A 123,490-nucleotide genomic window follows, 5' to 3' on the forward strand; every position below is an offset into this window, starting at 1 on the left:
TCTTAGATAGCTGAAGCGGTGCAGTCGAAATGGACAGACGTTGCCTCTTCACTCTTACGCCCTTCTTTGTTTTTCCAACTGATTTAAAGAGAGGCACGAGAAACAAAAGTAAGGGAAACGAGATAGAAGAGAGGTATAGAAGTTGGCAGAGAGTCACAGAGAGATCGAAAAACAGAGAGAGGAAAGGGAAGCAGAAAATCCGAGTGGAGAGCGCATGAGAACGAGAGGGGAAGCGAAGGGCAGAGAAAGGGATAAAGTAAACGAGAGAATGGAGAGCTGGAGAAAGGGAATGGAAGAGAGTGAGAAAGAGGAATGGAGAGAGAGCGAGCAGAGGAGAGAGAAATAGCTGATAGGGGGAAGGAGGAGAGGAATAGAAGTGAGAGAGAGAGAGGAATGGGGAGAAAGAGGAGAGGAAGTAAAGAGGGGTGGAGGAGAGAGAGATTAATAAGTGATAGAGGGAAAGAGGTGGCAAAGAGAGACTAAAAGAGGAGAGGAAGTGATGAGAAAGAGAAGGGTAAAGGGAGGGGTGAAAGAAAAAAGGAATTGAGAGAATGTGAGAGAGAAACAAGTGATAGAAAGAATGACGGGGAGGAGAAACAGAAAGAAGAGAGGGAGGAGAAAGTGTGATGGAAGGGAAAAAGAAGATAAATGCAGGAGAAAATGAGAGGAGAGGATTAGAAGCGAGAGAAAGAAAAATGGAGAAGAGAGAGAGAGAGAGAAATAAGTGATCGGAGGAGAGACAGAAAGAGGAGAGGGATCGCGGGCTAAGGGAGAGCGAAAGCGAGCAAGAGCGGAGGGAGAGAGAGAGAGAGAGAGAGAAGGAGGCGGTGTTGAAGGCAGAGCCATTTTTAGTCTTTGATCGCTGAGCCCGAGTCACATTGGAGAGAAGGCCGTCTCCGACGCTCACGCTTGTCTTTTTCTCTGTTTTTTTATGATCGTGGGCACGAAGCCCCCCCCCCCCCCCATCGGTCGGACACGCCCCTTCGGACTATACCACGAGACGCCGGGAGAGCCCCCGCGAAACCCTCCACCCCCGCCTCCGCTATACCTGAAACGGTACGGGAGATGGCGCGCGCCGGGACGAAGGCGCGTTAAGGAGCGGCGAAGGTCCGACCTCCCCTCCCCGCCCCCCCCGGCCGAGGCCACGATAGGACGTCTCGCGAGACATGGCGCCGCGCGCTTTCCTGTGCGCCCTCAGGTGCCTCCTCCTCCTCACAGGTACGTGCGCACACCTTGCATATACCGGGAAGTCCCGTCCTGATGTCCATCCCTCCCCCGGAATTAGTCCGGGGACAAAAGCCCCCTCTCGGATACCTTTTTGGTGCGAAATGGGCGCACCCGCTCTCGACATTTCCAAAAGAAGGACGTATCTTGCCACCAGGTTCCGTATTGCGAGGAGAAAGAAGAAAGAGAGAAAAAGACAGAAAAGAAGAGAGAAAAATAAAAAGACAGAGTCAAAAAAGAGACAGACGGAAAGAAAATAAGGAAAAAGAGGAAAACAAAGGGAAAATGAATAAGAAACAGAATAAAAGAAAGGAAAAAAGGAAAAAGAAATATGAATAGAGAGAGAAAGAGAAGAAAGAAATGAGGGGAAGTAAGAGAGAAAGAATGAATAAGAGAAAGAATGAAAAAGAGATGGAACAGAGTGAAAGAAAGTAAGAGATTGAAAGAAAAGGGAAAAACAAAGAGAAGAAGAGAGATAAGTAGGGAGTGGGCTTTTGATTTATTTTAGAGTGGAAAATCACCAAGAGCCAGCCCTAGTGGGGTATTTTCAGAACAGGCACTTAATCCGTCCTCAGGAGTGGACCCCAGTTCCCGCGGGCTCCGGGTCGGAGGCTCCTGGTTATGGATGGCCCCAGACGCAAGATTTTAGGCCCTTAATATGCTTCATAGCAAACCTCAACACTATATACTTGTAAATGCCTCTTTTTTGGCGCACCGGGAAACCCTAATTTGCCTTTGTTTTCCTCTTGAGCTTCTCTCGGCCTTTTCTCATGAGCCAGATTCAATTTTTTAGGCAAACCCGACCTGGCCCACGGGCCTCATGTTTGGCACGCTCGTCTTAGAGTAGTCCTATCTTTCGGGACCCCTTTGTGTTTTCTCCGTTCTCTACTATTTGTTTCTGGTACTGTGAGTGCATCTGCAATCCGAGTCTGACATAAACAGTGTTAGTGAATGAAACGTGCGACAGTTATACACGAATTCGTACGGTATTTAATTCCCTACGCTTTACAGTCCAATGCACAGGTGTCAAGCGGGCGGCCCGCGAGCCGGATCGGGCCCGCTAAGGGTTTTTATCCGGCCCGCGAGATTACGCTAAAAGAAACGCGAGGAAAAAACGAACCGCAGTTTCAAACGTGTCCACTTGATGTCACCCAAACCAGGCACCAATCACAAAGCAATAGTAGTAGTTTTTTTCTCTCTTTCTCTCTCTCTCTCACGCTCTCTCCCTTTTTCATTTTATTTCTCTTTCTTTCTCTCGTTTTCACTTTCTCTTTTTATTTCTATTCAAGATGTATTATTGTAGTTTTATTTTTGTCGTACTTTTGTGTCGTGATTACCGATGCGAGGCGCCTGTGCCCGCTCCTTTGGTGCCAACTGCCTCGAAACACCGATTGGCTCTCTGTCACGATTTAAACCCCGTCTTTCTGTCACCGCTTGTCAGTCCGTCTGCAAACCTCAGTTTACGCTAGGCAAGCCCTTTCGACCCCGACTCTCTCGTGTCCCGATTCCTGTTTGATTCCCGGCTCTGACCCCTTTCCTGAACTTGACTACGTTTTTGCTCCCCTTTCCCGGCTACTGACCTGTTTTTCCCGCTCCAGACACCGCCCTCGCTCACCACGGAAATACCACTTCCGGGTCCGAGCAACTTTCTCCCCGCGACCAGCGATCTTCGGATCGTGTGAACAATCCTTTCCCTTCTTCCCGATAAAACTAAGAGAAACGTGCGCAAGTGGGTCCTGTCTCCGTTCTGGTCCTGACACTTTTGCAGGATTTCCTTAGTAGTTTTGTAGTACACGTGTAGTCTTTTGGTAGTCTTTCTATGGTGTATCTTTGTAGTATTACTGTCATAATATTCTGTAGTCGTATTTTCGTTTCATAGTATTATTGAAGTGTTATTTTTGTAAAATTACTGTGGAAGCATTTCTATCGTAGTATTTCTGGTTTCCGTATCGTAGCATTTCGGTAGCGTTTCTATCGTATTTTTTCTTCCCGAAAGCAAAATAACATAAGTGGTCCCTGTTTCTAATCATTCGATATTTAGTTGTGTAGTATTATAGCGGACAACGGGAATAAAGATTTTTATCGGTAGTATTCCATTGCAGCGTTTTTGTTCGGCGGGCCGGCTGAAAAAGGCCGAGGGGCCGCGTCCGGCCCTCCGGCCGTAGTTAGGAACTCGCGGCGTTTCTTCCGGCAGGACCGTCCCCGAAAACCCTTCGAGAAAACGGAGAAAGGCGTCCTCTCCCTTCGGAGTCCGACTCCTCGGTCGGTGTCGTGCTGCTAGCGTAGCAAATCGACTTCCGCCAAAACCGACTTCTGCCAAACGACATTAGGACATCGGGTTCGACCGAGCCAAGGACGGGCTCGCTCCATTCGGGGCCCGAACGTTTTTAGAAAGTTCCAAATCCGAAGGCTATTTATCAGGCGTCGGCCGTCGACTTCTGAATTTCAGTTCCACAAAGAAAGGAGAAAATAATAACACGGTGCCGGGCAGAATCCGAGCGCTAAACGACACGTTAGCCGACACAAAGTGCCGACTGTGCGGACTCCCGCGATGTTTGCGATGGGTCGTCACGGCAACGGGCGCTCTGACCGCCACGTGTAAACGCAAATGAAAGACCTGTTTGGAGGGGTCGAGGGGGTTACTTGCGGTACGGGGACAAAAAAAGGACTCCATTTAGAGGAGGATGAAGGAGAGCAGAAGGGAATTTTGGGTGCGGCCAAAAAAACCCCCAAAAAAAACATGGCCACCAGAACCTCTTCCAAAAATGGAATTTGCGCTCGAAAACATCGAGAGGCGATGGGTCGTCACCAGGGGGGAGGGGGGCCGGGCGTGAGCCCTCCCCGGGGTTGAACGGGTCCTTGTCGAGGTTTTGCTGGTGATGGACCCATGCGGGGGAGGCAAGAACTGCAGGCGGAGTGCTCCAAACGAGGACGGTATTTCTTGACCAAATCGGGACCAAATGATACCAAAGAAGTGGACACGAAACAGACGAAAACCAGAAATGGAAAAAGAAACAAAGTCAGAAAACCAGGAAAAAAAAAACAGAAAACAGACCTGCTGTCACGGTTGAAGGAAGTGAGGATGACAAAAGAACTCAAAATGACCCGACAAACGTGCGGAGATCGAAATGTTTTTTAAAGGGTCTTCAAACCCCGGTTGGGGCGCTCTGGTCTTAGGAAGGGTATCAGACCATAAGCGGTCCCGCTAGAGTTTCATATATATATATATATAATCCGATTTTGATATATATATTCATGCACAGTTGATAAAAGTAACCTTGAATTCTCATGCTAATGATTGTGTGTATTTGTGCTCTGTACTTCCTGAAAGCGCCACTTCTTCATGAAGATAGCGCAGTAGTTTTCACGCTCACCCGGCACCCCTCTCGACGTTCACGCCCGCTTCGTGACTGTCAGGCGCACCGCCGCCGCACGGTGTCGGCCTGGCGGGGCCGAAACGATGCGCCCGCCCCGACTCGATCCGTTATCCTCCGTTTATCCTGGGGCCGGCAGCCTCAGCGGGGAAACCCGGATCTTCCTCTACTAGCTTATCCGTCGGGGTCCCGAGATCATGCCCTGCCGGCCTAGAGACTTAGTCCCTCGGGCGTGTCCCGAGTCGACCCCCGGGGCCTCCTGGCGGATGAACACGCTCGGTGCGACTCCCGAGGGAGATGTCCCGGAGGCGTCGGATGCCCGAGCCACCTCAGCCGGTTCCTCGGCCGGTTCCCTCCCGGATGACCGAGCTTCTTGTTTTATCTCGGAGGGAGGAAACTCGTTTCGGCCATTGTACCCGGGCTCAGTCAACGGAGAGCTTCCAGGAGCTTCTTCACAGCGACAGACGGCATGACCGCACCCATCCGCCTCCCCGTTTGCCGTTCCGCGCCGGCCTTCCCCGTGAGCGAGACGTTGAGATAGACCTCCTCTCGGGCAGGATCTCATCCCCGACCCCAAAAGACCACGCCGCCTCTTTTCCGTTCGGGAAGCGTGATCTCGGACTGGGAACCCCCAACGTGAGAAGGAGCTGCGAGGCCTGGGTTTTTTGCGGGGCGGAGAAGCTTCTCCTTTTTTGCGGGAATGAAGGACGGAATTGTGCGCAAACAGGGCGCTCGGTGTGCTCCCCCTAAGCAAACGCTCTCCTTCCTCTTTTCACTTTTGGATTTCCGTTTCTTGGAATTTTGTTCCCTTTTCGCCTCGTCTGCAAACTCCTCTGGGTTTTTTTTTTTGCACCGGCGGCCATTTTTAGATACGGACAAATCCATCAAATTGTCCAGCGAAACGCCTTTGTTGTTTTCAGAAAAGGACTCCGTTTAGAGTCATCGAGTCACATTTCGTCGATTCCTAAAAAAAAAAAAAAAAAAAAGACTTTCCCCCGTAACAGTTTTCTTTCATCCTCACCCAAAAACACTCAATCCAAGACTCAAAAAGACAAGCCGATCCGTGACTAAATAATAGGAATAAAATAATCCGATTCAAAAATGGTCGTATGAAATCCTTTTCAAGCATCCTTAAAAAAAAAGCCCCTTTCTGGAGTTTACGACTCGACCTTGAGGTTAAAACGGGAGCTAGCTCAAAAATCTCCCATTTTGCTCGGTTCTGTCGTACAAAACAACAGCTTGTTTGAAGAAAATAACCCGATATTCGGGGAAGATCTCATAAACAAACTGACCTTGTCTTTTCAGTCCTTCAAATGAATCTTGTCGTGATTACCGATGCGATGCACCTGGGTCCGCTCCTTTGGCGCCAACTGCCTCGGACTCTGATTGGCTCCCTGTCACTATATAAACCCACTCCTATCTGTCCCCTGTTGTCGGTCTGCGAACCTCAGTTAACACTAGGCAAGCTTTTTTTCGACCCTGACTCCCACCTGTTTTTTGCTCCCGTCTGTCCCCCGGCTTCGACCCGTTTTTGATCCTGACCACCTCTACTCTCCCGTCCCGGCTTTTGACCTCATTTTGTCCCCTACAACGTCTACTCTCATTTTCTGGCTTACGACTCGCTTACGACCACGTTTTTGCTCTCCTGTCTCCTACTGACCTGTTTCCGTTCCCGACACCGCCATCGCTCGCCACGGAAGATCTTCCGCGTTCAGAGCGACCCGCTTCCCACGCCCAGCAATTACCAAATCGTGGACGCGACCTGTCTCTTTCTTCCAATAAAACTTGTGAGAAACTCAACGCGAGTAGGTCCTGTCTGCGTTCTGGTCCTGACAAATCGAATTATCTGCTCCGTTCTTTAGTACAATAAATTGTTTGGGGCGTTTTTTTTCTAAAACCCGATTTTAGTTTCAGCAAATAACCCAATATTAGGGGAGGTATCTTGAATAAACTGACCCTGTCTTTTTTAGTCATTAAAAAAAATCAAAATGTCCGCTTAAATCCCTAGTACAAGACAATGCTTTGGTCCATTTTTTTAGTAGACCCTAAGTTGAGTTTTTTAAGAGACAAAATAACCCAATATTGGAGGAGATGTCTTAAGCAAAATGACTCTTACTTTTTTTAACACTTTAAAAACATCTAGATTACTGCTTAATTCTTTAGTACATTTTAGTTTTAGTGTTTATTTTTCAACAAAATAACCCAATATGTCAGGACCGCAACGGAGACAGGACCCACTCGCACAACATTTACCACAAGTTTTATTGAAGGATTGAGGAAGGTGTTCTCTCTCCTACTCGGCTCGTGATCTGAACACGGAAGTGGATCTTTCGTAGCGAACGATGGCGGCGTCAGGGGCGGAAAACCGGTCGGTAGCCGGGACTGGGAAAGCAAGACGTGGTCTGGGTCAGAAACGAGTCGTAATTCAGGACGCGGTCGAGATCAAAACAGGACGTAGCGGGAGACAAACAGGAGCAAAAAAACGGGACAGGCGTGAGTCAGGGTCGAAAAAAGGCTTGCCTTGAAAAACAGAGGTTCGCAGACGGACCGACAACAGGGGATTGTCAGGACAGAGTTTAACTACTGACAGGGAGCCAATCTGTCAACAAACTGCAGCTGGCGCCATGGCAACCGTGACACCATAGTGGGGGAAATATCTTCACTATAATGACCCCCTTTTTAATGATTCGTATTATTTAACCCTAAAATTTGTGATCAGTTCTTTAGTACAAAACAACTGTTTGGATCCTAATTTGCCATTTTTTTTTGTAAACAAAATAACCCGATATCGGGGTTGAAATTTTGAACAAACTGACCTTTTCTTTTTTAATTAAAAAAAACAAAAAAAACTTTGTAGTTTTTGTTCCTAGTTCAACCCTAATTAACCCAAGTCATGAAGCAGCCCTCGTTTGACTAAGATCGGGAATCTTATTCTAGAAAACTTCAACGACAGTGATCACGTTGCGAGTGGGCGGCCATTTTGCTGCAACGCTCGTCGGTTGAAAGTGACAAAATGCAACACCCCCCCATCCCGGATCGGAATGTAAACGAGGCGTTGTGTCGCCCCCTTCAGGATTTTGCGAGAACTTCAACGTGGACGTGACGCACCCGCGGATCTTCGGCGGTCCGGACCGCGACCTCTTCGGCTTCTCCGTCTTGCAACACCGATCGGGGGGCGAGAATTCGTAAGAGACGCCGGCGGCCGTTTTGTAGCAGATGTCGGCGGCCATTTTGACGGGAATGTTCTGGCAGGCTGCTGGTGGGCGCCCCCTGGGACGGTAACAGGAAAGGCGACGTGTACAAATGCGGCGTGGGAAAGGAGAGCGCTTCCGATTGCAGCAAATTGAACCTCGGTAAGTCCTACTAAAAAAAAGAGAAGAAGAAGAGTGACTGTTAACTGGCGCCCCCCTCAGGTGAGGAGGCCTTCTACAACGTGTCCAAAAACCTGAAAAACTCGCACCTGGGAATGACGCTGACGCCGGACTCCCCCGACGGATTCCTGGTACGCCCCTTTTTGTCTTTGATGCGCCTCGAAAAGACAAACAAACAAAAACAGCATTTCGCATTTTGTTTTCTGAGACAATCGTTCGGTCTTGGAACAATATCTACTATGTTTCGCCCGCAGGTGGCGCTACTGCTAAGACGAAAACAAAAGTTAGCGCCAAAGCCTAACCCTAAACCTAGCTTCGACTTAAACCATAGAAATGTTACGGGTTGAGCTACTGAAAACAAGACTTTCAGCTCCTACTTTAGGGCTGAAACCCTAGTCCGCTAACCCTATCCCTAGCTCCAACTAAAAACCCTGACCAGAGCTCCGACCAAAACCTTGCCACTTAACCTTAGCTCCAACTCTAACCCTAACTTCAAACAAACCCATATCCCTAGCTCCTACGCTAACCGTAGCTTCAACTAACAATCCAACCCTAGCTTTAACCAAAACCCTAACTAACAGTCACCCTAACCCTGGCTCCAACCCTAACCCTAGCTTCCACTAAGATCCTAACCTTATTTTCAAACACAACCCGAACCTGTTTTCCAACCAAATCCCTAGTCACCTGAACATAGTTCCAAACCAAACCAAACCCCAATCATGGCTTCAATCCAAACCCTAACTCCTATATAAACCCTAACCCTTACTCCAACCTTACCCCTAGCTCCAAGCCAAACCCTAACCCTAGCTTCAACCCTAACCTTATTTCCAAGCGAACTAGATCGAAAATGAAAACCGATCATTTTTCCAGGGACGGCGCGCAGAAAATATGCGCAGGATCTCCGCGTGAAGTTTCCCAACAGGCCAGTTCTGAAACCGAGCGAAGCCTCATTTTATGCATGCGTAAACCGCAGCCGCTGCCTTTTATGACTTTCAGCGTCCGCTAGCTAGCTAGCTAGCAGACTTTTATCGCCCGTGAAGACCGATTCCCATCGTAACAGCCATCTGCGTGTTGTCCTTTCCTGTTAATCTTCAAAGAGTTGCAAAAAATCCAAATTTTGGCACCCAAACACAAAACCCAAACCAAAGATCTCGGCTGAAATACCAAAACGTCGATACAAAAAAATGAAAAAAATGATTTTGCACCGTATGGAAAAATGTACCGACCGGCATAAGATGAAATGCCATAATCAAGTGTATGGTTCTCAGAAAGGCAAAAATGCCATTTTCCTGGTACAAAAAAAAAGAATCCTGTCAGTCGACAAAAGAGCGACTGACTACTGGAAGCTATGGGAAGCAAATAACCCAAGAAAGTTCATTCGAAATTTGAAAAGATCTATATTTTATCAGTACATTTTTTGGGGGTATTTTAACCAGAAAGTCAATAGTAACAAGGAAACCAGAGTAGGAGAGAATCAATGATGATGAAGCGAAAGTTGGCGGAATCCAATGCCACAAACGAGTCACACTCAAATGTACACAAGAGTTAAATCATAATAATAATAATAATACATAAATCCATCATTGTATATGGCTTAGCACCAGCCAATGACCGATTTCATGTCAGACAAAAAGTATCTCAAACAGATCAAAAACCGTTATCCCTGGCTCAACTGAATTTCGAACACAACGTACGTCGTTCCACATGATCTCAGCAGTAGCAAGTTAGCTTTGGGGTATTTGCTGTCATCACCAGGACAGGAAACCGGAAGCAGAACCCACTCGCGTAACGTTACTCACAGTTTATTGGGGAGAAGAGAAATGAGCGCGCACTCGATCCGGGGATCGTCGGTCGTAAAAGTAGATCGATCCGAACGAGGAAGCGGTCAAAATCAAACGGATCGGGGCGAGAACAAAGCAGGAGCAAAACACGGGCAAAAACAGGGATTCGCAGGGCTTGACGTATCACAGTTTGGCAGACGCTCTGACAAAAGGCGACTCACAAGACAGCGTTTAAGTAGTCAGGGAGCAATCTGTCAACGCGTTTCAGCCGGTGTCCATGGGCGGGGCCAATTGGGCGTCGTGGCAACCGTGAGAGAACCTGGCGCCACACGACGGGGACCAATTGGGTGCCGTGGCAACTGTGACAATTTGCGTGAAAACTTCAGGGCCAAAGACACTGAATGTCCCACACAAAGTATGTGTTTCCAAATGGATACAGCTCCACTGTAGTCAGTTAGCTCTTTGGTGTTAGCTTGAAATATATTTACCGAAGTCCGGCTAGCGGCTAACAAAAACCTCAAGGACAAACAGATTAAATGTCAAACACAAAGTATGTGTTTCCAAATGACAAGGCTCCACTGTAGTGAGTTAGCGCTTTCGTGTTAGCTTGTAAACATGAGCCAAAGTCCAGCTAGCGGCTGGAAAACAGGCAAGCGTTTGAGAAAATGACTGATTGGCACAGGCCTAGCAAGGCTCCCGTTTCTTTTTTTGTGTACACAAAGAAAAACGAGCGGCTGCGCAGTGCAGCTGCTCCGCCCCAAGCGAAATCCAGCTCCGCACGGCTCGCCTCACTTTCGTAAGACGTCGTCCCGAACACTCGTTTTTCCTGAAGTTTTTTTTCTTTTTTTTTGGACAGAAAGCAAAAAATGCAATTTGTGTTTTTTTTGGGTAGGAAGGTTATGTGCCCAGTCCGCGTAATGACAGGGCACGCAACGAGGCGGGGCGCTTTTTCTTTTTGGACTTTGGTACGAAAGAAAAGTCCTCGCTCGTCTCGCACGGGTCGAAATTGAGAGGGGAGTCCGGTCCGGCTTTTTCGGAGGCCGACAACAATAGTGTCCCCCCCTTTCCCGCTTTCTTTCGCTCCGTGTTCTGTCCCCCGGACCGCCATCTTACCTTTTCCGTGACCGAACGTCTGGTTTGACCTATTTTGGCCGGGCGCTTTTGCCTTTTTTGGCCATTTTGGCGTCAAACTCCACACGCGTGAGTGCGGCGGCGCCTCTGACCCCCCCCCACGGCCCCCCTCCCTCGCCGAGACACACATTTAACATCGCTTCGATCCAAATTACAAACACACTGTATACCGGGGGTCGGCAACCGGTGGCACGCAAGTGACCGGCAAAATCATAATGATCTTTTTTTGAATGCGCATTTTGAACTGAAACGGAGTCATTTTCAATCGCGCGTGGTGTTGTTTAGCGGCTTTACGGTAGCGCCCCTCCTCCTCTGCTCCGTCTGCGAGTGGTTCCGAGGAGAGGAGGAGATCCGGGTTTTAACCCTGCCGCAGAAACACCGACGCGCGATAAATGAACCAATCATGACGGCTCCTCCGACAAAAAAAAATGGTCTTTTCCAGCCAGCGTGGACAGATGACTGGGGCTTTGTGCAAAAAATGACCGAGCTGTTTTGTGCATTATGCCCCGAGAGCGTCGTACCTCGCGCATCAAGTGGTAAACGTCGGTACGAGACGAAACATGAACATGAATTCAGGGATGAGTCCGACAAGGCGGAGACATTAAAACGCGATGTGTCCAGGTACGGCAAACAGACACAGACCCTGAAAACCTTTGTCACTGCTCAAAACACCACCACGGAATCAAGCTATCACATCGCTCACTGCATCGCAAAACACGGAAAAAGATTTACTGATGGCGAATATATTAAAGAAGCCGCAACTGTCCTTAGGGGGCGCCACCTTAGAGACCCCTCCCCTAGAGTGTGCGACATAAAAACGCTTTGGAATCAAATTGTAATCCTCATTTTTAGTCAATCTACCTGAAATTTGACGACGTCTGTTCTTCTGTACCCGAATACAATACATTATATGTATTGGGGTTCGTAGGGGTGCTTGAAATCCTGAAAATGCTTGAATTTTCATGTCATGTTTTCAAAGTCAGGAAAATGCTCGAATTTTGGGTGAAGCGCTTGAAAATGCACAAAGAACAAAGGGAAGTTTTTAAAAATGATGCCGACACGCCCCCTAGTGGTCGCACCCAAGTGGACAGCTCTATTTAGCAAACGCTCTCTTTTGGCTCAGCTCCTCAGATTTTTTTCATGGTATATTATCAATAATAATAAAAAGTGATGCACCAAATGATTTAGTCAGTCATAATTGAATACATTTTGCTGGGGATCCCCGAAAACCACTTGAAATATCAATTGAAAGATTCCGAGATCTACAAAAAAATGTGAAATACAAAATAATTTGAGCTTGTTACCCAGTGAACAGAACCAGAACCAGGACAAAAATCCCTTGAAATATCTGAACTCCTCAGTTCAATATGTCAATAATAAAATGAAAAACAAGGAACTATTTTTTGACCAATTTGAACACAGATCCCCCAAAATAGAAATGAAAATCAGCAAGACAAAAAGCGATAGATCAACGGTCCCTAAGATTAAAATGTTGAATGCACTTTGCTTCGGAGCAATCGAGATCTTTAAAGTGAGTCTGTTATTAGGCAACACCCAAGGAGCTCTTTCCCTGTTTGGAAACAAGTGTGACGTGAGGCGGAATTCATGTCAGTTTATAGCGGCCCATTGACACAAAAATGATTGTTCTGGCAGCGGGATAGTCACTTTATTATAGTCTTTGAGGCCGACCCCAAAAAAGGTTCTTTTGATCGGCGATAGGTACCGGAGAAATTGTCCTTGAAAGTGCTTGAATTTGTCCATTCCGATGTGTCCCGCCCTTCCCGGATTCCGTTCCCGTCTGCCGGTTTCAGGCCTGCGCGCCGCTGTGGTCTCAGGAGTGCGGCACGTCCAGTTTCAGCACCGGCATCTGCGCCCGGCTCGGGGAGGACCTGGGGACCCGGGAGACGCTGGCCCCCACCGCCAAACGTAAGACCCCCGCCCGGGGCCAGGGAGATCCGGAAGACCCCCCCCCAACCCTGATTGTCTCCGCTCTCAGGCTGCACCACCTACATGGACATCGTGATCGTCCTGGACGGCTCCAACAGCATCTACCCCTGGTACGAGGTGCAGAGCTTCCTCAGCAACATTCTCAGCAAGTTCCACATCAGCCCCGACCAGATGCAGGTAAGAGAGGAGAAGAAAACGATCCAAAAATGTCAAGAAAATGGGAAAAGAAGGGAAAAAAATCGAGAAAAAGGGAAGGAGTGAAAAGCACTTTGTATTTCTTTGGGTTGTCTCTGCAAAAAAAGAGGGAAAGCGGCAAGGGGACAACAACTTCTTCAGGCTACCGTATCTCAACGCTAACGCTCGGAAGAATCCACGAGAGTCGAAGCTATCCTCGCGGCGGAACGGTTTCCCGCGGGGGCATCGGGAGGCCAACCGCCGGGGAGGGAAGGGGACAGGGGGGGCGGTCTCGGGTTTTGGGTTCTTGGCTCGGGGTACAAGAGAAACAGGCAACGCGGGGCCAAAAGGAATTTCCTTTCGGTTTCCCGTTCCACTCCAAAATTCCTGCAACGCGCTGTTTGCTTTAGAAGGGTGGGGGTCTCGCGGTTTTCTTTATTACCACTCGCGTACCGGATATTTCGGACGACGACGCTCCGGGGGCTTTTTGGAGGTACTACCGGCGCTACGATAACGTAGCGCTTTCTTTTTGGGAAATTTCAAAAGACGAGGGTTCGCGCTCGGGGGGTCGGGGAAATAGCTCGATGCTATCGAGCGCTAAAAGGCAAAGGTCCGAGTCGATCGGAAAAACTGTACACGCGAGGGGACGACGCTTCCGTGCGGGCCGTCGTAAAGGGAATAATGGATCTCGGGGAGCGATCCCAACGAATGACATACCTCGAGACGAATTGATAACCGCGTTGTTAGGAATTAGATATTAAAATGTAGCGTCGATCAAATTGTTGGAATGAGTTATTTGACTCCATAAAACAAACACAACCTACATTCACTTAACAATGCACGCTCGTTTCTTGATGGTAAAACGAACAAGAGACCGGCATTTCCACACGGGGGCAGATTTCAATTCTTAAATAATTCAACTAAATGAACTCCATCGAATATGGCCGAAATAGCCGTATTAGTGTCGCTCGAGTCTCTGTCAAGCCTCCTCTCTCGATCTCCTCTCTCGATCTTCCGCTTCTCTCCTCGGCCCACGGTTTTTTCCGCGAGCTGGTGTGCCGGCTCCTCCCATGGAAAAGGAAAGCCCCCACGTGGGCTCTACCATCTCGCCTCGATGTCTGGAAAAACTAAAAAAAAAACACCGAGCGTATCTATGTCATCAGGGCGTTGTTCTCCAAACATTGCCTGCCGTCCCCCCAAGTCCTGTTATGGAAATTCCCGAGCCAAATCATTCCGCATTTGAAACAGCGAAGCCCACTCGGTGAAATTCTTCATTGCGCTCAATAAATGTAACTTGTATTCAATCGTATAAAATCCCTTGTAGTCCAAATGTATAAAATCCTTCAGCGTATAGGAATATTCCGATTGCAATGGCGATGCTACGCTAACAGATGTGGTTTCCTCGTTTGACTTTTGAGGCCGAACAAAGGAATTTTTCATTGAGCCAAAAACGAAATAAGAACCGTGCTTGTTTGTTCCATCGCTTCAGTGCCACTCGGCCTCGTCCGGTCGCTAACGCTAGTCGCTGTTAGCAACGGATGGGATCCGAGGGTAAACTTGTTGGTTTTTTTTGGCAGGTGGGCGTCCTGCAATACGGCGAGGTGGCGGTCCACGAGTGGTCCCTGAAGGACTACCAGAGCACGGCAGAAGTGGTAGAAGCCGCCAAGAACATCAGCCGGCAGGAAGGTCGCGAGACGCGGAGCGCCTACGCCGTCCACATGGCCTGGTAAGCCTAGAGGCTAACGGATAGATGCTAACGGGTAAATGCTAACGGGTAGATACGGACGACTCATCGTGCCGATGACCAAACGACAACATGCTAACGGCTACACGCTAACAACTACGTGTCAGGTCTAAGTACCGCGTATACTGGCATATAAGCCAACCCCTAAAACTGCTCACAATAGGAACACAGCGTGTACCTAACCATCGATAAATATCAAATTGTGTAGTTATACTTACTAATATACTGGTAAAAAAGTCAAAATCCAACAGTTTTAAACCACTTACAAACCTTCTGGCAGCGTTTTAATGGCAGACATCGTTTCTTTCTTCGACTGGATCGTTCTGTTCCACTTTTCCTCCCCTTCATTGCTAACTTTCTTGGACAGAAAGGGAAATAAAACCAACATAATCACAATAAATTGAGACGCGGGCCCTCCCGAACGTGGTCAGGGACCAAACAGTTAGAAACAATCAAACGCCGGTTGTCCCCATTCCTGTTAGGGAGTGCAATTGACTCTCTATTTTTTCCATTTTCTTTGGATGATTTTGCCATATCGACCCGCCAGTTAAGAAACACCGGTTTTAAAGCAAAGGGAAAAATACAAATTTCAAAAACTGTATTCTGAATTTCAGTTTATCTGTCCGGGCAAACGCGTGGTTATTAGGAGGCAGGGAAGCCATTTTGGATTTCGAAAAGAGAAAGGAACAGCGGATCGTTTTTCTCTGCTTCTTCAAGAACTCGTGTGGAATGAGGACGCTCTCAAAGACGAGCTTTTGTCACGGAGACGGGACCCGATTGCGTTCGTTTTAATCAGTTTTGTTTAGAAAGAGAACAGGACTTGCATCCACCATCAGATGATCGTCGGTCACGGGTAGCAGATGACAGGAACGCGGAAGTGGCACTCTCGTGTCGAGCGTGGGTCATCGTAGGGAGCGGGAAAACGGGTCGATGGCCGGGACGGAGGAGCAAGGGCAGAAACAGGTCCAGAAAAGAGGTCGGCAACAGGTATCGGGCAGGAAACAGGGCAGGATCGTGTCGGAGAGTCACAAAAGCTTGCCTAGCCGGGAGCATAGGTTCGCACACGATCTGACGAGTGTTTTTAGGAAGGCGGGAGTTTGAAAAGAGTCCAAGAGTCTGGTTGTTGTCGGTGTTAGTTTCATACCATCGCTTTGCAAAATGATATCTGAGGGCCCTAATCCCAAAAACACATTTCATATTTGGATTTTTCTATTACTGTGATTGTATTGTTGTCCTATTTCTGTATTATTGGTTGCTTGTATCCCACGAGTGGTCGTGCCACCGTTTCCTGTGTCTTGGGCGAGTACAGCCCGGTGGCCCCCGTCCCTCTCCCAGCCAACCTATTATACTCTAATGTTATTGCTGTAGAATTTCAGTTTATCTGTGGTATTTTTGGAGTAATCTTGTCGTCGCGTAGTTGTAGTTTCTCTGTCGTGATCTTTCTGGAGTCGTATTTTCGAAGTATTTCTGTCATCATTTTTTGTAGATATATTTTTGTAGTAGTATCTTTGGAATATTGTATTGCTGAAGTGTTATTTTTGAATTATTGCTGAAGTATATTTGTAGTATATATGTCGTATATTTGTAGTATTGCTATAGTAGAATTTCTGTAGTATATCTGTAGTATTTTAGTAAGATGACTGGAGTCGATTTTTATTTTTGTGTCGTATTTTTACTGACTTTTCTGTTGTAGTATTTTTGTATTATAGTATTACTTTAGTTTTATTTTTGTAGTATTGCCCTAGAAGTATTTCAATAGTAGTATTTTAGTAATATTACTGTCGTTTTATTTTTGTAGTATTTATGCGAGAGTATTTCCATTGGAGTTTTGTCGTAAATCTGTAGTATTTTTGTAATATTACTCTAGTTGTATTTTTGGAGTAATTTTGTTGTGATATTTCTCTAGTAATATTTTTGTATTATAGTTTTAATGTCATCGCATTTTTGTTGTGTTTCCATTGGAGTATTTTGTATTCGTATTTCTGTAGTCCTATTCTTGTATCATAATATAACTGCGATAGTGTTTTTTGTAATATTTCAACTTTTTTTTTTTCAGAATGAAAGCAAAATAATACATCAGCTTGCAGTTTTAAGTACTAAATTTGATATTTTGGTCTGGACTCATTTGGTAGTACTTTTGTTGTCAACGCACAAAGGGATAACAGGTACAAAGTTGTCACTAAAAAAAGCATTTTTTAAGAGTAGTACTTTATTTCGCATGATGTGTAATGTGACCATTTTCGTTGAAAGGTGAAAAAGAGCGGGCCGAATGTGGCCCTCGGGCCTTCGTTTGCCCACCACCGCTCTACCAAAGTGACTCCTCCGGTCCGTGACGTCCGCCTGGGTTTCCTCCGACCTTGCCCGACGTCCGTTCCCCTTTTCCCGTCCCGCCCGAAACGGGGCCCCTGGCACCTCCGGATAAGACTGGAAAAAACAAGAAAACGCGTTCGTCTTTCGGCAACGTGCGCGGCGCTCCCGAACCGGAGGTGGGCAAACGACGGCCCGAGGGTCACACGCGGCCCCCTAGGCTTTTCCAACCGGCCCGCCAAACGAAAACGGTCGCAATATCTATAACAGTAAAAAAAGTACCACTCATAAATGATATAGTTTGGTGCCAACTTTGTCCCTAAAATGGCTGTGCGACATTAGAGCATCTACGGTATGTCGTTCCACGCCTAGAAAAGTGGAATGTCTTTCTGAGAAGGCTGCAGAGACAGCAAAACCCAAAAATGCCGCCATCTTTTTGGGGTAGTTTTCATATCGGAGGTAACCTACCAGACTGTCTGTGAAAGAAGGTGTTGATATTCGATGTCTGTCTGGTCTGGGAGAGTTGAATTTCTTGGGAAAATGCGAGTCGGCAAAACTAAACATTCCGAGTCAACGTTTTGTTTTTCTGCTTCTTTGTTTCTTTTTGTCTTGTCATTTTTTGACCTTCCGGATTGTTTGTGAAAGATTGTGATCCTGGCCAAGGTGTGGCCTGAGAGAATAGAATGTCTTTCTGGGAAAGCTGCTCAGTCAGTAGAACCAAAAATGCTTAGTCCGCTGTTTTGGTATTTTTCACATCTGCGGTAGACTACCTGACACCCCGTAAAGCTATTATTCAATGTCCTTCTGGCCTGGTAAAGTGGAATGTTTTTCTAAAAATCAATTCTGAGAAAGCAAAACCAAAAGTGCAAAGTCGGCTTTTTGGGGAGCATCTTTCCTATATGGGTCAACCCTTCCAACTGTCTGCAAGACATCGTGTTGCAATTGAATCTTGTCCTGTACTGGAAGAGAGGAATCTCTTTCTGGAAGAACTGTCGAAACAGCAAAAAAACCATAGGTGCAGTTTCATATTTTTGCACGGCATTTTCACGTCTTAAGTGACCTACTTAAATGCTTGTCAAATATTGTGATGCTGGCCATGTTAGTTCTGTCCTGAGAGAGTAGAATGTCTTCCTGGGGGAAAATGCTTCATCAGCAAAACCTAAAGTGCCGAGTCAGCTTTTTAGGGGGCATTTTTCAAATCTAGGTTAATCTACCCAATTGCCTGTAAAAGATGGTGGTGATATTTATTGTCATTCTAACCCAGAAGAGTTGAATGGCTTTTTGGGAAAAATGCTGAGTCAGCAACACCAAAAGTACCAGATCAGCTTTTCGGGGGCATTTCTGACATTAAGTTGCCCTACCTGACTGCCTATAAAAATGTTTTTGATATTCAATGTTTTTTTCTGTCCTGGGAGAGTAGAATGTCTTTAAGGAAAAACATACTGAATTATCAAAACCAAAAGTGCCAGGTCAGCTTTTTGGGGACATTTTTCACATCTGAGGTAACCTACCCGACCTACAAAAGTTGGCGCTGATTTCTGGGAAAAAAAATGCCAGGTCATCCAAACCAAATTCTTTTTGCGCATTTTTCACATCTAGGGTAACCTAAACGACTGCCTGTGAAAGACGGCGCTCATTTCTGAAATCCTTCCGTCTTTTCTCGGGTGGCCAGAGGCACAAAGTGACAAACCCACAGATATATCGAGAAAAACAGACCCGTTGTAGTTCTGAATCGGATCTCAGAAGGTAGAAGGATGGACTGCCACATTGAAAAGAAAGCAAAAACGTGTTGAAAAAGACTTCGTAAGGTTGAAAAGATGTCTTTTTGGGGACCAAAAAACCAGATCCGTAATTAGTCAAACAACAATCGACACCGGTTGGCATTGCTCATGAGGCTCGTTTTAGCCTCTTGCCAGCATGGAGCCGGAACATGCTAGCATTTTGCGACCGCTTTAAGATTGCGCACTCTTTGGAAAGACATTTGAACGCAACACAAAGTGAATTAAGGATGGGAAAAAAAGCTGCCCGGGGTTAGCCTCGTGCTAACGTGTAGCCGAAAATGACGGTAACATGCTATAGCACAGAGCAACGTCCTTTAAAGTTTCCCACACTTTGGAAAGACATTTGAACGCGACGCCGAGTGAAGGACAAAACATTTTTTTCCCCGAGGGTCCTTTTAGCCTTATGCTAACATGCAACCGAAAATGCTATCGATATGCTAGCACTTAGCGACGACTTTTAGGATTTCACGTACTCCGGAAAGACATTTGAATACCATGCAGAGTGAATTCATAAAATAAAGTCTCTCGAGGGTTCTTTCATCCTGCTGCTATCGCGTCGCCAAATATGCCGTCGACATGCTAAAGCGCTTAGCGACGAATTTCACAATTTGCCATACTTGGGAAAGAGGTTTGAACAGAACGCAGAGTGAATTCATAAAATAAAGTCTCAGGAGGGTCCTTTTACGCTCGTGCTAACACGCAGCCAAAAATGCGGCTGACACGCTAGCTTCGCGTTTCCAAAAACCTTTGAACGCAACGCAAAGCAAAGTCAAGTAAAAAAAAAAAAACTCTGGCGGGATTTGTCGATGCACGACGCCATCCGACGCCTTCGTCTCCGGATCCTCCCCTTTTCGGTCGGATCCCGTTTTCGCTAATGTCGGGAAAAAAAACATTCGTTCGAGTTGAGAAGATTTTCAGCATAGCCACGTAGCGGTTAGCGTGTTCGGCCTCCACGATTTCTGCGATGATGGCACCGTTTTTTTTTCCCTTTCGCGGCCCCGCTTTTGTTTTTCCTTCCGTCCTATGTCATTTAGCAGACGGGGAGCCAAGGGAGAGCGGGCGACCGCAAATTTAAATTTAGAGCAGCCGGTGGCTGGAAAGGAGCCGAAAAATGATTCCAGTGCCTCCTCCGCACTCCTCACACGTGTGTGTGCGTGCAGGCGTGTGCGTTCTTGTACGTGCTACTTTGCAAGTTGTTGTCGTTATTGATCCATTCAGAAAATGCATCGCAAGCGGTGTGAGGCTTCCAGATCGTTGTCAAAACATTTGGGGAAACGAAAACATGTCCAAACGGAAACAAGGAATAGAAAATTGAGGAAGGAGAAGAAGCATAGCTTATGAGCTCTCACCCCTTTGCAAAAACATAAATATATGTCCATATATATATACACCGACATGCATTTCAAAGTATACAATCCCATATGTATTCTTTCACATGGATGAATATATATGCATATATATTCACATACACAAAATTAAATATACACATACACACATTATATATATTTTATATACTAAATATAAAAAATTGTTGGTGATAGGAATAAGTGGAGAGGTGTTGTGAAAGGATAGTGGGATGTTTGGGCGCGTTCTAAGGGATGGGCAGGGCACCTGTATGATGCGGCAGGGGTAAACCAGCGAAAGCTGTCGGGCCCTGCTGTTGAACAGAAGAGCGTGTTGTGTCCTTAAGACCTGAGTGTCCCGTTTCATCCGGAGGGACCAAAGCATGACCGACTTGGGTGCCGAGGTGCTTAACTTGTTTGGGCATTGGGATTGGCCATGTTCCCCCCAAATTTTTTGTGTGTGTGTGTGTGTTTTTTTTGTGCTATTTTTTTCCCTTTTTTATATTCTTTGTTTTTGTGTTTGTCTTGCTGTCGGTCACCCCTCTCAGAAGATAGATAGATAGATAGATAGATAGATAAAACCTTCATATACATGTAAACATACATCCACATATTCTGAAATACACACCCATATATATATATATATATATATATATATATATATATATAATGTGTTTAAGTACTTTTTTCATAACCAATAAGAGAGACAGAAACCAACAACTGCGATTGTTTTACTATATTGTTACCATGTTATTAATATGTTCTTACGAGGTTGTGATGACAAGGAATGGGCCAAAATAGGCAACCACAAAAGCATCTACTGGGAAAAATTCCACCAGACAAATCAAAAGATCTGTTTCGGTTTTTAAAAATGAACTGACCATCTCATGCCAGTTACAAAACGGATACTGCACATTCAAATATTTTTCATTTTTTGTATTTTGAAATTTATAATTTAAAAAGAACAGAATACCCTATCAATGATTACTTTTCTTAAGGGCAGTGTTTCACAAGCAGCAGGTCCGGACTCCAAAGTGGGTCTCGGACCTGTCATCGGTGGGTCCTGACACTTTGACCTGCCCAAAAAGTGCCAAGAGGAGGACAAAAAACAGTAGATGGTGACAAAGCCCTGCTCGATTTCTTGTTACCGTCCAGTCCGTCGGCACGGTCTCGATTGCGTTTGAGAGGGAACACATCTCATTATTGGGATTTTGTTTGTTTTATTTCCTTTTACTGTCGGTAAAGGAAGTTCGTGATAAGCTTGAAGGAAAAGTGGAAAACGGTGTCAGAGAAGGAAATGATTGCTAAATACGTACGTGAAGGTACAGAAAACGGTATAAAATGCTATACTTCAATACTTCTTCTTCTCAGTATGTGCGCCAGCAGGTTGTACTTACCCAAGACACACCACAGAATGATGCCCGCTACGACCTTAGCAGTTAGCCAACCAAACAATATCCATCTTTATTTTCTACACAGTCAAGCCGTTGCGTTTTAGGTACGTGCTTTACTAATATTTTGGGTATAAACTTTTCTTAGCACGTGGTTATTTTTAGTTTTAGGGAGTCACTTGTATGTGCGATGTAAAAGCTCATATGCGAGTAGACACGGAACTTTGAGTTGTTTTGCTGGTCAAAAACAGGGGAATGTATTCTACTATCTCCGCTTTCAAATGCACAATCCTCTTATTGAATATGTTTGAGAAGTGGAATATTATGTGCACCACATCCGGCACAGATGGCATAAGGTATCAACGCATGGAAATACAGGATGGTGGTCTTCCTGCTGGGCATTTCTGCCTGACCCGCCTCCTGTGCCCTGAACACTCGGGCTCATCAGCTGGGGACCACCGGTCGTTGATGTTTGGCTCCTTTCACCCCAGGACATCTCCCGGTGACACCCTAGGTGTTGCTTGAAGGCCCCCAGTTCCTGTCATTCCTCCGCAGCCACAGCCAGAAGCTGCCCTTTTCTGTCTCTTCTGACAGCTCTTTAGTTGCTCTCCGGTTGCCAGCTCCCGTGCAAGGTCTCTGAGGAGGCGGGAGGCTGAGGAGGCCAAAAAACCCCTGCACCCCACCTCCACTGGGTATACTGTAGTTTTCCAGCCCGCCTCTCTGCACTGAGCTGCCAGGTCTTCGTACTTTGTTCGTTTCCTCTCCGGGATCGGCGTGTTTACATACTGTCCGTGGTCAAGTCTTGTAATAACTCTGAATACATCTTTTTAGTCGACCGGTGGGCTTGTTTTTCAGAGAGATGCCTATGTCGGCCCATTCCTGATTTTGGTGGCAGGTTGGGGGCTCCTTCAAGTCAGACCTTTTGAGAAGCACTGCTTTAGAGCCAGGCCGTTTTCACTCTTTTATAGTTTGAGCGTAATTTGGCAGCAAACGCGGACCAAAGACAAAAACAGGGCGGGGCTCCTGGACACTCACTTTGGTGGAGCTTCCTTTTCACCACCATTGGCCAGGAATGCACAGATGCCCCGGACCGCACCCAGGCGAGCCGACCGCTTTCCCGCCAGAGGTTATTCGCGTTGAGAATGACTCAAAGGTGCGGTCGGCTGAAGGGCCCCGCACTTCCCGTCAATGACGGCGACGGCCGTTCGTTCCGGGGTCGGCATCGGCTCAGGAGGTAAAGGGTTCGTCTTGGGATCGCCAGATGGCAGGTTCGACTCCCAGCCCCTCCTTGTTATATGTGGAAGTGTCCTTGGGCAAGACACTGAATCCCTCATGCCCCCGATAGCAGGTCGTTGCCTTGCATGGCTGACGCTGCTAACGGTCAGTTAGTGTATAAAATGGAAAAGTGTGAAGTACGTTGTAAAGCGCTATGGGAGGTCTTCATTGACTTGAAAAGCGCTATACAAATGCTGACCATTTCAATCCATCGTGAAGCATTTTCAACGGTCCGTCGGACGTCCGAATTGCTCGTTTGTTTAAAAAAGATCTGTTTATTGGGTTGAAAACTATCCTTTAAAAACATTGAAAAGAAGTCCGTTTGGGGGCAGAATTTGAACAAGGACTATGTCAGTTGGGCAGCACCACTTGATGAACCCGGCGCTTCAGGCTTCAAAGAGAAGCAGAACTTTTTAAAAATATGTACAAGTTCCCTTCAAAAATCATCTTTATTGGGTAAAAAAAAAAGGATTCTAAAAGAAGTCTTTTTTGGGACAAAATTGTGTCTAAAACAGAGCAAATGAAATTTAGATAACTACTGTATCTGTTTTAGGAAGGTCAAAGTGTGTCTTCAATAAGAAGGCCAAAAATGCTTCAAAAGATACCATTCAAAATACAGATTTTTTGCTTGATGAGAGGGGGTGCGGAATTTAGACAATTTAATCCAAACGAGGACTATTCTTGGACTATGTCAGATGGGCAACGCGACCATATTGCAGACCTTTTTTTGGAGGACCAGAAATAGGTCAAATTTTAATGCAGGAAAAGAGTGTCTTCAAAAAGAAAGCAAAAACTGTGAAAAGATGCTAAAGTTCTGCCCAAGAGACGTTTTTATTTGACAAGACGTTGAAAAGACGTCCATGTGGGGGCAGAATTTGGCCAACATTAAGAAAAACAAGGACAGTCCTTAGACGATGTCGAATGGGCAACACCCTCTTATTACAGACATCTTTTTTGGGACTCAATTGTGTCCGATACAGACCAGATTTAGGTCAAAATCAAAACCAGGAAGGACCAGGTCTGGATTTTTAAAAAAGCCAAACTTTTTGAAAAGACATAGTCTCTTGTCTTGTTTGGGAATAAATGGTGTCTAAAAGAGACCACATTTGGGCAAGAATCCAATGGGGGAAGGTTTAAGTACAGCTTTCGAAAAAAAAAAAAAAACACAAAGTGAAGCGGTGAAGCTTTTCCCAAGACGGAGTGGTTATTGCCGGGCCGATTTGCTGCCCTTGAGCAAAAGAGCGCCCCCTACTTTGTTCCCACGAACGGGAATCCCGTTGTTGTTCTGAGACACGATGGAGCATCACGCCTTCTCGATCCTCCGTATCGAGTCTCCATTCTTGTTCGTTTTCGGCAGCACGGAGGCCTTCAGTGCAGAGCGAGGAGCCAGGGAAGGCGCTACCAAGGTGATGATCGTGGTGACCGATGGCGAATCGCACGACGGCGAGGAACTCCCCGACGCTCTTCTAGAGTGCGAGAGCAGGAACATCACCAGATACGCCATTGCTGTGAGAAAACCCTTTTTTTATGTTTTCCTTGAGAAAACTAGTAACCTGAGTAGTGCTAACCTTACCAATGCCGATACAAAATAAACACCTTTAGCATTTAGCCCACAGGTGGGCGACCCAGCCCTTGGGTGTCCTGCGTACATTCGATGTTCTCCAGTTCGGGGAATCCAAAATCTACGTAATCGCCGGTTTCTCAAAGTTCAGCAGTCCACGTTCAAGACCAGTTCTTACTGCCACCTTAAGAATCAGGTCCTTGTCGGGTTCCTGGTCTGGTTACCTTGACACTCGAATCGCCAAATTTCCAGGATAGCTTTAAGAAAGAAAAGAAATAGATTCTGTTTACTCGGTTGCCAATGATTTGAGTCACCTAAATAAAAGAAGAAAAACCTTCAAGAACATGCAGCACATGCCACCCTCCAGGATCGGGTTGCCCACCTCTGCAATAGCGCAAGGTTTCCCACTAAATCCATCAATAAGTTCAAACAACGCCGCAATCATTTTTAACACCTAAGCGTTGAACACATCCTTGTTGCCACCTTAGCCGTCTCTCCATGAAGTTTCTACCGAATGGCCGAGCTTCCAACCCGGAAACCCGGAAACAAAACCCATCTAGACGCATGTATCTGGGATCTTTGATCATTGGGACCCGTCGGTGATCATAGTTGGGGGCAGGGACTAAGATGGACTGGTGAAGGGTGAGCTTTGCCTTCCACTTCAGCTCCTTCTTCACTACCTCAGACCGGTACATGGTCTGCCCGCTCCATTTTGCCCTCAAAGACCCAGAGGGTTCTGTTTTCGTTTTTCACTTCTTTGGAATTTTGGTCACCGTGTAGTGACCACTGGTATTTGCAAAAACGTTTATCTGTTTTTCTTTCCCCCTTATCTTTTCTCTCTTATGCTTTTTCTTCCTCTCTCTTTGTTTATCTTCTTTCATGGTTCCATTTTCATGTTTGCCTCATGCGGAATGTCAGTCACCACGAAGAGAGTACTGGTATCTGCAAAAACGTCAATGAACAAAAAGCCACAAAAAGCCAGATGGGGATGACGCACCCTGACATTCCTCCGAGGTCCCGCACGCCCCCCACTAATCACAGCCCCCGAAATAGCAAGACTACCGAACCAACTCTCGGGTCGCTGTCAAATTGAATAGAGTAAGCGGGTCAGGAGCCCAAAATATCTCAATGGCGACTCCGCCCGTTGGGCGGGGGCCACCCTTTGTCAGGATTGCAAAGGACTTCTGCGGTCGGCGCGCCAATTAGCGCCGCCCGGTTTTTCTCTTACTGGTGTAGACTGCGGCCGTCCGCGTCCTAATGACATGTTTCGTCGGGACGACATTTGAAACGGGAGTTAGTGGTTTCGTGTTCTATGTCGTGGAGATCTTCCTGTTCACAAGCAGCGAAACGGTAAACAAAGAATTAGTAGCTGGAGTAAGCAATATATGGGGCCTGGTTAGGGGGCTCGGCAAGGCGGAGGGATTTAGAAGCGCTTTCCTCAAAAGCGGCGGGACTCTCGACAGGTGTTGGGCCACTACCACCGAAGGCAGCAGGACCCCGACACCTTCATCAACGAGATCAAGTACATCGCCAGCGACCCGGACGAAAAATACTTCTTCAACGTGACCGACGAGGCCGCCCTCAACGACATCGTGGACGCTTTGGGGGACCGCATCTTCTCGCTGGAAGGTGAGCCCGACAGGAGCCTCCGGGGCCAGGGTGGGAAAACTGACGCCCGCGGGCCACGTGCCGCCCCTCAGGCTTTATCGTCCGGCCCGCCAAACCGAATGACAGTAAATACAATACTACTGACAAAAAATGACTGCAAAACTAAATATCAAATCTAGTGCTTAAAAACAGGGACTTATTATATTATTTTGCTTTACTTCTGAACAGAAAAAACTGTACAATAAATCCTACAAACTACCACTACAGTAATACTCACACCTTGCAGATCCCTCAAGCGCCAGGGTCATGAATACTACTACAGAAATTTTACAACAGAAATACAACAATTACACTCTCATTGAAATATTGAAAAAATACAGAAAAAGTACAAAATACCACTCCAGTAATACTATAATACAGAAATACAACCAAAGATACATTACAAGAGAAAGACTATAGAAATATTATGACAGAAATACTACAACATTTTGAAAGGAGCTGTAACTTCGGTTTTGCCAGGCAAAGATGCCTCCATTTTAGGACATGAGAAGACGTTCTATCCAAATGCTAAAATACCGAAATTGAAGCTCACTTTTGTCAAAAGGTTTTGAGAATTTGATGTCTTCTTTAACGTAGTAAACAGACTCTCGTGTCTCTTTGTTTGAGCATTTAGGAACCGAACCTCGAAACGCTGCCAGTAAAACAGTCACATCAGATCTCAGAAGGTAAACATGGGATTTTCATATAACTTCCAAAGTTGGAAACAAAAAAGAGATGAAAAGTGATGCAAGACAAAATCTAGCAAATACACTAGATGTACATTTTGTTTGAATAGGCAAAGGTGCCCATATTTTAGGACATAAGATGACGTTCTAACTCAATCCTCAACTACTGAAATACCTTTTGGCTTTTGTCAAAAGGTTTTGAAGTAGCAAAAAGACTCAAGTATCTCCTTGTTTGAGTATTTTGCGTATCAAACCTCTGAAGGCTGCCAATAAAACAGTGACATAAGATCCTCAGAAAGCAAACACCATTTTCTTGAGAGCCTTCCAAAGTTGGAATGAAAAGAACTGATAAAAAGAACCGTCGGGAAAACTAAGCAAAGTGAAAACAGCAAATCACCCGTGAAGTGTAATTGTCGAAGAGGCCATCGAACGCCGACCCGACTCCTCTTCTTGGTTTCCTTCAGGCACGCTGGGGAACCAGAGCTCCTTCCACATGGAGATGTCGCAGATCGGCTTCTCCGCGCACGCCTTGGATGTGAGTTTATCTCGTTCTGCAGGCACAAAAACAATCGCGGTCCTAACCTTCTCCTGCAACCTTCAGGACGGGATCTTGTTCGGGATGGTGGGCGCCTACGACTGGGACGGCGGTGTCCTGAAGGAAGGCAGGGGGGGGAGGATCGTCCCCACCAGGGAGGCCTTCGAGAGCGAGTTCCCTTTGGAGCTGAAAAACCACGCCGCTTATCTCGGTAGGGTCGAGTCCTCGAGTATGTCCGTAGGAGAAACTGCGGGGATGGCATCTGCGCTTTGAATCCCGGCAGGCTACACGGTGTCCTCGGTGCTGGTCGGGGACTGGCGGCGACTGTACGTGGCCGGAGCGCCTCGTTTCAAGCACAAAGGCAAAGTTGTCTTGTTTGAGCTGAGTGACGACGGCGACGTCAACATCGTGCAGGCCCTCAACGGAGAACAGGTGCAAAACCAGAGACAACAGCACCCTCTGCTGCCAGGAAGCTAAAAGTACGCCTCTCTAGATCGGGTCTTACTACGGCAGCGAGCTGTGCGGGATGGACGTGGACCAGGACGGTATCACGGATGTCCTCCTTGTGGCGGCTCCCATGTTCTTGGGCTCTGGGAACAAGGAAGCCGGGAGAGTCTACATCTACACGCTCAGTGGGGTGAGAAACTACACGTAGCCAGATCGCAAGGGTCTGGATGACAACCCTGGATTTTTGATGGCTCCTCAAACAAGCAGACCCTAATGTACTGCTCCTGCTGGATGATCATGCATGTGCTACAGGAGGAGGTTTTTGTCTCAAACGGTACGCTGACGTCCGAAGAAAAGTCCCAGGACGCCAGGTTTGGCTACGCCATGGCCGCCGCTCAGGACCTAAACCACGACGGTTTCGCCGACCTGCTAGTGGGCGCACCCTTGGAGGACGACCACCGCGGCGCCGTGTACGTGTACCACGGCCAAAATATTTACATCATCCACAGTTACAAGCAGGTACTTGCAGTCCGCATCGCTTACGAATTTGTGAATTGAGGCCAAGATTCAGTGGCCGCTATCTTTTTCGTTGGCAGCGGATTTCGGGGATGGCACTGTCCCCGTCCTTGCGGTACTTTGGCCGCAGTGTCAGCGCGAGGTTAGACTTGGATGGGGACGGACTTATTGACCTGGCGGTGGGGGGTCACGGCAGCGCCGTGTTGCTCAGGTGAGCTTGCTAAGAGGAGCCAGAAAGACGCTTTGTTTTTAAGGATTGGATTCAGCTTGTTCTGGAACAGAGGTGGGAACACCAGGTCTTCGGGGGCCGCGTGTCCTGCATTTTTTTCGGAGGTTTCTTTTCTTTTACTCTGGGGATTTCAATAACCTAGGTCAGGAGTCTCAAACTCACAACCCCCCGAGCCATTTGCCGCACTCAAGACTATAGTTCGATGTCGCCGACATAATGTGAAAGCTTAATGTTAGAGCGGCAAGTGCGAGTTTGAAATTGATGCTTCATCTGTACTAACTATTTAGGCAGCTACTTCCTGGTTAAACTAGAAGTTTCAACAAATGATCTGATTCAATGACTTGCTGTTGAACTGAAGCTCAAACAACATTGGATGCATTTGATAGGTACCTTTCGGCAAGTTTCTGCCTTTGAAAACCTGATACGGCCTGACTTCACGCAGACCCAGGTTCCAGCGCCGGAGTAAATGGAGTTTCGGACCCCTGACCTGGATTGTTACAAGCTACTGCCGGCTTGCTAACAAAAAAAGAAACCTCCCAAAACTTGCAGGCCATGCGTCCCTCCAGGAGCGGGTTGCCCACCTCTGCTCTAGACGCTCCAACTGAAAAAAATGTCTTTAAAGATAAAGTGAGGTCGCTTTTGCAGCCTCTGAAAGCTATCAGACCGACAACAATCCACGATTTTGATCCGATCTTAGGCCAAATTTGTTTTTCTCCAGATCTCGAAGCATCGTGCAGATCAACGTTAGTCTGTCCTTCCAGCCGCACTCCATCAACGTCATCCAAAAAACCTGCCAGCGGGGCGGCCGGGAGTCCGCCTGTCTGGACGCCACCGCCTGTTTCACGGCGGAATCGCGCTCCCCCGGACCCCACGCCCAAGGCTTCGGTATGTCACTCCGACACTTTGGATCATTAGCCCTCTTCCCATCCAGGAACGTTGGAGTTTATGCTCGTACCAGGCCCCCAAAAATCAGTTCCTTAGGTAGTAGGGTAATGTTGGGAAGTTTCTATCCAAATGTAGCGTTTACCAAATTATTGGAATGAGTTATCTGACTCCGTTAACCAAACACAACCCACATTCATCCAAAAATGATGCGCGCTCGTTTTTTGAGAGAGAAATGACCAGGAGGACCACACACGGGCGGATGTTTATTATTCCTAATAGCAGACCTAAGTGTACCCAATCAGAGACGGCCCTCATCCAAGTTTATTTATATGTTTCACAAAGAAAGCAAAGACATCCTATTGGCTATGTTTCATCTGCTATCTTTAGTTTTCTCTTATCGGTCTTCTCCCCGCACGAGGGCGTGTCGGCTGGGATCCACACTATTCGCATACCGGCGGCGCCCCGACGTCTGACCTTCTGCGTCTGGCCTTCTGCGTCAGCACTCACAGAAATTCTGTTATCAGAAATACGTCTGATGCATTCCACACAGCCTGACCTTTTATTGTACATTGAATTAAAGCACAGGCAGTCAATATGTTTATTGTATTGAACTGAATACATGGACTTTGTAGTCAATCGTATAAAATCCTTTAGTAGGCAATGTCAAACTGGATCCCAAAAGGGCTGGAGCTCTGCTCTGCATTTGTTAGAGGTTCCCTTTCTAAACACACCTCTTTCTGCACAAACATTCTATATCTTCTGATTCACCTGTGTTAAACACGGGAAACCTCTAAAACTTGTGGACCTTTGGCCGTTGAGGACCAGAGTCTAACGTGCACTGGGGTAAACCATCGTTCATGAGAAGAGGGCTGTGCTGATCCGAGCTGATCGGTTGGTTGAATTTGGGACGTGTTGCTTCCATTATTATAATAATAAGATCATTTGTTAAGAACTGAAAGACGCAAACCTGAAACTTGTGTATGGAACTTCGGGTTTGTGCTGAAAGTATTCTCGGTCAGCAGTTTTTAAAGTTTTAATTGCTGGAAAAGAGGCAACAATCCCCCTGTGTCAAAGAGGTCTAAGGACTAAATTGAGCTATCTCCCTACCAGACTTATGGGTAGCCGCCATGTTGGACGACCGAAAGTTTTCTGCCCGTGCCCTGTTCGACGACAGCTCCCATCGGGCGACCCAGATGGCGGTTCGAGCTCACATCGGACAGACTTTGTGCTACAAACTTCCCTTCCACGTCTACGTGAGGATTGAGACTTTGTCGGACGTGGCTTCCCGTTTCCGCCCTCATCCCCAAGTGTTTTTGGCAGGACACCGCCGACTACATCCGCCCGATCAGCTTCTCGCTGCGCTTCAAGATCAACGACACGGAGAGCGGCCCGGTCTTGGATGAGGGCTGGCCTACATCCGTCAAAAAATATGTAAGCAAAAGGGGGCTCGCCCCTGCAGTGCCTGTTTTTCTTGGGGAGAAGCTAATGTTCTTTCCATGGATCTGGTCTGAGCAGATTCCCTTCTTCAAAGACTGCGGGGAGGATGACGTCTGCACCACCGATTTGGTCATTCAAGCCAAAATGGACATCTTCGGGACCAGGTAGCTCGTGTAAACACATTCTCAAAACACAAGTTTTTTCCGTCAGCCTCCTTCCATAAAGTTCTCCCGTTTGGTCCCCAGGCACAAACCTTATGTGATTCGCAGTCCTCGTAGGCGGATGTCGGTGGAAGTTCAATTGGAGAACAGACTGGAAAATGCCTATAACACCAGCCTGACGCTGCAGTATTCGCGCAACTTGCACTTCTCCAGTCTCAGTATCAGGGTAAGGCACGGCAGCACGACCCGGAACCGAGGTTTTTTTTTTTTTGGCTCGAGTCCATCTTGGCTTTTCGCGCAGGAAGACGGCAATTTCAAGATGGAATGCACGGGTCTGGGCTCCAACAGCCACACGTGTAACGTCAGCTACCCGGTCTTTCGCTCCCAGTCCAAGGTATCCCCAAAGACGACGGCATCAAACGTAACTCCTACGTAACTTGTAACTTCTTCAAAGGTCAACTTCATGCTGGAGTTCGAGTTCAGCTGCAACACCCTGCACAGTCGGGTCCAGATGAAGTTGACCGTGGCCAGCGACAGTATCGAGCGGACGCAAACTTTAGGGGACAACAGCGTCCAGCTGCAGAGTTTTGTCCAATATGAGCCAGACCTGTTTTTCAGCAGGTAAGAGGGCGCGGCCTCTTCTCGAGCTCCTTCCACTGGGTCGTCTTCACGGGATTTTTTCTCCTCCCGCAGCGACTCCAATTTAAACCGATACGAGGTGCACCCTACGCGGTCTTTGTCCGAGGCCATCGGACCAGAGTTCTATACACACTTTAAGGTGAAAGCCTCAACCAGACCGTGGACTTGTTTCACGTCTCCATTTCTAAAGTGACTTCAGACATTTTGGTCTTTCTAGGTCCAGAACCTGGGTTGCTATCCGGTGAGCGATCTGGAATTGAGGCTTCTCCTGCCCTCGGCGGCGGCAGGAGATCGAGTCTTCATGGCGGTCACCGGCATCTCTTCACAGAACGTCAGTCATGAAGGCCGTCCGTGTCTTTTGCCGTCTTTCTCAAAGCGAGGTTTCTTCTCAGGCCTCGGTCGTCAACTGCAGCATCACCAGTGACCTGGCAGAACTGAAGACCCGTCAGGGGGACGTTCGACCCCTCCACCCAGAAGACATGACGGAGAACGACGTCCTGGTGAGGCGACATATGACCCGGCGTGCGGTTCGCTCGAGAGAGTTGTCCCCAAAACTTGTTTTTGTTCTCCAAGAACTGCAGCAGGTCTTGGTGCACGGAAGTGACGTGCCAAGTCCAGCAGCTCCTGAAAGGACAAGCTGAAGTCATTCGTCTTAGCCGGAGGGTCCATGACGACTTCTTTCGGAAGGTGGGTGCGGAATTCCCAATTTCTTATCGAGTTCCTGCTTGGGTTTAGGAGCCAGATCCACCCTTGGCGGCGGTCCGGATTTCTTTTGCCCCTAAGAAATAATGTAAACTCATGAATCTCTTCGGGCCCATTTGAAAAGTCCACTTTTTTCAATAAAATGTGGATCCAATCAGCAATTTAGCTTTCTATACTACAAAATACCGGTGGTCAAAATTGGAATTACATACAGTATTGATTCGTGTTCGTTGTTTCACGGTACAAGGTATAAGAATTGATCATTTGAAAAACATCGCTGACCAAAATTGCAAAACATGACATTAGACAGGAATCAAACCTGGTCGGCGGCGGTGAACACGCAGCAACCTAACTACTAATACAGACGACATACAGAATAGAGAAAACAAAACGTCGCTCTGAAAGATATAAAGAAACGCAAAGTCCCATTCATGATCAGATGCATTCAAGAGTGGTTTTCCCTCGTTTGCGTTTATTTCCATCTTTTGGGACATTTGTCTCTGGTACTGTGAGTAGAAATAGTGTGCTAGCAAGATAACCTCCCTTGCCTTTGCATGTCAGGTCAAGTGTATAGTCTTTTGTCGGAAAGGGCTTAACAGACCACCAATACAACAATTTCATAGGTGATCTGTAGCATAGTGGTCAAGTGATTACGTTTCAGCGCTTTCACTATCCCGAGCAGGGTTCAATTCCCGATGCTAGCAATGTTTCGCAATCTTGGTCGGCAAAATTTTTCCACGGATCCATCGTTGCACCTTAAGTGTATAAAATGCGAAACAACAGTTCTTAAATGTGGCGGCTTTTACTGTAGCTTTAGTTCCTTTATAGTCAATTCGTCTTACACATTAAAAAAAATGGACAAAGGCTGTATGTTGGGGATGCGCTTTTTAAACCGGTGTGCTTTAAGGTGCAGGAAATACGCTATATCAGGGGTCTCCGCCCTTTCTCGAGCTTAGAGCAACCTTTTGTTACTAATTGGAGCAAAGGGCACCCAGTTTGAAATCAATTTCTCAAATAGCAACTTAGCTAAATGGCTTGCTTAATAGCTAAAACGGTAGCTTGATAGTTACACTGGTAAAAGCCATCTAAATAGATAGAAAGCAAGATCGCTTGCAAGAAAGAACTAGCTAAAAAGCTACAATGTTCACTAGCTAGCATGCAAAAAACAAAAAGCTAGCTAGATAGCTTGCTTAATAGATAAATAGGTAGGGCCAGCTACAACGCTAAATAAACGGCACATTCTTTTGCTCATTGGCTTTATACAAACACATCCATTGCAATTGAATGTGTTGCATTTCCTGTCAAATAAATCAATAAAAAGATGAAGAAATACGTTTGTTTATTAAACAAATAAATTCTCATTCTACTCATTTAATGAATTGCCCAAAAATCTTGACTTGAATGCCTGGAATTTAATTTCCTAAAATAACAACTTATCATGTCATCACTATGGAGTTACCAGGTTGGTTATTAACTAGTCATTTGACTAGAAAATTCCAATGACCCTACACTGGTGAGCCATTTTTAAAACAGATTTGTGGGCATCTCAGCTGTCCCTGCGCTATATAATACTGTCTCTTGATTTCCCTCGTGTTGAGGTTTTGGAGTTTTCCCTTGCCCTCATGTCGGTTTTAGATCAGGGCATCCTGTCATAGTAGTCTGTGGTCTGAGTAGCCCCTTAAGACTTCTTGCGACTAAGGGACAAACAAATAAACAGGACTTGATTTCTAAATGTATTTAAAATCAAGAAAAAAAAACCTTCATCGGAGCAGGTTTTGGAAGAATTGATATTGCCGAATATGGAAAAGAGAATTTTGACGAGCGGGACTTTTTGAACGCAGGCCAAATACAAGTCGGCGAGGATCGTGAGCATGTACCAGATCGCGCCTCACCAGACCAACCTCATCACTTTGGCGAGCGGGACGGCGTGGAGAGAGGTAACCCGTGACGTCACATCACCGCCGGGGACATTGTGATGAAAAGACACAGAACAAACTGTAAACTAGGGCTGCGACAAACATCTGATTTTAACAATCGACGCATTGCTCGTTATTCTTCGATGAATACGAATTCTGAAAAACACAATTTCATTTCCTCCCGTATTCAAATATTGAAGTCTGGGACAAATAGAAATATAATGCACAAAGCAGGGGGAAGATTCTAGAATATAAAACAATAAGAAATTCAAGCGAAACGAAGCGTTATAATCGTGGGTATGTGACACAGGCGCTATCATTATTTCATAGAGCGAAACGGGTTTTGGCATGACTTCTTCCATTTGATCACACGGTCAAATCAAATGTGCTCAAGTGTAAGCTTCTGTCCGGAGAGCGGCTTAAAACATACATACCTTTCGACGAATACGTTTTCCCTGCCATTGTAAAGCTTACGTTTTTTCAAACGGTGTACCTCGTATCACCATTTGTGACAGGGTTTTCTTTTTTTGGAAATCTCGGTTTTCGGTTGCCCGTTTCGACGCCGGAGGGTCTCGGTCGCCACCGTCAAACGCGATCCTCGATGACGTTTGCACGCGTTATCTTTGCTTTTCTTTCTTGCTGCGAGTAGATAGGCGCGGCTTCGCGTTTGTAAGGTTTATAATCGCTTAACAGAAAAAAATTGCAATTATTAATAAGAGGACCGATGGGCTGAGGTCGACGGGGAGGAACATGGCGTGGCCAGAACGCATATGAGAACCAAGCGGCCGCTAGGGGGCCCCCAAAAAGCCGTTAACTTATATTAAAAAAAAATCGATGATTATCGATAGATATGTGGAGTTTCCTTCGGCCTCCCTGCTCTAAATCTCAGCCTCCGGTGATTGGATGATGTATGGGAGGTGGGATGATTTTTGGATTGACAGTAAAACCAGCGAATCAGCGATCACTTGGCGTCAACAAGGACCAATAAGTTACAACGATGTCTGAAATGACTTTGCCTCCAGAAAAGCCAAAAAGCACAGCTTCCTAGTATCACGGGACAATAGAGGACATTTTGTTTTATTTCGTTTTTTTCCCCACCGCGCCTATCTGCTTTTATTTGATTTTATCGGGCCTGTTGGGGGGCGCGGGAACAAACCTCAAAAAGAAGAGTCAATTGAGCGTGTAATAGAAGCGCAGACACTTTTTGTCTTACTCTGCTGCCATCTTCTGGCCTCAAGTCATGATCGCAGTTTTCAAACGTCGCATCCTGCCTTTAAATTCTCTTTTTGGAGGCATTCTAAAACAAAATCAATTTTATGACCTTGTTTCGGGCGGTTATTGGCGGCCGTTGGTACTCTAGAAGACTTTGAGTATCCCACGTTGTACTGCTGTACATCACTTTTGAATATTTGGTGAGATGGGGGCCGGGCTGCCCTTGTACTTGAATTTTGTGTCATTTGGGTCTCTAAACGCTAAGTAAAAGACGGCTGGCTGCCCTTTACGATTTTAGCCAGTAGGGCCGGTCGATCGCTTCTATTCATTTGAAATATTCAGGGTTCGTACGGGTGCTTGAAATCCTTGAATTTTAACCTGCTGTTTTCAAGGTCAGGAAAACGCTTGAATTTTGGGTGAAAAACTCGGAAATGCTTGAAATGATTTCCATTGACGTGTTTCCGGGCAGTGTGACTCGAAAGGCCACGTTTTTCATTGATAAAGAATTCAAACACAAGTGCGTATAAATGACCGGTCCTCATTATCGAGTTGGCACGGGAAGCGTGACTGCCCCCTACTGTCAAGTCATGTAAAGTCAAGTCATTTTTTATTTGTGACGCCCTAAATCATGAAGAGTCTCAAAGGGCTTCACAGATTATTACACTTTATTACACAGACTATTTTTCAGCCGACGAGAAGAGTAGGTTATTCATATGCTATGGAGTTTCCAAGAGGACAGCTTTATCAAACGAGTCATGAGAATTCCGCTCTTTCGGGTTGCGGCTCTTTTGGCTAGCTTCACTGAGAAGAGCCAAAAGGACTCCTCAGATTTTTGAAGTGACAAATTATCATTAATAATAAAACATGATTCACCAAATTATTCGGTAATCCGTCATTTTTTGAATTAAAATAATCACTGATCTACAAAAACAATTAAAAATAGAAAACAATTTCAGATTCTTACACGCTGACCAGATTTAAAGTCCAAAAACAATGCAAAATCCCTGAAAATTCAAAACAATAAAATATAAACTCTTCATTTCAATAAATAAATGATAAAATACAAAACAATGAATTTATTACAATTCCGTATTTAGACACAAATCGCAAAAATCAACAGTCTGAGATTGAAAGTTTGAATGCACTTGTTTTGGAGCAATAGATATTCACTCAAATGAGTCCAAATTTTGCTCATTTTTCTGCTTTTTAGACATACTGCATTATATTTTTTGTGTCTTCGGTATTGAACTCTGTTACTACCCATTTTCCTGTTTCTAAACAAGTCATTGCTGCACGTCCATTGTTAAGGAAAATGGCAGAATTCATTTCAGTTTATAGCAGCCAATTGACATTTAAAAAAAACGTAGATCAGAGATGGGAATAGCGCAAAATAGCACAAAGTATGAGCGAGCAGTATTTTTGTCATTAAAGCCTACAACAACAAAAACAAATCTTTTGATCTGCGCTGGATTTCTTCCTTTGAAGGTACTGGAAAAAATTGAAACATTGGCCTCAAAAGTACTTGAATTCGGGAATGAAAAGGGTGTGCCGACTATTTTTTTCTGCACATTGGCAAATGTGCCGGCCGTATTCACTGCGGAAACGGAAACCTCACATCTCGGATTTGAAGTCTATTCGTAATGACATGGTAGAACTCGGAAGCGGTTATAGTAGGTATGTGGAGGATCAAGTCATCGGGGGGCCTCAAATCTCATTTTGCTTTAAGGCCCCGTGAAGGGTGGCATTCTAAAGGAAGGATGGACATTTTTCGGAATCGAAACTGTTCCTGACACCTGGTGGTTCGGGTTTCAAACCTAACGGCTTCCTTTTTGCCCCTAGACGGTTCTGGAGGTCCTGAAAGGAAGATCCATTCCCATCTCGCTCTGGATCCTCATCGGGAGCATCATCGGCGGCCTGCTACTGCTCGCGCTCATCATCTTCATTCTATGGAAGGTTCGTTCGCTTTTCTCCAGGAGAGCGGCCGTTCGGTTCAAACCTTTTACCTTTTCCTTTCAGCTCGGCTTCTTCGCCCGAAAGCACAGACAAGATGAGAACCAGGAAGAATGAACAAAGAGAAAGCGCAGGGAAACCAAAAAGAAGTTCCTCAGCCCGTCACAGAAACGCAAACCGTACTGTCGAGAGCACTCGTGTAAATAGTCTTTTTTTGTGTCAGGAAAAGTATCAAAGTTTCTCTTCTTTTATTTAAGATCTCGCTTTTACATGCCCGACCATCAAAACTGCCTTTTTTTTAAGAAATAAATGATAAGAAATGGAAGATATTGTGTCTTCTCTTCAACTCTGAAAAGCAGGAATTCAAAAGGGGGAAATAAATACCCATTTCAGTGACTTTATTTCATAAACAAGATACAACTTTCCACATTTCAAACAATGCAATCTGTCCTCTTTTTAGTTAATTATATTGAAAAAACAAGGACAATATTCCACAACGCGTAATATTTGACCACTAGGTGGCGCTGTTGTCTCATGCGAACGAAAACCAGTGACACGTGAGTGCATGGCAAACACGGCAGCGGCTTCTCAATGATGTCAAAGAAATTCAGAATTCTCATCAAAATGAAGATCGCTATAGTAGTTTGTGTATTTTTGCCTCGTATTCAAATGAATCTTTAGTGTATTTCATTTACTGGATCACAGATTTTCTACCACTTGGAGGAACTGATCGATTTACAAATTGAAGTGATTCTATTTCATAAACAAGATACTGCTTTGACATTTTCAAATCTGTCTTTTTTGATATCAATGAATTTTCTTTGTATTTTGAAACAGGACAAAATCCTCTATTTTGTTCCGATTGACCGGTACAAAATATGTTAGCATAAGTAGCACATTTCCCTTTCCTTTCCATCGTTGAGAAACAATCGTGAAAAGCCACATATGCCTCAAGCGGATGAGGCGGTGGAGCGTACGTATGCGTCCAGGAGGAAGACGCTCTCGTCCACTTGGTTCTCGGCAGAGTCCAACCTGGAAGCCCCCCCAAAAGAAAGGACCGGGACCTGAACCAGAATCCCAGAAAATCCCCGTCACGGTCGGCATTCTTACTTGTTGATATGGAGCCGCAGACACTCCAGTTGCTGTTTCTCCGGCGCCGTGATCATCTCCTCCACCTTATTGGAGAGATGGGAAGGACCTTCAAATACGATCGGATGACGGAAGAACGTGCCGAAAAAATGGTTTTAGAATCAGAGATATTATCTGGCGCACCAAAACCCCAATAGTGCACCTTTTGGAGCAGAAAATAGGCCAATTGTGGTTTTGTGTACTTTGACGCGTACTCGGTGGCGCAAGTTGTCGCAAACCTTGACACGGGCTTTGTCGTTTGTCGCCTTCCAATTTCATGTTTTGCGTACGAATTTGCTGTGCAGAATTTGTGGCGTACGTGTCGTTTAACGCGTACTTTATTGCGTATTCCATCGCGTATCCAGTCCCAATTTCTTGGTGCATTTTATCCCATTCTTGGTTGTTGGAAGTGTGTCATGTACTTTGTTTGTATTTTTGGAGAGAACGTCCTTGGGCGTCGCCCCAAAATATACGCAGAGTAGATATGGCAAAAAGGGAACGCGATTTATACATTGGGGACACATTCAAAGTTCCAGACGTTCAACATTGGGTTTTATAGTGTTCTCAAATAAAGTTAAGATATCTCGTGAAGGTCGTCCGCCCCGGCAATGTCATCCCACGACCTTCACCAGATGCCTAGATACTTATCATTAGTGATTATCCACATTCCACGACAGTATCCTGTGTATTTCCTCCTGCTTTTGTTGTGTTACGTTGTGCGTGTCGTCATGCTCTTTGTCTTATATTCTGTTATTTATTGATTCATTATGTATTTTTCTTTGTTTTCTGTGTTTTGTTGCGTGCGCGATCGTGTGTATTTAGTGGTGCACTTTTTGGCGCATTTCAAGGCCTTTTTCGTCCCGTGTTCTGTATCGTTTCCTTTTATCAATTCGTAGGCGATGTTGTTTTTTTGTACCGCGCCTCAATCAAAAGCCGCAAACCTCCGTCAGCTGCTCGGGTTCGGCGCCGCCGGCCTGCAAAGACGCCAGGATGGCCTCGATGCGCTGAGACTTCTCCAGGAGACGTCTGTCCGATCAAAAACAAAGCGGGTCAGAATGACGGCCGACCGCCGGTAACCTTTGTGGACGACGAGGCACTCGCTTGCTGTTGGAGGTCTCAAAGAGTCGCCTGTCGATCAGGTTGGCCACCGTCTGCGCAGAAAACCATCAGAGTTTTCGCAACGAGAATAGGGAATAAATATGAAAGGAAAAAAAACGAGACAGCAACAAATGTCTCATTCTCTTCAAAGTTAAATTATTTATATCGTTTTTTGAATAGGTCCTGGCTTTTTCATTTACCCTACGGCACGGATGGGTTCGGAGGTGGGGATCGCAAAGGGAAATTGCCCTATAGCGGGGGATACTAACCTATTAGCTAATGCCTTCGAAACAACCGTCATTGCTATTTCTTTAAGTGATATTCTTAAGTGATGTGTGAGCCATCGCGGTGATCGTCAAGAGCTCAGGTTCCATGGTTATCATGTATTTACTTTTCCCTTAGCGTCCCTGCAAGCTTTGTAACTCATAGCCAAAAAACAGAGAACAAAATGACAGTATTGTATCGCCGACTCGCTCTTTACGAGATTCTGAAATGAACGAAGCGAGAGTAAGGCATCGTGGGAGGTAAGTTAGCCAACTCCGTGTCATTTTTCACGACGCCGCGACTTAAACCCAAAGCGGATCTGCATTCGATACGACGTCAACCCATAGAAGACGGGCCTCTTTGACGCATATTTAAATTTGATTTCTTTGCACATGCGAAATAATGTCATCGATTTCATACAGTGGGGAACATGCTGCAAAAAAGGGCCGGAAAAGCATCTTATTCCGTTCAGTAAAGTGAAAATTTCGTGAAGCGGGGATGCCGTATCCTAAAGCTTAAATGCAAAAACATTCCGCCCACGAGACGGGCTTAAATTGAAATCCCTATCTCGATCAGGACAGCGGGACGGATTGTATACCCCATGATGGACATTTCTTCGGTGTCTTGAGTTTTTTCCAGAAAAAGATTTGCATTAAAAGTAAACCTTGTAGCAGTTCTGAAGAAGCATCCTGGCCGTGGACAGCTGGTTGACGCTGTAGAGATAAAAAGTGCGAGACGGGGCAAAGTCGGGCGTTTTGGGGATTTCCTGGGAAGGAGAGAAAAATTTCAAGCAATAAAAAAAACCCTAAAAAAAATAACACCATACTTGTTAGGAATGCTCTGAATTTTATGCAGCAAAAATAATCAAGTCAAGTCATGTTCATTTGTTTGGCCCTTATTCACAGAGTCTCAAAGGGCTTCACGGACCACAGATGATTGCAAACAATTGCAGACTATTGTTACAGCAACCCCTGATCTAAAACCTACATGAGGGCAAATAGATATTGTCAACATAAAATATAGGTTATGCATACGCTATGGAGTAGAAGTGTGTTTTAAGCTTGGATTGAAACATTTCCACTGAGGTTGCAGATCCAATCTCAGGGGGAAGAGCATTTCACAGCACCATGGCCCCAATGGAGAACGCTATCGCCCTGCGGATTTCTTCTTGGCTCTTGGGATCACGAGTAGACCAGCATTTTCAGAGCGAAAGCTAAGAAGCGGAACATAGGGGGATATTAAATCTGAAATATATGAGGGAGCAAGTCCATGCATGAACCTTCAAATCCCATTTTAAGCTAACAGGGAGCCAATGCAGGTTAGCTCAAATCGGGGTCATGTGATCAAACTTTCCTGTCTCAGTTAAAAGCCCGGCTGCAGCATTTTGCACTCGCTGAAGGCTCTTGATTTAGGACTTCGGGAGACCGGAGAGTAGTGCATTACCGTATTATTGGTTCTTCTCAATGTTGTGACTTGTTCTCGAATACTTTTCTGAATCTTGACAAATGTAGTATCACCCGGAGTGACTTGGTCAAAAAAGGAGTTCTGGCATTTGACCATCTGTCCTTCCAAACACACGTAAAGAATATGACTAGAACAGCTTATTTTTTTTCCATCTTTGCAACATTACAAAAATTTGCCCTATGCTGTCCCAGTCTGATGCTGAGATTAAGATTCTGGTTTCTCGAGGTCTAGCACCAAAAGCCTGCAGCGGGTACAAAATGCTGCAGCCAGGCTTTTAACTTTTAACGGGAAAGTTTGATCACATGACCCCGATTTAGGCTGATCTGCACTGGCTCCCTCTGGAGATGTGATTCGAAGCGTTTCATGGTACAAAATGATGTGTGAACTTGCCCCTCATTCTTTTTGCAGATTTGATGTCTCCCTATGTTCCCTGCTCCCAAAATGCTGGTTTTTAGTGAACCCAAGAGCCAAGAAGAAATCCGCAGGTTCCGGAGCGTTTTCTGTTTGGGCCCTGGTGCCCTGAATTGCTTTGCCCTCTGAGATGCCATCTGAGGCCTCAGTGGAAGTGTTCAAATCTAGGCTTAAAACACTTTACCTCAGGAAGCCATCAACCAGACGCTATAACCGATATTTCATGTTGATCATGTCTGCGCATTGTCCGTACAGCCCTTGAGATCACAAATAAACATGACTTGACGAGACTCCTTTGCTCGTCCGTTTTGAGTCGCATTTTATCGTTGAGTGGAAAAGAGTTGAAAATTCAATCAAAACGGAGTTAAAAATTGGATTTTGGCTTAGCGCTCGCAACGATGGCGGCAGGACCGGTTCGACCGACCTGCAGCTGCACCAGGTTGTGCGAGAGAAGCGTGTAGAGCATGTCTTTGGCCTCTTTGGCGGGAATCATGGCAAAATCCTCCACCTGTTTCTGTTCCAGATGTTTCTTTTTCAGCAGCAAGCGGAAAATGCGAGCCGATCGGGATCCGAACCTGACAAAACGTTTGAGAAGTCAAAGGGCTTTTGGATCCGGATTCTACAGTTGACTCACCTCTCCTGGACCACGGACTCCAGCGTGGCCCGAGCCAAGTTGGAAAGGACGCAGTGCAAATCTGAGGCAATAGTCAAGGAATTCGAAGCCAAGATGAGTGACGACGAGGGTCTTAAAGCATATTTTGGGGCCCCCGCCTTAATATGAAAATGCGGCCCTCGTAAGATGGATAGAAACGCGATGTTCAAGCGAGTTAGCCACCCGGGGCCCGCGGGAGCCATGTTGTTGGAAAATGATTCCGAAATCTAAAAAGAAATAAAAGGCGTGCAACATCATGCAATTGTTCTGAGGCGAGTGTTGTAAAGGGGAATTGACAGACAGCGGGGGATAGAAACTTTTGCTAATTAGCTCCCTACCCCCTAAACTGACCAAAAAAAACGATAAACAAAATAGTAAATACTTTATACTGTATATGTGTTACATATGTGTGACTATCATAAATAAATATACATGTGAAGAAAAAACAAATTGATTTACCTGGTACAGTAGGGTAGCCGAAGGATGCGGAAGGGGGAGGAGACGGTAAATTCAAATGAAAACTGATTTCAAACTGTTAAAACTGTTGTTGTTGAGCTCTGTGCAGCCCATTGAGGCTTTTTGGATAAAGGGTCTCACAGATAAATAGGACTTGACTTGACTTAGTTAAGCAGAGTTCAAAAACGGGTTAGATTCCTTTGCAAATCTGGCCCGGCACAAGAATCAAATACCAGCCATCTTGTCTTCATTGTCTTTTCAACACAGCATTTTTTTTTAACTAGAACTTTTTTTGTCATTACGCAGAGTGCCATGAAATTCAAAGCTACCCCATATAGTGCACAAATACACATATAATAACATAGAATTTTAAACTAATACAATAACCAATATGCAAATGTCCTTTATGAAGCTTTTTGCTCTGCTCAGACATCTAAAATGATAAATGTCAGTCGAGGAAGAAGTGGGTTGCCAATGATCTTTTGTGCAGCGTTAGTCACCCTCTGCAGCCTCTTCCTGTCTGCTACTCTGCCGCTTGAGTGCCATACGGACGCAGCGTGAATCAGCAGGCTCTCCAAAACTCCAGCTTAAAGGACAAAGGAGGCTTCTTGCAAGTAACTTTTACAGAAAAATATATTGCAAGACGCCATGTTTAGAAAGGTAAACGTAGTTTATTACTAAATTGTGTATTTGAAGTTATTCCGGATACAGTTTATCTTTGGAACTTGTTTTGTGTAGAATATGTTTCTTTAAATTTGAGAACAGTGTCAACCTGATGTGACCCGACCTAACTTCGGGAGCCCCGAGTAGATGAAGTTTGAGACGCCGATGAGCCTTATTTTCCAGAAGGATACTGACGACGTACATCCCGCCTCCGCTCTCGCCGGCTTTGCTCACAAACTCCACCTCAAAAGAAAAAGAAAGGTTGTTCCAGTTTTGGTGCAAATCATAAACGCTGGTCTCAAATAGCGGGGTGCGCTCACAGCAATGAATTATAAGGCTGAGCCCCCCAAAAATAGTATTGGACAATAAAGGTGAATGGAACTAAAGCTATAATAAGAACTACTGTAATGTATTTATTGCATATCTTCCAGGCATATACCCAAGGTTTTACAGATTATTGCAAAGATTTATCAGTGGAAAAATATCAATGACCAAAGTCGTAAAACATGGTTTGCAATGGGAATCGAACCGTGTCACGGCAGTGAGAGAGGCGAAACCTAAGCACGAGACCAGCAGTGATCTAGATGACACATGGGATTTGATCTTATGACTGCTCCATTTTTACTCACGGTGCCAGAAACCTATGTAGAAAAATGGAGAAAACAGTAAGTCGTCCTAAAAGATAGAGAAGACGAGGGAACCGACTCTTGAGGGTGTCTGATGACGGATCAGACTTTGCGTTTATTTGTATCGTTCGGGCCAAAATGTTTATTTATCCATCCTGTAACATTAGTCTCTGGTACCGTGAATAAAAATAGTGTGATAATGACATCAAATGTCATATACATAAACCGTGTGGTCTCGGAGTTAGGATTTGGCACTCTCACCAACAAAACCCGGGTTCAATTTCTGCTGCAAACAAATGTTTTTGAAACTGTATAAGGGGCACTAACACATTTCTGGCCAATTTTGGGGGTACATTTTATAGTCTAGAATATACAGTACAGTGGAACCTCAGTTTTCGAACGCCTTTCAGTTCGAACAAATGAGAGTCCGACCAAAAATTTGGAGAAATTCTTGCTTCGCTGTTCGGTCAAAAAATCGGAGTTGGAACGCCGGTAATGCGTGAGTGCGTACGCTAGGGTGCCATGCTGAGCGGCGTACGGGTGTTTTAGCCCCTTATTATGCCTCCCAAGAAAGTCAGTGCAAGCGGCAAAGTTGCTACAGGTGAAAAAAGAAAAGTAGTGCCTACAACTATTGCATTTAAGAAACAAATAATAGCAAAATATGAAGGAAGTGGAGTGTCTGATCTTGCTAGGGAATACAGCATGGCTAAATCTACCATCAGTACCATACTAAAGAATAAGGAGGCTGTGAAATCGAGTGATGCGGCTAAGGGAGTGAGTGCTATAAGCAAGCAATGGCCGTCCACCTGCGCCTTCTGCTGACCACCACAAAGGTAAGAAATCCTATCCATAATTATTTTCTTTATCCTTTTATTTTTTATTTTGACACGTTCATGTTAGCGTCATCTTTAGTACGGAAGATTACGATAACGCGAACGTACGATTAGCCTGGGTTAGCTTTATGTGGGTGTTGGAACGGAGCCCCCTTTCCAATGAACCGCTCACCACTTTTTGTGGAGACCCGGGTGCTAAATGACTTGTAAACGACCTGATTTTTTTATTTTGACACGTTCACGTTAGAGTCATCTTTGGCACGGAAGATTACGATAACGCGGACGTACGATTAGCCCGGGTTAGCTTCATGTTTACGTTAAACATTCAAGGTAAACATTCAGGGTGTTGGAACGGATTAAAACGATTTACATTATTTTTAATGGGAAAAATCTTTTCGGTGATGGAACAAATCGGTTTTTGAACAGGGTTCCGGAACGGATTATGGTCGAGAACACAGGTTCCACTGTACTTAGTACCGATGATGATGCGATTTATAGTTTCCTAGGGTGCGCGCGACGGAAAAAAAAGGAAAAGCGGCGGTCCCGAAGTGTCCTACCGGGTCATCGACCAGCAAAGAGAGGTACTGGTCCAGGAGCGGCCTGGTGACGTTGTAGGCGGCGGGCAGGGATCGGAAGATCTCATTGGCCGAGAGGGGCTTGGTGACGGCGGCCTCCGGCGAGGTGGTGAGCTCGCTCATCCTCAGCATGGTTCGAACGATCTCGCCGCTCGTCTGCGGGCGAGCCAAACCTTTCAGTTCCTGCGGGGTTCCTAGACCTTTTTCAGGGCCAAATTCAAGCCCTTTTCAAGCACTCTCAAGGACAATTTTCCACTACCTTAAATGGAAGAAATCCAGCGCCCGTCAAAAGAATGGTTCTTTGTTGTTGACTTTGAGGACTAAAATAAAGTTGCCATCTTGCTGCTAGCACATACTTTGTGCCATTCTGAGGCGTTCCTATCTATGACGGGTCAATGAGCTGCTATAAATTGACAGGAATTCTGCCATTCTGCTTCAACCATGCGCGGGTAGCTTCAATACGTCACACTTGTTCACAAACACAGAAAAGGCTCTATAGGTGTCGGGTAATAGCGGAGTTCAATACGGAAGACAAAAGAAAGAAAATATGTATAAAAAGCAGAAATATTGGCCAAAGTTGGACTTCTTTTAACGATGTCGATTGCTTCAGGAAGAGTGCCGCTGATATTTTACTTATTTTCATTTTTTGCATCTTTTTCAAAAGATCTGTGTCTAAATTGGTTAAAATACTTTTGTAAATAGTTTTTGGGGGGCATTTTATCCTTTATGAATGCCACCGAAGAGTAAATTTTTGTAATTTATATTTTATTGTTTTGCATTTTTAGGCACTCATTGGTGTTATGAGTGCACTGCAGGAAAGAGGTCTAAAAGTAGTGGAAGCTAGAGCTCTTGTTGGTGATAGGAATGAGTGGAGAGGTGTTGTCAAAGGATAGTGGGATGTTTAGAGGTGTTCTATGATGCGGCAGGGGTAAACCAGCGAAAGCTGTCGGGCCCTGCTGTTGAACAAGAGTGTGTTGTGTCACCCTGACCAGAGTCTTTCTTGTGTCCCGTTTCATCTGGAGGGACGAAAGCATGACCAACTTAGGAGCCGGGGTGCCTAATTTGTTTGGGTGTTTGGGCATTTGGGTTGGACATGATCCCAAAACATTTTTGTGTGTTTTTTTTGCTTCTTTTCCCCTTTTTTCCCTAGTCTTTCCTTTTGTGTACGTCTTTGTCTTGCTGTCAATCACCCCTCTCGAGGGATACGACCAAGGTAGATAGATAGTTTATATCAGTGATTTTCAACCACTGTGCCGCGACACACTAGTGTGCCGTGAGAGATCGTCAAGTGTGCCGTGAGAAATTATCCTACTTCATTTTTTGAAATTTTATAAAACATTTATGAATCATTTTCTGCAAATATGGTGCCATTGTCAAGTGTCTGTGCTGTAAAAACTGGGGGTATTATAAAATATATTGTCATTAAACATACTGTTCAGTGTCATTTTATAACATTTTTGGTTCGTGGTGTTCCGCAAAATCTTCCAATGTAAAAAACATGCCCCGGTTCAGAAAAGGTTGTAAAACACTGGTTTATATTATACACTATGTGTTGTTTTTTCAATTGTTAAGCGCTATTTACATCGTTGCCCTTATTAACCAATCAATTATGTTGCCGGGCTTTAATTGCCACACCCCTAAGGACTGATCTGCTTTTTGTAACCTTGAAGATCAAGGTGTTCAGGGGGGGGGCTTCAGAACGGTGAATGGAACCCCTCACCTGAGGGCTTCTTCCGAGCAAGTAAAAATCTATCCGTGTCTTCTCCCCTTTTTATGTTTCCTCAAGTTGAAACGTGACATAAACCCCCCATAAAGGTTTTATAATCAAAATCTCACATCACTGAATGATAGTTTCATGGTGAGCCCCCCAAAAGACCCTGAAGCCCTAAAGCTAAGGCACACTTTTTATGCCGTTCGTTTATGAGTCTGGCCCCTGTGAGGATACTTTTCTAGCTAAAACGAATTCGACACCCATAGTGAAGGAGGTACAACCTGGTCCAGCTTGTTGGCAACAGCGCCCACTACGGCCTGGTCTCGGAAGTGCAGGTGGAATCGCTCAAAGTTGACCTGCCAGTAAATGCCCTCGTCGCCGTGAGCCTGAGGACAAAAGCACAAATCAGAAGTTTGGCGCGTTAAAGAAAATCAGTAATAAGTTACCTACTTCATTTAAAATGTAACTTAGTTAACCCCCCCAGATTACTGGCACCCAGAAATAGCCCCTTACTCTGAAAGTATTTTGTTACTTGCATATACGCAGATTGCCTTAAACTGCTTTAAGAGAGCCTCAAAATAAAGGAAATGGTAGAAAATATTTACACCAATTTCTGGGAGCAGTGAACCATTTTCATATGTTTTGGCTAGCCGACAAACACTCTGCATTCATTTTGACTTCAAAGCACTCCAAGATCATCTTCTCCATTTCTGGCTCCTGTCCCAAGACCTTCTCATTTTTTGCTCCCAGCATGGTGTACTGCAAAAATCATTTTACAAATAAAAAGATGGAAATTCCTGCGTAAGCCACACCCCGTGCGCCACTCGCTGCCTACCATTTGCTACCGGTGACACACAACCAAATATGCACATCTAAACTCATTCAAGAATTTTACTTCATAGTTGTAAACTTGGCTTGGATATGAGTATGTACAGTAGGGAGAATTTCTGCATGAGGAGAAATGCAGCGCCCTCATACTCTGTGCTTGAAAGGGCACCAGCATAACTGTATTTAGTTCTACATTGTAGGTAAATATAATCATGCAGAAGCACGGTTACTGGAGAATTGATGTTTTATGTGACAATATGAGTCATGCGGAATTCTCAGCAGTTGGAGGACATTACAGTAATGCTCAATATGGAAACAACAGAGATGTTCCAAAGTGTTAATGATGCGTTACCGGACTAGTTAACAAGTTTTTGCGTTTGTAACGCGTTAGTCCCAACACCGGTCACAGAACATTGGGGAAAGAAAGAGCCGACCCACCGGCGATTCCATCCTGGGCTTCTTGGCCACGCTTTGCTCCTCGGCGTCCTCTAACTGCCGCTTGCCTCGTCCCACCAAAGTCACGTGCGGAAGCGTGTAGCAGTCGGAAAAACTTTCCGGCGCGGCGGCGGGAGTTTCCGGAGTTTCGGCCGACGAGCCGCCGGCCATCCGGGGGCAACGTTGAAGGAAATGAGTCTCCACCAGTTTGGAGAAGGAGGAAGAGACTTCTTTGTAGTCCATGCTGTGACCATCTGAGATAAAACAGAAGGTAAAAGAAGCAAGGACCTCCGCAACGCCAAAATCCAGTTGCAGTAAACCCCTGGCATAAAGCCACGCGACTACCATCTTTTCACCGGAGGTGGCTAGTAGCCAGAAGTTGTACTCAGGTAAAAGTACTTTTACTTCAGAATAATATAGATCAAGTAGAAGTAAAACTAGTCATGCAAATACCGGTAATTACTTGTAACGGAGTAAATGTAAGTCGTGACTTACCAGCCTCTGGTTTTCACTTTCGACACACATGTCAAAGTCAAGGCCCGGGGGCCAAATGTGGCCAGCGAGTTTGAAAGCATGAACCTTAGAAATAAGAACCAGGATACCGCATATTTTCTTTTAACGATTTACTGGACGGCCATGGATCCTTTTTCAGCATGACGCGGAGAAGTCTGTCTTATCTAAGGTAGAGCATAGAGCCTTGTGCTGGCTTGGCCGCGCAGCCTCTTCCATGCTACTATAAATATAAATGGTCTGCATTTATATCGGGCTTTTCAAGTCAGTAAAGAGCTCCCAAAGCGCTTTACAATGTGCTTCGCGCTTTTCCCTTTTACAAACTAACTAACCGAGCGTACGCCATGCAAGGCAACGACCTGCTATCAGGGGCATTAGGGATTCAGTGTCTTTGACATATAACACGGAGGAGCCGGGAATCAAACCAGCGACCTTTTGATCGCAAGACGGGCGCTCTACCCCCTAAGCTGATGCCGCCTTATGCTGTGTGAGATTCAATGGTCTTAACTGGTTAAATCTGGGTATTGTGTGCAGGAGTGCTTTTAGATAGGAACTGGCAAAGCGAGGACAAGTTGCAGACACTGCAGGCGAGGTCAAGCCACCGCTGCCTTTTGTCACCGATTCTGTTCATAACTTTTATGGAGAGAATTTCTAGGCGCAGAATTGGTGGGGAACGGATCCGGCATAGAGGCCTAAGCATTTCATCTCTGCCATTTGCAGATGGTGTGGTGCTGTTGGCTTCCTCAAGCCACGATCTTCAGCTTTCACCGGAGCGGTTCACAGCCGAGTGTGAAGCGGCCGGGATAAAGATCATCACCTCTAAGTCCGAGACCACGGTACTCGGCCGGTAAAGGGTAAAATACTCCTTGCGGGTCGGGGATGAGATCCCGCCCCAAGTGGAGGAGTTCGATTATCTCGGGGTCTTGTTCACGAGCGAGGGTAGGATGGAACGGGAGATCCACAGACGAGTGGGTGCGGCGTTTGTCGTCATGCGGACCCTCTACCGGTCCGTCGCGGTGAAGAGGGAGCTGGGAGGAAAGGCAAAGCTCTCGATCTACGTTCCTACCCTCAACTACGGTCAAGAACTGTGGGTCATGACCGAAAGAACACGATCCCGGATACAAGCGGCCCGAATGAGCCTTTTTTTCCAAGGAAAGTTTGATGCGTTTCCGAGCACGTCAAAAACACTCGATAGACTAGGTTGGCTAGTACTAACTAGCTACGTTAGTGTCATTTCTTCCTCTGTAAACAAACTGCTTTTATTGCTATTACCACATGGATTGAAAACTGTTATCCTCTACTTGAAATTATAGCGTGTTGAAAAATATTTCAACACGCTCAAAAGTGATTTCACTAAAAGGTTCAACATGAGATACAAAGTCGTTTTAGTAACGTTTGCGCAGAGGGACATTTTTTCCTCCGGGGGGCATTTTTTGGTACAACAAAGCGCATCGACCCAAATCAGCTAGCAAGAACTGGTAAGCGTCCCGACTTTCATTAGCTTTTACATCAGCGCTGATGTATGGGGATACTCCATTTACACTATAGTGGTACAGATGGTATGGACTGAAATCAGGCAGACTAGACCATTTGGTTGGATGTATGAATATGTCAGAAGGAAGACAGTATCGGTCTGTAGCTACCCGTGCTAATACTATCCTCAGTTTCTCTATATAGGGCTCTTTCCGACCTCATCCGACCGCTGCAGCATATTGGTTCGACGAGTCATTGCCAATGGTGTTGAAGAGTATCGCTTTTGTTTTCGTTGGTACCGCTTACTGGTCCGGTCCACCGTTTGCTAGGGTTGACCCCGTCCGTCACGTGGTTAGGTTGCGCGTGTGCAGAGCGGCAATACAGCAATTTTACTTTGTGATCCCCCGCCTCAAAATGCCATATCCCGGGGTTTCCTGCATTTGTCCTAAAAAAAAGTGAGGTTTCCTGACCCTCCATGGTCTGCGTGAGTCGATCGGCAACGGTCTTGACGATTTCGCTCATGGCGACGCGTCCCCTCTGCAGCATTTCCTCCACGATGAGCTCGCCCGTATCGCCGTAGAGCGTTTTTGCGGTGTAGATGTAGCGAGGGTAGCGCAAAATCCTCAGAAGGAGAGGGCAGCTGGCACAATACTCGCCGTTGCCGCCTTTGCGGCCCGGCCCGAACGTGCAAAATCCGTGTTGCATCAAAACGCACAAAGATCTTTTGACCTGCGGGGAAAACAGATTGCATGTCAACAAAAATTCCCACTCAAAAGTGGCTCAAGACTTCATTTCCTAAATCAATATTCCTTTTTCCATACTGAAAAACGGGTACTCATATCTTATGTATCAACTTTTTGGGGAATTTCTGTTCGACTCCCACCCCTTTTCTTTGCACTATTATTCCAACTTAGGCCAAGCACTCCGAAATTTGGGCTGCACGTTTTTGGAAAGACATAGAATTGCCATTTTTCAGACCGGTGTTGCATTTTGGATTTGAAAAAAGAAGAGCATTTTCTGGCCTTGTTGTCTTTTTGGGGAGAACTTAAACATCGTGACAAGCAAACTTCCCTAGAGATTAGGGCTGCAACAAACGATGATTTCAATAATCGAGGAATTGGTGGATCAATTGTCGATTCGGATTTTTAAAAGAAATTTAAATTCTTCCTCTTTATTCAAATATTAAAGTTTTGGACATATAGAAAAAAAATTGTGCACAAAGAGATTCTAGACTATAAAATGTCTAAAAACCCAAGTGTCAATTAACAACAACAAAAAGATACAAATATGTTCATCTTCGAAATTCCCCATTTCACTTAACTGACTTCGGCACATATTTAAGCAATAAAAAAACTAAAGGCTAAATCTCGATATATCATGCAAAGAATTTCACTGGCACATTTCTAAGTGCCATTGAATCAGTCACTTCTCAAAGAGAAGCAAGGAACACCAGTGTCAATTGAACATGCCAGGCCAAAAAGTTTTTATTCGCTGAAAAGCAGATTATAAGGGACTGAAAAGCCATAATCATGCGTGGGTTGATTCACTTTAGCAAAATGAATGATATCAGAATGTTCTCCATGTTATACAAGCTACAGCCGTATCATTCATTGTTCTCCATTGTACATCGTTTTGATTTTTTCAACTGTTCTTTCAAATGGGTCACATTGTGGCACTTGTATCCAGACGATGTCATTATCATTTTCCCAGTCATCTTGTCTCCATCTTGCGGTGGGATGTTTTTACGATTTTTTTTTTTAAATTTGTTTAAGGGGAAAACCGTAGTTTCTGTGATGGCACCGTACCACCGTAGTGGGTTGAAGAAAACCGTACTCATTACGGCAAAACCGTAGTACTTGGCAGGTATGCTGTACCCATCCAACATGGTCGCCATTCCCATGATGACCCGGATGTTTACAGTTACGGCCGCTCGGAGCTTGAGTTGGTTTAACAGAAACCAGTCGAAACAATTTCATAAATGATCCCAAAGATGAAGTGGAGCAAATAGAATCATACAATACCAAGTCTCGAGAGACGCCAGTTTGTTGAAGGATACTCCTCAGATTTTGTGGTCCGCTTTGCAGCAGATTTGTGGCCACTTTCTCCACAATTTCGCCAAAATGTTCCCGAAGCAGAAGTCCGCAAAGGCGAACCTCCTGGGACGTCATCTCAGAGGAAAATAAATTCAGTAAGACCCCAAAAAGAGGCCGATTGAAGAGGAAAATAGATCCAAAAAGAATTCAAAAGCGCCCGGTCTTCAGGGAAAATCAACCCAAATCACGCCAAACGAGCGGAAATGCGACACCCTCTCACTCTTAGTTGTTCAGTGATTAACGTGAAAAAAACCTTCTTTTAGACAAATTTCGCCTAAATCTAAACTCAAAGTTAAAAAAACGTGCTTTCTTTTTGTATCGAAGAACTTCTGGACCGGAAGTAGTAACGCAACAGAGAGCAATTTCTCGCATCCATTTCCGGATATGTGCGTCTAATGCATTGTGGGAGTTAGAGTTGTCAAGTCTCATTGTAACGTCATGACAAAATCCAAGTTTATTTCAAACAATATCGCCTTTAACGCATTTTAAGATGTTGAAATCACAAATTGAAGACGTTTTTTGGGTAGTTGTCAATCCAAGTGTCATTTTACACCACAGACATTTACATCATTGTTGAAACATCACATTTATTTATCAAATTTTTCTTTTTTTTGTCAATCATGGCAGCACAATATGGACAAAAGTGATCGGATAAAACGTCATTTTCTAGAAGGAGTATGATATAATTCAATGATTATTGCTTTCCGAGGATTCCATCAGGGCTTCTCGTGTTCTGGTCCACTTAAAGCAGGACTCTTCTGATTCGGGTCCAGGTCCAGAATGAGCCCTTTTGCCACCGGGTCGGGGAATTCTTCCAGGTCTTCGTGCTGCGGCCGCGAAATAAAGAAAGGTGAGCCAAAATCTCATCTTACAAAATAAAGATGCTAACAATAAAACAAAAGTCAAGTCCCATTTATTGGTGACGCCCTTTATCACAAAAAGTCTCAAAGGGGGGCTGTACATAGCACAACAACAAGATAACCAGTCAAATATAACATTAACTATATCAAATATTTTTGTGGGAACCAAAATATTTTAAGCAAAATATGGAAAAAGTACATATCTCACTTGGTTTACATAATATCCAAATCCCAAATATGATTATATAAATGATAACAATATTGTAAAGTTCATACTAAGGTAAAAGACAAAAAGGGAGCTAGCTAGCTAAAAGAGTAAACAACATCTAAATGGCCAGACCCAAAACTAGACGGGTAGCTGGAAAGGAGGCCGAAATTTAGTTTGATAACAAGAAAAAAACAGATAAAAATCCCGATAGCATGCAAGAAAAAAATGTAAAAAGCTAGATAGCTTGCTAAATAGCTAAAATGTAGGAAGATAGCTAGCTAAAACGAAAAGAAACCGAGCACTTTTTGCTCATTCGCCTAATGAAACCCAAATCCTGGATGACAGTTTTTTGTGTACCACTAGGTGGCACTAAATATTACACACAGTCCTTTTAAGAAAAACATGGCAAGAACTTCAAGTATTTAAAACCACTTCACCCAAAATCTAGTCAAGATAAGTCAAGTCATGTATTTTTTTTCCCGAATGAAAATGTCATTTATTTCACTTTTATTTTGAAAATACAACACAGCATTCACAATGCCCAGTACTCCATTGTTAAGGTCCTGAAAATACAATTCAAATTAAAAGCGGACCGGTTTCATGTCTGATAAAATTATCCGGGCGTGGCCCAAAAATAACAACAACAATAAGAAGAAGCCTAAATTGACTATGTGAGTGCCCGACCACTAGGGATGTACATGAAAGGGGGGGGGGGGGGGAAATCGATCCAAATATTGATATTATCAAGTACTATTGTCTTGGGATCCAAACTTCACTCAAAGTGCTGCTTCTATATGAAGATAGCGCAGTCCTTCTCTCTCCCTCACCTTTGTCCACTCTCTATGCTCGAGGAGTGACTGACAGGCACACCTCCCTACCTGACCTGCTGCTGCATCTTATGTAAAATGGTACTCACGTACATGCTGTCTGCACTATGTTTGTTCACTGCTCAACAGACACCGCACAAAAACTGAAAACTCGTGCCAACACTACCTCATACGAAAATAATGTTACTCAAGTCTTGTTCTTGCACATGTCGACTGCACTACGTTTAATGCTCAAATTGCACAATGTCTGACCATTTCCTTTTTTTGCACTATGATGTCTATGCTTGCACCAATGTATATGCGGACTATTTTTGCACCATGATGACTTTGCACCAAATGCAATATTGCACAACCGTTACGATACAACGTTATCACGACAACCCTGTATGTAACATCCCACATGCTGACATTGTTGTGTAAATACCATGTAAATTATAACTATAGCCTTATTCCCCTTGTTTTATAACATTATCTTCTCTGTTCCTTTATCTTCTTGCTCATACCCTCACTATGTGTAAAACTGGAGTGTCATGCCCAATTTCGTTGTCACAATATGTTAGCCCATTTGTAACAATGACAATAAAGGTATATTCTATTCTATTCTATTCTATTCTATTCTATTCTACCTGCCATGTCTTTGCGCCCACCCCTACCGGAAGCTAAAAACGACACAAGAAAACACAAAAGGCAGCCAAGTGTGGCCTAAGAAAAAAAAAGACAATGCCAGGTGTCATGTGTGTGGTCAACTGGATTGCTACCGTGGTAACACCACACATTTGCATAAACATGTGAAAAAAGCTCATCCTGCAGAGAGCAACGAGCTGCAACCAAAATGTAAACATGCTAATGCACCTAAAAAAAACCTGTCAATCTGTTGTCACTATGGCAACAGCGCACATGAGAGACAATTGACACTTTATTTGTACGACTGACTTTATTTTTCAAAATATTGTGCAATGGGAAGTATTTCAGTTCTCTAGTTGCTCTTGTTGTACAATTATTATCTTTGCTTAGCAGTTTTTTTTGGTTCGACTCTCTTGCTCGTTTTTCTGAAACAATGGTAATGGAAAAATATTTCCATTCATTTTGTATACTGTTGAAGTTTGCGCCATCGTTATTTCAGAAAACATGAAACATTTCTAGTGCCTGAGATCTTTGTGCTCTTCGACTTTTGTTCCGATGCAGTAGATGTCGTCGGAGTGTTTTCATTTTCAAACTGTTAAAGGTTTATGACATCCGACGGCTTACGCCAAGGGTTCCCAAGGTGGTGTTCGCGGGCACCAGGGTTTCAGAGGGCCCCAACCAGGGTTTGAACTGGGCACAGGTGTGTTACCATTACCACACACCTTGTTATCCATCCCTTTATATATGACTGCCCGGAAAAGCATTCTTGGTTGGGTCATTGTCATTTTCACGACCGCGTCAAGTGTGTTTATGTCTGGTTTCGTTCTACCTTGCATTTTTCGTTTCGGTCTTTTTTACCGATTTGTTTTTGGTCAGGATTGGTATTTGTTTCTGTTTTTGTGTTTGGGAATTTTGTTAGATCCTTTAAGCCCCCTTGTTTGTTGGGTATTTTGGTCCTGGTTTTGTATTAAATGCCGTCCAAAAGACCTACGGCCCGGAATTGGTCAGCGGCATGGTGTTGTCACGACCGGTACTAGTAGGGGACCCAAATGCGAAGCGTTTCACAAAATGCTTTATTAAGGGATCGGGGAAGTCAGGGCGAGAGGAAAAAGACAGCGATCTGGTGCTCTCTGGTCAGTTGGAGCGGGAAGCCCTCGCAAAAGAAGCGTGGTCGGAGATCGGAACAAGTCGGGCAGCCGGAATGGGAGAACGGAGCACGGTCGGAGATCGGAACCAGTCAGCCAGCTGGAAAGGGTGACGGAGCGTGATCGGAAAAAGTCGGGCAGCCGGGACGGGAGACGCAGCGTGATCGGAGATCGGAACAAGTCGCTTAGCCGGGACGAGTGGGAAGTCAGGGATCGATACAGGAATCCGAATCAGGATACGGGCAGCCGGGACAGGAGCACAAAGCTTGGATCGGGGATCGATACAGGAAACAGAATCAGGATGCGGGTAGCCGGGACCAGAGAACAAAGCTTGGATCGGGGATCGATACAGGGAACTGGTCGGGATCAAAACGGGAGCCGTAGTCAAAAGTGCTTGCCTTGCAATGCGCTGAGGTTCGCAGACAGACTGACCAGGAGTGAACGAGAATGACGTGTTTGAACAGGAGACCTAATTAGGGAACGAGTGGCAGCCGGGGCTAAACGAGTGAGCGCAGGTGTATAAATCACGACAGGTGTATTTGGTGCGGCGTGCGTGTACCCGTTGCCGTAGCGCGGGTGAGCGCCGACGGCGAGCACGCTCATGCCGACGCTGACGCAAAGCACCAACGCGGCCAGGACCAGGAGCGTCACGTCCGTCCCGCGGGTCAACCTCTGGCAGGGATAAGAAAAGAACGCTCGTTTCCAAAACGGGAGAAGAGCGGCCGGGAGAGACTCACAACGGCGTAGGAGGCGGCTTCTCGACATCCGTGGTCCTGGAGGTTCCTGCAGAAGAGATGGACGGAGAGCGCGGCCAGGTCCAAAGCGTAGAGGACCACGCCCACCGCCGCAAAGACGGCGCACAGAACGTTGGCCGTCACCGTCAAGCCGGCCTGAGAAGGAGAATTTCAGCATTTTTCGTTCCTGTTTTAAGGAAGAGCTGCCATTCTCAGGGTTTCAAGCGCATTTGAAAAGATACTTTTCCAATTCCTCCGATACAATTCAAAATCCAGTGCGAATCTCTCTTTTTTGAGTTTTTTTTCCTCTCTCATTAGCTCTTTTTTTCTTACTTTCCCACACTGACACTTGTTCTCTTTCTCTCTCATGTCCACTTTTCTCTGTCTCTATTTTTCTTTTCTCTCATTCTTTCTCACTCTCTCTCACTTTCTTTTGCTCGTTATTTATTTTTTTCCATCTCTTTCTCTCTCATTTCTCTCTTCCTCTTGCTCTCTCTATTTTCTCCCCTCTTCTCTCTCTCTCTCTCTCTCTCTCTCTTGCTCTCTCCTTTTTTCTCTCTCTATCATTTTGTCCATTACCTTCTCTCTCCCTTCCTCACTCTCTCTCTCTTTCTTTCTCTTTCTCCCTCTCTCTCTCTCTCTCTCTCTGTGTATATAGAGAGAGAAAGTTATTTTAGACTTGTTTTTCTAGTCAAACAAGCAAAATGTTTCTTGAATTGAAAAATGTCCAATATGGCTGGTCGAAGCTGATTTTAGAATTTTTTTTTCATGAAAAAAAAATACTTTGCCGAGGAAATTGGTATTTTCAGTTTTTCTTTTTTTGCCTCTTGTAATATGTGACCCTACATAAAAAAACTCTGACAAGTATATTTATTTTGATAATATATTATTTTTTGAGTGATTTTGAGCAAAAATATACTCATTTTACGTGTTATTACTCTTGTTTAAGTAAAAAAAAAACTGGAAATCAGATGTATTTTCTTTCATTTTCCAGATGATTTTCTCTTTTTAATCAACGTTTTAGCTCAGGAGGCAGCGCTCTCGTCTTGGGATCAAGAGGTCGCAGGTTCGATTCCCGGCTCCTCCGTGTTATATGTCGAAATGTCTTTGGGCAAGACACTGAATCCCTAATGCCTCCAATAAGCAGGTTGCATGGCTGACTCCCTATTGGTGTGTGAGTGTGTGGGTGAACGGGTAAGTGTGAAGCACATTGTAAAGTGCTTTGGGAGCTCTTCAGTGACTTGAAAAGCGCTCTAGAAATGCAGACCATTTACCATTTGTATTCAGCAGCGCTACAAATATAGCTGCCATTGATGAAGACACGATTTTTGTTTTTAAGACAAATCTCTCCCTGTATCGGCCTTGCGTAATATGTGGCCCCCTGTCAGTTTAAGATGCGATATTAAAGTTCTGTTGGTATCAAACAAAACCATGTATGGTCTGGGCGACGCGGTGGAGGGGTGGTTGGCGGTTCAAGGCCAGCTACTACAGTTTGCATGGTCTCCCTCTGCCTGCGCAGGTTTCCGAACCGTCCCTCTGTGGCAATGAGCCAGTGAATGAGTCCCCTGCCCAGCACCCCCGCAGCCCTACTGAGGATAAGTCGTGCAGATAATAGACGGATGTCCTCTCCCCCATATATCTTTCCGATTGAATTTCCCGTAAGTTCCTGCTCGGCCATCTTGCTGCTACGATACCCCCAAATACCTTTTAAGAGGCAAAATATTAAGAACTAAAATGTTGCTTTTGGGGTCACTTTGACTTTCTGAAGTTTGTAATCTTCACTTGTGTCGAGTCACACGACACAGCGACATCTAGTGGTCAAATAACACACAATGTCCCTTTAAAGTTACAGTACACAACAAAATCAGGCTTCCTTTTTGTTGTTTTTCTTCAAGTTAAAATGTTCAGGGTGAATTTAAGCTTTATTGTAAACGAGTTGATCAATAAAGTTGAGAAAAAAATTAAAAACTTGTAATAATGGGAAATGTTCTCTCTAACCATCCATCGATCCATTCATGATCAGCACCGCTTATCCTCAGTAGGCTCACGGGGGCGCTGGAGCCCATCCCAGTCATTCTCGGGCAGTGGGCAGGGGACACCCTCAACTGCTTGCCAGCCAATCACGGAGACGGTCAAGTCATTCGCTCATTCTCACTTAGGGACAATTTGGTTAGGCCAATTCACCTGACATGCATGTTTTTGGAACGTGGGAGGAAACCCGCACAAGCACGGGGAGAACATGCAAACTCCATACAGGAGGTTCGTTCTCATGACCTCAGAACTGTGCCGCACACGCGCTAACCACTGCGCCACCGTGCCGCACCTTCTGTCTAACTTTTATTTTATGGTAAGCATTTTCATTTCAGCAAATATACTCACACAGCAACAGGTCGGACACTGACCGGACAAAAAGGACAAAACCCCGGCCGCCACAAACTACAAAAAAAAGAAAAGAAAAATGAAAAATTGTATTTTTTTCTCGTTCAACATTTTGCAATGTTTTTTACCACGGCCCCGATCCAGTAAGCGGCTCCGAGACTGGCCAGATCTCCGGGGCGTGTCCTGGTTCGGCCCGCCCCCAATCCCATGTTGACCACGCCCACCAGCATCTGAATGGTCTGCATGAAAGCAGAGCAAATTAAATACAGCCTGGCATAGCTTAGCACAAAAAGCTGAAAGATTGTTCATGAAACATATTTGCGTCAAAGCGCTTTTTGTCTCCTCCTCCTGCATCCACCTGCTACCCTGCTGTACCAGGTCAAGTAACGTCACACCAAAGGTAAATACATTTTATATTCTCCTGAGATTTAATTTTTTTACTGAATCCCATACACGTATATTAGAAAAGAATATCATATTGCACACGAGTAAGTTGTTTACGACTCCGAGATGCTATTGGTTAACGTCATATAAATAACTGGTTCACTATTGGTTTGCGTCAATGGTCATGAAAATGATGAGATATCCTATTGACTGAATTATCTTTTTTTATCTTGAATAGGATTTGTTTTTAAGTTACAGGGATGCTAAAAGGAGAAGCAAAAACAAAATAACCATGGAAACGAAGCCTGCGATGATCAAAGAGCACGAAGAAGACCTTTTCTGAGGAATAATTGTTAAAAAAAAAGAGTCAATTAGAGCAATTAAATCTTCTTAGGATATGACACTGAAAGTTTGAACATCCGCAGTCTCCCGCCTCCTCTGCATCCACCCGCTTCTCCGCTGGACCAGGTAAAGTCTCGTCCCACCAAAGGTCAATAAAATTTGCTTAAATTTACCCGTGAATAACTTTGTGTACAAGTTGTGAAATGGTAGTAAACGTTACCCCGAAGACGGCCTTGGCCCTGCCGCATTTCAACCCGCAGGACGAGCAGCGGCAGCAGCTTCCGACTTTTTCGACTTTTTGGTCCGACATTCTCCACCTATCAAAAAAGGAAAAATCCAGTTGTCTCATTTCCATTTTGTCACCTTTGCGTGACTGAAGATAAGATTTTTCTTTCTGATGTTGACATAAAACATGCCAGGTGACTTTTTGCACACAAAAGAGTGTTCAAGTCAAGTCATGGTTATTTGTTTTAATCACAAGAAGTCTCAAAGGGCTGCACAGACTACAGACTTTTACACCATCAATAATAATATTTATCGTAGAAAAAATAAAATAATACTATAGAAATAGTACAAAAATACCACTACCGTAACATTATAAAACAAAAATACTACTTAGAAATATCACAAAACTACTAAACAAAAACACTACAAAAATAAAACTATGATACAAAAACACTACTACAGAAATATTAAGAAAGAAATATTACAAAAAATAACTACCGTGTAAATACTACAAAAATACTACAGAATAACTAAAGAATTACTGCAAAAAATATACAAAAATACATCGACAAAAATGCAATACTGATACTACAATACAATATCAAAATACATACACTGGTAAATACAAATTGCATTTAGAAAGAAAATATTTATAAATAACTCTAAGAATTAAATCAATCACGAAAAAATGAAACCGTATTAAATATGTTTCACTCTTTTGAGGAAAGAAAAAGTACAGTCATTTTGGTTGTGTTTTTCAATATATACGCATAAAACCTTCACATTATTACACAATTGATTTGTATGTATTTGTAGGAATGTATATATTGTTTATCAGGACCTTTCCCCTTATAAAGGATAAAAAAGTCAGATTAAAACATGACATTTTTGCACGATTGTGTATTGGAGAAAAAAAAATGTTCAAATAAATTGTAAAAAATATATCGAGTAGTACTTCTCTTTTAAAGGTAAAAAAAGGTTTGGATTGCATAAAAAAAGTTGAATGGAAAATGGTTGTTGTTTTTTTTATATAGTTTACAATATAGCCCCCCCCCCCTCTCAAGATTTTATCAATGTACTTTGGGGACAAAACATCACTATTCTTACATTTAAAAAAATACATTTTCCCTTAATGGATAAAATGAATTATTACACAAGTAATTTAAATGGATATTGTAAGTAAATGTATATATTTAGGTTGTGTTTTTCTCTGAAAAATATAGAAAAATACAGTCGATTGCAAGTTACACTCATAACTATTTTTCGATATATCCGTGGGATAAATAATGTTACACGATTACACTCGTATTTTGTTTCTTATATTGTATGAAAAAAAAACATGATCATAAGTTACAATACATCTTGATTAGGTTTTCAAAATACTGTATTTGAGGAAAAACCTCCAAATGTAATCCAATTTTTGTGTTTTACCCTGAAATGTAGGGTCAAATATATCCTGTTTTAAACGCATTTCTAAACTTGAAGAAAATGTACATCATTATTTTTAAATCAAATATTTTTAATACCCGTATTCTCCATTTTTGGGCAAATTTGGAAGAAAAGTAGCGAGGAAAACAGGATCAGATAGATTGGGTTTTAGTCCCTTTTTGATTCGGAAAGTCAAATCTTACCTGCTGCCCGTCGGTGGTCCGGCAGCCGCCGTCAGCTGGACAAAAACAAACATAGTCACGTTTCCTGCCGGAGTCCTTCACAATAAAAGCGAACTCGGAAAGTAAAATCGGAGCTGGGACCGAGACATTAAGACCGAGTCCAGCCAAAATGTTTGTTTGAGATGCATTTTGTCCAATGTGAACACAAACGATCTCAGAAGAGGAAGATATATTATTTCTATCCTGTATATATTAGCAGTAGGCTAGATTCCAATCTACAAAGTGATGATTGTTAGCTTTAACATAACTTCCAATCTACACTCGGCCGAGTCATTCCTAAGACTTATAACATTGGTAAAATGGCGGCGCCCTCTGTTGGCTGCGGCTGCATCGGCTCGCTACAACGGGTCAGGTGTATCGACATTTCGTTCTGTGTACATTGTTACAAAGAATGACAATTCAAAGGAAATTATTATTATTATTAATTACACTGGATAATTATTAGCATTCGTACTAAGCTAGCTTCTACGCTACTCAAGATCATTATGAACTATATCAAAAAGTGGGCTGCTTACCTATACAGGATGATGTTTAGCATTTAAGTTATATCAGCTTTAATATCAAGCAAGCTTTATAGCGACACTTGATGATTTTTAGCATTAGCATTAAATGACCTACGAACCAAACTATGATTTTTAGTGTCAGAATACATTCGTACCGGTATATAGAATGGATAATTATTAGCTTTAACATTAAGCAAGCTCTTAAGCTACAATTAATGATTACTAGCAACAACCTTTAGAGAGCTTCCGATCCAAAATGTGATGATTATTAGATAGATAGATAGATACTTTCTTCATCCCCGCATGGAAATTCCCATTTCCAGCAGCATCCCTTCGCTGAGAACAATACAATAATAAAACAAAAGGAATACAATATACAAATACCCATTGTGACGTGCTAATACCCACTGTAGCGTGTTGTATAGAGTATTTAAATAGTGCTACATAAAATACACACTGCAGTAAAAGTACGGTCATATGCAATGTAGGGTGGTGTGGTTTAGTTTGGGCCTTTACTCCGCCGGGTGGAGTTAAAGAGCCTCATGGCATGAGGAAGAAAAGATCTCTTCAATCCGTCCATGGAACAAGACAGTGACAGCAGTCTGTCGCTGAAGCTGCTCTTCTGTCTGGAGATAATGCTGTGTAGTGGATGGGATGAATTGTCCACGATTGACCGCAGCTTTTCCAGTGCCCGTCTCTCAGCTACTGTTGTTAGGCCGTCCGGCTCTTTGCCCACAACAGAGCTCGCTTTCCTAGCCAGTTTATTGAGACGAGAGGCATCCTTCTTCTCGACGCTGCCTCCCCGACACGCTGTCGCATAGAAGAGGGCGCTCGCCACTACTGTCTCGTAGAATATTTTCAGGAGCTTTTTGCAGATTTTGAAGGAGGCCAGCCTTCTGAGGAAGTCAAGTCAGCTTTGACCTTTCCTACATAGAGCTTCTGTGTTGGCAGTCCAGTCCAGTTTGTTGTCCAGCTGCACACCCAGGTATTTGTAGGTCTGGACGAATTCTACACCTTCTCCTTTGATGGTTACAGGAACCGGGTGAGTTTTAGTTCTCCTGAAGTCCACCACCGTCTCCCTGGTCTTGGTGGCGTTCAGGTGCAGGTGGTTTGCGTCGCTCCATTGGACAAAGTCCTGAATCCTTTTCCTGTCCTCCTCCTCCTGCCCACTTCAGATACGTCCCACGATCGCAGTGTCATCGGCAAACTTTTGCACGTGGCAGGACTCGGAGTTGTACCGAAAGTCCGACGTATACAGAGTGAATAGGAACGGAGAGAGCACGGTCCCCTGCGGAGATCCTGTGCTGCTAACCACAGTGTCCGATGTACAGCCCCCCTCTGTTTTACATACTGGGGTCTGCCTGTCAGGTAGTCCGTAATCCATTCTACAAGGTGTGAGCTAACTCCCATCTCTGTCAGTTTCCTACTCAGTAGCAGAGGCTGTATGGTATTGAAGGCACTGGAGAAGTCCAAAAATGTAATCCTCACGGCCCCCTTAGCCCTATCCAGGTGAGAGAGGGATCGGTGTAGCATATAGACTATAGCATCCTCCACTCCCACCTTCTCCTGGTAAGCAAATTGCAGAGGGTCGATGGCGTGACGGACCTGTAGCCTCAGCTGGTGCAGCAGCAACCGCTCCATGGTTTTCATCACATGTGATGTCAGGGCGACCGGCCTGAAGTCGTTGAGTTCCTCAGGTCTTGATTTCTAGTGTTAGCGTACGATAGCTTCCAATCTGCACAAGAGCATTTTTAGCGTTGGCACTAAGCTAGCTTCCTATCAAACTTGCATTATTAGTGTTGTTATTAAGGCAGTTTCTTAGCTACACTGGGTGATTATCATCATTAGCATGAATCTAGTTGACAATCAAACTTGGATCGTTAGCAATAGCATTAAGGTAGTTTATAAGATACGCTGGATGATTATTGGTATAGGCATGAATCTAGCTTTCAATCTATACCGGATGATTAATAGCATTCCCAAGACACAAGGGATAATTCTTAGCATCAAGATAGCGTTCAGTCCACCCTGGATGGTTATTTGTGTTAGCATGAAGCAAGCTTTCAATTTGCACTGGTACTTGATGATAATGAGGGTTAGCAAAAGATAGCTCCCAATCCAGTTTAACTGTACGGGTCAGGTGTATCGACATTTCGTTCTGTGTGCATGGTTTCAAAGAATGACAATAAAAGTCAATTCTATTCTATTCTATTCTACTGGATGACTATTAGCATTAGCATGAAGTGAGTTTCCAATCTAGACCGTAACCAAGTCCTTTACCGTGTTTTTTCCGGCTACCCACGAAGTTTTTCCGACCTCGGCGGCCATTTTGAGGTTGACGAAGAGCTCGACTACGGCTAGCGCCATCAATGTGGCGTCAGCGGACGTGAGCAAACTCTGAAACCGAGAAGGGTTAGAGAGTGTTAGTCCCGCCCGTGCCCTGGTCAGCGGAGCTATTAGCCCCGCTTGTTTCCTGGTGGGCGGAGCTTCACCTGCGCCAGGCGCGCCACGGCCGGGCATTCGGGGTCCGATCCGGGTTGGCACATTCGCAAAATTGAAGCGTTTTCGGCATCGGCGGCGTACAAAACGAACGCAGATACGGCGAAAACGACGCACGATAAATTCAACAAAGCCGAGAAACAATTCTGAAATAAAAAAAAGTTTTCATTTGAGATCCCAGAACAAAATGGAGGAAAACTCACCAGGCCGGGAGACGCCGAAACAGCCGACACCACAGAAACGATTCCCGTAATCAGGAACTGAAATCAGATCGATCAGACAATCATAAGCGTTAGCATCAAGCCAGCTTCCAATCTATGATTATTAGCATTAGCATTAGCACTAAGCCAGTCTGTAAACTACATTGGATGAGTAGTGGTGTAAACATAAAACTCGCTTCCAATCAACGCTGGATGATTATTAGCATTAGCATTAAGCTACATTTCTAACCAAACTCAGGTGATTATTAGCATTAGTTTTAAGTTAAGCCTCAAAATCGAAACTGGATGCTAATGAGATTAGCATTAAGCCAGCTTTAAAAATATACTGGATGATTATCAACGTTCTCATGATTGGGTGATTTTTAGCATTAGCATCAAGCTAGTTTGTAAAAGAAATCAGATGATTATTAGTGGGAACCAGAAGCTAGCCACCAATCTGTTTTGGATGATAATTAGCATTAGCACAAGTACGCTTCCAATTTACACCCCTTACATGTTTATTCTTAGTTTTAGCATGAAGCTAGTTTTCAATCTACGTTGGATGATGATTAGCATTAAGCCAATTTGTGAACTACATTGGATGACTAACAGTGTTACATTATTAATGTCAGCCATATTTTAAATGACACTGGATGATTGAATATATGTACTGGAACTAAGACAGCTTTCTACATTATATGGGTATTAGCTTAGCATGAAGCTAGTTACCAATCCAAACTGAAAGTGGTAGATTTTTAGTTTTACCATGAAGCTAGCCTGCTCTCTACACTGGATGATTATTAGCGATAGCTTTCAAACTACACAGAATAACAATAATTATTACTATAATTATTAGCATCATTAAAACTGACAGTTAGCATTAATTATTAGTGTTATTAGTGTTAACACATAACTAGCTTCCAGTCTACTCTGGATAATTATTACTCTGGATAATTATTAGCAGTAGCATTAAAGCAGTTTGTTAACACACACAGTGGAGGATTGTTAGCATTAGCATGAAGCTAGCTGTCAATTTACGCTGGTTAGCATTAAGCCAGTTCGTCAACGACATTGGAAGATTATTGTTGTTAACATGAAGCTTCCAAGCTTCCAATCTGCTTTGGACGATTATTAGCATTAAGATAAAGCTAAATTCCAATCAAACTGGTATGATTATTAGCATTTGCGTTAAACCAAATATACAGGCTACATCAGATGATAAGTAGCGTTAGCATGAAGCAAGTTTCCAATCCTCCCTGGAACTGGTTGATTATTAGTATTAGCATGAAGCTAGCCTGCAATCCAGACTGGATGATTATTAGCATTAGTTTAATGCTAGCCTCCAAACATTCATCATGGATGACTTTTAGCGTTAGCATAAAGCAAGCTACCATTCCACACTGATACACGTTGATTATTACAGCTCCTGGGCAATTATTATCATTAAGTTTAAGCGAGCCTTCAAATTACACTAGATATTAGTTTTAGCAGTTTGTAAGCTACACTAAATGAGTACCGGTACTAGTGTTAGCATGAAGCTAGCTTCCAATCTACAGCTTATGATTACAGTCCACGGTAGTACTGATTATTTGTGTTAGTAGAAAGCTAGGCCTCAAACTGCCCTGTATTAGCATCAAACCAGTTTGTAAGCTACATTGGATGATTTTTAGCGTTGGCATGAAGCTAGCCTGCTAGCTATACTGGATGACTATTAGCATTAGCATGAATCTTCCAATCCATACTGGATGATTTAAAACTATTCGATGTTTAGCTGGGCTCCAGTTTACACTGGATGCTTTATTACTTCCTGCATTAAGCCAGGTCCTAAACTGCTCTGGATGATCATTAGCATTAGCATGAAACAAGCTTCCAATCCAGACTGATCGATTATAAGGGTTGGCATGAAGCTAGCTTCCAATAAGATCATGATGATGATAAGCATGAGCATTTAGATAGCTCCCAATCCAGATTGGTTGATTATTAGCATTAGCACGAAGCGAACTTCCAAGCTACACTGGATGCTTATTATTTCTGGCATCAAGCCAGGTTTTACACTGCACGGGACGATTAATAGCATTAGCATTAAACAGGATTCCAATCAAGACTGGTCGACCATAAGGGTTGGCATTGAGCTAGCTTCCAATAAAATCATGATGATTATTAGCATTAGCTTTGAGATCGCTCCCAATCCACATTGCTAGTCGTTGATTAGTATTAGCATTAAAATAGCTTCCAATCCAGATCGGTTCATTATTAGCATGAGCAGGAAGCGAATTCCCAATCCACGGCAAATAATTATTAGCTCGGAGCTAGCCACCAGATGACGCACCGCAGCACCCAGCCAGTAAGGGGCTCCCAAATGCACCAAATCTCCCGGGGCCGTGCTGGTCCGACCGGGCCCCAGTCCCACGTTGAGGGCCCCGACCAGGATTTGAATCGTCTGGACTCACAAAAGAGAAACACGTTCAAAATAAGATACACAAATTGTCCAAAATGTTGATCGGACTCACCCCGAGAACAGAAAGGAGGCGAGCGTCCATGTCGGGAGCTCGCCCGTCGTCTTCTCGGGCTCCGAAAGATTTCCAGGACGCCGGCAGCCTTCGCGAGTCCACTTGTCCTTTTCGAACGTTAACGCTATCAGGCGGAAATATGCGCCGCAAATATCTCTTATCGCTCTTTTATTTGCTGGCTTTAGCAATCGCTGAGGCCTTAGCCAAAACAACGAAAGCCGACACGCAAAATCGAGAGCAAAAGTTTAGATAGCAAAAAAAAAAAAAAAAACCTGCCGATTAGCTGACTAGCTGATTAGAGTTAGCCATTTTGTCACGAAAATCGTCATTGGCGGATGAGCATTAGTCACAAACAATAGCAATAGTTGATTGGCTAATGCTAATTTGTAACAAAAATCTACGATAGCTGATTAGCTTAGCCACTTTTTCACAAGAATCAGTCGATGAGCATTAGCTAATTATTAACAAAAAAATCAGTATCAATAAAAATTTTCCCTTTTAATAACATTATATCAGCGCTAGTTGATTAGTATTGGCCAATTAAGAACAAAAATCCAAATTAGCTAAGTAGCATTAGCCAATTAATTACATAAAAAGCAGCACTGGCTGAATAAAGTATCTATCTATCTATCTATCTATCTATCTCTATTAGCATTAGCAAGTTCATCATAAAAATCAGTATTGGCAGATTAGAATTACACTGGAGCAAAAAATCTAAACCAATTATCAGTATATTTGCTGTTGTTTTGGATGACATCTTGAAAAAAAAACATATTGAAATCAATTTCAAGATTTTAGTTTATTGAAAAAATACAGGAATAGAAACACCCATCATCTTATTGGCAGAAAACGTTGCTCCTTTAAGGTGTCGTTTTTGTACTTTGCAGTATTTCAAGAACAAGTGGAAATCATCCACCCATCCATGATCTGCACCGCTTATCCTCAGTAGGGCCGCGGGGATGCTGGAGCCCATCCCAGTTATACTTGGGCAGTGGGCAGGGGACACCCTCAACTGGTTGCCAGCCAGTCGCAGACAACTCACTCTCTCATTCACACCTAGGGACAATTTGTTTTTGGAATGTGGGAGGAAACCGGAGTGCCCGGAGGAAACCCACGCAAGCATGGGGAGAACATGCAAACTCCGCACAGGAATGTTTGATCTCATGACCTCAATTATTACACACGGGGGCTTTGAGATCTCATCTCTCATCTCATTAGCCGCACCGCTTATCCTCAGTAGGGTCGCGGGGGTGCCGGAGCCCATCCTAGCAATCATCGGGCAGTGGGCAGGGGACACCCTGAACTGGTTGCCAGCCAATCGCAGGGCACACGGGGACAGACAACTCGCTCGCTCATTCACACCTACGGACAATTTGGAGCGGCCAATCCACCTGAAATGCATGTTTTTGGAATGTGGGAGGAAACCGGAGTGCCCGGAGGAAACCCACGCAAGCACGGGGAGAACATACAAACTCCGCACAGTAAGTCCGGTAGCTGGATTTGAACCCACAAAGGAGGTTCCCAAGACCTAGGAACTGTGCCGCACACGCGCTAACCACTGCGCCGCCGTGCTGCTGGCTTTGAGATGATTTTTGAAATATTTGTGGCGATCTTACTCATTGTAAGACATAGTCTTAAAAAGATTAGAACGTATTTCCAGACGATATTCTCCACCCCATGGGTGACAAGTTGACCCGGTTTTACAGGCAAAAAGTGTCACAAAACTAAGAATTTCTCACTTTATTTGTCCAACACGCAGATATAAAAGAGAGAATACAAAGAAAGCTCACGATGTGATTAATGGCGTGCAAAAACTATGTTTGATTTAGATAGCGCGATGGATGTTGGCGTTTTAGCACGACGCCGAAAGAAAAAAATGGAAAGCGGTCGGCAGAGAATGCGAGCGTATCTGCAGGCGCTTGGGCAAACGTCGCCTAAGCCGTCTCCAGCATCGGTTGGGAAACGCCTTCGGGTTCGTCGCGGCCCTAAAATGCCAAAAAGTGACAAAAAGACGTCCTTTAGCTCCCTGGAGAGGTTTCAAGCTTCCGTTTTTAAGCTAGGCGTTGTAGCTTTAAAGCTTCGACTGTGGATTCAAAAGACTCACGCAGGTGTAACCGTTTTTAAAGCATTAACTCAGAGTTACAGATTTCAAGTTGCTTCGACTCTTGAAAAGCGCTCTATAAAATGCAGACCTTCCCAAGTTAACAGTTCTAGAGCTTTAACTCCAAATGAAAGTTTTAAAGCGGCTTACAAAACGCTTTCACCTTTGAACTAAAACAGGGTTAAAGCTTTAACTCAATTAAAGCCGTAGCTCCGAGTTGAAACCATCGGTGCACGCTCAAACCCTCTTGAGAGTTTGGTCTTGGATTTTAAAGCTTTAAGTCAGAGTTAAAGCTTTAAATCTAAAACTTTAAGACTTCAACCGTGGATTTAAAACTCTTAAGTTTAATCAGCGATCGCGTTAAAGCATTTAAGCCGCTTTAACTCTTGTGTGAGAACAGCTTTAAAGCGTCAATACAGAGCTAAACCGGATTGGGAACATTAAACCTTTACCATAAAGCTTTAACTCGGAGTTAAAGCTTCAACCGTGAACTTAAAACCCTCCCACTGGTTTAACCGTCGAGCGAGTTGAAGCAACTTGAACTTCTGTGTGAAAACAGCTCGGAAGCATTCCCTTAAAGTTGTCTTGACTCCCAAGTGCTTTGAATCCGAGTTAAAGCTTTAAAGATGAACGTCTCCATTAAAACGTTTCGGGTTTGAACGTAAACAAATTCGGATTTACCCGCTCCAGGTGTCGGTCGTGGTGCGGCTGTCCGTTGCCGTGGCGACACAAAGATTTGACGGCCAAACCGAAGGAACTGAGAACCAGGAAGAGTTCCAGGACGCACAAGGCGACGGCCACGCCGTTGATGCTTCGGAGAAGTATCTGCCCGAGAAAAACCTTTCGTCCGTGAGTTAAAGCTTTAAATCGGCTTGAAAGCCGCTTCAACTCTGAGCACTCTCAGGAAATGCAGTCGCTGCTGGGCCTTCCCTACCATCCCTCTGGTGTTTGCCGACATTTCTTGTGTAAATATTGTGTCAATTCTAACTATAACCTTATCCTCCTTGTTTTATAACCTTATCTTCTCTGTTCCTTTATCTTCTTGGCTTTTTTTACCTCACTGTGAATGTGTGAAACTGGAGTGCCACGCCCAATTTCGTTGTCACAATATGTTAACCCATTTTGTAACAATAAAGGTATATTCTATTCTATTCTAAAAACGGCTTTCACTTCCAAGTTCGATACTGCATTAAAGCTTTTAGTCAAATAAAGCCGTAACTCAGAGTTGGATTTTAAAGAGTTAAAAAAAACGAGTTTTAACTTAATAGTCAAAGCTTTAACTCAATGAAGGCTGTAACTCCAAAGTCAGATTTCAAGTTTTTAATCAGTCAACCGTTAAAAAAAACGAGTTTGGACTCCGTAATCAAAGCTTTGAAGCTTCAACCATTGACTTAAAGGCTGACTCGGAGTTAAAGCTTTAAAGCCGTTTAACTATTGACTGAGTTAGAGCTTTACTTAAGTCAATGGTTAAAAAGGTTAACTGAGTTATAGCAGTTAGTATTGTTACAAAGCTTTGACTCCCGAGTTAAAACCTTATTCTAGGTCAAGCTTGAAAGCTTCATCTCGGGGTTAAGAGTCTAAAGCTGCTGAAACTTTTAATCGATTTAAAGCGTTAAAGCAGAGTTCATATAGGTTCGATGCATTAACTCAGAGTTAAAGCTTTCAACCATGATCCGGCTTGGCGGCATCACTGTTGTTAGCATGTCAATTTAGCCATCGTTGAAGCAGCCAAGGGCAGCACGGCGGGGCAGTGGTTAGCGCGTTTGCGGCACAGTTCTGAGGTCATGAGATCGAACCTCCTGTGTGGAGTTTGCATGTTCCGCCTTTCCTCCCACATTCCAAAAACATGCATGTCCGTCCAAATCGTCCCTAGGTGTGAATGAGCGAGTGAATTGTCTGTCCCTGTGTGCCCTGCGACTGGCTGGCAACCGGTTCAGGGTGTCCCCTGCCCGCTGCCTGAGGATGGCTGGGATGGGCTCCAGCACCCCCGCGACCCTACTGAGGATAAGCGCTGCAGCTCATGGATGGATGGATGAAGCCGCCAAGCAACTCACCAGGAAGAAGCCCCTCCCCCTGGAGCAGCGTTCCAAAACGGCCTGGTCCCGGGGACTGAGGGTGGCGGTGGGGCGCTCATGACTTCTGGACCAATCATCATCGTCGTAGGAGTATCCGTTATCGTCCTGGCACCAGGGCTCCACGTAAATGTTTGTCACGTTGGTGATGTAAAGGGCGATGCCCGCTATGGCGAAGGCCGCCCCCAAAATGTTCACCGTGGCGTTCGCCAAAACCTGAAACAAAAAACAATCCTTATTTGAGTAGCCATACCAATATCTATTATTTTTATTCATCAGTTGGATTAGGACTCTCAGATATTGAGCTGACCCGCTAGGTTCCTGTGACTTGTCCTTGCTTTGGCGCCTTCCTATCTAAAAACACTCTTGCAAACGTCATCCAGTTTGAACCAGTTAAGACCGTTGAGTCTCAAGTTGGCACCTTATTAAGGGTGGGCGCTATAAGACGAGGCACTATCTTAGATAAGACAGACTTCTTCCGGCTCATGCTGAAAAAGGGTTAGGGTTAGGGTTTAAGGTTAGGGTTAGTCAATCTTCCTAGTATCCAGTCAATAGATAGATACTTTATTCATCCCCGTAGGGAAATTCACACTTCCAGCAGTCTACCCTATTAACAGATGAACATGATGCCCTAGGGGTGCTTGTAGCGGAGCGGATGACGTCACACGCTAGTCCAAAAGTTCGACATCCCTGCGGCAGATGGAAATTTTTTCTTTGTGTCCAGGGATACACCACCTCGTGTTAGCGAGTCCGCCTCCTCTCCGATTCCCGCAGGCTTCCGTGTCGCTGAATAGCGGCGCTGAAGCCGGATAACTCCGGGTGGCTACATGTTAGCGTCCGGGGTGCTAAACGTGAGCCACGTTTCCGCAAAACATAGCAACTGCGCTCCCTGTGCGCTACGATGTTTTCCACCAGCACTCGTTGGTCTTATTTGGTAGTGAGTTCACATTTACCATGATTACGGACGGTACCGAAGACTTATAACGCCGCTAGCCGCTTCGCTAGCTCCGGCTCTTCCTCCACGATAGGCCCCTTCATCACGCCGGCACGAGAATTCTTCAGGTCAAGGAGTTGAATCCTCGAATAACTGCATTTTTGTGCGCTAAAACCCATGTCCATAGGATAGAAAGTCATCCAAATGTTCAGTTGTCAAACGGGAAGAAAAACACAGAATATAGAAGCAGACAATAAAACAATAAATCACAAAAAGTGAGAGATAACAGGGGGAGCTGCTGGAGAGTCAGCCGCTCGGTGGCGGCGCCGCTTTGATCTAAAATAGCTCAGAGAGAATACGCAGTCTCCTGGTTTTTATGTTTAAGACGGCGATTCCGACTCTTCTTAGAGAACAGGCTCTTCAGGCTCCCGAACGATTCTTCAGTTTTTTTTTTTGGATAAAGATTTAGATATAATAATGAAACATGACGTCCCAAAAAAAATTCATTTTATAGGATGCTACTTTATCATAATAGCCATTATTTTTTCAATATACCTTAGAATTAGCCCAACCGCATTTCAACTTTCAAATTGTTTACCCTAATCCAAAGCAAAAAACACAGAGATGATGTCCCTCACATTGACAAATTGTGAGCGCCTTCAAGAGGGTAAGAGGAGAGAAACAAAGAGAAAGAGAGAGAGGGAATTAAGAAATGGCGAAAAAGAGAAAGAAGATAATAGAGGAAAAAAGCCAGGGAGCAACACAAAAAACGCGTGAGAGAAAAGGGTGGAGAGAAAGAAAGAGAGAAAACAAGAGATAAAGAGTAAAAAGAAAAAAATTGGGCACTGCAGCGACCGACCTCCGAGCGCACCAAGCAGCACATTCCAATCTTCTAATTCCAGGCCATGAAAGCTTATTTTATATATCTGTCAGGTTTTCAATGTAAATCTCTTGATATTCTGTCTCAAGGTAATTAGTTTGTTTTTATATTACTAAATATAAAAACAATGTTTCTCATACACACACACACACATAAAGTAACGTTTCAACAATGAGTGTAATTATATCTTTTGTACTTTTATCAATCTTGTATTCTTTTATTTTGAAGTCGTGTTCTGGCTCTGTACTGATTCCTCTGACGTCACGAATAAACTTTCCCTCTCTCTCTCTGGGACCTCAGCCATGAAGGAGCGTGAGTTTTTTGTTCCCACCATCATGTCGAATTAAACCATATACATGTATTTTATCTGTGCAAATACGGCCACGAAATAGTCATAATAATGATTGACTTTAACAATATCTAAAATAAAAATCTCTCTTTTGAGATATAGAAAGTTTCATATTTATGGGGTTGAGTAGTAGTATTTTTCTGAAGAAAACAGAAAAAAATTGGGTTCGTGAAAAAAATAAGGGATGACACTTTCTCCCAAATGTATACCGTAGAGTGACTTGAATGCATTTTAGTGATACAACAAAAAGCATTGCGCAGATTAAAACCAAAAATCATCTTCACTATAGAAAAGGATCATTTTATTTTTGTAGTATTAAAAAGAATTTTCTGGTGATAATTGACGAAGAACGTGAAAGCAGCTCATTCATCCAAAATCAAAAGTATTCCACATAAAGCGTTCTACTTACCAGACAAGGACTCGGAAACTTCTCCGACAAAATGCAGAGGATGCCGAAGACCGCGAACTGCAAAGATCGGCGTTAGCAGATTAGCGTTAGCCAGTTCGTGACACAAAACAGCAATTGCTAATTGCCGGTAGCTCATTAATCACACTAATAAGCATGAGCTGATTAGCGATAGCCAATTCATTACAAAAGAAGTCAGCGCTAGCTGATTAGCATTAGCCAATTGATGACAAAAATCAGCTATAGCTAGTTAGCATTAGCCAATTCATCACAGAACCCAATAGGGGTTGATTAGCGTTGGCCAATGAGTTACAAAAATCAGGCACAAGCAGATAAGTGAAAGCCAATTAATGACAAACAAAATAGCATGAGCCAAATCATGACAAAACCGTCAGCTTTAGCTGATAAGCATTAGCTTATTGATTAGAAAAACTAGCACTAGCTGCTTGGCAATAGGTGACTCATCATTAATATTAGCTGGCTTATCAACATTAGCCAATTCATCATTAGCTAGCTGAATGGCAATTGCAAATGAATCACAAAAATTGTCATTAGCTGATAAACATGATCAGTTTTTTTAAATAGAAAAAAAAAATCAGTATGAGCTAAATAGCATTAGCGACATATTCACAAGAATCTCAGCATTAGCTTCATAACAATCTGCATACATTTTACTTTCATATTTGCAGATCTTGACAAAATATTTGTCATCAAATAATTCCATTTTTTTTCTTACCAAGGACCCCAACCAGATAGGGAATCCGGTCTCGTCCATTTGCCACCAGGACCCGGGACCGCTGACCATGAGAATGGCCCCCAGGCAAATGTTGAGCAGCCCCACCATGATGTGCAGGGCCCCCAGCAGGGACTGAGAGGTCCCCATCAGGTCCCCCAGCCGGCGAGACACCGAGCAGCAGGCGGGGCTGTAGCAGAGGGCCCCCAAAATCTGGCATATCGGGGGGCAGCTACTCTTGGGGTCCGAGGTTAGCGTTAGCACCGTCACCCCCTTGGAATTGGTTAGCGTCACCGACATCCTGCGTTCGCCCACCAAAAAAAGGAAGATTTACGTCTTATAATCCTACAGATAAAAAGACATATTACTCAGACATGGGACCAAGTCACACATGTGCAAGTCTCAAGTAAGTCTCAAGTCTTCACCTTCAAGTCCCAAGTAAGTCCCAAGTATTTTTTTCTTGGGCAAGTCAAGTCACAAGTCAAGTCCCGAGTCTTAGATTGCCAAGTCCAAGTCAAGTCACAAGTCATAAAAACAGCGACTCGAGTCGACTCGAGTCCAAGTCACTAAGTCTCAAGTCCCCATGTCTGATATTACTACAGTAATACTAAAAATAGGACAATAACGTTATAGAGATGCTGCAAAATACTACAGAATTACTAGCAAAGAAATAATACGAAAAACTGTGATGATCCTATAAAAATACTAGATAGATGTCTAGATAGATAGATAGATAGATAGATAGATAGATAGATACTTTATTACTTTATTCATCCCCCCATAGTAGAGAAATACTAGAAAAATACACCAGAAATACGACAAAAGCATTACTGGAATAGTAAAATAATATCACAGAAAAATGTTACAGAACAATTCTACGCAAATTCTTTAGAAATCGTAAAAGAATATATCTATAGTTTCACTAAAAATACTGAAAAAAATACTACGAAGAATATATTACTGAAGGAATACTACAAAAATACTACTCCGCATATATTACTACAGAAATACTACCAAACTACTACTATGGATACTTTACTGAAGGAATACTACAAAAATACTACGAACAATATATTACTAAAGGAATACTAAAAAAAAATACTACGATGGATATTTTACTGAAGGAATACTACAAACAATATATTACTGAAGGAATACTAAAAAAAAATACTCGGATGGATATTTTACTGAAGGAATACTACAAAAATACTACAAAGAATATATTACTGAAGTAATACTACCAAACTACTACAGAAAAACAACCGAAATACAACAAAAACTTAACAGAAAAATACTACAAAAATACAGCAGTAATACAGTAATACTAGTAGAAAACTAAAATAATATGACTATGGAAATATTATTATAAACATACTCGAAAAAATGTTACAGAAAAGAACTACCAAAATACAGCAATCATACAATAATTCTAGAACAATACTACAGAAATACTTGATTAATTCTACAATGGAAATATAACAGAAAAACATAGAAAATACGACAGTAATACTATCTTGCAAAAATGCTACAAGAGAAATATTACAGAAATAATACTGCAGAAATACTTTAAAAATACTACAGTAATATTAAAGGTACAACAGGAATACTACAAAAACATTACAGACATGTTACAGTAGTACGATAATTCAGAAATACAACTACAAAATTACTACTAAATAAATACTACAAAACGATGAGAAAAGTAACACTCCAAATACAGCAAGAGTAATATTAAAATAGTGCAGAAATACTTCAAAACATGACATAAAACACTACAAAAATACTGCCACCGTAGTACTACTTAAGAAATATTATTTCAGAAATACTAGAGTTATATTGTAATACAAAAGAAAATGAGAAAAAAAACAACAATACAGCAGAAATACTCCAAAAATGCATCTCGAGTAATACTATAAAATACTAGATAACTCCTACCTGAGAAATCAGACAAAAGACTACAAGAACCACAATTAAGTTTATCCTACAGAAGTAAATAGACGATCAAGTCGGGACCTAGTGTATTATTTGGCAATCGTATGAAAAAAATAATCAAACTTTTACCCCATTTAGACATTATTTTACAAGCCAGTCCCGTTTGGTGAGGATTTTGAGCAAGAAACGATATTTGGAGGCGCCATGAATCGACTCGAAAAACGACCACCGGGTGACGTCACCAAGCGCCTTTTCGCCACATTTTGACTTCTTAAACGACGTAGACGAGAAGAAAAACTACACAATTGAGATTCCTTACTTGTAATTCGGCGTCTTTTACAGATATCCTGGCGTCTACAAGTCAGAGGAATGGCGAGGGATGATGAAACTTGTTCCCGGAAAGCTGACGGAAAAGCCAAAAGACTTCCGTGTGTGACTTCACTTCCGCCGCTAGATGGCGACATCGACTTTTTGTACGAAAAACAAACAAAATAAGCTATCGGATCGTATTCAAGCCAAATCAATCGCTTCTCTTCCCAATTGAAAATGGAATATTGGTCACTCATCTTTGTGGGGGTTCTTTGGTGCTCCGAACAGCCCTTTGACGCATTTTTCTGACCAAGGGGGTCACAAAATGAATTTTCCTGCGGGTGAGTTGAAATGTGATTGTTTTGAATGTTTTTTGGAATTCTCACCAAATCTGTGTTTTTGTTGCATTACTGTTAATTTTCCGGTACGTCATTCAAATGTTAAGTCATGGGCGTCTGCGACTGTCTTTTTCGTTTGGCACTTGATGGGCTTCAGCGCTTGCCGTAGCTTCAGCTCATTTGCATCGCGCTGAAGGTAAGATGTGCCCAATATCAGTTGGATAAAAAATGCATATTTTGCTAGATATAGGAGCTGCTTTCACAAAATATTTTTGTATATAAAGATATACAAGTTGTGCTAAATGATGTCTATTAAAAAAGCACGAAATAAGAAGTAAAGTAATACAGCTTGAAACGATGATGCAAACACGCCACGAGGTGCAGCCTGTTGAGTGATGACCCGTTTTTTGTATTTTTAATGTTTTAGATGATTGCAGTCGTAAACAGATGCCCTGACTTTTGTATTGTTTTGTTTACTGAATGCAGGTACGTGGGAAAGTTATGTATTGTTATTATTAAAGTTTCACTATTAATGTGCTCGCATGTTGTCTGCTTGCCGTGGCCTCAGCTAATTGGCATCGCGCTGAAGATGATTGCAGTCGTGAACAGATGCCCCTGACTTTTGTATCGTTTTGTTTACTGAATGCAGGCAATAAACCGAGTGACTGTGAAACATTGTGTCGCGCATGATTGAGGGTCGTTACACGGGGATCAATAAAGTATCGGTCTGTCTGTCTGTCAAAAGAATGTAACGGGACCCAGGTGGATGGTCTAGCTCCAGCTGGTGTTCCACATTTGTTTTATATATGTATATTTTTGTTGTTGTTTGACCTCATCTGCAAAATAGATGCTAAATGTCAGTCTCACACGACACCATTTCATTGTTGACATTAAGGATGATTTATTGAGCAAGTCTCATTAAATCACGTGAGGTCCCGTGAGACTTGGCCCAAGCACCCTTCTCTGACCTGTGAGTCTCTACCATCTAGTGGTGATATACTGGTACTTCACTTACCCTTTCTGCTTTACAAAACTCAATACTGTACCCTGAAAAATACTAATACACTTGCCCCAATAGTCAAATACGAATTAAACAACCTAAAAATCTCCAAATAGAACATTTGAACTAGTCAGCAACCCTTGTTGCACCACAAGAACACCACTTGACTGTATTCAAATATATTCTTTCAATTCGATTTCAATGAAGCCCTTAACCTTCCTGTAAAATTGGCCCAAATTCCCAATCCAACACGGCCCCGAAATCCATCGAATGCCGTTTTTGAACCATTTGGAGAAGACGGACGCTTTTAGTCTCGTTTGAAAACGAACACTTTCAATATTTTGTCCCAAACGGAAATAATCGCTGCAAGTGCTGCTAACAAAGTCAACCGAGTTGGAAGACAAAGAAATGGAAGCTTTTGATTCTCGCTTTATCATCAAATGCCTGCAGGTGAGTGTCGCTTAGGGCATCTTAGCTGAAAAACAGCTGGGACAATAGCATGAAACCTTGCCTGGCCCCGGGTCGAGGTCGATAACCGTCTGAAAAACTAAACATTGTATCGATCACATTTTTCCAAAGTCATGTCGAAACATTTCCAAATGTGGACATTTGGAGACGACCAGATTTTTTAGACATTTTGAAAGAGTTGTAAATGTTTGACTTTTCCTTCCTGAAGTCAATCAACGATTGTACGTAACAATGGTGTGCGAAAATAAATTATTTTGGGGTCTAATCTGACTACACAGAGAATATATGGTTTTGTTTTGTTTTTTTCTTCAGACATTCATTGGCTAACCAATGTGTCAATCGTCATTTCAATCAGTTACTACTGGCTGAAGATATCCGGAGCTTAAAGAGGCGATATTCGTTTAATCAATGCAGGCCCTTATAGGCTATTGCGGGCTGTGGACCGTGAAAAAAATCCTGCTATTGGAGGAAAGTTGTGTCAATCGAAAAGTTCAGAGCAGAACGGCCATATCAGACATCACAAAATCATTTTGAGTCTGTTTATTTGTAAACGGGAATCATGCGGCGAAACAGACGGATTGCAACAAGGAACGCAGAAATGCTTTTAGGCGGATTTTTTTTATTTACCAGTGGGCATGATGGTGAGGAGTCCCCAATTGCAGGGAATCCTATAATCAGCTGACTCCAAGGAGACTTTGTGGTTTTGGGGTATCTTGTTTCGGACTGAGAGCCTCTCCAGCATAGGCTTGGTTGGGAAGAGCAAACTTCAGCTGCCACTGAAGTCCATCAGCCTGGGCCACAGCAAGGAGACCGGATCCATCCCAGCCATTGTGAGAGAAACGGCAGGGAACCCTTGCTGACGGGAACGGGCCATCGGCAGGCTCGTGCACAATAAAGTGTTTGGCAGGACACAGTCGGGGAAGACTGGTTTGGGGTGGGGAACGGCACCCGGGTTTTGGTCCGAGGCAGGAAAGGAAATATATGGTGCCTGAGTCTTCCATTTTTATTATTGAATCCCAACATTATTACTTTGATAATAACATTATTCATTTATTCATGTTCATCCGCACATTGTGATGAAATATTTACTTGTATTCATATGATGTTGGGCAGCACGGCGGCGCAGTGGTTAGCGCATGTGCGGCACAGTTCATGTCATGGGAACCTCCTGCGTGGGTTCGAATCCAGCTCCAGACTTCCTGTGCCGAGTTTGTATGTTCTCCCCGTGCTTGCGTGGGTTTCCTCCGGGCACTCCGGTTTCCTCCCACATGCCAAAGACATGCATTTCAGGTGGATTGGCCGGTTCAAATTGTCCCTAGGTGTGACTTAACGAGCGAGTTGTCAGTCCCTGTGTGCCCTGCGATTGGCTGGCAACCGGTTCAGGGTGTCCCCTGCCCACTGCCCAGAGATGGCTGGGATGGGCTCCAGCCCCCCGCGACCCTAATGAGGATAAGCGGTACGGCTAATGAGATGAGATGAGACATATGATGTCTGAATGTATCCTTTCGTATCAGTACTTTCAAGTCTTTTTCATTTCGAAATACTTTACGGTAAATGTTCACTTCAGTTTTAGTATATTCAGTAGTTTTTCATACTCTTGAATCCTTTTCACGATTGAATCCTTTTTCTCACTTTTTAGTTCATTCTTTACTTTTTGACATTTCTTTGGGATTTTCGGTTATTTTTCATTCTTTTAATATTTTTTTGTACCTTTTCACTTCTTTATATTTCAGTTTTTATTTGTAATTTACAGTTTTTTTAGTACTTACGGCACTTTTCATGTTTTCCGGTACTTCTAAAACGTTTTATCACTTTTGAAACTCTTTCATACTATACAGTTCATTTTTAACATTTTTACATCAGCTTTTTGAGCCATTTTCAGTTCATTTTCCACTTTTTAGTACTTTTTCATAGCATTTTGTACTTTTTCCATACGTTTTAATACTTTTTTTTGTTCCTTAGTACATTCTTTAGTTTTTACATTTGTATTTCTTCAGAGTTTTTATAACTTTTTGTTCCCTTTTTTTTGAAAGTCAAGTGCCGTTTCCCAAAATCTCTCCCAGGACATCATCCCCCGAGCTTAACCCTCAATATTTTCCAGTACTTTTTCACGTTTGACTTGGTTTTCGCTTTATTCCGTGCATTTCCACTTGGACTTTTCAGGCTTTTCGGTACTCTTTCACCCTACTCAGTACTTTTTCATACTACTTTCCTGGCGCTCACAAGTCAAATGTTTTTGTTTTGAGGAGCTCTTCATCTTTGCAAGTGAATGAAGTCAGAAAATACAAATGAAGAAGGATCAACTTTTTCAGTGTTGACAATTGTTTTCCCTATTTTAGGAGATTGTTGTTTTTGCCTGAGCTTTTGTACCATGCAATCGAGAGAAAACCTTTTAAGAAAAAAAATAACAGAGAAAAATATGTAACAAAATTAAGTATTTATGATAAACAATTCAATGTTTAAGCTTAGGATTTAGTACTTTTTTTTTTTACCTTTTGCAGCGTCAGGTAAAAACCTTGAATAATACTCCCAAGCATGAATAAAAAGATAATATAATTAGGAAATAAGTCTTAAATAGGCTGTTTTATCGGTAGAGAAACAAAAAGAATTCCAGTCTAGCGGAAAAATCACCAAAGAGACACCCTCCCAAAAAAAATGAATACAACACCCATTGAATAAAAATATATTTAAATCATTTTAAACACAATGAGACTTTTAAACAAAAAACAAAACAAAAAATCTAATGTATCGTTTCCCTTGACTGGTAACCTATTTAACACCAAATTTCTACCATTTATCAACTAAAAGCAAAGTAAAGGCTAAAAAAAGTATCAAAAAGAATTGTAGTAAAAACATAATACATTATTTCACTCGCAAAACAAAAAATACTCCGTTTTAAATATCTCATCTCTCATCTCATCAGCTGCACCGCTTATCCTCAATAGGGTCGCGGGGGTGCTGGAGCCCATCCCAGCAATCATCGGGCAGTGGGCAGGGGACACCCTGAACCGGTTGCCAGCCAATCGCAGGGCACACGGGCACAGACAACTCACTCGCTCAGTCACACCTAGGGACAATTTTGGACCGGCCAATTCACCTGAAATGCATGTCTTTGGAATGTGGGAGGAAACCGGAGTGCCTGGAGGAAACCCACGCAAGCACGGGGAGAACATACAAACTCCGCACAGTAAGGCCAGGAGCTGGATTTGAACCCACGCAGGAGGTTCCCACGACCTCAGAACTGTGCCACACATGCGCTAACCACTGCGCCGCCGTGCCACTTTAAATATGACTTTTGTATTTGACTAAAAAAAAAAAAACACGTTGCGACAGTGTCGAACAGGTTTGCGGGGTTGCTTTTCTTTGCCCTCACGTAGGTTTCAGATCAGGGGACGCTTTAACGGTCGTCTGTGGGGCCCTTCCCGACTGGGGCCAAACAAACAAACGTGACATGACTACCAAAACAAAGGGATACAAAGAAATCTGAGCGGATTGAGGTCATACTTTTTCAAACCACTAGAGGGAGCGAGACCAGAAAGCCTCACTCGGTAAGCTCCAACCGTATGCTAGAAGGAGAAATGGCAACTCACCTCAACAAAAACATGAGAAAAAAGCGCGGCGCCCCGTCCAGGCGCCGGTCGTCGTGGCGACGGCTGCTGACGTCCGTCTCGGTCGTCGCCGTCAGCTGACGTTCGGCGTGCCCTCAATTTGCCGATTGTGCGCTCGAAATGGAAAGCATCACGTCCACCATTCCGCCTTACCAATGTCCGCTTTGTCGAGGACGCGCGGGAAAAAAATGCTTGACATTTGGTCCACCAGGTCTCAGTGCGAAGGACTATTAGACGTTTTTTCAATTCCATCTAGTACTTTTTCATAGAAGAAGAAAATACGTTTTCTTTAGGTATATATTGAGCACTTTAATTTAGGACTAAAGTCCATATGTTTTAGACAAATACGATCTAAAAACAGAAAAAAAAACAGGCAGGGGTCTTAGGATTGAACCCTGTGGAACACCAGATTTGGCTCACCCAAACCGATGGACAAATAAAACATTCTTGATGAAATGAAATGAAATGATCTGCATTTCTATAGCGCTTTTCAAGTCAATGACTTCCCAAAGCGCTTTACAATGTGCTCCACATTTCCCAATAGCGGCCTTGCAGCCATGTAAGGCGCTAACCTGCTTATTGGGGGTATTGGGGGTTCAGTGTCTTACCCAAGGACACTTCCACATGTAACACGGACGAACCGGGATTCGTACTGGGATCCCTTAATCCTAAGACGATCGCTCTACCTCCTGAGCTACTGCCGCCCCTACTGTCTTGATATACAGACATTCACCTGAAAAAAACAAAACACGCAGGGGACTCGGGATTGAACTCTGCAGAACACCAGATGTGACTCACCAAATGGATGGCGTTCGATAGGGTAAACAAAAAATATTCACTAATGTCAGTCGGTGTGAACAATTGCCTAAAATGGAACAAAATTTCGATCGAATAAAAAAATGATGGGTTCAATGGACGATATGACAAAAAAAAAATACATCTTCCTAAAGTCCGTCAGTCCTGACCTGGGGTCAAGAACCTTTTAGACCCAAAGAGCCATAAAATCTGAAATATTTCGATTTTTTTTAGGGAGAGAGAGCCACATATTTGAAGATCAAATTTACGCAACGCGCCAAACTTGCTCGTCTGAAAAAAGCTAATTCCTCAGCGCATTTCATTTCACAATGTAACTTTTGATGAATTGATCACATCGACAAAATTAGAATAATGTCTGGCATTATTTTTATGTTATATGTATCCTGTGTCCCCTATGAATACAAATATACTACTTCAAATGTGTCTCCACGCACCACAGTAACTTAAGATCGTTGAGGATCATTTTGACTGCCGTTTTTGTCCTTAATATCGGTTTCGAAAAGAGGTGCGAGCAAAGTTCTATTGTTAAAATGTCACAAAATACTGAAAACGAGGATACCGACGGTGCCGATCGTGCTGGGCCAGGAGTAGAAGGAGTGTGCGCCATAGTTCCGCCCATTCCTGCCACTCACCGATCAAATATCTCGAGGTGCTTTTGAAAAGGCTTTTGGGTGTTTAAATTGTTTTCATCAAAGTGATTCAACAAAGAACATAGATAGTTTAATGAGCTTCTAACGGCACGAATGTTTAGCGATTTACAGCCACAACTGTGAAATCTTGACTGTTACTTTGGTGTCCTATTAAAAGAGTCTTTCTGTAGGTCCTTGACCCCTGGTCTAGACGATTGCCTAAAATGAAAATACTTGTAAAAACAAAACAAATGACAGGGGCCTCGGGATCGCACCCTGTGGAACACCAAACCGGTCGGCATCCTAGCAAGAACGGATCTTAAGGTCAGTGAACGAGTGCACAGCACACGAGTGTCGTTTTATCTCACGGTTGTCATGAAATCAGGCCCGTTTAGAGCAATAAGTGGAAAACGTTGACTCGGTTCCTTTCGAAAAAATGTGCGTGGCCGCTTTCTGCGCCAAAGATAGAAAAGCCACAAAGGAGTGATGACAGGGTAGCCGGCCGGGGCGTTTCCCGGCTTGCCCCAAAAAAATAATATCCTCTTTCCTTCGCGGCGAGTTACGAACGAAACACGTTTAGTGGCGAGCGTCAAAATAGGATCCCGAACGTGTTTTTGGATCATTTATTGAAAGAAAGGCCGACTCACGGACACAAAGTCATGGCATTGAATAACGTCGGGTAAATTGATGAAGCTTTTGATCATTGCAGTTAGTAAAAACACACCAATACAGAATACAAAGTCTCAACATTTCCAAAAATATCATGACAAAGTACACAAAATCAGCTGTAAAACATCATTCAAATCATAAAAAGCTTTGCTAGATTTCGCATGATTTGTCGGGAATCCACAATGTCCAACTTTTTTTTTTTAAAAAAAACATCGTATTAAAGAAAATAAAGAGTTGATCGGAATAGGATTTTTTTTTTAATCGACATTCCGGAATAGTATTGGCAACTGCTACCATTGGGGTCTCACACTCGTGGCCTGGGGTCCAATTTTGGCCCCCAGGATGATCATTTGAGGCCCCCCATCTTCATATGAAACTCGAAGGAACAGTGTCTATTTTTTTTCCCCCAGATGTCGCCGAATTCTGTCGTGCCACTGAAAACGAGTGCTAAAAGCACAACAAAAGTGGACAAAATACAGAGAATCGCAGTGACCAAAACGCACCTTATTACTTTCAAAAATATAAAAAAAGACAAAAAGGAGGGAGGACTTTTCCGAATTCTAATCGCATTTTGACGCACAACATAGATATTGACGTTCTCTTCCGGTATGGCTCGATAAAGAAGAAGTCTTGTCAGACTTTTGGCGGGCAAACATCTGTGGCAAAATGGCCGCCCCCTGACATGGAGACCAAGATGGCAATGTGGGGGACTAACACGTTACAATGTAGTTTTCTTTCGTGTTCGTGTTAACGTTGTTACTACGCTCACATAGAAACGCAGATGACTTATACATTAAGAAAAAGTACTCTACAATCGGAGCTCACAATAAGTGTTTTTTTCGAACCCCAAATTACAACTGAATACAGGTATGGCAGCCCTGTATCCAGCACAGAGTACGAGAACCCTGAATTGCTCCCCATGGAGATATTCTCCCTACCGTATCGACTAGCAATTAAGTCCAATTTACAAACGAGCGAGAGAGCTTATATGAAAAGTTTTGGTCGTGTCACCAGGAGCGAATCGTAGGCAGCGTGTGGGGGGAAGGGCGTGGCTTGTATAGAAAGTAAAAGTATGTTGAATTTGTTCTTTTTATTTGTCAAATTAATTCTGCAAAATACCACGCCTGGAGAAAATAATAAAACATCTTGGACAGTAACCAGAAATATAGAAGGAGATCTTTGGAGTGCTTGGAGGCTAAAATGGATATGGAGTGTCTTGCTAAGTGTTGGTTTGTTTGCGGGTTTCACTGCTTCCACAGGTCGGTGTAAACGGTTTCTTGGTTTTTGTTTTATCATGGGGCCATTTTTAGGGAGTTTTAGTGGGTCGGCGTCAATGTGAGTGTACTGTATATGGTCATTTGAGCATTGATTGGTACTTTTTGGTGTCAGTAAAATAGGTGGGGCCACTGAATTACTTTTTAAATATTGGTTACCTGTACGAGGTACTTTTACTTTTTTCAGTAACGCGGTCGTGGCTAAGATGGCCGCTCGTCTTATTCGGCCACGCCTCCGTACACCAGTCTTTGGGTTCGGTGTGTTGGTTGGATCCCTTAAGCACATGAGTGGTAGGGGCACCATTTCCTGTGGTGTGTCTTGGGCAAGTACAGCTAGGGGGCGCCCATCTCTCTCCACCTGGTGCTAAAATGACTTGAGTTTTTTAGGCCAAAATGCGATTGAGCACTCCCGTATCACTAAATATATTTTTTTATCCATTTGGTGGTGTGATAACGGCTGCCAGCTTTTATTACAATTTGGGGAAGGATTTCTCAAACCAATTTAGATGCTAGAAAGGCAGATTTTCATTTTTCAGGTCTTGTCCCCGGTCCAAACATTCGTGGCAAAATGGCCGCACCCATTTCCAAAAAAAAGGGAAGGAGGAGCTACCTGGTCGTTAGATAGAGCGATTATAAAATGGAGCTTTGAAAGCGTCTTACCGGGACAAATGTGGGATCGAAGGCACGGCGGTAGAAAGGATGGTCGGCATCAGGAGGAGTGAAGGCACACGTACAAGTTCTTGTGCTCCTCCCAGTAGTGCATCTCGTCGGCAAAGCTCCAAGCGCAAGCTAGGTCCTTGCCGCTTTTGACGGCGTGGACGGCGTTCGGACCGGGGATCTCCCGGAACAACAGCTCGGCCACGTTGACCGCGCTCATCTTCTTCTGACTCTGGATCAATTGGTTGACGCGGGCGATGTCCACCGTCCTCGGCGATTCGCTGTAGGACACCACCACGTTGAGTTTTTCGTCCGTCGCCGGCACCTGGAAGCGGCTCCTACCGGCCGGGCAGTGGAAGTTCTTGGGGGCGAAGAGGCCGCTAGGCGATTTGAAGACTCGAACCGACCAGCCCACCCAATCGTACTTGGACCTCAACTTGGCGATGAGGCCTTCAGCCACTTGGCGGTTGCCCCACTCGGGGTTGTCCCTCAGCAGCCGCCTGGCGTCCAGCTCGGCTTGTTTGGCGAAGCCTACCACGCATTCCCGGATGACGGCGTCCATTTTCTCCTGCACCGCCTTCATCTTCTGGGCCCAGTCCTGAAGGAGGTGGTCCTCCTCCTCATAGCCCTTGAGGGCGGCGTGGCCCAGCAAGGCGATGATGCCCAAGCAGAAGAGCTTCTTGAGGCGGGCGCAGAAATCCTCCAGGGGCCGCCGGCTCTTCTCCTCGTAGTTCAGGACGATCTCCAGCACCGACTCGCCGGAGAAGTTGTCGCCCGTTACGGCGTTGTAAAGAACATGCAGGTTTTTGTCACCCCCGGTCTTCTCGAAATGCTCTAGGAAGAGCTTCTTCTTGACTTCTCTGAATTTAGGTTTGGCGTTGAGGATGTCCATGTACTTGCGAAATTGGTTGCTGATGTTCTCCTCTACGGAAAAGTAAGTGGCGTCCATGCCGCTCTTCTTGATCTCTTCGTGGATGCGGCGCATCTGGTCGGAAATGGTGTCCAGGCGCTGGCGCACCTTTTGGAACTGCTCCTTCATGTAGGCCGCCTCTTTGCTCTCCACGTTGTCCAGCGCTAGCTTGACGATGGGCGCCGCGATGGAGAAGACGGGGAAGAGGTCGCCCACGATGCTAGCCACCACCTCCGCACCCTGCTCGAAGGTCTCCATCACCGTCTCCACCATGTCCTTCTTCCCCGCCACGAACTTCTGAAGTTGTTCAGCCATTTTGGAGGTTGATGCACTTCTGGCAAAACGCACACAAAAAACGTCATTTCTACAACTGAAGCTCCGAGTCCCGTTTCTCTGTACGTTCTCTCTCTCGCTCATGCGCTTTTGCCCTCTTGCCTGACCATACTTTATCTATGCGCACTGCCCCCACTAGGTTCCTGACGCTAGCTACTGTTTGGAATTAAGACTATTTTGCTGAGAAATGTTCATGAGAAACAAGTCCAAAATGAATTCGAAGTGTTCTTGTTATATTGAGCCAACTCACACGACTTGACGCCTCTTTAAAATGCTTTAAAACGATGTGAAAATCAAACGGTCTTTGAAATGCTGGAACTGATTTTACGGGCTCCTACCAATAGTCCAACCACTTCCCGGCTTAAAGCTAAACTAACTGTGCGAAGGAGCTGGGAGACCCTCTACAGCACAGTTTGAACCTGAGCCTGGAACAGAGGAGGGTCCCCCAACTGTGGAAAACATCCTGCATCATCCCAGTCCCAAAGAAACCACGACCTGAGGAGCTCAACAACTTCAGGCCGGTCGCCCTGACATCACATGTGATGAAGACCATGGAGCGGCTGCTGCTGCACCACCTGAGGCTACAGGTCCGTCACGCCATCGACCCACTGCAATTTGCTTACCAGGAGAAGGTGGGAGTGGAGGACGCTATAGTCTACATGCTACACCGATTGCTCTCTCACCTGAACAGGGGCAGGGTTAGGGTTGGATCCCTTAAGCACTCGGGTGGTAGAGGCACCATTCCCTGTGGTGCGTCTTGGGTAAATACAGCCCGGTGGCGCCCATCCCTTTCAAAAACCATGTGAACTACATTGTTATTTTCAAATTGCTGCTGCTAAATGTAACTGAAATTATTTGAATTGGACTATGGTAAGAATGCACTATTCTTCATCGAATGATTATAACCAAGACTATGTGGTATTTATTCTTTTTTTTCTGCCGAATCATCCTGGTGGTCTTTTCCTGTTTTCTCTTCAAAGTCTTCATATTCCATGTTTGACCCTGGAACGTTTCATCTCGCTGCAATGTTTCAAAACGTTGATTTCAATGACAATGAAAGACCATTCGAATTTTAATTCTAGATGTTAAAAAAAACAGAGTTTATCGACTTGTGCGGTGGAGCAAATCATAATACTTCAATTATTTCGTCCACTGTCTCGATATCGCTTTATCGTTTCGTGACTTTTTCCACTTCTCGTCGTCGATTTTTCTTGGGGAATTTGCATTTTTCTCCCCGAACGTCAAACGGTAACGAAAAAAATCCATATCAAGAAGATGTCGGGAAAAAGCGCCATAAGGCGGACGAGTCGGCCATTACCAAAGAGACGGAAAGAGAAAAGGTCAACGGCGCGGGAGCAAAAAGGTGCAGGTTGCCATGGCAACTGGCCAACGGATCAGGATTTGTCGCTCCGGGGGATTCGGTGATGGACGACGGCTTTTTTTTTCTCTTTAGCCGGCCTCGTCCAATAACGTCCAAGACGCCGGGGGACTCTTCTTTGGCTACGCGTGAGGCTGACAAACTCAAATTTGCTATCGTACGCCTTTTTCATGGCCGTTTTTTAAAAATTCCAGTACCTTCAAAGGTACTGCAGTGTGCGGTGCAGGACCACCAGGTTCCACAATAGTCTTGTCCCCCTGGCCATTAGACTGTTAAATGGTCACTCAAACACATAGTAAATCTAAACTGCTGCTAATCTGTACATCTGTGGGTTCTGTTTGACTTTTTGCACTACTGGCAGTTCTGTATAGCTAGCCACTCCTTGCACATCTGTTTCTCTGCACTATCGTACTTACAGTGTTATTGTTACAGTGTTATTGTTCTGTTTACCTGATTGCCCATCTTGCACATCTGGTTGGCTACTCCTCTTGCACTATTTGCGCTACTGTAAAATACTATACATAGCCATAATTATTTAGTATATTATTAGCACTCAATACTACAACTCAATACAACATTTTATTTATATCTGTACATTCAAGGAAACTGTGCGGGTCAGATGTATCGACATTTCGTTCTGTATACACGTGTACTAGAATGACAATAAAGTAGATCTGAATCTGAATCTGAGAAATCCAGTGCCAGAACATTGAATTTGTTGAATTTGATAACTAAAATACTGTCGCCGTCTTACCGCTTTCTGAACTGTTCCTATACATCAACGGGCTGCTCTAAACTGACATGAATTCTGCCTCAACAATGCACGCGCAGCTTCGCTACATTACACTTGTTTATAAACAGGGAAAGGGCTCTATAGATGTTGGGAAATAAGGAAGAATTGTTTTAGATGCTTCAGGAACTCAGAACGTAGGCCATTTTTGTTTCGTTTTGAATTGCATTACAGCAAATCAAGATGTTTTGGGGTTTTCTCAGCCAGTCCTGTGAAGTGAATACAGAGGAACCTCGCTAGTTCGCGGTTCCACTTTTGCGGGTGCAGAGCTTCGCGGGTCTAAAAAATATACCTTACCTTCTCAATAAACGCATTTATTGATTTGACGCCATTGAGCGCGAGCTTATGTCAACTGAGGACACAATGTGGACACTCTTATTGTGAAGGGGAGGGGGAGGCCCTGACACAATGCTTAGTCATGGTGAGTTACCGCTTCGCTCACTCCCCCTTCTTTAACTCCTCCCACCTCACCCCCTTCTTATGTGGCGCTCAGTTTATCATGGAGGAACTCTGCGACGCGACGTAAGTATAATCTCTTCTGTCACATTTCATCTCAAGTTTGACTTTATTATACCAAAAGCGAGCGGTTGTTTGTACTACCTAGACACGGCTAATTGTGTGCGGTTTCGTGTATTCGTCGTAAAAGCCGTTCGATGCCGCTAGCTAAAGTATGTTGTTATTGTCAGAAGGTAGCTCTTTCACTTTCATTAAAATGAACACGGACCATTTTTTAACTGTTGTTTCCCCAAAACGCTTCACAAACACTCATCAAATATCACATTTTCACTGTTTTTATTTTCAATATGCAACCGGTAGTGTTAACAAGCAAAATAAACTGTGATGGCAGCGTGTGGTTGAGAGCGGTTAATACAATCATACTGAATGCTTCGTAGTTGTTTCGGAGCAGTCCTATTCCGTGTACATACAACATATTTTACAGTTTGTTTGTTTTTTTGTTATAACATGAATTTCCCTCTCTCTCTCTACCCGTATTCTATATGGTGTACTGTATACAGGGGGGTATACTGTATACCTGTATAAGTTTTTTTAAGTATTTTTGAAGGGGCACCGCTACTTTGCGGATTTTCAGTTTTCGCAGGTGGTCTTGGTCCCCATTAACCGCAACCGAGGGATTACTGTATCGCAATCACGATGCCCCTTTTCGTTTCTAATGCAAATGGACATCAAGTCGAGCGCATTAGTTGTTTGTATTTTCTGCAAAATTGTTCAAGTGGAAAAAAATAAATAAAGGCAATGGGCCGGCACTTAAGGGAGAGCTGAAAGGCAAGAGGACGTTAATGAGTTTTCTAATGGTCCGTGCCTCATTGATCCGTCGGCTGAGAGCAAAACAAAGCATGTTGTTAACAAGATTGTGCAAAAATCTATTTTTTAACGCAAGAGAAACCAACATCGTAGCGACGTGTCGTTCGCAAACGATACAGTGGAGGGGGGGGGGTCTTCAGGAACTTGAAAAGAGCGATAAAACCGCAGACCGTTTAACGTTCGGCTCCTTTTCCTGCTTTGACGGTTTCCGTGGTGTGGCCTGGAGAGGAATGGGCGCCACCAGGCTGTACTAGCCCAAGATACACCAGAGGAAATGTTACCCCATACCACCCGCATCCACACCCACAAGCACACACACCATGTTTATATTTTTTGAATTTATTGCTTGTTTGTTTCATTGATATCAGAGTTTTATATTCTGTGTACAACGACCTTGGGTATCCTGAAAGCAAATAAAATACATCCTTTTAGACTTTCTTTTTGTCCTCCGTATTGAACTCTCTCTTATCTTGTCAGACAGATATGACATCACAAATATTGAGCCATCAGACAAGAGAAAGAGAAAGAGAGAAAGAGAAAGAGAGAAAGAGAAAGAGAGAAAGAGAGAAAGAGAAAGAGAGAAAGAGAGAAAGAGAAAGAGAGAAAGAGAGCCAGAGCCAGAGAGAAAGAGCCAGAGAGAAAGAGAAAGAGCCAGAGAAAGAGAAAGAGCCAGAGAAAGAGAGACACACAGAGAAAAAGAAAATCTCAAAGGGAGTTGGGTTCGAATTGGTAGGGAGCCGGCTCTCGTCGTTCACATCAAAGAAAGTTCGTAGAATCCTTTCGTTCGCTAACGACCCACCACGAGCAAGATCCGGTGACGTCATCGTCCAAAACTAAGCGACCAACGCCCACAAAAAAAAATCTTATCTCCACTTTCTGACATTATGCGTACGTTTTGGTCGCTTCAAGTCAACCAACAAAGCAACTTTGTGACATTAAAATACACTTTTGATATCATAAACGACGTCATCGTTCGACAACGCGACACTCTTCAATCGCCAAAACACGAAAAGTCAACAAAACTCAATTTTAAAACGTCATCAGGCTCAAAAGCGGGGTTTAAAAGACGAATAAGGGGTTCTTTTCGGATGTTAAACCACTCACCTTGTCTAAAGTGACTCCAAAAGTTTGCTTGAAAGAAAAGGCGACGTCAAACGCGTCGACCGACACTTGTTACTTCCGCCTTACGGTCACGTGATGTTCCACGCCCATTAAGGGGGTGACGGTAAATGACGTCATCCTTCGTAAGCACAACTATTAATCGCTAGAAAATAAAATTCGGCAAAAGTTGGTCAAAACGTTAAAAGAGAGCTTACCGAGAGTGAAAGTAAATTGTTTTTGAATTCCATGTCACTTGCCTCTTCCAAAGGTATGTCCAAAAAATTTCCAATGAAAAAAAAAGCCGTCGCAAAAAAAAAAAAAAAAAAAAAAAAAGTCAAGAGAGAAAAGAAAGGACACATGGCATTTTACTTATGAGACCTACTGAGCTAGTATGAATGTAAAATGTATATTTTCCCTCTTTTTCAATTTTTTCCTCCATTCGCTACTTTCGTGTTATGGTCACGTAAATATTAAGCATCCATTTCGTAAAATGACGTTTAATGACGTCATCGTCCAGTCCGACCTGATGATTACAAAACTTGAAGGATTACATAGTTTCTTTATTTTCCTTTTTTAAATCTTGTATTGGCCTTTTGGCTGAGAGTAAGTGTCCCGGCTCCTAGGCTTTGTAGCGTATTATGAACTGACCGATAACGGATAATGGATAATGAATAACGAAGATAGAACAATAACCCTTAAAAACCCCAAAACCCCATTTATTATAATTTTAATAAAACGCATTTTAAAATCGATTTCTCTCTCTTTGGAGAATTGTAAGAACAGATTTTGCTTGTAAAAATGTATCTGATAATCAAACACATACCAAATAAAGTAAAAACTTGTACAACAGCGACATCAATTAAAAATCAAATCAATGTGCATTTTGAACAGAATTTGTTGCTTAACAGTTTACCGTATTTTCACGACTATAAGGCGCACCTAAAAGCCTTATTTTTTTTCAAAAGCTGACCATGCGCCTTATATACTGTATTCGGATCAATATTGAGTCGCAAGGTCTTGCAACTAAAGAAAAAGCAGCCGCCGACTCGATTTTCCCCTTGTAGGCTAAGTAGTCCGCCGTGTATGCTGGGATATATATAACAACGTTTTATATATATATATATATATATATATATATATATATATATAAAACGTTTCCTTTCCTGACCAACGTGTCGATCATCATTTGAATCGGTCACTATTGCCCAAAGTTATTCGGGGGTAAAGAAGGTGGGTCCTTTTTAGCATTTACAGGATCGCATAGGCTAAAGCGGGGCAAAACAAAGCCTGCGATTGGCCGAAAAAGATGAACGTGAGTCACGTTAGGTTGCTCTACGGCATGGAAAAAAGCTTTTTTACTGGTCTGTATTTGTAAATAGGAATTACGGGGGTAAAAAGACAGCTAGCAACAAGCAACTTCCATCGATCCTTCTGGGTGGATTTTTTATTTTATTTGTCAGAATTATTGCGTGTTTTGGAGTGTGTCAATATTTGACATTTACGGATGTAAGAGGACCACGGTTGCGTATTATTATTGAACGTGATGGCTGCAAGACGACTTTGGTGAGCTACCCGGGCTTTCTATTTTTCCAGTATCGTGTTTCGGACTTGATGTTTCTGTAATGAGTCTATTTTGAAATTCAATTCAATTCAATGTGTTTCTTGTCATATGCCCGGTAAAGAATCCCCTTTCCCTGCACAATGAAATTCTTACTTTGCTGTCCACACAGTTGCCAGCGACAAAAAAAATAGAAACTAAGAAGTTGTTGGCACTCCCAAGAGTTTAACCTTCCTAATGATATGTGGAATGACGCTTTTAAATAAAATGCATTATTATTATTATTATTTGAGTCATCGGTGACATGGAACAGAAACTGTGTCCGAGACACGTATTTACTTCTTTGCGAGCTGTCGGAATGTTAAGGGGTTTGACTGAACTATCTGGCTGTTTTGATGACGTTCCCACTGTAGCGGCTTATAGTTTTGCGGGGTGCGCCTTATATTTGTGAAATGACGGTACCCATAAACGTAGTACAGGATCATGAATATTCAAAATGGCGCCCATGAAGAACATTTTTTAGCCTATTGCAGCTAGAAAACATTATTCACACCCATGTTCACAAATTTGTTTTGCGTCACATACTTTCGTTTACTTGATTTCTTTTTTTTTTACGGTTCGTTTCATTTTTACATTCGCCTCCCTAATAATTGCGTGAGAGATAGATAGATAGATATCTATCTAGATATCGAGATGGATGGATAGATAGCGACCTTTATTCATCCCCGTAGTGAAATTCACAAGAGACAGACCTTTTACTATTTAAGTCAATTCCTGTTTATTTGTTTGCCCCTAATCACAAAGAGTCTGAAAGGGCTGCACAGACCACAGACTATTATGACATCATCCCCTGATCTAAAACCTACATGAGGGCAAGGAAAATCAAACAAAAAAAGATAAAGTGAGAAACAGTGTGAAAGAAAAAGGGAGGAAGAATGAAAACATAAAAGAGAGAAATTACACAAAAAGGAGAAAGGGAAAATTGGAGTGTATTAGAAAAAGAGAGAGAAAAGTGTGTGAGAGAGAGAGAGAGAGAGAGAGAAAAAGAGGGAGACAGCTCCAGTTGCTTTGTAAGTGGTGCCTGGTTTTGGTAACATCAATAGAATATTGTTAAAAATGCAGCTCTTATTCTCTTGTGCTTCTCTCGCCGTTGTATCCTGACCTAGCCCGCGGGCCGCATGTTTGACATCCCTGCCTAAACAACATGTTCCACTCATTTTCATAGCTGGAGATGCTGATTGGTTCTTTATGTCAGGCCCCGCCCACTCTAGAAAGTATTGATGGTGATTTTTTTTCAATTTTGGATTTAGTTTTCACAAAACTAAAACATTGTTAGCATGTGTGATGGAAGCAACAGACTTTATTTGGAAATGTCGGTCCATTTTACATGTTAGCGGATGCTTCGAGTCACAAAATGTACATTTTCTCATTTAACGAGCGTCCGAGCAAAGAAAAGGTATGGAAATATACGAGCGCAAGACATTTTGGAGCATTTCAGATTTCAAACTCATTTTTACCACCACTTCATCTGTTTTGAAATCATTTCTGTTTTATTTTGATGAAGACGTACAAAATGAGGCGGCGACACAATTTCAAATTTAACTGCTCACTCTCAGACAAATACAAACAAAACAAAACCATCGGTGGCCAAATAGGAAAGAATTGTAATGGAGCCGGATGGCTAAGTAGCATGGCTAATTAGCACATCAGTGCAAAAGAGCAGATCATGAGTAGCCAACGGTCTAGGACATTGTCATCCGTTTACTCATCTTGGAAACAATCGGGAATTGGATGAATTTCTGTAGGGATGAACACGACTACTCCGTGACATCATCAAGCCCCATTTGTAAGAATTCTAATCTTATGTACCAGTAGAAATAAAATGTGCATTTTCCACAATAAAGTCACCTTGGAGGAGGATAGTCAGTGCTTCGGAGTCGCTTGATGGCGAGCTGGCACGGCGAAGTCGCTCAAAAAGCATAGAAAATTAGAAGCAACATTTTTTGTCCTCACTCATCTTCTGAGTGGTCTACAGCAAAAAATATACATTTTTTTGTTGTACTAGCAACATCTTGAAAAGCAACAAATGGGGATTTGGATGAGAATTTCTGCAGGACCGTTAACAAGTCCTTTTCAGAAAGACCTTCTGAATATTTGGTTCAAGAACAAATAAAATGTGCATTTTCCACAATAATGTCCCCTTGGATAATTAATAAGGGCCTGGTACTGATCATAAAAGGGGTTCACGGTTTTCAGGGTTGCTTGGGTAGAACCTTCATGGATCACGGTGGCTAAATAGGAATCCAAAGTAGTAGGAAATGAGTAGCAACGCTTTTTGTCTTCAATGATCTCATTTGATTTCGGTTGTACGAGCCACCGCTTCGAAAAAAAGAAACGAAAGAAACTCCTTCTTACAATCGTGCCCATTTTTTAAGATCTTCGCAATCTTTCGCGACGGTGCAAACGAAATGTGAATTTTCCACAATAATGTCACCTTGAAGACGGAATAAGGATCGCAAAAGGGGATGGAGAGTGCTTCAGAGCCGTTTGGGTAGGACATTCATGGATCTAGGTGGCTAACTGGCGCAAAAGGGCAGAAAACCAGTAGCGAGCGGTCTATGGGTTAGTCCTATTGCGGGTGTACGCAGAGGAAGGCTCGCTTGTGCCTGGCATAGTAGTAGGACTCTACGTCAAAGTTGTTGGACTCCACCACCTCCTTGTAATGGCTGACGGCGTGGACCAGCAAATCGGGAAAGCATCGGTTGAGCGCTAAAGCCACGGCCATCATGTTGCCCTTCAGCCTTTGCCGCTCGATCTGCTCGTAGAGGGCGGTCTTGTCGATGGGCGGCGGCTCCACGCAGAAGGACACCACCACCTTGATCTTGTTGGGCGTCTGAAGTTCGAACCAGTTGGCGCCGCCGCTGCCGTGGAAGTTGCGTCCGGCCAGCCAGTTGTAGAAGAAGATGCGCTCGCGGCTGTTGAAGGCGCGCACCGACCACTTCACCCAATCGTACTTCTTGACCAGCGTCGCTAGCAAGGAACGCGTGAAGTCCTCGCTGACCACGCGGCCGTCCTCCTTCAGCGCCTCCTCCAGGTCCAGTTGGGCCTGCTCCACGAAGGTGTCGGTGCAATGGTCCACGGCCGCCTTCATGCGCTTCTCCAACGAGACCATGCGTTCCTGCCACTTGGCCACCAGGTCCGTCTCCACCATACCTTCCTTGAGGGCGGCGTAGCCCATGACGGCGATGAGGCCCACCACGAACAGTTTTTTGAGCCGGGCGCAAAAGTCCTCCACCGCCCGCCGGCTCCTCTGCTCCGTGGCCACCACCGTGTCCAGCAGGGGCTTGCCGGAAGTGTTCTCACCGGTGACCGCGTTGTAGAGGGCGTCCAAATTGAGGTCGGCCTCGGTGTTCTCGTAATACTTGACGAACTTGTCCTTTTTCTTCTCCTTCATGGCGGGCTTGGCGTTGATGAACTCCTGGAACTTGTCGTACTGGCCCAGGATGTGGGCTTCGCGGTCCATGTTCTGCTTGTTCATGGAGGTCTTCTGCAGCTCCAGGGCGATCTTGTCGATCTCGGTCTGGACGCCCGCCAGTTTCTCGTTGACCTCCTCGATTTTCTGGCTCAGGTAGGCGGCCTCCCTGCCCTCGGGGTTGCTGAGGATCTCGGCCGAGGCCACGAAGACCGCCTCCAGGATGGGGTGCAGCTGGCCCACCGTGGAGGCCAAGACCTCCGAGGCCTGACCCATGATGTCCAAGCCTTTTTCCAGCTTGTCCTTGTTGTCCACCAGCCAGTCGGCCACGCTGTTCATGGTCGCCGATTTACCGTTAGCCGGAGGCCGTCCGATGAAGGATTCCCGCCACGGGCCGAGACCTCCCTGAAAGGACACGGAGAGGACACTCTTAAAGGAGATATTTCATGACGCCGTTTCGAAGCAAAGTCCAATGCCGAGGTCAGTAAGTTATGTCAGCAAGCGAGGCGTGCCTCCTTCATGAGTACGTCTAGCTCAGAGAAAGAAAAATCCCATTTTGAATACATTCTTGCCGGGAGTGCACTACCGCGTTTCTACCACTGGTGGCAGGAGCGCTATCATACTTTTCTACCTTTGAGGCTGGTAAGAAAAAAGGTCATTGGGACGTTTTTCTATGGTTCTTATCCAATACACATGGAAATGTGACATCCGCCTTCTACCATTTTTGGGATTTTTTAAGCGTGTAGTTTGCGCTAGTTAGGAAAAAATGACGAATGTCCAAATGAGGACTTTTGAGACAAATGTTTTTAGACTTCATAGAAATTGAAGATTTATATCTAAAATGTTTCTTCTGCCTGCCTGCAATAAAGAATATAGTTTTAGTAATGGACACCTGCAGAGGAGATTGCATAAGATGCCAGGGTTGTTCCTTATTTTGACTACAATAAACGACAGCGTTGTTCTCAAGGTTTTTTTTAAACTATTTTGCACGTTTAACATCATTGTCACTATCAGCTAATCATGTTCCACAACCTTCAGAGCAGAACTGTTTTTATACCTTGATGATTTAAGAAAAACAAAAGGTGAAAGAAAGGTTGGGTTCTGGAGTGTTTTTTGTACAGTCCTCTCCTGTTGTCTTTCCAAGATTAAAATTCACGAATGTCTACTTTTCTTATTTTAAGTCTGTTGAACTATACATTTAAGAATCGGTCCCATAAGCCAGATATTGTACAACTTGAGGGTTTTTGAAAAGTCCTCTCCTGTTCTTCTTGCAAGCTCAAAATTCATTGATGTCTTCTCTTATTTATTTGCGTTCCAGTTGAACTCTAAATGTAACAATTGGTCCTTCAAGTCAGATATTGTACATTTTGAGGGTTTTGTACAGTCCGCTACTTCAATTATTTTCACACAACAAAAAGAAACAGTTTGACAATATAAAGTGCATTTAACACTGCAGTGTCAAATAAAGTTCTCATATTCTCACGACCTGAAACCCTGGTCGAAAAAGGGAAAGGCACTTTAGATATTTTGTTCGCGACAAAAGTCAACTGTGAAACAATATAAAATGACTATCCGATCCCTCTCTTTATGTTTCGTTATGTGCTTAATTACGCAAGAACGAGATGATTTATAATGTCCCGCTGTTACTGAGCGTGTGCGGTGTGTCCCATCCATTCATCCATCCATGATGTGCACCGCTTATCCTCAGTAGGGTCGCGGGGCTGCTAGAGCCCATCCCAACCATCTTCGGGCAGTGGGCAGGGGACACCCTCAACTGCTTGCCAGCCAGTCGCAGGGCACACAGGGAAAGACAACTCGCTCGCTCATTCACACCTATGGAAAAACCCACGCAAGCACAGGGAGAACATGCAAACTCCACGAAGGAGGTTTGATCTCATGACCTCAGAACTGTGCCGCACACGCGCTAACCACTGCGCCGCCTTGCTGCCCGCGGTATGCCCCCTCATGTTAAAAGTTTTATGTTATATGTTATATAGTAAGTACCGTATTTTCCGCACTATAAGGCGCACCTAAAAGTCTTAATTTTTTTTCAAAAGCTGACCATGCGCCTTATAATACAGTGCGCCTTATACATGGCTCAATATTAAATTGCAAGGTCTCGCAACTTACGCAACTGCCGCCGACTCGATTTTCCCCCGAACGTGGAGTAGTCCGCGGTGTATGCTGGGATTTATATACCGGCGTTTCATTGGCTAACCAATGTGTCAATCATCATTTGAATCGATCGCTATTGGCTAAAGTTATTCGGAGCCTCGGATAGGCTAGAAGGCCGAAACAAACCCTGCAATTGGCCGAAAAAGATGTGTCAATCATCCGTTAATTCGATCGCTATTGGCTGAAGTTATTCGGAGCCCCGGATTGGCTAGAGGGCCAAAACAAACCCTGCAATTGGCCGAAAAAGATGACTGAATAGCAAGCTTGCTAAACTACGTCATAAAGAAACATGTTTCATTAGTCTGTATTTGTAAACATTTGACTCTCCTGGATTTACTACACTCCACTCACGGTTGTAAGAAGACCATGATTGCATATCATTATTGAACGTGAGCTATGCGGCTTTATATTTTCCCGGTATCTTGTTTTAGAACGATCTTGATGTTGCTGTGATGAGTTGAGGAAATTCAACTCAATTCCAAGTGTTTGTCATATGCACAGTGAAGTTGCGAGCGAAAAAGAAAATAGAAACTAAGGAATGGTTGGCATTTCTTGAATCCCAAGACTTTAACCTTCCGAATGATATTTGGAAGGATGCATTTGAGTGAGATCGTACGGACACCGCATCCGCACGTGTCTATGACACGTATTTGCGTCTTTGCAAGCTTTGAGAATGTTAGGGGGTAATCAGTTGGACTGAACTATCTGACTGTTTTGTCCACGTTCCCGTTGTAGCGCCTTATAATCCGGTGCGTCTTATGTATGTCAAATATAGGACCAAAAACTATTTTTTGGAGGTGCGCCCTATAACCTGGTGCGCCCTATAGTGCGGAAAATACGGTACTCTTGCTCCCCGTAGGAAATGGCTATCGGCCTTGGTAGGACAGGTATGAAGTCATTTCAGAACACCGGCCCGCGTGCACGTTTCGCTAGCTGCATTCCAAACATTTGAGGTTTTCTCAAGGAGCGAAGCGGGAACAAGAACCGGGCCTGGTCTGGACAGGCACAACCTCCTCCGGGATAAGTCCGGACACGTCGGGGCCGCACCCTACCCTCTATCTTTTGCTCGACGTAGAGCAAACACACATGTTTGCCGTGAAGGAAAAGTGGGGGAATTTTCGTAGCGTTTGGATTCGTCACCGGTTGAGGACGCACACCAGGGAGATGATCTCAGTGGCCTGCAGTGGCCGTAGGGTGGAAATAGAAAAGAGGCACACCCAGGAAAAGCCTCAGGACGCGCACTTCTGCAACCTTGTAATCATACACTCCACAAACATGCACACAAAGTCTTCCTTTCCTGGTTTTATAAAACAACGCGATACAAAAGAAGGAGATCGTCTTTCTCCATTGCCTTTGTTGGAAACAGATTTCAAAGGTAGCTTCAAATTCGTCGCCATCTTCTGCCAGAAATTGTCATCGCAGCCTCTGTCAAGTTCCATTCGTCGCGCGTGCAAGTATGTGAAATTCTCAGACGCGCTCGAAATAAACTTGATCTTTTGGGGGGGTTGCGTTGGCTTTCGGACTGCGTTTGAAACGGTCCTTTTTCTCACTTTTCGCCGTTTTTCGTATAAAAGAAGAATCACTCGTCCTCCCTGTCTCCTTTCCTCCTGGGTAATGCGTAGTCGGAAAAGCATGGGTAAAAGATAAAAGCGGATAGGCGCAGAGGAAAAAAATATCTAAAGGCTATTTGAACGCACCTGTGCTTTGTTAAACACATACTTTCTGTTAAACACATACCAGGTCAAATATTTCATTTAAAACTGTTTAAGGACATCTCAAACGACACACAATACCTTGACATTTTCCTAATGTTGAGGTTTTTGAGTTTTTCCTTGCCCTCATGTAGGTTTTAAATCGGGGGATGCTGTCATAATTGTCCGTAGTCTGTGCAGCCCTTTGAGACTCCTTGTGATTAAGGGCCAAACCAATAAAAGTGACTTGACTTGACCTTTAATGATATAAATTACATTCTGTCCATCAGGGAAAACATTTCTATGTAATTTTAATCAATCAAATATATAAATGAATATTTTTTTCAAATTCTTAACTTTTAAATGAATTCATTTCTAAGAAATACAATGTATTTGATTACAAATATTTATTTTGTATTCCTTTGTTAGAAAAAAAACCTAATGACACAATGTTGCCCGTTTTGAAGATTAAACGTTTACTTCTTAATTACTTAATTTAAAACGTGAATCCAAATGTTTAGTATTTATTATATTGCTCATTAGTCTACATGCAGTAAAATAACCAGTGTTCATCAGGGTTGGGTAGGGTTACTTGAACTGGATTACTTTCAATGACTTTTGGATGACTCCAATAGCAAATATGCTCAGAAAAGACAAAAGAAACTCAATAGGAATAAAATGATGACTCACAACACGTGGTAAGCTTTCTCTCCTGGCTTTGATCTCTTTGATCTCCGGCAAAACGAACATCAAATGCCACAGAAACAAAATGAAAAACAATCCAAACATCATATTTGCCGTTCCATGTATTTCGTTACTCCCCAAGCCTGCACAAAATGGAGTCAAACTGGAGTGCCATGCCCAATTTCGGTGTCACAATATGTTCAACCCATTTTGTAACAATGACAATAAAGGTAGATTCTATTCTATTTGGAGCATGTTTTGGAGATGGTTTTACTTTCAATTCCGTGAAGCAGACCAGGCCTTTGGCATGGGAATCAACTCCCAATGTTCCAGTCAGATTCTTACTTCCGGGTTTTTTTTTCCATTCTGACGTTTAGAGTAGAAGCGGCTGACATTTCCAGACATGTTTTCAACACAAACACCACGGGAAGCTTCAACGAGGTCCCGAGATGTCCACGATTGCTGCAGCGATGAGCTTATTTTTGTGGTTTTGTTTCTTCAGTTCCATGGACCTTGTACCGCTCCTGTACCTTTATTCTAGTTTTATTTGTTATTTCCTCATTTTTCGTCGAAGCAGCTGACATTTTCAATCAGGTTTCGGACAGGACCTCAAATGGGAAGCTTCCATCATGGCACCGAGACGTTTGCCTCAGCGATGAGCTCACGCCTTTGGTTTTTACTTTCACTTGTACAGAGCGGATCTTTGGCATGGATTTGTACTTCAACTCGTCCTGTTCTTTTGGGCTTCTCGTTTTCTGACGTTTACAGTAGGAGCGGCCGAAATTTCGAAGGTTTTGGAGACGGCCGCGATGGGAAGCTTCTATCGTGGTCCACGTTTGCTGCAGTGATGAGCTCACTCCTGTCTGTTTTTATAGACTGGACACTGAAAGTCAAAGCTAGTGTTGTATCGCAACATCAAGACGCCCACAGGCACAAGATGGATTTTTGGATTTTCAAAGGGCGGGTCCTTCCAGCTGAGTTTACACCCCCATTTCCTTTTTATTTGCTCGTATCTGGGAGAAGGTCGCACCCCCCCTGCAATGACAAGGCCTTCATGGCAAAGCAGGAAGTTTTTTCCTCCCTTTTTTTTTTAGAATGTAAAACCGCAATTCAACAGATTAGGGCTTTTTTTTTGACTTGACTCATTTCCAGCCACCTGACGTGCCAGTAAAGGAGATGGACGGTGCCGCAGCAGATCAAGTGAGGCTTCGACTCTTCTTATTGGGATTTTACGAGATAGAAGAGCCAAAAAATGAGATAAGCCGAGGCGAGGCGAGATTCTGATCCTCCCTCGGAATGTTGAAAATGTCACATCATGAGAAGTCTTTTTCTTTATCCGTCCTGACGCTTTTCCCTTTGCTCGTACATTTTCCAGTATGTCGAGCGCCACTGAAGGCAACGTTGCAGTCCGATCCCCCGATTTCAATCAGCAAAATCAATGAGCGGAGGAAAAACAGGGTTTTTCCTACCCTGATGGTAACTCGACATTCAGCAGGTAGATAATCAATGGAGCGGTCGATCCGATCTCTATCTCGAAAGGTCTAAATGCATTTTGAAGTCTCTTTCCTCCTTTTATTTGATTTTTTACAAAATAAAGTCGAAAACTGAAATATGGGAGCACCTATGACGATACGCCCCTCCCTTCTTTTGAACAAGGCGAATAGAACAAATAAAATAGAGATCATTGACGAGAGATAATGTATTATATATTACGCTTTTTCTATTTACATATATTCTATATTTCTTTTAACAAAAATGAACTTAAAAGCATCAATTGAACACTGAAATAAAGAATCACCTATGAGCATTTGCCCCTCCCTCTTTTACCGCAGAGGCTAATTTAACATTTAGCAGTTGGATAATTGACGGAGCTCTCCCTCAAATCCTCATATTCAAATCTTACAGCTTTTGTTTTTCCCTTCTCATTTTTTGGAAACCAATTGCACTTGAAATCATGAATCGAAAACTAAAATAAGGGACCACTATTGACCCCTCCTCCTTCACCTTTTTTAAATGTACCCTGACGGTGACTCAGTTACAACTGCAAGATCGATGGAGCTGTCCATCAAACCCTTTCCTTCAAATGTCAAAATGCAAGTACGTCTTACAGCTTTTTCTTTTTCCTTTTTTTTTAACAAAAAAATCAATTGAAAGTATCGATTGATGATTCAAGAAAGCGTACAACCCTAATTCTTTTACAAATTGCCTTTGAAAGCGTCGACTCAAATCTCAAATAAATGACCTACAATCAATTTCCCCGTTCTTTTTTCAAAATTGTTCTCGAAAGCATCGCTTGAAAACTCAAATATACCACCCTCGCCCTCCCTTTTTTTATTTTCTCGACGGTAACTTAACGAATAGCGAAGAGATTATCGATGGGGCCGTCCATCGAATCCATACCTCGAATAGTCGAAATGTATTTGTGTGTTAAAGCGTTTGGATTTTGATATTTATTTATTCGATTACAAAATGCACTTGAAAAAATAGAAGTAGAAAAGGACCACCTACAGTACTTCAACCCCCCCCCCTTTTTTTTTTTGCAGTTTTTACAAATTGTACTTGAACGCATCGATTGAATACTCAAATTAAGAGCACCAACAAGTGTTTCCACTTTTTTATTTTGTAAAATAAATCTGAAAGCATCCATAAAAAACTGCCATAGAGGAGCACCTATAACTCTCCTTCACCCATTTTGTTTTTTATAAATAAAAAGAGAATGAAATCTAAGCTCACCTGAAAACGTCAGTCACCTCCAAACTCAGCGACCGGTCAAAATGAGCTTTTCAGCCAATGTCAAAAAGAAAAATGAAAAAAAATAAAGTCTACTCACTTTGAGAGTTAATGCAAGTTGTTGGGTAATCCGTCAGGGAATGGGAGTCTCCGGGCCCCGCCGGATCTATTTATGCCTTTATGGCCCCTTCCGTCCCTTCCTCCCTCCCTCAGCGGTCCTTGTGGTCACGCCCCCCCAGAGTGGAACTCCTCCGTCTTTTCCCAGCATTCCGCACCGATGGACGGACTGGGAGGGAGGGAAGATACTGGGGGAAGAAAAAGATAACATCCTGTAAACACTCTTCTCAGGCGGGGTTCTGCTGCTACGACTAAAAAAAAGTTTGCTTTTATTCATTTGCCAAGAAAAAGAGTCTCTTATGAGCAAAAAATAACTAAAAAAACAAAAAAAAGAGAGAAATGACCGTATTTTCCGCACTATAGGGCGCACCGGGTTATAGGGCGCACCCCCAAAAAATAGTTTTTGGTCCTATATCTTCCATAGATAAGGCGCACCGGATTATAAGGCGCTACAATGGGAACGTGGACAAAACAGTCAGATCGTGCAAACTTCTTACCCCCTTAACATTCCCAAAGCTTGCAAAGAAGCAAATACGTGTCGAGAACACGTGCGGATGCGGTGTCCGTACGATGTCACTCAAATGCATCCTTCCAAATATCATTCGGAAGGTTCAAGTCTTGGGATTCAAGAAATGCCAACCATTCCTTAGTTTTTATTTTTTTTTCGCTCGCAACTTTACTGTGCATATGACAATAAACACTTGGAATTGAGTTGAATTCACTCAACTCATCACAGCAACATCAAGATCGTTCTAAAACAAGATACCGGGAAAATATAAAGCCGCATAGCTCACCTAAGTTCTCACGTTCAATAATGATACGCAATCATGGTCTTCTTACAACCGTGAGTGTAGTCAATCCAGGAGAGTCAAATGTTTACGAATACAGACCAATGAAACATATTTCTTTATGGCGTAGTTTAGCAAGCTTGCTATTCAGTCATCTTTTTTGGCCAATTGCAGGGTTTGTTTTGGCCCTCTAGCCAATCCGAGGCTCCGAATAACTTCAGCCAATAGCAATCGATTTAACGGATGATTGACACATCTTTTTCGGCCAATTGCAGGGTTTGTTTCGGCCCTCTAGCCTATCCGAGGCTCCGAATAACTTTAGCCAATAGCGATCGATTTAACAGATGATTGACACATTGGTTAGGAAATGAAACGCCGCTATATAAATCCCAGCATACACCGCGGACGACGTCGCCTTCGGGGGAAAATCGAATCGGCGGCTGCTTGCCTTAGTTGCAAGACGTTGCGACTTAATAATGATCCATATATAAGGCGCAAGGGCAGCACGGCGGCGCAGTGGTTGGCGCTTGTGCGGCACAGTTCATGTCATGGGAACCTGTCGTGGGTTCAAATCCAGCTCCAGACTTTCTGTGCGGAGTTTGTATGTTCTCCCCGTGCTTGCGTGGGTTTCCTCCGGGCACTCCGGTTTCCTCCCACGTTCCAAAAACATGCATTTCAGGTGAATTGGCCGGTCCAAATTGTCCCTAGGTGTGAATGAGCGAATGAGTTGTCTGTCCCCGTGTGCCCTGCGATTGGCTGGCAACCAGTTCAGGGTGTTTGGGGGCGGCAGTAGCTCAGGAGGTAGAGCGATCGTTTTAGGATTGAGGGATCCCAGTTCGAATCCCGGCTTGTCCGTGTTACATGCCGAAGTGTCCTTGGGTAAGACACTGATACCCCTATACCCCCAATAAGCAGGTTAGCGCCTTACATGGCTGCACAAATCACGGCCGCTATTGGGAAATGTGAAGCACGATGTAAAGCGCTTTGGGAAGTCATTGACTTGAAAAGCGCTATAGAAATGCACATCATTTCATTTCATTTCATGTCCCCTGCCCACTGCCCGAAGATGGCTGGGATGGGCTCCAGCCCCCCCGCGACCCTAATGAGGATAAGCGGTACGGCTAATGAGATGAGATGAGATGAGATATAAGGCGCACTGTATTATAAGGCGCATGGTCAGCTTTTGAAGCAAAAAAAAGACTTTTAGGTGCGCCTTATAGTGCGGAAAATACGGTATATTATATTGGACAAATAATGTGAAAAAATAATCGAAATTAAATATTACATAGAATAATCATTTTCGGGATGAACTTTCTTGCCTTTTATTCTTTGAACGTAACTTGTAAAATCATTTTATTTAGTACACGGCGAAACTCGATCATGTTTCATTGATAAACTAATGAATGATTTGGTTAACTGTTAGCTATTGTTCTTTTGCAAAGAACGGAAAAGGGGAATGAAAGAGGGAGTGAAAAGGGGGGTGAAGGGAAAGGGGGGAGGACTAGAGCAAGTTGCCCCAAAGACAAAACGGGCCTTGTTGTGGCTGGGAGCCGGTCGCCATGGCAACCGCAGCCACTCTCCACGACGAGCGCCATTAGCCGGCATTAGCCGCGGTCGCTAACGCTCCGTCACGCCGTCGACATGAAAAGCGGCGCTTGTGTTTGCCGGCGAGCCGTGACCGACGCTAGCTTGCGCCGTGACCGACATAAGCGTCACGAGACATGCTAGCAACTTCACTTCCGGCTCACAACTTTTCATTTTTGGGGCCGACAGGGGTCTCTGACCTCTTTGAAGCGTTTCAACCCCCCCTGAAAATACAACCCAAGAACCACTAAAAAAACATCCCTAAACAAACCGCTCCCCCCAAAAAACGACTCCGAAAAAACACCCAAAATAAATAACCACCAAATGACCAAAAAAAGGACTAAAGACAACCAACCCCTGCCTCAAGAAAAAGACTTCAAACAACAACCACACAAAACGGCCTCCGAAAAACTGATAATATGCCTGAAAAGCAACGAGAGAACTCTTTAAAAACGAGCCCTAAACAACAACCTGATAAATGACCAAAAAGCCCGAAAAACGAATGAAATAAACAATAAGAAAAACGACTCCCCCGAAAAAAAAAAAAAAAAAAAAAAAAAGACTCAAAAACGAATACAAATGACCCCCAAACCACTAGAGAACCTGAAATAACCCAAAAACCATGAACCTTGACAACGCTAAAGATAGGAGCCAAAAATGGCAGGAAAAGCGGCGCTCCTGTTTGCCAGATTTTGCCAGGATTCCTTTTCTTCTCCTCGTTTCTTTCCGAGCCTCGGTCGTTCTAGGAGGCTTTTTGTGTTTGTGTAGTGATTTCTAGGAATTTCGACCCGACTCGAGCGAGGCCAAAGCGGCCCTTCTTATCAATTGAATTTTTGTCCCGTCGCACTCATCTGTGCAAACGAACCCGCCGGGTCAACGAGAAGACAAATAACGCCGAGTGAAAATTCTGCCGGGACCGGAAAAACGGGTTGCCGGCTGCTAAATGAAAAAGAGGATACGCTAATAAGGAGGAAAAATGATCCCCGACGGAAAAGGGGCGAATGAGAAAGAGAAATGAAAAGTAAGACCGAGACAAAAAAAGAGTGAGAAGGACCGAGAGAGAGAATGAGAAAAAGAGAAAAAAATAGAAAGAGAGCTACACATGGAGACAAAGAGAGGGGAGAGAGAAAGATAAAAAAAGTAGTTCCTGGCTTTATTTAAAACCGCAGCTCTTATTTGACCTTTTTTCTCCTGAGCTTCTCTCTGCCTCGTCTCACGGGCCGGATTCAATGCCTCGGCGGGCCTGGAGTGGCCCGCGGGCCGCATGTTTCACACCTATGCACCACACTGTACATCATCATCAAAAATGACACACTGTCCCTTAAAAGTGGGGTTTTCGTGATTCTATACGACAGGAAAAGGTTCGAGTGACAATTGCGAGGACGCAGACATTTTTGGGCAGCAGATTTTTCTGCCCATGTCAAGGTTTAATCCGTGCAGATGTTTCCTGAGCGGGAAGTGCAGTGACACGTTTGGCCAGCAGGAGGCAACAAACCGGGAAGATGTCGCGCCCTCAGATTTGCAACCTCAATGGAAGTGGATGAAGACATATTTCTATTTTGTAGTTTATGAGCCGTGTCCACAATGAGCTTAGAGTGGACTGTGCAACCCTGGAAGTCTTTGGGGATTAAGGGCTAGCCAAAGAAATGTGATTTGAGACCATGATTCAAATTGAATCTTTTCTTCCGGCGCCGTCACGAATGGCAGCCACTCCAGCAGCTCCCGTGTTATTTTCGATTGTTCTCGATTGTTCTCAGCTCAGGGATGCTGCTGGAAATGTGAATTTCCCTTCGGGGATGAACAAAGTATCTATCTATCTACAAAACTCAATTCCAATGAAGTTGGGAAAGTGTGTTAATTGCAAATAAAAATTGATCCAAGTAAATTGCAAATTCTTTTCAACCCATATTTAAATGAATGCACAGCAAAGACAACATATTTATTGTCTTCACTCATAAACTTTATTGTTTTGGGAGAAAATCATCAACTCTGTAATTTGATGACAGCAACACGTGCCAAAATAGTTGGGACAGGTGTCAATAACTACTCAGAAAGTGGATGAATGGAAATCAACCAACTATTTGCAGGTGAACAGATGAATTAGCAACAGGTGAGAGTTGTTACTGGGTATAAAAAAGGGAGACCCGAACAAGCTAAGTCATTCACATGCAAGGATGGGGCGAGGTTCACCTCTTTGTGAACAACTGCGTGAGCAAATTGTTGAACAGTTTAAAAACAACATTCCTCAAAGTACAATTGCAAGGAATTTAGGGATATCATCATCTACAGTCCATAATATTGTGAAAAGGTTCAGGGAATCTGGAGAAATCACTGTGCGTAAACGGCATGGCCGTAAACCATTATTGAATGCCCGTGACCTCCGAGCCCTCAAGCGGTACTGCATTAAGAACCGACATCAATGTGTAAAGGACATCACCACATGGGCTCAGGAACACTTTGGAAAACCACTGTCAGTCAATACAGTTCGACGCTATATCCGTAAGTGTGGGTTAAAACTTTATGTTGCAAAGCGTAAGCCATTCATCAACAACATCCAGAAACGCCGCAGGGTTCTCTGGGCCCGAGCCCATCTAAAATGGACTGATACAAAGTGGAAAAGTGTTCTGTGGTCTGATGAGTCAGTTTTCCAAATTGTGTTTGGAAATTGTGGACGTCGTGTCCTCCGGTCCAAAGAAGAACAGAACCACCCAGACTGTTATGCACGCAAAGTGCAAAAGCCAGCATCTGTGATGGTATGGGGGTGCATGAGTGGCCAAGGAATGGGTAACCTGCACATCTGTGAAGGCACCATTAATGCAGAAAAGTACATTCAGGTTTTGGAACAAAGTATGTTGCCATCCAAACAGAATCTTTACCATGGGCGCCCTTGCTTCTTCCAGCAGGATAATGCCAAGCCACACACTGCACGTCTCACGACAGCGTGGCTTCGTAGTAAGAGGGTGCGGGTGCTTGACTGGCCTGCCTGCAGTCCTGACCTGTCTCCCATTGAAAATGTGTGGCGCATTATAAAGCGCAGAATAAGACAAAGGAGACCCCGGACTGTTGAACAGCTGAAGCTGTACATAAAGCAAGAATGGGAAAGGATTCCACTATCAACGATTCAACAACTAGTCTCCTCACTTCCTAAACGTTTATTGAGTGTTATTAAAAGGAAAGGTGATGTAACACAATGGTGAAGAAGCCCCTTTCCCAACTACTTTGGCACTTGTTGCAATTATAAAATTCTAAGTTTATCATTATTTGCTTATGGAAATAAAGTTTATGAGTTTGAACATGGATAATCTTGTCTTTGTGGTGTATTCATTTAAATATGGGTTAGAAAAGGTTTGCAAGTCATTCTATTCTAATTTTACTGACATTTTAAACTTTTTCCCAACTTCAATGGAATTGACTTTTGTATCTATCTATCAAATAAACCGCCCCAACTTTGACAAACGACCCAAAAATGACCAATAAAGGAACCCCTAAACACCTGGAATACCACTGAGAAACAACTATAAAACATGCCAGAAAAAAGACGCAAAAAAAAACAATCCGCCAGAAAACGACGAGAAAAAAAGAAAAATGTAAAAAAAGAACAGAACCCAAAAAAATAACCAAATAACCCCCCCAAAACACATAAATGCAGACTGAAAAATAATTATAAAACAACAAAAGAATGACCCCAAAAACAGACTAAAAATCACCAGATAAACGACACACCCAAAAACGGAAATCAACTGAAGAAAAGACCAAAAATATGACACAAAAAGAGCAAGAATCAACCCAAAATAACATAAAAGAACAATAAAAACACCATAAAAACAACTAAAAACGACCAAAAAGGACATCGAAGGCGTTAAAGCGACCAGGAATAACTATTCAAAGACAAGCAAAAAACCCTAAAAAACAGACAAAAAAACAACCCAAAAAATGACACCCCTCAAAAAAGGCCAAGAAAATGACCCAAAAAATGAAACCCAAAACGACCAACCCCTATAAAAAACACTTGAAAAAAACGGTTCAAAAAACAACCCCATTAAACAGCCCAAAAAAATTCTGAAAAAATATGAAGAAATGATCAAAAATAAGAAAACAAGAAATCGTAAAAACAGCCAAAAAAGGAACAAAAAACGATCCAAAAATAATCCAAAAACTAAAAAATTACTGAAAGAGTTTCAAATTAATTTTTAAGAAATGACCCCCAAAAAAAGAAAAAAACCCTCATTTTGTCTCCCTCTCGCCGTTACTTAAGAATATTGAGGCTCATTTTGACTATCAGTTTTTTCCCGAGGAATGGTTTCAAAACAAAGCGAGAGCAAAGTTCTTCTGTAAACACGGCACAAAATTCTGCAAAGGAGGATATCAACGTATTGACCTTTTTATTGAACGTCTGGGCAAAAGAGAAAGCGTTTGCGTGCCCGTGTATAGCTCTTCCCAGTCCCCCTCTCACCCAATCAAATTGCTCTCAGTGCTTTGCTAGAGCTTCAGGGTAAAATGTTTGTTTTAAGTCAAAGCTTGTTCTTTGGCTTTTCATCACAAAGTGCCTCAACAATGAACATAGATTTGGTTTCATGAATTCCTACGTAGATGCAGGATGACTTAGCAGATTACAGCCCAACGGGGTCTGTTGGTGCGACACGACGACAGGGAACTGGAGTTAAAATGGTGTCCTGTAGATTTACTGGACCCAAAGTGAATTTCTAGCGTCTCGGCTTTGCATATTGAAATGATCTGCATTTCTCTAGCGCTTTTCAAGTCAACGACTTCCCAAAGCGCTTTACAATGTGCTCCACATTACCCAATAGCGGCCTTGCAGCCATGTAAGACGCTAACCTGCTTATTGGGGGTATTAGGGGTTCAGTGTCTTACCCGAGGACACTTCCACATGTAACACGGACGAGCCGGGATTCAAGCTGGGATCCCTTGATCCCGAGACGAGCGCTCTACCTCCAGAGCTACTGCCGCCCATATTGAAAAATCGTCTCTGCATGAAGCAATAGATTTAAAAAATCTCTGAGACATATGTACTCATGTACTCGCGAAAAGAGCAATGTCAAGTCAGGCCCCCGAGAGCCACGTACAGCTCCCGAGAGCCACGAACGGCTCCCGAGAGCCACGAACGGCTCCCGAGAGCCACGAACGGCTCCCGAGAGCCACGAACGGCTCCCGAGAGCCACGAACGGCTCCCACCCCCTGAGCTAGACAAAGAAATGGGATTAGAGTAGTGGATGGGGGGAAAGGCCCTCTTATCCAATTGTCACTCTGCGGATGAGAATAGAAGAGAAAAGGAGAAGAGGAGAGAGGAAAGCCATAAAAAGGCAGCCGTGGATCCTCCCATTCGGCCATCTTGGATTCCTCCTCCCGATCAATGACAAAACGTCCATCTTGTCCGGCCACGCCCCCAGACTTAATCCAAAAATACAACACAATCTACCTTTTTTGGGGGGGAGGGGGGATCTAAATTGGTTCAAATAGAATTGTTAATAGTTCTTTTTTTGTCTAGCATTAAAGAGTTAAGAGGTCATTTTAATTCAATCATTTTGCATTTTCAGGGATTTTGTGTTGTTGTTCGACTTTAAATTGTTTTGGGGGTTTTTATTCTATTTTTTTTTTCTATTTTCTGGGGGGGCGTGGGGGCTATCTGTGAATGATTTCATTTGAACTTGATGTGTTTTGCAGGGAGCCATTGCGTAAATAAGAGCATTGCTCATGATTAAATAATTTGATGCATCATGTTTTCTGATTAGTGATATCACTAAAAAAAAAAAATCTGAAGAGCCGTTTGGGAGACAAAAGAGCCAGCTCATCTCAGTGAGCCAAGCCAAAAGAGCCGCTTCTTAAAAAAGCACCCTGGTCATCCTGGAAGGCGGACGACCATTCGTGAAGCCCCTTCTCAAGGTTTCTTTTTTCCTCACCGTGAAGTTTTGAGTTTTTCCTTGCCCGCATGTTGGTTTAAGATCGGGGGATGATGGCATTGTAACCTGTGCAGTCCTTTGAGACGTCTTGTGATTAAGGGCCGAACAAATAAATGGGATTTCCGTCACTCGTCTGATAAAGCCGTTCTCGTGGATGCGAGAGTAGAGGGCAGTAATGTGCCACAAGACAACTCGACCATGAAGACTGGAGCCACCATCAGTGTCATTTTTACACACTTTGAAAACAATTTTTTCATTTAAAAGTGAGGCCTATCGCGTCAGATCGTCAGGAGACACGGCAATGGGAATCATTTCAAGCACTTCATCCAGAATTCCAGCTTTTTCCTGACCTTAAAAACACAACATTCAAATTCAAGCATTTAAGGATTTCAAGCACCCCTCCGAACCCTGTATGAAATTCTGCTGCTCTCTTTGTTACCTTGAAAAGTAGTAACTTCGTAGTGTAGTTCGGCGTTTCGTGACAATTTTGTTTAAAACGATCAATGTTGAATAAAAAGAGCGCTTGAACACATATTTGCTTCCCGATAACGTCATCGCTCATGTTCCGTGGGCTCTCCAAATGGGTTTGCGTGTGACCGCCACCAGGGGGCGCCCCCTCCACTCATCCCCTTTAGATAAGACAACATCTCACCGGAAAGCTTTTGATCCAATTGAGCCCCAGAACGAGATGGACGCTTAATAACATCATCCTGAGCCTGGCATCGATCCCCGCTTTCATTTTCCAGATGAAATATTGATATGGCCCGAGACGTTTTGCAAACGAGGGCCGGCAGGCTCACCGTCAGAATCCTGAGTAAAGAAAAATAAATCACTTTCTGATGACAAATTTAAAGACAAACGTCTTGAATGCATGTACCGTAAATTCCGGACTATAAGCCGCTACTTTTTTCCCAAACGTTCAACCCTGCGGCTTATTCAGCGATGCGGCCAATTTCTGTCATTATTCTAACGGCCGCCAGCGGCGCTCCGGTACAAAAGGTAAGATTTAGACCGCTGGAATATATGCGCCGAGGAAGACTGCAACAACATATCCTCACCATGCAAATTGCAAAAAGAAAGGCACATGACGCAGCTTTCAAGCTAAAAGCAATCGAGCAGTCCGATAAAGAAGGAAACAGAGCTACTGCACGTAAATTTTACTTTGCGAGCTTGTTGCTAGCCGTTTTTGAATAAGGGAGCGTGGGACGACGTCTCTACGACATAGTCTCTTTCCCCTACTGGGGAAGACGACTTTGAAGACGTCGTTATAAGGAGGAAGATGAGGACGGTGTACCGTCATTTCTACAAGTACGGTATGTTTTTCTAACAGACCCGTTTACCGTGTTGCGAACGTGTTGCTAGTAGCGTTTTGCTACCCTTCACAGGCACGGTTTGGGATGAAAGTTATAATATTATTATTAAAGCTTTGAAAACTCTCTCGGTGTACCGTCTTTCCTTGTAAATATGTGTAACCATGTATAATACGTATTTGCAACTGTATATTTTTGTCATGTATTTATTTTAGAGACTTACTCTGATATGTTTTCCACGGGCGAATCAAAAGGAAGGGGCGAAAACAACGGGGGCTGACGGGAAGTGGAGTAAAGGTGAGACGTGTTTGTGGACGCAGCGGACAATAGTGGATATATATTTTTCCCACCCTTACCTTTGGAAATATCCTTTTTTTTTCCTTGGATTATTTTCAACGGGTACCCGGACTCTGCAGGTCTGCATCAAACCTTAAGAACCGGTATCATTTTCCGTTCATTTTGCCGGCTGTGGTTTTTGGACTGTGTGTTTATATTCAGTTACAATCGCGGGACACAAAACCGGGTTTGGGTTAATTTTGTGATTGTGTTACATGTTTTAATGTGGGCGCATGCGGCTTGTGTAAGTACAAAAGCGGTGATCCTCTTAAAATGTGGTGGGTGCGGCTTATAATCAGGTGCGCTCTATAGTCCGGAATTTACGGTACTCATCTTACTCAAGTGAGAGCGCTCTCTGCGGGCACATCCTTTTAATTACACCGGGAACTTCGGTCTTGCTAGCATGTCTCGTGACGCTTATGTCGGTCACGGCGCAAGCTAGCGTCGGTCACGGCTCGCCAGCAAACACAACTTCTTCTTGAACTCGTGTCATACAAATTGGCAGCTTGTTAGCAAATGTTGGCGTTGAAGGATTTTATTCATTTGACTGTAAGGGATTTTGTACGATCCAATACAAATTACATTTATCGAGTGCAATGAAGATATTTACTGAGTGAGCTTCAGGTCACGCCGTTCCGAATGCGAATGTTTTGTTTTGTTCTGTTAACAGGACTCTGACGCAAAAGGCCAGACGCACAAGGACAGACATCGCAACGGTCTTCTCCGGGATGATGGCGCCCACGTGGGGGGCTTTCCGGGCCCGCCCATGGGAGGAGCCGACACGCCAGCTTGGGAAAAAGGCGTGGGCCGGGAGAACTTCAGAAGATCGAGGGAGAAGGAGAGAAAAGGCTTGACGGAGACTCAAGCGACACCAATTCGGCTAATTGGATGGAGTTTACTTAAATACTTTAAGAAATTAAATCTACCCCCGTGTGAAAATGTCAACTATTCTTGTCCATCTTTTTCCAAAAGTAAACAAGCGCGCATTGTTAGGTGGTGTTTGGTTCATGGAGTCAGATAACTCCTTCGAACACTTTGGTATCTGGCACAATCTAATATTGAATTCCTAACAGTGTAGACCAGGGGTGTCTAACTCATTTTAACTCAGGGGGCCACACCATAAAACAAACATTCTGTCGGGGGCCGGACTAGTAGATTAAAGGGAAAGAAAAAGAGATAAATAAATAGGAGAAAGAGGGAGGGGAACGGAGAGAGGGCGGGACAAAGAAAGAAAAAGAGAGGGAGAGAGCGTGAGAAACAAAAGACAAAAAGTCGTGAGAGAGGGGGAAAAAAGGGAGAGGAAGAAAGAAATCCAAAGCGAAATAGAAAGACAGGGGGAGAGAAAGAGAAAAGGAAAAAATGAAGTTAGTGCAAATGAGGTTAAAAGACAAAGAGAAACAGAGAGACACAGAGAGTGAAAGAGACGGAGAGAAAGAAAATGGTTGAAAAAGAGAGAGAGAGAGAGAGAGAGAGAAATACAAGTACAGTCTTTGTTCGAGGTACCTAGCTTTGGCAACATCAAGTTGACATATTACAACCTGCAGCTTGTTTTTCTCTTGCGATTCTCTGAGTGTCGTCTCGCGGGCCGGATTCAATCCCTTAGTGGGCCTGATCCGGCCCGCGGGCCGCCTGTTTGACACCTGTGTGTTAGGTGGATATAATCAAGTCCAATTTTAATATTATTTTGAATCTCTTACTACACGCCATACTACAATTTATATTTGATATTTAGTTATATGTTGACAGTTTCATAAATACAGGACTTTGAAAAAATACTAATTCTATTTTATATTCAGTTTTTTTGAAGAGGCTAACGTCAAAGGTGTCAAGACAGTTGAAGGGGCAGAACCAAGGTAAGCTTCAACTTTTTCCCACCAGCTCTTATTTCTCTTTCATTGAAAGAGTATAGTCGACTCGTGGCTTATTCAATCGATGGCAGCCATTTTTATGCGATAAAACGACAAATAAATAAATGTCAACAACAAAATCTTGACTTTCAGCCCGGGTTGGATGACGTCACAGGCCGAGCTGCCAGCCGATTAATACCGCGATTCTCGATGTCAAGTATTCGTATTATTTTGTAATAAATCATTCAGTGACAGAAAGCCGTCAAACCTGAGCGTTTACTCGTGTTATGCGATGCAATAAGATAGAAATTCTCTCACCGTTTTTGATTCTACATAAACATCCAAATTCCAACATTTTCGCCGGGCCCACACGGCGTGTGCTTCTTCTTCGCTTTATTATAAACAACGCCGCCTTCTGTTGGCAGTAAAGCGTCATTGCATGCATTGACGACATGTTTTTCCATTTTCAATTTACAGAATGCCTTCCTATATTAAAGGGACAATGTGTATTGTGTAACCCCTCTCAATGGTAAATAAAAATCAAACGACATTACTTAGAGAGGAAAACCACCATTTGCTTGAAAAATAAGCAAAAATATATTTTTATTTTGTTTTACACAACTTGAGGCTCACTTAGAGGGAGCTGTCATCATTTTCGGTCATCTTGCTGTCAAGGGTAAACAAAAATGTTCTTTATTCTTTTCTGCTTTAGTTTTTCTCTCCTTTTTGCTATTTTTTTTGCTTTTCTTTTTATCATTTTTATCCTTTTTATTTTCTCTTTGTTGACGTTCTTTTTTCCCTTCTCTCTTTAACATCTTTTCTTTTTCTTTATTTTATTTTTTCCTTTTATGTTTTTTCCTCCCTTTTTCTTTTTTTTGTTCCAGTTTGAAAAGAAAAGAAAAATGTTGCAGTTAGGTGTCTTGGAGTTTCCATAGTTTGCGTTCTTCCTTGTAGCACTCGTTTTTGGTTGCACAAGAAAATACAGTGACATCTAGGGAATCGAATACGACTCACCGTTCTTTCATAAATAGTTAAAATTCTCTACTTTTCTAAGTTTCCAGGGTGGTCAAACTACGGCCAGCGAGCCACATGCGGCCCGTCAGGCTTTTTCATCCGGTCCTCCAAAGAAAAATGGTCAAAATCTAACCGTAATGTACTACTCATAAAAAAGTATGTTACTTTAGTTTCAACTCTGGCCCCATTTTTCTCTGAGCAACAAAACACTACAATAGAAATCTTACTAAAACTGAATACCAATTAAGCTCTTGAAAGCAGGGACCACGTATATGTTTTTGCCTCATTCTGAAAACGGACACCATAAAAAGTGACGACAGTAATATGATAATCGAAAAATACTACTCAAGAAACACAAGTACTACACAAAATACAACTACAGTAATCTTACAAAAAGTACCCAAAAAATACTACAAAAATTCTACAGAAATACTCCAAAAATAGTACTATGGATATTCCTCCAAAGTACTTCTACAGAAATACTCAAAATACTACATATGTACAAAAAAAAATCTGCTTTGGAACTACTCCAAAATATTACCTGAGAAATACCTAACAAATTTTACAAAAAAAATCGACTGCAGAAATACTATCAAAATAAAAACACCACTACAGTAATTCTACAAAACGAAATATCAAATTGAAGACTTAAAGAAGGGACTGAATACATTATTTTGCTTTAATTTTGGGCGTTTCGTATTCGATGAAATGAATTAATTTCAAAACAAATCAAGATGAATACAACATGTAGATGTCTGCGTGTATATTTATTCATAAATGGAAAAAACAGGATAGGTCCCTAGGATGGGTCCTGAAGTCATTTTTTTCAACCCACTGTGGCCCGCGACTCAAATAGTTGCCCACCTATGATATAAACCCATTCCACAACAAAATACAATTTGTGTTTGGTTTGTCTTAAAAATCGGAAGAAATAAAATAAACAAATACATAAATAAGGTCGACAATGTCGCCCTCTGTTGGGTCCAAGTGGTCATTGCATGCATCTACTGAGTTCTGTTTTCCCATTTGTTGTTTTTAAAAAGCTTTCATATATTCCAAAAGGTCGGAGTACCATCTTTTCACGGGTTTCTAGTACACAAATTTGAAATATGAAAATGAAACAAAGAAAGAAACAAACAAAATACATTGCCGCTGTGAAGAAAAAGGCGCGTGGGTGTTCTTCGCTTCTGGAAAGTAAACAATGTCGCCCTCTCTAGGTTTTAAAAGGTTATTGCACGCATTTGCTTTGTTTTGTTTGCTAATATTTATCTTAAAATACATCTTTTTTTTGTTTCCTAATAGTTGTAGTACCCTAGTTTACCAGAGTTTCTCGGACATGAGGTTCAAAGCAGCCAAAAAAAAAAAACTAGATGAAATCAAAACGTTGAAGCTGTGATCAATCTGGCGCTTTTAGTAAGGTATACAAGGACGAGGACGCCCCCTGTAGGTTAGAAATAGTCTGCTGAGGTTTTGAGTTTTTCCTCAACCTCATGTAGGTTTTAGATCAAGGGATGGCGTTATGGTAGTCTGTACAGGCCTTTGAGACGTCTTGGGATCAGGGACCAAACAATTAAACAGGTCTTGACTGAATTCTTCTTCACCTTCAGTTAGGTAGACATGGTAGACAAGGTCGCCCTCCTTAGGTTTTAAGTGGTCATTACAGGTATTTACCACGTTTTGTTGTTCTATTTTCAGTTTAAAATAAGTGTAAGTTTAAAGTAGAGGTAATAGAATATGTGAAGACCAGTAAATCCAAAACGACGTCAAATACTGTTTATACTATGCAAGCCAACCCCTTAAAACTAGCTTAAAATACCTGCCATACTAAAAGAAATGTGAACCCAAAATATAAATAACACGTCTACCCAAGCAACAATATTTATTGAAATAGAATAAAAAGATAAATATACCGGTACAAAAAAATCAATACGAATAAATCATTTTAAAACCATTGACCCTTACCTTTAAGGTTTGGGGTGCGTTGTTTGAGGTGTCCTTAAAAAAGCACTACAGAGTGAGGTTGCGCTCGTCACTGTGGGAGGGTTTGTATCTATTTGTTAGTGTAGCATGAAAATGGTGAAAGTAAAGAAAAGGACAGTTTCCAATCCAGTCTAAATGCCAACCCAAAAAAAGAAGTTTATTCAAGGGTGATTAAGAAATGCATGTACTTGCTCGTGCATCATTGACGGGTTGACGAGGGCTTCTACGGCAGACAGCCGTACACCAAGTTCGCAATCATTTCCCTCTAGAATTCGTTGTATTTTAACTATTTTTCACTTTTCCTTCTCTTTGTCACTCTCTTTATAATGGCCCATTATGATCAACAAAAAAGGAAAGAAAACCGACAATATTACAATAGAATGAGATGTGGTCCCTCTCAAACACAATCGTGATGTCGCCTATTGACTGAACCGGGAGGGAAGACAGAGCAGGGCATATTCGCCATCTACTATTAAGGAGTGTCATTTTTCCTCAGAATCCACTGAAACAAGGTCTGCGGCCAAAATTGGGTCGCCCCTAGTGTTTTGTCATAGAACAACGCTACTATGTCACTAAGTTATTTTTAACGGGCTCTTCTAACTCATTTACTTCTCCTGCCTTACTTTTACTGACGGTCAAAAGCGGTGAGCTACTTGGCAAGTCAAAAAAAGAGAAAGAGAGGGATGGAGGTGGAGTTTAGAGATGGAGGGAGAGATGGGAGGGAGTCAGAGAGGTAGAGAGAGGGATTGGATACTCACCTTATATTGTTTTATTGTTTACCTTTTTTGTGAACCAACTATTTGAAGTGCAGTTGCCTATTTCTCCATGACCGGTGTTTCAAATTGTTTAAGTTTGATTCATTTATTTTACATACACTGCAGTGTTAAAGACACCTTATATTGTGAAACTGTTTCCTTTTGTTGTGTGAAAATACTTGAAGTACAGTAGCATATGTCTGCTTGAGCATACTAAAGAATTCTTTAGAGTGAAACTCACTTTATATTGCTTTACAATGGAATTGTGTGGTAAACAAAAAACTTGAGTAGGATATGTCTACTTGACCTGTTGTGCTGGGTTGTGGGAGTTAGAATTCCTTTATCAAACTCACTTTTTATCGTTTACTGCTGATTTTTCGACGCTATCGATTGCAATTCGTAGTGCAGGATGAATCTGTTGATGGTGAAGTGCTAGATATAGGACAATGTTCTATCATTCTATAGTTGTCCTTTATCCGACTGACTCGAAAACTGGTCAGGAATTTTTCACTTCTTTTAAAGTCACGAAAAAAGTCGTGAGAAACTGTCACTAACTTCTTTTTTTAAAAATAGCGTGCCCCACACCGGTCGCAGCCCACCCGTTGAGAAACTGCGCTCTCCCTCCCCGAGTTCCTAATGGAGAAAGTCGAAAGCAGGCAAGACATGGAGTGGAAAGAAAAGTGTGGCGACAAGCAAGGCGCCCGAAACCCTAAAGATAGGCTATCGATTCTTTGTCAGGCTTCTCCATATCAGCGGAAGCTTTTTCCTTAAAGGAGGACCGGGAAACCCAGAAGGGATCTCCGGTCGATATTCGCCGACCGAAAGCGCCGAGGTCGTTCGTTATTTTGCCGCCATTAGGAAACGCGTAAAATGGGATCTAGACCTGACCCAAACCCAATGGAACACTGAGACGCTGGCTTTTCAGCAAGGAAACCCTTTTGAAGGGAAAATTCCCAGACGAAAGCCACCTATTGCCGGCAAATGTTGCGCTCGGAGTGTGTTTCTGGTGAGGCGCAATCGACAGGTTCAGTCCGTCCTCCTCTATTCGACCGACCGCGATACTGCTCAGGAAATTCGAATCCTTGGACCTAATGGTGGCTTTCCCCAGTCACTACCGACCTTGACTCCAGAGTCATGCAGTGACTAACTCACTTACGTTTCGGGAGAGGTCGTGAGTCGCGAGAAGCAATGACTTTTTGAAAGTGAGTTGTTGCCGCCCGCCAGAACAGTAGAGTAGAGTTCTTTCTACGTAAATCTTTTCAAGTCAAAGAAAGATTCCAGGGTAGCACGGCGGCACAGTGGTTAGCACGTGTGAGGCACAGTTTTGAGGTCATGAGATCAAACCTCCTGTGTGGAGTTTGCATGTTCTCCTTGTGCTTGCGTGGGTTTCCTCCCACATTCCAAAAACATGCATGTCAGGTTAATTGTCCCTAGGTGGGAATGAGTGAGCAAATTGTCTGTCCCTGTGTGCCCTGCGATTGGCTAGCAACCGGTTCGGGGTGTCCCCTGCCCACTGCCTGAAGGTAGCTGGGATGGGCTCCAGCACCCCCGCGGCCCTACTGAGGATAAGCGGTGCAGATCATGGAAGAATGGATAATGGAAGATTCCATATGTCCCAAGACGTACTCCAATAAGCAAAAGCCGCCTTTCAGTTGGGGTTCTTGGTCAGGCTCGTGAACGCTAAGCTAAGCACTTGGCGGGGGAGACAGGGGGGAGGCAGGAGGGAGGCAGGGGGGAGGCAGGGGGGGGGGGAGGTGGGCTGACCACAGCAGCGCTTAAAACGCTGACTGCGGCGCAAAGGGCAATTCAATTAGCGGGTGCGGATGCTTACGCCGCAGCGTCAATCTCATTTGACACTCGGGCCCCGCAGCTATTAAAGCCTCGGCCGCGAGCGGGAAGCCAAACGCCGTCACGCTCGATGGACTCGTATCGATCCCGGTTTTTGAACGCAAATGTCGGCCGTTTCGAAACAAGCGCAACATTCCGGCTGGGGGGAAATTCGAGATCGTGATGTGTGGTCGGCGATCGAAACGGCTCTCATGGCAGGTTCTGTGAAGTGAATCAAAGGAGCCGGCTCCCGTCGAGATAGGGATGCGCCGTCCCTGAACGTAACGGCTTTACGAGCCGGCTCATTGAAGTGAACGACGGGAGCCGGCTCCCGTCAAGATAGCAATGCGACGACGACAAACGAGACAGATCTATGAACTGGCTCTCGTAAATGAACTACCGGAGCCAACTTCCCACCGATCAAGAGCCAGCTCCCGTCGAGATAGCATGTCCCGATGGCAAACAAGACAGGTTCTTAGAAGGAAACAAAAGGAGCCGGCTCCCTGTGAGACGGCGATGTGTCGTTCGTAAACGTAACGACTTTACAAGCCGGCTCATTGAAGTGAACAAAATGAGCCGCTCCATCGAGATAGCGATGCGACGATCTATGAACTGGATCTCTGAAGTGAACGACCGAAGCCAACTTCCCAAGGATCAAGAGCCGGCTCCCGTAGACATAGGACGTGCAGATGGCAAACAGGACCAGTTCTTAGAAGTAAACAAAAGAAGCCGGCTTCCTGTGAGACAGTGAACGTAACGACTTCATGAGCCAGGTCCTTGAAGTGAACATAGGGAGCTGGCTCACCACTTCAAGTTCCATTCAAGATAGCTATGTGTCATTCACGAACAACAAAGCCCTATGAGACAGCTCTTTGAAGTGAACCAAGAGAGCTGGTTATCCACCAATCAAGCTTCCTTCAAGATAGCAATGTGTCATTGACTGCGCAATGGCTCTTGGAAATGAATGATGGGAGCCAGCTCGCTATTAGAGAGGGATG

At 43.7% G+C, this 123,490-nt stretch overlaps 6 protein-coding genes and 1 long non-coding RNA gene across 12 annotated transcripts; 2 read left to right on the plus strand and 5 right to left on the minus strand.

Moving 5' to 3' along the window:
- Window positions 1–851: 851 nt before the first annotated feature.
- itga10 (integrin, alpha 10) lies at window positions 852–37,641 on the plus strand. Its single transcript, XM_088327616.1, has 29 exons — window positions 852–1,218; window positions 7,672–7,783; window positions 7,851–7,951; window positions 8,012–8,100; window positions 12,693–12,807; window positions 12,878–13,005; window positions 14,580–14,728; window positions 24,201–24,351; window positions 25,868–26,033; window positions 27,202–27,272; window positions 27,339–27,483; window positions 27,556–27,704; window positions 27,766–27,909; window positions 28,032–28,238; window positions 28,316–28,446; window positions 29,183–29,349; window positions 30,460–30,602; window positions 30,670–30,780; window positions 30,865–30,950; window positions 31,032–31,173; window positions 31,249–31,341; window positions 31,402–31,568; window positions 31,641–31,725; window positions 31,804–31,917; window positions 31,979–32,086; window positions 32,160–32,273; window positions 34,130–34,225; window positions 37,256–37,369; window positions 37,433–37,641. The coding sequence occupies exons 1-29, from the start codon at window positions 1,167–1,169 to the stop codon at window positions 37,481–37,483; spliced, it is 3,501 nt and encodes a 1,166-aa protein (XP_088183742.1). The 5' UTR covers window positions 852–1,166; the 3' UTR covers window positions 37,484–37,641.
- A 133-nt stretch (window positions 37,642–37,774) lies between these two features.
- On the minus strand, window positions 37,775–52,928 carry polr3c (polymerase (RNA) III (DNA directed) polypeptide C). The gene is made up of 13 exons (XM_088328161.1): window positions 52,515–52,928; window positions 50,964–51,222; window positions 48,514–48,764; window positions 47,529–47,633; window positions 45,519–45,692; window positions 43,694–43,745; window positions 42,366–42,426; window positions 42,156–42,306; window positions 40,521–40,622; window positions 39,596–39,645; window positions 39,436–39,520; window positions 38,477–38,541; window positions 37,775–38,398 (listed from the first exon to the last, which is right to left on the minus strand). The coding sequence occupies exons 1-13, from the start codon at window positions 52,659–52,661 to the stop codon at window positions 38,317–38,319; spliced, it is 1,584 nt and encodes a 527-aa protein (XP_088184287.1). The 5' UTR covers window positions 52,662–52,928; the 3' UTR covers window positions 37,775–38,316.
- A 269-nt stretch (window positions 52,929–53,197) lies between these two features.
- LOC148373118 (uncharacterized) lies at window positions 53,198–68,327 on the minus strand. Its single transcript, XM_088327624.1, has 12 exons — window positions 67,697–68,327; window positions 67,516–67,626; window positions 65,190–65,246; window positions 64,980–65,132; window positions 64,768–64,884; window positions 61,946–61,980; window positions 60,310–60,406; window positions 59,492–59,602; window positions 59,364–59,420; window positions 56,988–57,140; window positions 56,810–56,922; window positions 53,198–53,413 (listed from the first exon to the last, which is right to left on the minus strand). Exons 1-12 carry the CDS (start codon window positions 67,724–67,726, stop codon window positions 53,329–53,331), a joined length of 1,119 nt encoding a protein of 372 aa, XP_088183750.1. The 5' UTR covers window positions 67,727–68,327; the 3' UTR covers window positions 53,198–53,328.
- A 153-nt stretch (window positions 68,328–68,480) lies between these two features.
- LOC148373119 (uncharacterized) lies at window positions 68,481–77,581 on the minus strand. Its single transcript, XM_088327623.1, has 6 exons — window positions 77,423–77,581; window positions 75,175–75,472; window positions 74,442–74,498; window positions 71,852–72,085; window positions 70,479–70,622; window positions 68,481–69,681 (listed from the first exon to the last, which is right to left on the minus strand). The coding sequence occupies exons 2-6, from the start codon at window positions 75,469–75,471 to the stop codon at window positions 69,631–69,633; spliced, it is 783 nt and encodes a 260-aa protein (XP_088183749.1). The 5' UTR covers window position 75,472; window positions 77,423–77,581; the 3' UTR covers window positions 68,481–69,630.
- A 148-nt stretch (window positions 77,582–77,729) lies between these two features.
- rpz4 (rapunzel 4) lies at window positions 77,730–93,009 on the minus strand. 5 transcript variants are annotated; one of them, XM_088327622.1, is made up of 4 exons: window positions 92,964–93,009; window positions 92,710–92,869; window positions 86,875–88,115; window positions 77,730–77,747 (listed from the first exon to the last, which is right to left on the minus strand). In XM_088327622.1, the coding sequence occupies exon 3, from the start codon at window positions 88,094–88,096 to the stop codon at window positions 86,924–86,926; it is 1,173 nt and encodes a 390-aa protein (XP_088183748.1). In that variant the 5' UTR covers window positions 88,097–88,115; window positions 92,710–92,869; window positions 92,964–93,009; the 3' UTR covers window positions 77,730–77,747; window positions 86,875–86,923. The 5 variants fall into 5 exon arrangements, with proteins under 5 accessions (XP_088183748.1, XP_088183747.1, XP_088183745.1 ...); XM_088327621.1 differs by lacking the exon at window positions 77,730–77,747 and adding an exon at window positions 83,149–83,559; XM_088327619.1 differs by lacking the exon at window positions 77,730–77,747 and adding an exon at window positions 84,881–85,387.
- A 2,595-nt stretch (window positions 93,010–95,604) lies between these two features.
- On the minus strand, window positions 95,605–117,309 carry rpz5 (rapunzel 5). Of its 2 annotated transcripts, XM_088327626.1 has the most exons (4): window positions 117,235–117,309; window positions 114,076–114,233; window positions 105,117–105,321; window positions 95,605–98,141 (listed from the first exon to the last, which is right to left on the minus strand). In XM_088327626.1, the coding sequence occupies exon 4, from the start codon at window positions 98,073–98,075 to the stop codon at window positions 96,894–96,896; it is 1,182 nt and encodes a 393-aa protein (XP_088183752.1). In that variant the 5' UTR covers window positions 98,076–98,141; window positions 105,117–105,321; window positions 114,076–114,233; window positions 117,235–117,309; the 3' UTR covers window positions 95,605–96,893. The 2 variants fall into 2 exon arrangements, with proteins under 2 accessions (XP_088183752.1, XP_088183751.1); XM_088327625.1 differs by lacking the exons at window positions 114,076–114,233; window positions 117,235–117,309 and having other exon boundaries at window positions 105,020–105,180.
- LOC148373122 (uncharacterized) lies at window positions 103,011–115,953 on the plus strand. The gene is made up of 3 exons (XR_015849588.1): window positions 103,011–103,553; window positions 103,662–103,781; window positions 115,740–115,953. It is a non-coding gene; the product is annotated as an uncharacterized LOC148373122 (long non-coding RNA).
- Window positions 117,310–123,490: the final 6,181 nt, after the last annotated feature.

Source organism: Urocampus carinirostris, chromosome 2 (genome assembly GCF_059441175.1).
Source record: "Urocampus carinirostris isolate Australia breed hairy pipefish chromosome 2, RoL_Ucar_1.0, whole genome shotgun sequence".
In the NCBI taxonomy this organism is placed as follows: domain Eukaryota; kingdom Metazoa; phylum Chordata; class Actinopteri; order Syngnathiformes; family Syngnathidae; genus Urocampus; species Urocampus carinirostris.

Coding starts and splice junctions, on each gene's coding strand:
- LOC148373118 (XM_088327624.1), bottom strand. CDS start 67,726: ATGGACGCTCGCCTCCTTTCTGTTCTCGGG. Junction 60,407..61,945: donor GGACCACCGACGGGCAGCAG/GTAAGATTTGAC, acceptor CTTTTTTGATAG/GTGGAGAATGTCGGACCAAA. Junction 57,141..59,363: donor AGTGTCCGACCTGTTGCTGT/GTGAGTATATTT, acceptor TCTCCTTCTCAG/GCCGGCTTGACGGTGACGGC.
- itga10 (XM_088327616.1), top strand. CDS start 1,167: ATGGCGCCGCGCGCTTTCCTGTGCGCCCTCAGGTGCCTCCTCCTCCTC. Junction 30,603..30,669: donor AACTTCCCTTCCACGTCTAC/GTGAGGATTGAG, acceptor TGTTTTTGGCAG/GACACCGCCGACTACATCCG. Junction 34,226..37,255: donor GCGGGACGGCGTGGAGAGAG/GTAACCCGTGAC, acceptor TTTTGCCCCTAG/ACGGTTCTGGAGGTCCTGAA.
- rpz4 (XM_088327622.1), bottom strand. CDS start 88,096: ATGGCTGAACAACTTCAGAAGTTCGTGGCGGGGAAGAAGGACATGGTG.
- polr3c (XM_088328161.1), bottom strand. CDS start 52,661: ATGACGTCCCAGGAGGTTCGCCTTTGCGGACTTCTGCTTCGGGAACAT. Junction 48,765..50,963: donor ACTCACGCAGACCATGGAGG/GTCAGGAAACCT, acceptor GTTTTATCTCAG/ATGGTCACAGCATGGACTAC. Junction 38,542..39,435: donor AACCCGAGCAGCTGACGGAG/GTTTGCGGCTTT, acceptor CTCTCCAATAAG/GTGGAGGAGATGATCACGGC.
- LOC148373119 (XM_088327623.1), bottom strand. CDS start 75,471: ATGTCGGTGACGCTAACCAATTCCAAGGGGGTGACGGTGCTAACGCTA. Junction 74,499..75,174: donor CTATCTGGTTGGGGTCCTTG/GTAAGAAAAAAA, acceptor CGATCTTTGCAG/TTCGCGGTCTTCGGCATCCT. Junction 69,682..70,478: donor ACGACCGACACCTGGAGCGG/GTAAATCCGAAT, acceptor TTGGCATTTTAG/GGCCGCGACGAACCCGAAGG.
- rpz5 (XM_088327626.1), bottom strand. CDS start 98,075: ATGAACAGCGTGGCCGACTGGCTGGTGGACAACAAGGACAAGCTGGAA.